The sequence below is a fragment of the Plectropomus leopardus genome, chromosome 12, assembly GCF_026936395.1.
Source record: "Plectropomus leopardus strain MGB_pleo_1.0 chromosome 12, ASM2693639v1, whole genome shotgun sequence".
Classification (NCBI taxonomy): domain Eukaryota; kingdom Metazoa; phylum Chordata; class Actinopteri; order Perciformes; family Serranidae; genus Plectropomus; species Plectropomus leopardus.
This window is the reverse complement of record NC_142187.1, coordinates 34,358,406-34,467,178: the sequence shown is the minus strand read 5'-3', so window position 1 is coordinate 34,467,178 and position 108,773 is coordinate 34,358,406. Positions and strand designations below refer to the sequence as shown.

The window sequence follows — 108,773 nt, the reverse complement described above, 5'->3', positions numbered from 1 at the left end:
TTGAAATAATCCTTATCGTGCACGACTGGTTATGATATCTTCATGTCTCACTTAGGAGTCAAAGGGAACCTTTAAGCTTGACAGATATAGTGATCAATATCGACTGATATGAAAAAAATTATCGTGATGAGACTTTTTTCCATATCGCCCAGCTCTACATAAAGTCCTCTACAGCCAGGCCAGAACTGGGCTTCACCTTCATTTTCCTCAACAATCTGGGAATGGATGTCATCCTTCGGGACTTTTATTTGATTGAAAAGTAAAGTAAATAATCAAAGTTTGTCTGAGAACCCTGAATCCTTTTTTAAATACACCACATGAAAAGAATCAGAATTAAAATAAGACTTTTCATACGGCTGATTAACATTCTGCTGATTTTCCCGTTGATGCCGAAAAGATCAGAATCAGAGCTTCATGCGTGACTGCAGACAGAGTCTGAGAAAAAACTGTCGTCTTGAAAAAGGTTTTGATGAATCACATCATCAGAAGAGCGTGAAGAGGAGGAGCAGGAGGTGAGAGCCGACACCTGCTGGATGATCCCAGACCATCTGGACTCCGACTGACGGAGCCGACGGCTGATTATTCTCCGCTCTCACCGAGTTTAACACGAATATAAAACACAGCAATAAAAATATTGAAGTTAATGTTATAATGTTAATGTCGTTTGTGAGGAATCTAGTACAGTTTGGTTACTCATGTCTCTCATTACATGAAAAGACTGATCAGACAGTTAAAACCTCAAATACAGTTGACCAAAAAAAATGTGTTTAATTTATCACTTAAACAGATTGATAATCTTTGTTTATTTTATTAACATTTGAAGCTCAGCAGCGGGGAAACAGGACTGGTCGGCTTCGTGAAGTCGGTGGATTTTTAGTGTGTTTGGGAAGAACAAAAAGCTGTATGAGTTGCTCTAATGAGATCTGGTGAGTTATTAATGCACCAGGCAGGATGTCTGCGAGTCTTTGAAAAGGCTCATTACATGGGGAAAAAAAACAAAAACTTAAGTGTGAAATTTAAAAAAGTAAATGTTTTAGTCACAGGAGCAATCGTGTTAATCTAGAAGGTCGTCAGACAAACAGCAGTCAGGTGGTGAGACGGACAAGGTGTCTCCAGTTTACTCATCAACTCTTCAGAGTCCAGAGACGCTCTGCGACAAAAAACACGGACACACATGCAGACACACAAAAAAGGGGAATTTAAAAACAACAACGCTCTCAAAGCAAATACACATCTCAAGACCTGATGTACAAAAAGTCACTTAAATCTAATCTAATCCACAGTGACACCAAAGCTGAAGGTTTCAGTGAAACGACGAGAGGAGGCTGTTATTGATGAACAGATGAAATTATATTACCCACAAGGAGAGAAAAAAAACTCTGATTGGACATTGTTTGTGAGTATTTAAATATTTCAGCATTTTTGTTTTTGATTGTTTAATCTAGTCCCTTTTTTTCCCAACATTTGCTCACTTGTGTTACATTTCAGGCGTCTCCGCCGTGATTTGATCCTTGGTTTGTTTTTTTATGGACTCATCAAAGACACTGAAAGAGGAACTTTGATGCATATAGAGAGAAAAAATCTGGATCATTAGATAAATCAAAAAATGAGTCTTGATTCTGTGTGAGAGCTCAGAAAAACCTGTTAGTGAGAGAGAACAGAAACCAAAAACAGAAAGTTTTATTGTCTTTGTTTATCTGGAAGATCAGGAACCAAAGAAACTTTTGCAATGTGTGCAAATGTTCACTAGATGGCAGCAGACGCTCAGTCAGACTCCGCGGTCCCTCTGAGGAGGTCTCTTCCTCTTAAAGCAGATGAATATCGATGATCCCTCAGTGGCTGCAGGAATATTTCACTCATCTGGTGACACACCGCTGTGACCTTTGACCTCTGACCCAGGAAACTGCAGGACGTACCTGAGAGCAGCGGTGAGTAAAAATGACACACGACAATTTATTCTTTTTTTTTTTAATTCTTTGAAACCCAGACTGACGTCAGTGTTAATGTGTGGCGTTTAGATGCTTTTCAGCAGCATTTGAACATTTGAAAACAGCAGACAGAATTAACTGAAATGATATTATAGAAAAAAATATTATATTTGTATTTAAAAAACATATTTTGTCATTTTCTTTTGTTTGTTTCTCTCTCTCTTTTTTGCAAACTTTCCAGTCATTTTCTTATAACTTTGCTTTTTCAAACGGTACAGTTGTACAACATAATATACAAAATCAGCTTACGTAAAAGGAAAGAAAACCACCTTTTCTTTCCCGAGCCACTAATTCCTCCTGCTCACCTCCCAGTCCCAGAATTTATACAAATATAAATCCAAAACAAATAAAATGAACATAAAATATACAGACTTTCAATAAAAGAGTAAAAAGATAAGATATAAAAGGTAAAATTAATTACTAAATGTTATATAAATATATAATACAGATTGACATTAAAAACAGCAAAACTGCAGACAAGAGACGCAAAGATTAAAAGATTATTTAAGAAAGAAAAAAACACAGTTGTAGTTTGATGGAATTACATCAGGACGTGATGGTAAACATTTTTACAGCTGAAGTATGTCAAAGCTCAGATTTTGGTCTGTGGGGGAAAAAGACAATTGTGTTCAGATATTTTTTTTGCAGACAGCAGAAGTTTGACAAACGCAGGTGTGTGTCAGCCTCTGGCAGGTGCTCCCTGATTGGCTGCTCACGCCTCGTTTAAGGATTGGCGTCACCTGTCGGAGGTCTTTAAAGGCTGCCTGCTTCACTCTGCTGCTCGCGCTCCTCGCTCATTTCGATTGTTCCGGTTATCCTTCGTCACATGTAGACTGAAGCGAGCGCCTGCAGCTTCACCACTTCACACATCAAGCTTTCCTTTTTTTGAGTTCTCTAAATAACGTTTCACGATCTGCACCATCTGGGTGTAAAGTACTGGAGCGTGAACCTCGGCGACATGTTTCATTTTCAAAAAAGGCGAATGGAAGAAACCTCGCCGAGAGACGGCACTGACTTCAGCTCCGTCCAAACGTCCACCTCCTCAGACGTGCTGTGCTCAGTCAGTTTGGAAGGCTACACGCCCAGCAAGCAGGGAACGTTCCCACAACATTAGCTAATGTTACCTACAAGTTGTTTTAAAGAACATTTTAATCTGGTGTTCAAAGAACCTTTGAAGCATATTTATCATTTCAAGTAATGTTCCTCCTCAGGTTAAATGCAGACTGAAGCGTAACATTTTAACTGCAACACTGTGAGGAATTTAGGTGAATTTGAGAGGTGACGGATCAGAAAATGTTCTTTCATTAAATGTTCCAACAATGTTACATAAAAGCAAAGGAAGAACATTTTAAAAACAACATTTAGAACATTTAGAACATGTTATTGAGGCCTGAGATTACAGAACTTTATTAAAAATGAAAACGAAATGTGATTAGTTAACAGCAACAACAACCAAAAACACATCACCAACAACAACACACCACCACCACCACCACAAACAACAACAACAACAACACACCAACAACACACCACCACCACCACAAACAACAACAACAACAACACACCAACAACACACCACCACCACCACCAACAACAACAACAACAACACACCAACAACACACCACCACCAACAACACACACCAACAACACCACACCACCACCACCACCAACAACAACAACAACAACAACAACAACAACACACCAAAAACACCACCATCACCACCAACAACACACCACCACCACAACAACAACAACAACAACACACCAACAACACACCACCACCACCACCACCACAAACAACAACACACCAACAACACACCACCACCACCACCAACAACAACAACAACAGCAACAGCAACAACAACCAAAAACACATCACCAACAACAACAACAACAACAACACACCAACAACACAAACAACAACAACAACAACAACACACCAACAACACACCACCACCACCACCACAAACAACAACAACAACAACAACAGCAACAACACACCAACAACACACCACCACCACCACCAACAACAACAACACACCAACAACACACCACCTCCACCACCAACAACAACAACAGCAACAGCAACAACAACCACCACCACCACCAACAACAACAACAACAACAACAACACACCAACAACACACCACCACCACCACCACAAACAACAACAACAACAACACACCAACAACACACCACCACCACCACCACAAACAACAACAACAACAACAACAACAACAACAACAACAACAACAACACACCAACAACACACCACCACCACCAACAACAACAACAACACACCACCACCACCACCAACAACAACAACACACCACCACCACCACCAACAACACCACCACCACCACCAACAACCACAACACACCAACAACACACCACCACCACCACCAACAACAACAACAACACACCAACAACACACCACCTCCACCACCAACAACAACAACAACAGCAACAGCAACAACAACCAAAAACACATCACCAACAACAACAACAACAACAACAACAACAACACACCAACAACACAAACAACAACAACAACAACAACACACCAACAACACACCACCACCACCACCACAAACAACAACAACAACAACAACAACAACAACACACCAACAACACACCACCACCACCACCAACAACACACCACCACCACCACCTACAACAACAACAACACACCAACAACACACCACCACCACCACCAACAACAACAACACACCAACAACACACCACCACCACCACCACCACCAACAACAACAACACACCAACAACACACCACCACCACCACCAACAACAACAACAACACACCAACAACACACCACCACCCCCCACAACAACAACACACCACCACCACCACCACCAACAACAACAACACACCAACAACACACCACCACCACCACCACCACCAACAACAACAACACACCAACAACACACCACCACCACCACCACCAACAACAACACACCAACAACACACCACCACCACCAACAACAACAACACACCACCACCACCACCAACAACAACAACAACACACCAACAACACACCACCACCACCACCAACAACAACAACAACACACCACCACCACCACCAACAACAACAACACACCACCACCACCACCACCACCACCACCAACAACAACAACAACACACCACCACCACCACCACCAACAACAACAACACACCACCACCACCACCAACAACAACAACACACCAACAACACACCACCTCCACCACCAACAACAACAACAACAGCAACAGCAACAACAACCAAAAACACATCACCAACAACAACAACAACAACACACCAACAACACAAACAACAACAACAACAACACACCAACAACACACCACCACCACCACCACAAACAACAACAACAACAACACACCACCACCACCACCAACAACACACCACCACCACCACCTACAACAACAACAACAACACACCAACAACACACCACCACCACCACCAACAACAACAACACACCAACAACACACCACCACCACCACCAACAACAACAACACACCAACAACACACCACCACCACCACAAACAACAACAACAACAAACCACCAACACACCACCACCACCACCAACAACAACACACCACCACCACCACCAACAACAACACACCAACAACACACCACCACCACCAACAACAACAACAACACACCACCAACAACAACAACAACACACCACCACCACCACCAACAACAACAACACACCACCACCACCACCAACAACAACAACAACACACCAACAACACACCACCACCACCACCACCAACAACAACAACAACAACACACCAACAACACACCACCACCACCACCACAAACAACAACAACAACAACACACCAACAACACACCACCACCACCACCACCAACAACAACAACAACAACACACCAACAACACACCACCACCACCAACAACAACAACAGCAACAACAACCAAAAACACATCACCAACAACAACAACAACAACAACACACCAACAACACAAACAACAACAACAACAACAACACACCAACAACACACCACCACCACCACCACCACCAACAACAACAACAACACACCAACAACACACCACCACCACCACCAACAACAACAACAACACACCAACAACACACCACCACCACCAACAACAGCAACAACAACAAAAAACACATCACCAACAACAACAACAACAACAACAACAACAACAACAACAACAACAACAACAACACACCAACAACACACCACCACCACCAACAACAACAACAACAACAACACACCAACAACACAAACAACAACAACAACAACAAAACACCACCACCACCACCACAAACAACAACAACAACCAAAAACACATCACCAACAACACAAACAACAACAACAACAACAAAACACCACCACCACCACCACAAACAACAACAACAACCAAAAACACATCACCACCAACAACAACAACAACAACCAAAAACACATCACCACCAACAACAACACGTCAACAACCATCACAACCAGCCACAACAAGTAAGCAAATAAAATCTGTCTCATGCAATATTGACACCAAAATGCAAGAAAGTATATATACACACACACACACACACACACACACACACACACACACACGCACAGTATATGGGCAGCGGGACACAAACACACAGTGTAGTGGTGTAGTTGTCACACATGGTTTGAGGGTTTGGCAGTGACGCCTGTTTGCTCCTTTGATACTGAATTCAGACAAACATAGTTTCGTGCTGATTTCGGCCCTCAGGTTTGGTTGGTTGTCATTTTCACGTGTTGCACATTGCAGCTTTACATTCACTCCCACTCTCCGTCTGCCTCACACAGGCGTCTCCAAACAGAGACATCACTGATGAATAAATCAGTAAATCAAACTGAACGACTCGGAGCATCCGGCCACCGCCACGGTGACAAACACAAACGCTGTGTGTTCTGGACGAATTGATCGTGTTTCTGTCGTCTCCCTCCCTCGTATGGATTTCCTGTTAGACGTGAGGGAGAAGAGGAGGAGGAGGAAACAACGGGAGAGGCAGAGAGAGAGACAGACAGGAGGATGGAGTTGCCATGGCGACCGCTGGCATGTTGGGGGTGCAGTCTGTGTGTGTGTGAGTGTGTTTGCAGATGAAGTTTTTTTTAGATTTCAGGTGTTGGACCTGTGAGGGAATTATTCTGCAGAGACGGACAAACAACCTCACTGCATCTTTCACAAAGATGCGTCTCTATTTTTCAAAATAAACATGAATTTTCATGAGGACCCATAAATATTTCATGTCAAAATATACTCAGCTGTCCTTAAAATGCCCTGCACCCCCTACAGGTGTTTGCACTCGTGCTGGCTGACTGCATCTCTGCTCAGGCTGCAGTGAAGCTGCTGCCTGAGCGGAGACATTTCACCAAACTCCACCAACCCATAAGAATGATTATCATTATTATTATTATTTAAAAATCATTTTGGCTGTGTTCATGCAAATGGCATCAGTTTTGGCAAGATTTTATATTTTTGTTTAATCAGTGAATTTCCAGCTCAGCTCCAACAATAAGTCTAAAATAAACTATGGAAAAAAAATTAAGTGCAAAAACAGTGTTCCACTGAAACTCATTCAAACTGACATGACACTGACATTTATTTTCATCTAAAAACATAATGGCATCATGACACATAACCTGGCAATTAAGGGGTTACAATTGAGAAAATTAATGAATATTTGATATTTCTGATTAGTACAGTTGGTTAAAAAATAAACGCAATGAAAGTAAAAAATCATAATAATGTATAATACATATATTTTACAGCTGATTTTGAAACGTGTGCAGAACAGTATGAGTGGGAATATTTAACACTGCGCAAAAAATAATAACGAATAAAATCAGTGTAGACCTGTTGTGGGAGAGATGATGGCTGACAGCAGCAGGTGCCTCTGTGTGGACTTATACCAAACTCCTTTGACTCCTGATGCTTTGGTCCGTCCCGTGGCGCTGAGGTCCGTGACGGGAATGACGGCGAGACATGAATGCTCTGTCAGCCGCACGAGAAATGTCAGGATCTGTCTGTCAGCATCTTTTCTTTTTGCAAGCTTTTTTGAAGCTATTAAAAGTTTTCCACACCAGCCAAGAAGATCATTTTTTAGATATTTCATTTGTTATCATTAAATTCATTAAATTCATTAAATTCGTGGCATTTTCCTTCAGTTCAAATGTGCACAGAAATGATCTTAAACAAACCTAATTACAAACTGAAGTTGTGAGAAAAAAAAACTAAATGTAACTCAAACCAACACTTTTTAAACAACAAAAACACTTTAATTTAAACTTTAATTTATATCCCAATGTTACACACAACAAACACCCAATTTGTCAGTTTTAATATCACTCTTAAAGAATTATGCAAAGACAGTATTTCTTGCAAATTGGCCCTTTTTAAAGATCTCACCTAAAAAGTAAAAGAAAATACAGACCCAGAATTTATTTATACTTAATGTGATTCCTTTAAAAGGTATTCAAAGGCAAACCCAAGGGTACGCTGAATAAAACGCTGCAGTAAAGAGAATTCTTTAAAGAGAAGAGAAGTATTTTTTTAATCAGTATAATAGCTTTGAATTAAAATTCAACAGAAGGTAAACTAGCAAAATGACCTCCAGCTGTCATTTTTATGCAAAAGTTCAGAACAAAGTTCTGTAGTTTGATGCTGTTTTATCCTTAAAACATCCCAGAGCATTAAATTTTAACGATCTGCTGTCAGTCAGGAAACAGCAGCTCTGGTGCCAACAGAAGTCGAGCGACTGCAGCAACCAGGCGGCCTCTAATGGATTTCATTATCCAGGCAGCTTCAGCCTCAGGGGGTCAGAGGTCGGAGTTGAGGCCGAGCTCTCGATGTGTTCGGCTCGTTTCTGCTCTCAGAGGTCTCTGACCCGACTGACCACAAACACGACGCTGCCAGATCCATTTTTCACTAACCAAACCAAACCCCCAACCATTTTCTGATTCACAATAAAAATTGTTTTTGTACTTTGAATATACGTAAGGTGCCAGAAGCCATAAAACAGCATCAAAATGAGCTTTTTTGTCAAAAGTGGAGGATCCCCCAGAGCCTCGTGTCCTAAAATCCAGGAAATGTCCTAAAATTCTAGAAATGTCCCATAAATCTCTGACAAACCCAGAAAAGCCCTTAAATCCTACAAATATTCTTAAATCCTGAAAAAGATTCTATAAATGTCCTGAAATCCAAGAATTGTCCCTAAAATCCAAGAAATACTCTACAATCGTGGAAATGCCCTTAAATCCTACAAATACTCCAAGAAGCGTCCCAAAATCCCAACAATCTCCTTAAATCATAGAAATGTTTCAGAAAAATCCTAAAAACAAGATTCAATATTTATTTGCAACATTTCAAAAGTTTGCTTAAAGTTGGCTTAACAATTCATTGAAACTGTTGTGACCTTTCTTCTGATGCTGATGACAGAACTAACGCCACATTTTTAACGAAGTGGTGCGAAATTAGACTCACATCTTCTATTTTATTTTATTTTATTTTTTTTTTTTTTTTTTGAGCATCCAAGCACTTTAACTTTGTGCTGTTCTCAAACAGCCTCACAGAGCTGCAACCATGGCTTTAAGGATTGGACTGTTGCAATGTAAAACACTGTTTCACCCACACACTCCTCTACACACACACACACACACACACACACACACACACACACACACACACACACACACACACACACACACACACACACAGAGCAGAGAGCCTGTGGCCTCCCAGCTGAGCTCAGATTTATTACCTCAGAGCTGGAGAGCCTGTTGTCTGGATCAAATGAAGCAGCTGAGTCTGAAGAGAGTCCAGAGACGAGCGTTTATTCACCGCTACAAACCGTCTCTGTTCGTCGCCACCACGGCGTCCTCACACCAAAACTCAAAACAAATAACCTGTACACCAGCTTGTCTTGTTGTGTTCGGTGCAGAGATAAACCTGAGAGCGAGCGGCGTGATCGGGACGCCATCACAAGTCTCATTTCCTGACTGAAGTGTGTGTCTGGGGAATAAGGGCGGGATGGCGAGGCCCTCGGCTCCGTCAAAGCAAACATATTAAAGCAGAAACAACACGGCAGTTTACACGAGAGCTGCTGTCCGCCTGAGTCAAACCAGCAATTTCTGAATATGAATTAGACATCACTTTCACCATGGCAACCGCCTCCTTTTTGTTGCTGAGGCTCCTCAGTTGACCACAAAGAGTGAACCGCCATCTGGGACAACAGGCGGAGGGAGGAGGGACACACACACACACACACACACACACACACACACATGCACAGAGGAAACAATGCACAGTACACACAAGCTTTACAAGGCACAAACACGCTGTCACAGATATCCACATGTATGCATAAACAGCGTGTTAATATTCCACACAAACCAGCAACAAAAGGCAAAAACACGACACGTGAATGTGCACAGAAAATAATTCAACCAACAGCCTCGTACGCAGCCTTGACTAAGCAAAAAAACATTCGTCATTCTTCATTCTTCAACTCATTTGTTGAGAAACACAAACTGACTGGCATACAGAGACAATATTCGAGGAATGAGTCTGAAAAACAGACATGAGTCGGCTTTTCTGCACTTATAGTTGGTTATTTAAAAAAAAAAAAGTTTTTGTCTGTTAGATGCCAAAAATAAGAGGTTAATAATAATAATAGATAAATATACATTAGAAAATCCACACTTTTACAGTTCTTGGCTTTGATTAATGGCGTTCTGTTTGGGGGCATGTTTTCTATAAAATTCCCAAAAATTTGTAGAAAATGAAAAAAAAAAATAAAATGAAAAAATGTTTTTTTTTCCTTTAAAAATTGCCCAAATATTTTTATCTTTTAAAATCACCAACAAAAATTGAACAAAAGAAAAAATATCTATACCACTTCAAATGGCTGTATTTTGTATCTATTTGACTGCCGTATTTTATTTTATTTTATTTTTTTACAACTTTTTGGTAATTTTTAAAGATAAAATTTTCCGGTTTTTTTTCTTTTTTGTGCAATAAATAAAATTTCTTGTGGGATTATGAAAGTATCCTTTCCTCCTTTATTTTAACATGAAGATAAAAAAAAAAAAACAAGTCTCTTTAAAAGATCAAACAAAGAATCACATCATCACCCAAATTCAGAGAAAAAGATAAATCTGCCAGTTATTCACACCGGTTGTCCTTTCTGACCATCCACTCCATGCATGGAGACGGTGTGTGTGTGTGTGTGTGTGTGTGTGTGTGTGTGTGTGTGTGTGTGTGTGTTCTGACATGTATGGGGGGGGGTCACGGTCACTGACACAAACGTCCCTACACTTCCCCCCCGGAGACTGAGCGGCCTACATTCAACCATCAGACCCACTGTTACATAAAACCACCACCGCCACACAAGCCGGCTTCCTGCCTGTTGCTAGGCAACGAGCCCCGGAGCCCCATCGTCGAGTCTCGCTGGGCCTCGGCTGTACCTGAAAGTGCTCAAATGGGTCAGTGAGGACAAAAGGAAAGAGACAAACTGGGCAAACGGGAAAAAAAGAAAGAAAGAAAGAAAGAAAGGGAAAAAGCCATAAAAGCGCGTCTGTGGGACTGTGCAGGTCTGCGCTGAGGATCATGGGTATAATGAGGTTTGTTAGTCAGGGAGGACTGAGGGAGGAAAAGCAGCGAGGAGGAGGATCTGAGGAGAGGAACAGCAGACTCTGACAGAAGCGTGGAAGAGGAAGATGAGACGGCAGCTGTCTGAACAGACTGCGATAGGTGACGCAGAGGATGAAACAAAACATATTGTCTCATTTGCTGTTTTCACGATGGCGTCGGAGCGTGTCAACAAATCGCGTCACAGTCTTCCGTATGTGTTCAGGTTGAGATCTGGTGACCGTGAAGGCCGCAGCATGTGATTCCCATCATTTGCATGCTTTTGATAATTGCTGTGTGGAAGCATCTGCCACGTTCAGTCATTTATTGATCGTTTATCTTGAGCTTGCCGCCGTCTGCGGTCGTGTTTTTATGAATATTTCATGCCAAAAAAGAGTGAAAGGTTCAACTTGTTTTTGCATGAAGTTTATTGTTTAGATATAAGAATAAAAAGTTCACAAAAACACGCCGACACGTTTTCATCCCGCTCTGTCAGCGACTTTCGGCACCTGTTTATGATGTTTCCGTATCTTTCTGTGTCAGCTGTTTACGCTCCGGGATGCAGTTACCACGATGTAAACAAAGGCACATGGCGGGATGATGCAGCACGCTCCCTATGTTTACACAACAGCACTTGGCACACAGACTGTCGAGAGATTTGATGTTTGATGTTTGGATATTTATTCCGTACATGCAAAAAAAAACAAAAAACGGAGAAAATAATAATAAAACAAAATTGCAATATCAAAAATAGTTAAGTTATTTAAAATGAACAGATTCAGAGAGCACAAATAGAATCTTACATGTTCAAAAAGGAGTAAGAGGAAGTATAAACGTATTATTTCCTCGCCCCACTCAGCTAATCAGTTTATTATTTCCTAAACTTTATCTATAACACACATACAAACACACTATCCATACACACACGTATACACACACGTATACATACACATACATACACATACATGTATACATACACATACATACACATACATGTATACATACACATACATACACATACATGTAAACATACAAATACATACACATACATGTATACATACACATACATGTATACATACACATACATACACATACATGTATACATACACATACATACACATACATGTATACATACAAATACATACACATACATGTATACATACACATACATGTATACATACACATACATACACATACATGTATACATACACATACATACACATACATGTATACATACAAATACATACACATACATGTATACATACACATACATGTATACATACACATACATACACATACATGTATACATACACATACATACACATACATGTATACATACATATACATACTTTATTTGTATACCATCTTTCATACAAGAAATGCAGCTCATTGTGACTTACAAACACACACACACACACACACACACACACACACACACACACACACACACACATATATATATTAGGGATGCTAACATTAATCTACAATCAATTCATCAGCCGATAATAATAAGAATTTACTCAAACATATGAAATGTATTCAATCAATCAATAGGCTGCAGTGTACGTTGCTGTAAGCTTTGATTGAGGAAAATGTGCATGTGGTATTATTTTTTTCTTTAATTTATTTTTAACAATATTTTGTAAAAACAATATTGATCAAACATTTATTAAATTATTAATTTTCCCTAAATCAATTTTTATCTATTCTTTTTCTTTCTTTTTCTTTTTTTAATTCTTTTTTTCTTTCTAATGGTTTTTCCTGTGTATTATTCTTCTATTTTTTTCTTTTGTGTTGTGTTTTTATTTTATTTATCTAATTTTTTGTGTGTTTTGTGATTTTTAAGTGTACAGCACTTAACAAACGGTGATTTTGATAAGTGCTTTTTAAATAAACTTTATTATTATGATTATAATTATTTCCTGTGTGGCATATTTCAGAACCCAGAATTCTGATAAACTCCTTCATCTTCATCGGTGCTTCGCGTCCAACAAACCCTCGCGTTGCTCTTTTAACTGGCGCTCGCCAACAGATCTCTACTCTGCCTCTGAATTATTAACGCCTCCCTCATCAATGTTTGATTCCGCATTTTACGATTCACTATCCATGCACGGCTCGCGCTCATGATATACTCCCTTTGAAATGTATACAGAGTCCTGGGCTGTGATTGGCGGGAGGAGGGGTGCAGGTGTGCTGCGGGGAGATAACGCCTACCTGTGGGGGGCTCCGCTGATTGGCTGCGGGATCGGTTTGATCGGTTTCTGCTGCAGTTTCCTTGACGAGGGTTGTTTGTCACTTTTCCAGCTGCACTGTCTCGATAGATGTGCCTTTTCTTTTCTGTTACGACTAATTAGAAATCAGCAGGAAACTCAGACTTTTGAGGTGCAGTATGAACGCAGCCAACTGCAGATTTAGCTTCTGATGTCAACCTGCGTAGAAAGATTTGAAAGTTTTTACCGTCAGAGGTTCACCTGAAACGACTTTCTCTCTGTTCCGACTTCTCTCTCCGTCTGACAGACAAAAACAACACAGCAACCTTGTTAATTTGGTACCAAAAATAACCTCCATTAAGATTTCGTGACAACCGTCCCACCGCAGCCTATCATCACACCTCTGGAGCTGAAACGCGCCGAAAATAGTTTCACTCTCGATGAATTTCCTGTCACTTCTCAGCCTGTAAACCTCTTAAACAGAGGCAGACGGAGACGAGTAGCACCCTCCATCCCAGGAGAGACACTCGAGGGAGAATTTGTGAATCTAGGACAGTCGATGGCGCTCCGGTTGACTGACGCAGGCAATTGTACGGCAATCTGGTGTAATCACTGAGCTTAACTATCTATAATTCAGGGGAGCGAGGGCCGGGCGATTCAAAAGACAGGCAGACTTTCTGTAAAGCAGGAAATAATTCATCAGATGCCTGAGTCCTGCTCAACATCTGAAAACACATCTGAACATCCGAAAACGGCGTCAGCGACTCTGAGGCAGAAACGTAAAAGTACACGAAATTAAATCTGGATGAAATGATGCATCAATGGTGGAATTAGACAACGTATTCTGAACAGGGGGTGCTGAAAGGGAAAAGTGTGTGTGTGTGTGTGTGTGTGTGTGTGTGTGTTTGGCAAATAAACCTCAACCTTAATTTGTTTTTGTTTCTGAAGCAAAAAGATGCAGAAAGATCTTTGAAAAAACAGAGATAACGAAAACACTCTCAAAAAACTTACTTACAATACTTCTCCAAATGTTTCAAAATAACCAAAACAAAAAATAAAAATGAATTTCTGTCATTTTGCTAATTGATTAATTGTTAAATTGATTGTTTCAGCTGTTTTTGTATTAACTGTTGGGTAATTTATTCATTAAAAAAATCACATTTTATAAACTCTTCTGTTAAACTTTAAAGTATGCAATACAGCAAAGAAACAAAGAAAACAACATACTCAAAAACTCAAAATTCAAAAACTCAAAAAAAGACCCCTCTCTCAAAAAAACTGTAAATTGTTTTAAAACCCGGAAAACACAAAAACAAGCAAAAAAAAAAGCAAAACAAAGCAAAAGGAAAAACCCAACAACCTCAAAATAAAAAAACATAAAAAAACTTTAAATCAGAATAAATTATTAAAGCTTATTAAATTAAAATTATGAAAGCTTTAAAATATTTTTTCTGCAGAGCAGTGTACTCAGCTCTAGTGTACAAAGCAATCTATCGCCTTTTTCTTTAGCAGCTTTACGCGTGTTTTAAAAAACCTGCGTGCATGCTTTTAAATTTTGGTGGGAAAGAGGTAAGAGAGTCGACTGCACAGTTAAAGTTTATTTCCTGTTTTATTCTGAGAGTCCAGCTGCTCGTGTGTCAGGTCTTGTGTGACTTCCTGTCTCTGTCTGTTTTCTGACGCACCTGTCCTCCATCAGCCTCGTCAGTCCTCCCAGAGTCCTCCCTGCACACCTGCTCTGTGTGAGTCTCGTTAGCTCGCTGTCTTTTCCTGTCCACCGCCTCCAGCTGCGTGTTGTTCCTGTGATTAGTGTTTTTGTGTATATATACGTGTGATCTTCTCTTCGTTTCTTGTCAGTTCGTCTGTGTTTGCCGCTGCGTTTCCTCTGTGTTCATGGTGTCGCTCCGCTCTCAGTCTCTCCTGTTCTCTTCATCGCTTCATTTAGTCTCAGCTCAGTTTGGATTATCACTTTTGTACTTTGAGTTTGTTGCCTGCCTGTTTTTGGAGATTTTTGCCTTTCACAAGCTATTTGACCCTTTCAAAACTGAGCAAAAACAAGAAGTTAGTAAAAAAAGCAACAACTAGAAAATAAGGAAAAGAGAAAAAAAAACTTAAAGTGTGAAAAATGAAAATATTCATTTTCTTTTTCTTTTTTAGATAAACAATTTTTAGAATTATAAATATAGTTTTCTGGAAATTGTTCCCTTTTTTAAAAAAAAAAATATCCAATATTTCTCACTCCATCCACCTCGCCCCCATCCCCCAAAGCTAATTTTCAAGTCATTTCATTGTCACTTTCATTGTCAGTTTTTTTTTTTTATTTTTATTTAAGAAAATAACCAGAAAATTTGTTTTTTTAGAAAAGAAAAAGATTTTTAGAAAAGAGAGAAGGAGCATTTTAAGAGAAATTTGATGTCCAGAATTTAGAATTACAACTTTATATAAAAAATTATGTTTAAGATTTTTAAATTTTTATTTTTCATCACTGTTTTGCAGGTTATTTTTAACTTTTTTCTTGTCCTTTTTGTTTCTTCGTGTAATTGTCTTGCAACTTTTTGCCATTTATGTTGTAAATATTTGGGTCATTTCTTGTCTTCAAGTTGCACATTGCTATTTTTCCATGTTTTTGAAAGAAATCAAACCCAATTGTTCAAGTTTCAGAGTGTTAAATATATCAGCAGAGGATCAGAGGATGGTTTTATGAATAGTTTTATGATAAATCTGAATAGCCCTGACAAATAACCTACTTTATTTGATTTGAGGCCCTGTATCCCATCAAAATGGGTTCAACTTTTTGGATTTTCTGGCTTCACTGAGATGAACATTGTGCTAGTTTCTACCTGAGAACTGCATTAAACCGCAATTCTCATTTGCTAACTTAAGATAAAAGTTTTTTTCTTGTGTCAGATTTTTCTGGCTGAGTTTTGCTCCACAGATAAATTTACATTTTAGCATTTAGCTGATGCTTCACAGCAAAATACTGCAACTGTGATAATGAAAGAAGAAATCCTCTTTAAAGTCACCAAGCTGAACAGAGAAAGTCCGAAAAAACACTTTGATCAGCTCTCGTTCAATGGCTGCGGTCCAAACCTTAAACCTCCTAATAGCCGCCACTTGAGGAAACAGGTTCTGCTTGTCTGATCTGTCCAACACGACGTTACAATACAAATCAGACGCCACTTAGCTCGACATCGATTCACTGCACTTAAACACACAGCGCTCCCAGCACGGCCGATCCTCCCTCAGATCTAAGATAAGAAACTATGAAATGAACCGTATTGATCCTGCAGGAGAAAGTGGGTCAGTGCTGCAGACACAGGGAGCAAAGACATGAATAACAACCCAAGAAAATGTGAAAAACTTTACGGCGGCACTGTGACGCTGTAAAGTCAACCCTGAGGGACTGTTTGGTGCATTTTACATGCTTTTTTATTTATATTTTTTTCTGATAATTTTTGCTGTGTTTATGTACATGGCATCAATTTCAGCAAGATTGTGTATTTTGGTTTAATATTGGAATTTCCAGCTCAGCTTCAATACGTTGAAAATACTGTGGAAAAAAACTGTTACATTCAGACATTTAAATGCATCCCATTTCTCAGGATTTGATTTAAAACAAAGCAAAAAAAACCCTACTTTGCATGTAGTACATTGAATTTTTTTCCTTTTTCTTTTTTTTTTTTAATCTAAAGAAAATGGTGATATCATTGCAAAAACCTGGCATTTAAAGTGTTAAAATTCTGAAAATGTATGAATATTTGACATTCATGATTAACACTTTAACATCGATGTTGCTGCTAATCATTGATATAACCCAGGCTGCAATAATTTAAAAAAAAACGACTTAGCATAGAGTATATCGAAAATAATTTTTTTAAATTTAAAAACGTAGTGGAATCATGACAAAAATGATATTTAAATGATTAACACCCTGAAAATTAATATTTTATGTTTTGATTAGGACTGATGATAATTAAATAATAACTCAATGAAACACATTTTGTGCGCAGAGTGATATGATTGTGTAACATTAAAATGGGTCCTAAGGGTTAAACATCAGCAAAACGTAACTGTCGGATGAAAAATTGTTCTAAACACCAAAATCATCTTTTCAGTGACCTCTGGCAGCCTGACATCACCATCTCTAGAGCCAAAGCAATGAGAAAGAAATGAATTGCTATAAACGAGAGGAAAAAAAAACGAACACTGAAATTAACTTCCATAATAAAAGCTCAGTGTGAGAGTTTGGCTGTCACTCTTTCGGCACACCGACACGAGAATCCTCTATTATTAGTTTCGCTGTGATGCAGCACAAAGTTCACGTCAACTAATAAAACAAATCTCAACAAGCAGAGCGAGAGAAGATCAAAGATTTATCCTCTTTTTTCAAAAATCAAAACCCACTCAGCCTGTCTGTAGTTTCTCTCCGTGTTGCTCGCGCACTGAAGTGCTGCTGTTGTTGCTTAGCAACCATTACACCCATGAAAATATAATGAACAAAAGTGAGAAGATGCTGTAATCTTTGTGCATTTTGCAACGAGGCTGACTGAAAATGACTCTTACTTTACTGACTCTGGGAAAAATGTCTCAGAAACTAAACTCTACATAATATACGTATATTAGTTGTTTCATATAGGCCCCCTCTCCTCCACAGCAGTACATCGATTAGCTTTTGTGCTGCATGATTTGAGTTTTTATGAAGACATAAGTGAAGCAACATAATATATAAAATAAACACAACAGAAACGTAGGTCGGACCGTCATTATAATGCATATGATGTAATGATTAAAGATATGTATACTATACATAATATAATATAATTAGCGTCAGTGATTTTGGAGTTAGACACTGACGTGCATCAGGTGGCATCCACGAGTGCCTGGACTCAAGGTTTCCCAGCAGAACAAAGTATTGTAAAAAGATCCGTCTATCATTCATGATCATCTGCTTATCCAAAGCCGGGTTGTGGCAAGATGATTCACTTCATCTGTCAGTGGTTTTAATATTTTGACTGATCAGTTTATCTCTTTAATTCAAAACAATTGGTCAGTTGTGGTCTTGAAAGTGTAAGCTCAAAGTCACAGTGATTCGGTCTATAGGCAAAAGAGGAGCTTTTATTAGAGTTTCCCAAATGCATCATTAACATTTGCATAACTGCATTTTTGAAGCACTATAAATAATATTTTGCAGTTATTTAGTGTAAATCATTTGCTTTCCTACTAATGTCAGCAAAGCAATGGTGACCTGTCTGTCGCTATAACCTACAAACCCCCCAAATAAACTTAGCATTTCGTATCCAACAATGATTCAGAAGCAAGTTCATCATTTTCATCAGATTTGTCTCTGGCATCTTCTGCTGGTGTCGCTCTTTGCTGGGATTTCACCTTGAACACGTCCAACTTCTCAGGAAAGATCCCCTTGTTGAACAGGAGCGAGGTCACAGCCGAAACCACCAGAACGGAGATCAGAGCGGACAGCATGCAAATGGTCTTGATGGGATAGCACTGAGCGTAAACACCATCCTCTGAAGTGCAACCTGGGAATTGCAGGACAACAGGAAGACTGAAGAGGGGCTCTCCACACAACAGCCTCATCACCACGGCAACAAGGAAGCCTGCGATCGCCCCGTAACCGTTGGCCACCTCAGTGAAGAGGATGCAGATCAGTTGGGGGAGCATGATGGTGTAGGTCAGGTCTGAGCTCACCATCCAGAACACCATCACACTGTTGCCTAGAGAGGTGAGGGATGTTCCCAGAAGGCCCACAAACACAATGGTGAGCCGAATCACCCATTGCAGCTCTTTATCTGAAGCCTAAAGCAGAGCAGAGAAAACTTGAGTATTTAATCTGCAATAATGGCGACAGAAAACAAAAAAATCCTCACTGTACTGCACCTGACTCCTGATGGACCGGTAGATGTTGGTGGTGAAGATGGTGGTTGCAGACAAAATGCTCGAGTCAGCGGATGACATCACTGCAGCAGCAATAGCTCCGATGCCAAAAGCAGAAATGTAGCTCGGGGTTAAATTCTGGAGAGTGATGGGTAACACCACATACCCCTCCCCTCGCTCATATGGAGAAGGAGACCCATATGAGGTGCAGTTCCAGTCTGAAATATATAAAAAACATTAAACAATAGGCATGTCTGCACGGAGCCCAGTAATCTGATTAGAAAAGGTAAATATAAACACCTTAGTCAGCTTAAACAGTCCCAAACCCATTCAAATTCAATCGATAAGAGGAGGAGTTTCAACATTTTCGTAAACACAGCAGGGCGGGCTTTATGACCTATACTGCAGCCAGCCACCAGGGGGCAATCCAGACTTTTTGGCATTCATATTTAAGTCGTAATTGCTGATCAATGATTCTAGGATCCTCATTAAGTGCTTATCCTTTTTACTGTTCACCACCTTGGTTCTATTGAACTGCACTACGTTAATCCCGTTGCTTCTCCGGAGAATTCCTGCTCTCTTGTTTCTGAGCTTTCCCGGATCCTGGCCGCAACCCTGGCTGTGCCTGATTGTTGTGATATCTGAGCTAGCGCTGTGATCCTGCCTTTGGTTGTGCTGTGGCTGCACTGATACTGTACCCCCCGCTCACCCTGATCATGCTCTCAGTCCTGGTTGCGCCGATGATCATGCCTTTGGACACGTCCCTATCAATATATGTATTGAGACTCTTATCAATATCATCATAGACCCACAATGACCCACAATGTCATCATAGAGTACATTTGATAATTTCGCACCTATCGTTATTGTAATATGACATGCATCTGTTTACATTATTGCTGTGCCTCTCTCCCCCTCTCTCACCCTCTCTCCCCCTCTCCTTCCCTCTCTCTTTCTCTTTCCTTTTTGCCATAATTGTATTTCATTTCGTATTTACGACATCTATTGCACGTCTGTCCGTCCTGGAAGAGGGATCCCTCATCATCCTCTACCACTCTTCCTGAGGTTTCTTCCTTTTTTTTTTCTCCGTTACAGCGGTTCTTTTTTCGGGCGTGTTGCCTCGGGTGATGTGAGGGTCTAAGGGCAGAGGGATGTCGTATGCTGTAAAGCCCTCTGAGGCAAACCGTGTTTTGTGATAATGGGCTCTACAAATAAAACTGACTTGACTTGACTTTTGGGGAGCTGTCATGTTGTCAGTCTTTATGCCAAAATTACCTGTTGAAGCTGCAACAGCTCCAATCAGCACGGATGGGATGGCAGCAATGATCACGGCAACTGCGGCTACAAAACAGGTCAGTCTGGCCGTGTACGTGGAGCTGGAGGCGAGTGTCCTCTGATGGAAATCCTGAATGGCCATGTTGCCCAAAGTCTAGAACATGATACATGAGACAAAACCAGCCACAGTCTGTCATCGTGTTTTAAATGTCGACGTTATATGATGGAAATATTGCTAAAAAAAAAAAAAATAGAGCAATGATAAAAGACTACATTTGTAAATAAACTGAACGATCAGTTGTCATCTGTTTGACCAGTTTAAATAATCAGTTATTTTAAATGATAAATATATAAATAAGAATCGTCAATTGCATTGTAAATTAGCCATAGACATACATAGACTCAATTATGGTGAATTACAATGTTCATAACAATTTTGATCTCCATGTAAAAAGGCTGTTCTGTCAGCGCTTCTGCTGTATGAGTGTGATGCCGAAAGCCACCTTCTGCATCCAACAGAACCGGTGGCATTGTAGTTATACTGTGGCGGCCACCTGGATGGCCCCGGCGCATCCACATGCAACATGCAAAGGCAATGTCACTTGAGAATGCATCTGGAAGTAACTGGTAGCGTGCACATGAAACGCTGAAGGACAGAGTCAGGTAAAAATGCTGCTGGTAACCACGTAATGTAAGGAGGACACGTGTGCTTATAGGGCGGACGGGGGGTGGGGAAGGTGGATGGGTAACTGATTTTTGTGCGGGAGTGCGGAGACTTAACCATTGTGACAGTCAGTGCTGTTGTGAAAACATAATGACCATGGTGCTTTATCCAACCATGTGCATTTGTTGACATCACAGAAACACCATCCCTGTGATTTTAACAAATGCACATGGTGACATAAAGCAGCATGGTCCTTGTAAGACGCCATCAGTAGACACAGAAAGTTACTGACAGTGCGGCAACATGTGAGGAGTTGGGATGCGAATGGGTTGATGCAAGTCTTCAGATAACTGTAAATATAATTCTAGGAATACTAATGATAGCACTAATAATAAAAGTGATAATATAATGTAATTTTCTTTAAGGCTAGTGTGCACATGAGATTCTAGATAATGCATTTTTTTTGCCTCATAAAACATGAAAACCAAGCAGTCTCAGCAATAAAAAACACATTTATTTTGTTCTTTTAATCATCTTACCAACACTAGAAAATCATCAGTCCATCTCCCAATTTCATCAGACTTGAGCTGTCCAGTCCAGGGGGCCTGATACGTGTGGTTGAATGCTGTTTTAGTGATGTCAATATAAACGCCGCTCGTCAGAATAAAAGGAACTAACAGCCACTGTGAAAAAAGAGGAATCACTCAGCAAAATCCAAAAGAGGAAGAATACATTTGAAACTCTTTTATGATGTAAAACTCACCAAGCTCAGAAACACCAGTGAAATCTGGATGACATCAGTGTAAGCAACTGAATATAGACCTCCGAGACCCGTGTAGACGATCGCCACGGCAGCAGAGATCCAGACGCAAACACTGAAGGGCAGATCTAAAACCACACTCATGGTTGCTCCTGTAGCAAACCATGCAAAGAATGAAAAAAAGATAACTGATAAACTGCAAGAATGCATTAGAAAGTTGTTAATTTGAGTGTATTTGTAAGTGTTTACCCAAAGACACCAGCGTGGCCGTGATGTAAAAAACTTCAGTGGTGAATGGAACAATGGAAAGAACCGCAGTCATTGCTTTTCCATACTTCCTCTGAAATGGATCCATCATGCTGATGTAATTGTTCTCCCTCATTGGCTTTGCAAAAAATAGTCCTCCTTTCAAGTGATGGAAAAAGAGAAAAAAGGCAATACTTTGTTACTGAACATCCTGGCACACCAGGGATACTCAGCCTGCTTTACTTGGGGGCCAATTTGCAAAATCACAGGCAGCCAGGGGCCAGCATTAAAGTATCTAAGATTTAAGGATGTTTCTTGGATTTAAGGAGCTCATTTTTCTTGCTCTTTTTCTTGTGCATAGTTTCCATGCAAAAAATTAAACAGAAGCTGGAAATAGCCAGAATTAGCCGAAAGTGCCGAACACTTCAGTTCCTTTAATGGCCACTAGATTATCTCCAATCATTCAAGTGGCAGCTTTGAGTGACAGGTGCTGCCTGTTGACGGGTTGCTACGATGCTGTAAACGCTGGTGATGTAAGATAATAGTAAATCCCAGATATATAGAGTGTAGGCTGAGCTGTGGCTAGTGCTATTTCAGTGTGTTTTCATGGAAGTTAAATTTTAAAGTCTTGTGTTCAGTCTTCAGCGTTCGGTTGTATGTAGAAACCATCCAAAGAGTCTAATGATCTGCTTTTTGGTTGTTGTTTTTGCATTAAGTAAGCTGGATTTTATTTTATTAGTTTAAAGCCTGTTCATTTTTGGTGAGATGTCAACACTAATTTCACCATGATCCAGATTTTATGAATGAATTTTTTTAAGTTGTAGGAAACTTGATGGATGTGTTGGTGTGTTGATGTGTTTGTATCTGTTTGCATTGTCTGTTGTAATGTAATGTTTTATGTTGTTCTTTTATCATGTGTGATAAGTGTTTTAAGTGTTAAGTATTTGTTTTTTTTGTACCTGTGCTGGGACTGCCGATGTAAACTAGCTAATAGCTAAATCTGCCATGAATCAACTTTTTTTCATTTGAGATTAATGTTTTTTTATATAGGTCCTTGCTTAATGAAGTCATGGAAAAAAAGAAAGATTCTTAGTATCAGCACGATCAAAGTTAACCTTAACTGTAAATGCACCATGCCAACCAAGCTCTCAGCTAGCGTTAGGACTCGCCCGACCCTCACTTGCAGCTCCAAATTCAAAAATGACGTCGGTAAAAATGCCAAATTTGAGGCTTCAATGTGTGAGTCCAAAACACAATGTGGGAGGTCACAGTGGCTTCGCTGATATTATACAGTCTATACACAGTCTATGACATGAAAGTGCACTTGAGCAAATATCACATGTTACATAGTAATTAGACCTCTGAGTAACAGGTTTTTCTTATTTACTGAACACCGCTCAAAAATTGTGTAGGTTCAGTGATGTGTGGTTTTGACACATCTCCTCATAAGAAAAAAAAAAGATAAAATTCAGAAGTGCTACATTGAGACTGATTTGAAAACAGACCTACCGATGATAAAGGAAATAGATATTTGCAGAGGCAGAAGAGCCCAAATGAGGCCCTTGTTGGGGTCATAAACTGACTCTGCAACTCCAATGATAAAGGCACCTCCAATCCAAGTGGCTGCAGGAGAAAAAACATGTTCACATACATGTATTATTCGGGTCTCATCATTAATGTAGGTGTGTGTTGGTGAAGTATTGTGATTTCAGATATGCCCCATTATTTTCAGGAAATCAGCATTATTTTGACATGAATATGACTTAAATTTGTATCTGACCAGCAACCTCTTTACCCCATTCTCACAAATGTTTTCTTCAACCGCATAGCACAAAAAAAGAGTTTTAAGAACACTCATTGAAGATGCATTTTAAACAGGGAAACCAGAACTCACCCGTCATTGTGAAGACTCCCACTATCAAGTTAACACTTCGGTTTGCCAAAAAAGAAACCTCTAACCGTCCGCCTTGTGCGTTTTGCTCCATCTTCTTAGATTTTACAGATGCCCAAATGCCGATTCCCAACACAAGCAAGTAGAACGCCGCCATCATTATCACACCTGGTACATTGAGCGCCATCGCTGATTTAGGCTGCAAAGGTATCTGACACTCAGCGTCTGGGATTCGGGTGTTGCCTTCTTTATGGAGACGGCAGCATACATCACAAACTTGATAAACTGGATTTAAAATCAGTTATGCAGTGGCACTGAGGTAGATGTAGAACAAAGGTTCAGGTGCTTCTGAAAACTACTGTGTATTTAAGTCATCTTTGCTGTATTGTTGTATGTTTATTTTGATTTGTGGTGACATTTATGCCTAGAAACAAAAGGACAGTGTGGTGACATAATTTTGATTTATATTGGATCAGCTCTGCCTCGTTTAACCGTATTTTTAGATTTCAGTCCCAGTTTGAGAGAGAGTCTGTGTGGAAATACGTCCTGCAAAAGCCCTGAAAGCCAGCAAAACTCCGCTGATGTGTTTTGTATTAATATGCATAATCTGTTTGGAAACTTTTTTCATTCACTGCAAACCTTTTTATTTTCGCCGTGAGTTCGCTTCATTCATTCTGATCAGTGTTTGAATTCCACTGCAGGCATAGCGCACGCTTGCTAGTCAGATACAGGTGTGGAGCGGGCACACTCGGACTCCTTAGTTATTGTCCATACCACGATGTCCCCCACACTGCACTGGGTGACTCTGGTTTGATATCTAACGTGTCAGCAAAAATTGATGTTACACAATGGTGATCCGTCGTCAGTGCCATTAGCTCATTCACTATATTATGAGGATGCTGCTGTCACAATTTATGTTTGAACAGAGCCAGCAGGGCCGTGTCCCTCTGCTTCCAGACCTCATGCTTAGTTAGGACAACCCTGTCTGGACTTAAACTCAGTATTTATTAAGCAGACAGAGAGTCAACCATCTCATCTCATTCGTCTAATTAATTCCTAACTAAACTCTTAGTTTGTTTTCTTTGTGAAATTATATGATGCCAGTGTGAATGATTGTCTGAATGTTTGCATAAAGAGCTGGTTTTTGTGTGTTTGTGTGTGTGTGTGTGAGATGGTTGATGATGGTTTAGTGTGTACCCACCCAGACTTGGATTGACATGGGAGACATGGAGCCCTGGGGAAGGACAAACTGCTAGACTGGCTGGTGTGTGCGTGTGTGTGTGTGTGTGTGTGTGTGTGTGTGTGTGTGTGTGTGTGTGGGTATGTGTGTGCGTGTGTGTGCGTGTGTGTGCGGCAGGGGGGTGATGGTGTTTGGCTTGTCGGGGCTCAACCCACATTCAAGAAACAGTCTCAAACGTCACCCCTACACACACACACACACACACACACACACACACACATCGGCTGTCTCATTCACACTTAACAGAATGTGACAAGTCTGCCTCTGATTAGTGCCCTCCCTCCCAAATTTTGAGTTTTTCAGTATTTTCAGTATTTGTCTTGCAGTTCGGGGATAACAGCTCATAGCTGAAACTCTGCATTGAGGGACCGTTTATACGGCAACCATTCTTGCATGAAACGTTAAACTTTTGTTGCAGTTTAGCCTTTTTATTTACACGACAACAGCATTTTGGGGGCCTAAAAATGCAAAAATTTGAATCAGAGATCCAGAGAGTAATTGTTTTTAAAACGTCACTTATTCTGTCGCCATGTAAACTGGCAATGCACGCAGAGAACAGTGACATCACAGCTGCACCTTACGCATGTGCATTACGTTTCAGACAAATAGCCATCAGCAAGTCGGAGGACAACTATTACAACGATGGTAGACATTCGAGCGATGTTTGTGCTGCTGACTCTGCTGAGGTCAGTTCTCATGTGTGCATTCGCCATCGTCCTCTTGTTTTATTTATGCTCACCGCTCTGAAGAAAAGCGCCTTTATGTGCAGGTGTGTGGTCTTCTTCTTCTGTTGTGTCATTACAAAGTTACACCACCAACTACTGGCCTGGCATGCATACTGCAGCGTTTTTGGTTGTTTTTGTGGATCCCTGCACAAGAGGATCATTTTCACAATGTTATCATATTTATGTAGATTTATTTAAAAAGGCAATGGAAGGACTTTTCAGTGTTTCTTGTCTGTTCTTATGTAAACGCGGCCTCAGTTAGCTGGCCTCTGCTCCTCGAGATGCACTTCAGTTGACTGAGGTTGCTCACAGCTGGTTTTGCTGATTGTCATTTTGAACATTGTAGGATTTTTGAAGCATTGGTTAAAACCAATTTTTGTTTGCGTTTTATGACCAAACACTGATGGCGCATTGTCACTCCGAGACACACAACACATTGTCTGCACTTACTGCACGCACTAGTCTGTCATCTTTTGTTAAAACTTGAGATTGTTTATCTACTTGCAACACATGACAACAGCCTGAATCCCTCTAAAAAACTTTGTTTGGACCATAGCTTGTCTAAATAATGGATGTGAAGTCACCGGCTGGTTGGATTTTTTGAGCAGGATGTGACTAAACGCGTAAACACACAACATACACAAAGATTGTGCTATAGGGCCAGTACGACATTCCTCCCTCATGCTGCTGCTGCATTTTTGCATAGTACCAAACAGCATATACTCATCAAACCCTTCGTATGATCTCCTACAAATTAATGCCCCACAAATGACAGGTTTTATGTATCATTAACGCCTGTCTCACGACTGAATACCAGATATTCATCTTTAGGAAAAGAAAGGAAAGTTACATAAAACTGGATGGAGAGCTTCCTCCTCTTCCTTTTAAAGTTCAGCACCAACAAGAAGGTTTATAATTTGTCAGTGTTGTAAACTCATCTCTATAAATTCACCAAAATGGGACTCCGTGCAAAAGCGGTGAGCAGATTTATCACCTTGTTTCTGCAAGAATGAGGACTGATTTCACTGCTGTGAAGCATGTCAAATCTTTACTGCTTTTCTCAAAGATACATTTTACTTGTTTACAGTTTTACTACTTGCATGATGTAAAAGGAAAATCAACATGAACCTCCTCACACGTGCAAACCTTACTGTCCACATTAATGCTCAGCAGAGGTAATCTGGGGTTTCAGGCTGATCTAGACGTTTGTTTGTCCACTTTCTCGTCTCTGCGTGTTGTAGCTGCTCTGAGCATCCAGCCGAGGACCTCACACGCTGTTTAGCAGAGCTCCATTTTCTAATCCAAACTGCTCGCAGGTCTCAGGGGCGAAGGGCTGAGCGAGTCGATTGGTCTCTAAGTGGGAGACAAATTGAAGCTTGTTGAGGCGAATGAGCCAAAAATGAATGCCTTCTCTCTCTCTCTCTATCGCTCGCCTGCTTGTTCTAAAAATGTTTTGATGGGCGTCCTCAGCAGGAAGATTGTGCAGAGCGCCAAAGCTACCAGAGCACAAAAACAGCATTAACTGCAATCTTAAAAAATTTCGTCTGTAAGCTCTGGTCATGTACTTGATTAAGCATGTTTACAAAGACGCAGCTATAAACTGAACTGAGCCATATTTTAGCCGAAATGACAACCGATGGCAGCATCTCTAATGTGACTTCAACTTTTATCCACATGTAACAAAATGTAAGGAATTTACAAACCAAGTACAAGGTGTTTGAACAAATCCAAACACACGTTTCTGTTTTTCTATGCAGGCAAAAGACATATTTAGGTGTGCTGGAAAAAAGCTCCTCAGAGTTGTGCTGTTTGTTCCGAAATTCTCTTGTCAGAAGTGAAAATGTGATGATGAAATCGATGCCGATTTAGAGGATCAAAGTCAGTGCTGCCAGATAAATGAAAAATCCACCAACTACTTTACTACCATGCCAAGATTTTGTGAACTGAATACTTTTTTTTGGCTGAAAAACATGAAAAGCAAGACCAGACTATTTTGGACAAGATGGCAAAAAATCTCACAGTTGCATGTTATTTTACATTATGTTCATTTTCTGGTTCATACCTGTATTTTCGGTTTCTACTAGAACATGTTTATGTGTTTTAATTGTCACAAACACTTTCTTTTCCTCATTACAGATGTGATTTTTCCATTGAATTTTGGATGATTGCAGAAAACAAACTCTGTGGCAAACAAAGGTTTATGATTCTTACACATTTTATACAGCAAGAAAATCCTCACAAATGGACACCATGTTTATGATTTTTGAGGAAAAAAAGCTAACATCGTGGCTAAAGACAAAGTACGCTACTCACAACTTAACTTTCACCACAAGACTGCACAGCCGCGTCGGTGTGATGCAGTTTTGGGTCTCATTTAGCCACTTAATATCCATTGATCCATTCATTTTTCAGTTTCAGGATTTACAGTGGGGTTTTTCTAAATTATTTTATGATTTTATGTTGTAGAACAAAACACGAAAATCTCAGAACTTTGTGTTAACCACAGACCTTATTTCAGGCAACTAACCACAAACCCATTTAATTAAGGTCTCCCAGTAAACAGCTGACGCAGACGGATACCTAAAACGTCATAAGTAGACGTGGAAGGTCACTGACTGAGCGACACCGCGTGACTTATGATGAGTTCTCTGCTACATCATGTAGATATTCTTATTATACTTTATTGATCCTATGCCTGCTTGATCTTATTTTTATAAGCCTCTAGGGTTTTTTTTGTTGATGTTTTGCTGTTTTGTTTTTATTGTGCAATTAAATAAGTACTAAAAATCTGAGGTCATCTTGTAGCCAAAGAGCAAAACGTTGAAGAGTATTTTGAATGGTCTGGAGCCTTTGGTTTTCACTCACATAAATTACTTTTTACATATGTTTATCTCATTATTTAAAATTTTGGCCACGTCTAACATGAACATCCAACACTTTAACAAAAAGCATATCTACTACAGAAAATATGGAGAAGAATAATATATATACTTTTGGGTATAAACATGTTCTTATACACTAACTCAAAGTAAACTCTGTGTGATGACGCTGTGCAGGTTTTTAGTGTCATTTTGTCAAGATGCCACAACACATTCAACATATAAACATATACATTCACCTAACAAAAATGACTCAGAGGCATCACTGCGTCTTCTCTGAGTTCCCAAGTATGCGGTTGCCTTGACAACCCAGCGAGCCAATGAGACCCGCCGACTCCTCTCAGAGGCAAGCAGCATCCGCAGCTGGAGAAGAAAAAAAAAGGAGAAAAGGCAGGTGGCCGCAGACGAGAGACGTGGAGCGAGGGTTGAGGGGGGCTGAGATGAAAATTACAACAATCACAGAGCTCCAGTCCCACTGTTTCCCGCACAGCGCCTGACGGACGCACAGGCCCCCCGCTGGGCAGGATGAAGAAGTGGATAAAAAAAGATGGAGGGAGCCGGAGGAGGCTCAGCTGATGAGCGTCTCTGATGGAGCGAACGTGTCACAGCCTTCCTGCTGCTGTGTTGAATTTGTCCTGCAGTTTTTGATAAAATGCACGAGCTGCAGAAGCACTTGTTGAACTAGATGGTTACGGCATGAGTGTAGAATAAAACTTACTCTCTCTAAATGGATATTTGACAGTGAGCATGACTATAACAAATTAAACTGAAACTTGGCAACAAATTAAATGTATTACAGTATTTGCTTTAAATCATGGTGGGTTTTTTTTAGTGTAGACTTATTCAGTAGAATGACTCTTTCTGTCTACAAAACACATTCATGCAGCCTTTCTTATAAATTCAACTCATTCTCCAACCAACACAACTAAACTGCTCATATGAGGAGAGTTCAAAAAGTAATGCTCCTGATTCAAGTGGAGATTTTTTTTGTTAAAATTTGGTATAAACATTTCTTTATAGGTCTTCTTGACATTAAAATTAAACATTTTATCATCACTGGTAAAATCGCATCGGAACAGTGATGCCTTAAAACGGTCAATGATATTTGAACTTGTTACAACAGCTGACATACGACATTAGACAGCTGACATTAGACTTTGGAGTTTTTGAAGTTTTCAGATGAATTCACCAAAAAAAAAAGGCAACACATACAAGGTGATTTTGGGCAGGTTTTGTGTGTAAGTTACTTTTTGGACAAGTCAGCTTTTTTTTTTTAAATCTTGTTTTTTTTTCATTAACCAACAAGATTATGTAGACAATGCAAAATAATAATAATAATAATAAAATAAATAATAATAGTTATAAATAAAATAAATAAAATAAATAATAATAGTTATAAATAAATAAATACATAAATAAGTAAATAAACACATAAATAAGTAATAAATACATAAATATGAAATAGATAAGTAAATAAATATATATATTTTTTAATTAATCTGAACTGTTTGTTAGAGGGATAGTTCACCCAAAAATGAAAATTCAGTCATCATCTCTCACCCTCATGTTGATGGAAAGTTAGGTGAAGTTTTATAGATACAAACTTGGCACGTCAGGGCTTCAGGATACTTGGGTTACTTTGGACGAGCGGTGCACTTTGTCGTTTTTATTTTATTAATGTTTGAATCCTGGTCACCATTTGCTTTAGTTGTACGGCAGATAGTGTTTTGTGGACTATTAAACTCCACCTGACTTTCCATCGGCATGAGGGTGAACAGATGATGAATGAATTTTCATTTTTGGGTGAACTATCCCTTTAAATGTGTAATTCCTCTTTAAATATGTTTACAGATGTAGTGTTGATCTTGAAGGTGACACAGTCTGCTGGGCCGAAACCTGCTGGTGTACTTGAGGCATTTAGCACTGAGAGAGTGAGTCGGCTGAACTGTTAAGGAGGTGAAGACTTTCTGAACACGCTGCAGCTCTCTCACCTCCCTCGAGGAAGAGCACCCAAGTGCAAACAGCGTTGATGAATGAGATTTAATACCCACTGCAGAAATAATAATATGACCATCATTTAGCATCAGCCTGAGGAATGCAGGCAACATCATTTTGTAGTTATTTGGTACACAGGTTCAGAGCAGAGACAGTATATGCATTCAGATCAGATGATGTGTATAAACTGCAGTATTGAGTTTCCTCCTGTTGTACTGCATGTATCAATGCTGTGTTAGCGTTTTTGTGTGTGTTATTGACTTGTCTGCAGCAGTGCCGCTGTGACATTTTCCTGCACATTTGTTCTTGGCAAATAAAATGATTTTAATTATTCAGTGGAAAGTCTGAAAAGAGAGCAGACCAGAATTGTGACCATTTCTGCATTTCTGTCAAGCTCAAAGGTGAATTCAGCTCTTTTAAAAATGCACTTTACAATTTTTTTTTTTATTATTATTTTTTATGTTGCAACAATTAGAAATTTGAAAAATTGAAAATTGTAATTATTTTTCTTTCCATTTCAAATAGCTCTTATGGGCAGTTCAATTTCCTAATATTTATGCCAAAAACATTTTATTTATAACTCAGAGTGAACTTCTCAGGAAAGTTCAAGTTTTAAGGAACCTTCAAACGTAACACTCAAATGTTTTAAAATCTATTGTAAAATCGATTTGTTTTTCTTGTTACAGTTTAATGATTGCATGATTTTACAGCACTTTGCTGTCAATATTTATGGACATTTTTTACAGTGTGGGTTGTGCAGCACTTATCTCTTTTTTGGACTAATGCTAACACGTCCCATTCTGTGATAAGTGAGAGGAAACTGGAAGTGCATAACAGCGAAGGTAATGACACTGCGTCTGTGTTCATTAACAAAACAGCCAGACGATGGACCATTTCTCATCTTGAGCTCTGTGTTCTTTGAGCTTTCCATATTCTGCAACAGTGCACACTATGAATACTGAGACGGTGAGCATTTTTCACCTCGAAATGAGACTGCTGAATTGAACGTAACTCCCTCCTCTTCTCCCAACCTGCATCGTGGCTAATGCTCTTTCAGACCTGTCAGTCTTTGTAATCGTCTGCCAAACTTGTGATATCTAAATTTGGAAAACAGCAAGAGGACAACGGGTTCATTGGCTCTGAGAAACGACAGCCTAAAGAGACTGCTAGACTACGTTCACAGCGTGTTCGTCAGTGCCATTTCATGAGCTGCTTTATAATTTCTCTCCATCTTGCAGGAAAATGCACAAGCTATAATACACGGATAACTGAATAAACATAAAACTGATGCTTCACCTACACAGATCTGAGTATTTTTTCCAAATATTTAGTGTAAAGTGATCTTTTGTTCTTAGGTATTTATGCCTTCATTTATTAAAAATCATATGAAATGCGTCAAACTTTAAATATTTTACTGACAGAATCTAAATGCACATTGCTTCAATAATGTAACAAGAAACAGACTGCTTTTTTTTTATTTCTGAAAAACATGTTAAAACGCCCTTTTCGCTGCCTCCATCTCCATGTGCAACACAAGCACCTGAAAAAAAATGTCATTGTACCTTTTTTGCAAATCACAAATATGTTACACTTATTTGTTATTTTGTAGCTGATATATTGAAACTTAATATTATGATTAAACCACGTTGTTATGGTTAGTAAAAGATCATGTTTTGGTTAAAAATACCCGGTTCTGCGGATGCTACTCCCATGGAAAACACAGGGTTGGCTTGGTTAAATTAAAAAAATAAAAAAGGATAATAATTTTTTAAAAAAGAGAAAAAAAATCCCCTTTTATTAACTATCCTTTCAGAAAATGTCAATGTCTTAAGAAGCAACTGCTCTTTGTGGCACTATCCCTAAAAATCACCTTCATTTGGTCACTAAAAGCTGAAATGTTTTTTTTCGGTTCGTAGGCAGCCTGAAGGTCAGGTCTGAAAAACATTTTTAATAAGCTGCATCAGACGGGACGCATAATGAGACCAAAAACTGACACATGCCAACTGGAGGATGATAGCAGCGAGGTATAAATGACAAAATTAATGATCAGTTTAATTACTCCCGAGAGCTTTCTGGTGAGGAGGCGTCACCGTTAACGGCCCACGACCGGGAACAAGATGCCACCGCTTCCAAAACAAAGTGTGCCTGAAAATAACTCCGTGCACCTGCTTTGATGTCCAACACATAACAACCCCATTGAGAAATCATTCGGAAAAACTCCATGAAGAACCTGAGCGTCGGCCCACCGCCTCGCCCAGCCGCCTCGCCGAGCCGCCTCATTGGTCCGGGAGCTTCCTGCATCGACCTGATTGGCTGTGGAGGCAGCCACGGTGCCGACTCTCGCCTAGCAACAGGCACAAGTGCAGCCACTGCAGAGCACCCCCCCCCCCTCACACTCCTGCCTCCATGAGGGGGAGCAGCTGATAGATGGAGCACACAGAGAGGGAGAGAGGCGGGAACATGGGATGGCATATGTACATGAGCACACATACACATAATCACAGGGCTGAAGATGCATGTGCACACACACACACACACATACAGTAAGTACATCTTGTACTGTCTTGTTGAACCTTACATAACCGGGCTAATATTGGCAGCTTCAGCCCGGAAGAGCAGCTGGAGAGAAATCAAACACACGACGCGTTATCTGTAGCGGAGAAATTACAGTCATATACATTTAATTTGCTGCTGCGATTATATTTTAGATAAAACGTCTCGTGTTTCATCGACATACCCATGACACGTTCATATCAATGATTGAAAACATTCACGGACAAAGTGTTCAGTTTTCTACATATCCGTGTAAACTAAAAAATAATCAATGATTCTGCGGTCAGAAACCCAAAGCAGTTGGTTAACCCTTTGACACCTGGGAAAACTGGCTTGATTTCTTTCTAAAAGATGGGAAAAGACAATCAAGAAGAAATGTCCCAGAAATTAGCAAAAAAAATCTGAAGATGAATTTTCCCCTGAAAATTAGCACAAAAAAACCAAACAACCAAAAAAAACCCAAACAAATACACACAGACACAAAAATCAAGGAAATGACCTTGAAAAAATGTAGTATATTAATTTGGTTTATGTGTGTGTGTGTGTGTGTGTGTGTGTGTGTGTAGCTATTTTGTGTCTCTTTGTTGTTCCTTTGCTCCCATTCGTGGTCTTTTTAAATCTCTTCCTGGTGCGTGTTTAAGTGACATTTTTTGAGTAACATTTGAGTGACAGGTGAAGGCCAGGGTGGGGGTGCCTGGTAGGCCCGTTCAGAAATCGACTTCTGACTTTGATACTTGCTGTTGTTCCCTTTTCCCAGCTCATTTTAGCTGAGTGTCACAGTTCCCCTGAGGTGATTAGAGGGTGATTGAGCTCACCTGTCGCTCAGGCTGTGAGGTCTGAATAACGAAGACCTGAGAGCAGCTTGGTGCGTTTCACCTCTGAGCCAATCAGGATGTGAAGACGGCCTTCCTCAGGGCTTAAAACAGGTGAGGAATCACACACTCAGGATACTCTGATCCTCCTTCGGTCTAATGCAGACCGCATTTTAGCAAATATTGTCAGCCACAAACTCTGATCTTTATGCTTTTTTAGAGATGTCTTTTGCTTTTCTGGTTGAGGGTGATTTTGTGCACCTGAGTGCAGCAAAGAACACCTTTGCAAGAGGTCACCTGCATCAGGGCAGCGCTCAGTGCTTTTGTGCAAGAGTTTATAAACACATTTGTTTATTATATACCCGAATTATCGACCCTTGTTTGTATGTTTCTGCAGTCAAGTTACAGTTAGTTTACATCCGTGTCTGTGAAAACACGGATGCTTTACTCATCTTCCCCCCGTCAGCACAGAAGATTCATACAATCAGCACAGTTTCAAAATCAACAGCCAAAATTAGTGTCACCAATTCAGCACCGTCTGCTCCTGAGACAGTGATTCTGCACAACAGTATGATGTTGACCTTTAACTCATTTTTGGATATAAATCAAATTCTAATCAGTTTATTCTTGAAACAAAGTGGACATTTATGTCAAATTTGAAGAAATTCCCTCAAGACATTTATGAAATATTGTGTTCACAAGAATGAGACAGACAGAAGAAGAATGAGACTTGTGTTGGTCACATTGACCTTGACCTTTGACCACCAAAATCTAATCAGTTCATCCTTGAGTCAGAGTGGATGTCATTATCATCGTCTTCATTATTTTTATTATTATTATTACTATTAAAGAGGTATGGACTTATCACACTTCCTTGTGAGATTTGTTTCTTAGTATTTTTTTAGATTATGTGGTTTGGAACTGGTTCTCATGCATCTTTTTGACCTGAATTGTAAGTCAGTACCACCACAAACAAAGCTCTCTGGAGGCTGTCAAAAGGGGTTCTGGGAAATGTAGGAAACAACTAAAATATGAACACGATTTTGAATACGAAATGAACACTTCATTAGATGAGAACATCCTGGATCTAACCGTGTACATGTGAAACTGTGTGAGGGTGGAGATTGATTACTGTGAGCATGTTTACAGCCGTCACAGAGTCTAATTTTGGAGAGTAAACACTTCAAATAAACTTAAACAGCAGGCAGGTTTTACTGGTGTCTGTGTTGTGTGTGTGAATCCTTTAAAGCAGAACACATCCTTTAATTATCTCCAGCAGTCGTCTCCTGTTGTATTTCTCCATCACTGTGAATCCAACTGTCGTCCTCGTTCCTTCAGCGGCAAACAGCCAAACCCGCTTTAAATATTCAACACATTATGTAACATTACGCAAGAACGAGAGAGAGCGGGGAAACATGGGGGAGATCATGGGAATCACTGAATATTTTAAGAATGCCCTCATGCTCCACTTGCTCCGAGTAGTGGCTAAAAAATACTGCAAATGCACATTTCCCTCAACACTGTTTCCACACGCTTCCTCTGCATAGACACACCACTGACCTGATGGCAGAGTTACTGTAAACAGGGACAACGCCTCCATATTTATCATATTTGGCACCATTTATTTTATCGGGATCTTAGGTTAGTGAGGTCATTTCATTGATACAAGATTTTTTTTTAAAAAAAGAAAACCTTAAAAAAAAGGTATCAGGAGGCACTGCCTTACTATAATGTGTCTTTTTGGTTGTTGTTTTCTGTCCCTTTGTAGTTGTTATGTTTTCTTTTTTATTCTATCTTTTTTTTTTGTCTCTTTAAGGTCTCTGTGTCTCCTTGTGGTCGTTTTTTGTTTCTTTGTATTGATTTTCTGTTTTTTTGAGGTAATTTTGCTGGGTTTTTTGCTTATTTTTGTTACTTTGTGTCTCTTTGTTGTTCCTTTGCAGTTATTTGTAGTCATTTTGTGTCTCGTATTCATATTATAGTAGTTTTTCCAAATTTTTGTTGTCATTTTGTATTCAAATCTGATACAGAATAAATCAGAGGATATAATCCGGAGGCACTGCCGTATCATAATGTGGCAGCTCAGTCGGCAGTCGAATTGTTTGTTTTGTTTATTTCTGTAAACCGTGGATAAATTTGTATGTTTCATACATATCATATCATATAACATATCAAATGTGCCCTATGTGTGATAGGGCACATAGGAGGAATCACACAGGATGCACAGAATATGATGCATTTTAAGCCATTATTTGCCTAAAATAAAACAAATGTTAAAAATAATCTTTGCTGGTCCAGAAACTCAAACAGTCATTTTTTTTAAAGTGGTTTGTTAAATTTTGTTTGCATATGAAATAAAAAGTCAAGAAAGATGTTAAAATGTTCCTGCTCTGTGCTGCAGGAAAAAAAATATGTGTTATGCACGAATTCCTGGCTCACAATTATGTAGAATATGTCCGAATTTTTCTCTTTTTAGAAAAACATACAGACAGTGCATGAGAACAGCCTGTGCAGAGAGAGCTTTACCAGGTGCAACTAAAGAACTCAATGCATAAAAAAAAAAGCAGAAACAAAAAATAAGCGAATGAAGAAATATATCTTCACTTTGACAACACAAAGGCATTTTAAAGAAACATGCAGCAGTACAGAAAACAAAAGGGAATGAGATCGCTCAGTGGCAGACCCTCTTTGACTCGCTGATACTGTACTCCACTTTATTTCTTTAAAAATAAAAGCATTCACTCTATCAAGTGCTCTTATTTTACAACCTGCAGATTAAAGCTTCCAACTATTAAGTGCAGTCCTTTATAAAGTGCCGTAATTAGCTTTTCTTCCAGGCTGTCAATCATTCTGTAATAAGTTGGTGTCACTTTCTCATGGTGGCAATCTCATTTTGGACTGCAGCTCTTCATCTCCCACGTACTCTTTCATTACAGCTAAATGGCACTTGGTGAAATTAAAGGCTTAATTTCCATAATGCTATGTGTTCATTTAAGGGACGTCTCTTTCAGGTGATCACTCAGTGGCTTTAAAATATAAATGATCTGAGCTGTAACGCTCCTCTTAAACACAGATCGCCTCCACAGCTGGCAATCTTCTCAAATGATAGCAGTCACATTTCAGCACCAATCGTCATTTATTCAACATCCATTCACACAGTTTGATTATTCCAGTTAGATAAAGCTTTACACACCTTGTGTTTGGTCAGTGTAGCCTAAATAAGACTGTAGTTATGTTGCAAAAACGACTTTTTTCAATAGAAGAGAAGAGATTATTAGATCACTCATGAATAGGACTAAATGAGCGTCGTTAGAGTTTATTAGCCTCATAGAAGGGTTAGAAGAGTCCTACTTTAGTGACTAGTAGGTTCAGAAAGCTATTATGTAATGTAATTTTATTTACACAGGGACAGTGCACAATAAAACATTGACGTTATATAAAATAAGGCCAGATGCATTGTACTGGGCTTTAGCAGAATTGCTATTATCTGCCTGTAGTCCTTGGGCATGTAGGTGGAACAAATGAATTAATGACAGAATTTGATGTAAATAGAGTACAAAACACTAGGTCACAAAATTTTACAAACATTATCATCCCCATATCCCACCCCAAATAATCGTGATAAATCACAAATTTGTGCAAAATTGCAGCGATGAAATGATCAGGGCACGGTCATTCCCACATCCTTAAATTAATTTGCCCCCTCCTAGCCCACAACATTAACAAATACCAGCACATTAAACATGTTTCCTCTAATCTCTGAAAAAATCACACAGTTAAAATAAGTTCATGTTGAGTTTTAGTTTCATACAGAACACAAACCCCTCCTGGGTGAAAATCTTTTGTTGTTTGACCAATACACCACAGCCTGATCTCATTCCCAACTTGTCAAATACCGCCTGTGGGTCAATGATTTTCACATCAGACACAAACGCCACCGTTTGCGTTAGTATGATACTTCACTGTATGGCATTACCTGCATCAACGTAGTAGAAGGATCTGGAAACTCCTGATAGATGCAGCAAACCCTGGACTTTCACCCCAACACATTGTTATCCCAAACCATGACATGTTGCTGCTCTGTCAGTGAGCTTCCACATCTACTTATGAAGATTTTAGGTATCCTCCTGCGTCAGTTGTTTATGCTCCAGGATGCTGTTATCGTAACGTCAACAAATGCACATGGTGGGATGAAGCAGCATTACAGCATGGAAGCAAATTCCAGACTCCTACACGAAAGTCAGTTGTTTAGGATCCATCCTCCTCCTCACCCGCCCTATATCACATGACTGATTGCATCCGGCTGCGTTTTAAAGTGACACAGCCCGTGCACGTTGCATCTGCAGTCACAAACTGCTGCTGAGGAAAAAATGAATTCATGGAGAACTCCGCCTATTCTGTGTTTAGGGATGCACACAAACTTCAGAATTTAGAGGGGACACAGACTGATACAAAGGGACGCGTGCATCTAAAAGGAAACAAAACAAACAAAACAAAAAAAACAAACAAACAATTGAAGCCCCTCACACTGTCAGCTACAGGAAACACTGCATAAGTAAAAACTGGTAAAAATATAAAAACACTGTGATTTGGAAACTTCCCAAGTTTTTTTTCCTAACTTGCAGTCAGTAGTAACTGTATTTAGAGTACAGTAAAATATTCCACTAAACCAGAAGCTGTTTATCTGTCAGATTTTTCACTTCAGTTTAAATTTTTGTTATATGACATTATTCACCTTAGGATGTGTGATTCACTAGAGCTTTCCCTGTTCATCCTGAAAGCATCACCACTGAAATATATCAAGTTCTCATTTCCAGAGCGTTACATTAGATCCTCGTCTGTGTCCCCTGAGCCTGAAACATGTCTGATTACCATCACACGAATGTCTGGGTGACAAACATTCAAACAGATCCTCCCTGACAGCCGCCGAGCAGAGATGCCGGCAGATTCTGCACATTTGGCCCGAAGGCCCCCCCGATCGAGAGTATCCACGCGTCAGGAGGATCTGACTGATCTTCCACAAAGCTTCACCTCCATCGCGCTCCCTCTCTCTCTCTCTCTTTCTCTCTCTGATCCTCCCCCACAACGCCTGGCTTTGAAAGTGGAGAGAGAGATGGAGGCTGGGTAAGGACCTGCTCACAGTCAGCAAGCTAAATGACACGGACGCTTTGAAAGCGGTGCTCGCGCAGTTCCTCACACAGGCTTCAAAGGACAGGCACATCGGAGGAAGAGGGAAAGGAGAGCAAAGTGAGCAACAGAGAGAGACAAATCGCCACTTTCTCAACATACTCTGACCTCCGCTCAGGCCTGCTGTGAGATTTCAGCCCATCCTCATACCCAAGTTGTCAAATACAACCACTTTTGCACTGATTTTGGTGTGAAATCCAGACATCAAAAGCAATCCCGGCTGAAAAAAACCCAGCTAAAAACCAGGTTATACTGGTAGCTGGTTTTAGTTGGTTTTAGTTGGTTTTAGATGGTCTTAGATGGTTCTGACCCAGTTCTTGCTGGTCTTTGATGGTTTAGCTGGGTGGACCACCGGTCGGACATGCTGGCGTGACCGGCCGGTCAAGCTGCACACATTTATCTTTATGCATATCCCATGACAGCAGCCTTAACTGATTTATGCCCTTTGCATTTTCATACTTCCCCCTCATGACTCTGTTATTTCTCCATACTCTGAGACATTGTTTGGTTTCAGTTTTACAGGAAGTTCAATGGATAAACCACAGTGACCATCACAAGCTGGTGTGACCACTTAAACCAGCAACAATTATGCAAAAACTCAACTTAAAATGGTCAAATAATCTGGTCAACCAGTTTGATCATCTTAAATTGGTCAAGTTGTGTTTAAAGCTTGGACCTTTCAGTGCTGCATGAAACGCCGCCGAACAGCATCACAGTACGCTGCTGTACGGCGTCAGGTTAAAATGCTGCCGGTAACAACGTAATATAAGGAGTGTGAAGGTCCCTATAGGGCTGGCAGGAGGGGCGGTGGATAGAATAAACCCTGACTTTCATGCAGGAGCCTGGTGTGCTTCTTGTCTGAATGTTATGTTTGTTTTTTTACACCTTCCTATGTGCCTTTTTTGCCTAAACTTGCCCATCAGTGTCAGCATTCACTGGCAACACCTGCTTTTGTAGCGTAATCCCACCACTTGCTTTTGTTGACATCCTGGTGTCTGTGTGGCATCCCGGAAAGTCAGCAGCAGGCACAGAAGGACACCTAGAGCATCATACGTAGACGCAGACGTCTGCTGTAGAAGTGTCAATACACGACGACTTGGAATAAGAACATGTTGGAGATTTTAGGGTTGTTTGCCCGACAACAGGTCCTGCATGAAACATGCATGAGACTGCACACCGTGTCATATACTCGTATGTGTGCAAGTGTACGAGAAAAACATGTGGACGCACTTGAAGAAAAGTGTCACAGTTGCGCTACCAGAGGTAAAAAACGTCACAGAGAACCTTAATTTTATAAGGTTGAATACTTTTATTTTGTTTGATTGTTAAGACACCAACTTCTTCTGTTAGTAATCAGCAGAGACACCTGCTGCATCCGTCACTGCGTCGCTGTGTGACACGTTACAGTCACCCTGACAGAAATCAGCCCTCCATGTGACAGTGTTGTACATCTGTAATAACTGCATGTCTCAGACGTTTTCTTTGATGGGGATTGATGGGCTGGATTGTGAGAGAAAATAGCAGCTGAGACAAAAGTTTTATTTTTCGTCATTGTTCTCCATCTGTCCTCAGCCAGCTCTCTGTCTCTGCATGAAGCTCTGCAGCCTGTAGTTACCTCTACAGGGAGCATGTGTGTGTGTGCATGTGTGTGTGTGTATGTGTTGTGGGGGTTCAGATTCGCTGCACGTACTAAAGGTCAGAGCTTCTGCTTCTTAGCATTTTAATATTTCTGACAGACAGAAAGACAGACCTGGCCTTACAAGTGTTTTCAAATAAAAACAAAAATAGAAATGTCAGAATGCATCGCTCGCAGAGAGAGCTACAGCGGGACTGTTCGAATGTTAGTGTGTGTATATGTGTGTGTGTGTGTTTCAGAGTGTGTGTTCTCTGCAATCTGTGTTCTCTGTCTTGCTGCGCTGTTTCTCCACTAAAATAAACAGACATAGAAATAAACGATTTACAGTCTCTGTATGTCTCTTCAAATCTCTTTTTATCTTACAAAACTGTATTGAACTGCAAATGCTTCTAGCGAAACCTATTTCCTTCAATTTATGTTTCCAGTAATTAGGATTTAGTCTGATAAATTAGCAGATATGAAATATATATGTACATTTTCTTTAATGAATAATCATATAAATATGTGGATAATTCAGCTCCCAGTAAAAACCTCCTGAACAGAAACTTGGACTCCAGTGGGGATGACATTTCATACATGAAGTGTGATTATGTTCACCATCATAGCTTAATTTGGGGAAAAGTAATGTAGAAATGTCATTTCAAGGAGACAGTGCTGCTATAGCTCCGTCTTTTGCTAAATGGAGGAATCGATATCTGCGGACTTAAATCTATCTGAATCCCATCAAAGGTGCCTGAGGTTTGGTTGGAATAAAATCCAAGAGGAATGTATAAAAAGAGAAAAAAAGGCTTTGTTATTCAGTGCAAACTCCAATTTGCCCCAGAACAATAAGTCATTGGCTGATTTAGCTTTACTCCTCCATGAAAAAATCCCCAGACGTCTGACATTAAACTCCTGCCTGATTTTCTTTATTCGGCTGTTGTTTCTTCCATCCAGTCTAATAGCGCCCCTAGTTTCCATAGCAACCATGTATGCACTTGAATAACCCGAGAGAGTTCATATGAGATGCATTTACTTATAATACCTGTGCCCTCAGTTGGATTTGAGTTGTTGTGTTTGTTCAGAACATGCTGTGTGCTTTTTGTCGCTTCACATTGCTGCTTTAAGTAATCGCCACCATGTCAAAATGTACAGTGAGACATACTGGTTTTAATCTCAGTCACAGATTTGATTGGTTGAGTAGCATGGATGAACTATTGGATGAGCCTCCCAGGCACAGGCCCCCGGGCCCCCATGGCCTTCACCTGCCAACTGTCATTTGAAGAGACACAGACTGACCTGAAAGAGACTCAAAATGACCACAAACAGACACAAAACAACTATGAAGAGATGCAAAGCAGCTGCAAACAGACAAAAAGAGACTCCAAATGACTACAAAAAGATGCAAAACAGCTACGAAGAAATGCAAAACAGCTGCAAAGAGACACTAAGAGACTCAAAGTGACAACAAAGAATCACAAACAACTACAAAGATACCTCAAATAACTACAAAGAGATATCAAATGACCAAAAAGAAAAAGACTACAACTGCCAAGAGATACAAAACAGCTACTTAGAAACATAAAGAGACTCAAAATGACTCCAAAGAGACACAAATAACTACAAAAAGATGCAAAACAGCTGCATTGAGACACAAAGACACTCATAATGACTACATACAGGGGGAAAACAACAGAGACACAAAATGACTACAAAGAAATGTAGGCAACTACAAAGGTATTAAATATAACTATAAAGAGACATAAAATGACCACTAAGAGACACAATACGACTGCAAAGAGACACAAAACCTCAGATCAGGTTTCTTTTAATCCACAAATTTAAATTTCGAATATAAAATACGCTTAATGGAAACACGTCAATTAAAACAAAAAAAGCCATATTTCACAAAACTACAGTGGGAATATTTATTAGTCTTTTCTAGGTCACATGTACTGTGTCTGTGTGCTTGTCAGGAGGAACTGGCTCCCTCATGATGCAGCAGGAGCTACAAGAGCTGTTATTGCATCACATAACTCTGAAAAAGTTTTGAATCCACACTTCCTCTGTGAAATTGTGGACTACATCTCCCAGAAATCCCTCATATGTGGCTGCTCCCACGTATAAGGAGCTCACCTTTCCATCATGGCTCCATAGCACGCCTACGTTGCCTCGGGTTAGAAATAATGACAGCTAGTGCGGTGGCTGCAATAGAAACAAAGCTGCTAATGTTTTGAACATCCATCGCCATGGTTACTGGGATGTTATCACCAGAAGAGAAGTCACAGAACATCCCTCTAATAATTTTTGCAAAAATCTCTAATGGAAACCTGCCTTGTAACAGCCCAGTATTACTTCAGCTTTCTTCTTGCATCATGTTTAGTCCGGCCTCTTTTAAACTACTCTATAATATACTCTATACATTTCCAGGCTTTTTGTTAAAAAGTTCATACTGACGGATCCATTCCATTCAGTTCTTGTTTCTGTGCAGCCTCACATCTTATCGAGCCTGGCTGTGGCCTGAGTAAAGGCATGGGAGGGTATTAGCGGGTGAGAAACGCCGTTTGAGCAGGTGTAAATCACAGCAGAGAGATTAAGTCCTTGATTTACTGTCCCTCCTTCCATCCCTGCGAGAGAGCGGGCGAGGGCGACGAGGAAGAGGAACAGATGAAGACATCAATCATCGTCTCTTGGCGAGGCCTCGTTTCTTTGTATTTGTCCTCTTTCTGATGTCTTCGACGATGTCTTTCTTTAATCTGGAGTCACATTATTGCTCAGATGGAGCACCACCACACAGACTGCTGGAGGCTTTTATCCGTACGAGTCCAGTCGACTCAAACAACCCTGTGATTCTGACACAGGATGTGACCATCAGCATCTCACCTTCACAGCCATGACTCAGAGGCAAGACAATGCCTATGTAAAATTATATATTGGAAATACATGTTTCTAATCACTTAACTCTTTGATTGATTTTCAATTATTTCATCTACTAAAAAAGTACTAAAAAATAAGTGTCTCTGAGTCCAAGATGTAGTTTTCAACTTTTTCTGTTGATGGACCAACAGCCCCAAATATATTCCATTTTCAGTGATACTCACATGTTAATCTGTAATATTTTTTAATTATGAATATAATATAAATGTATTTTTCCTTTACATTTACAAGAGCTGTGGTGGACTTGAGTCTCTAAGACTTGACTTGTAGAAAAACTCCCAAAATGCCATATCACCAGAATAAATGTTTCTAATATATGTTTAAGCAAACCACAAATACGTTACACATGTACGTTATTATGTTGAAACTTTGCAGTGCTTCTAGTTTCAGCAGCACTGTGATTTGCATGTGGTTAGATTTAGGCACAAAAATCATGCAGTTATGGTTAGAAAAGGATCTATTTTGGTTTTAAGTACCATCTTTTGGTGGCACAGTGGAAAAAAAGAAACACACTTTTCGTGACACTATCCCTGCAAAAGGTGCAGCAATGGTTCAACTTTTATGAAAGAATGCAGCAATGTTTCAATTGAAAAAGAACAAGAAAAAAACACACACACACTTTTTGAGGCACTATCCCAGCAGAAAATGCAGGGATGTCTCAATCTAAAATTAGAGAAAAAAATAATAACAATAATAACTTTATGTGGCATTATCCAGTCAAAAAATGCAGCAATGTCTAAATTTAAAAACACTATCACTAACACTATCTTGGCAGAAAAAGTAGAAAATAAATTAATTTAAATTAATTAAAAAAAACATTTTTCAGGGCAGTATCTGGGCTGTAAACACAGCAATGACTTTAAAAAAAACAAAGATCATTGATCTGCAGTGGTGTTGATATGATATGTTTGACATGTACAAACATTTTCCTCTGGGAACTGAGCTTCTATGGCCCACATCTTCAAACCAGCCAATCGCAGTGTGCATCACATCAGCGCTGCAGTGTTTCAGGTACTCGTTAGCTGACGAGGCTCACCTGGTCAGCTCTGCCCTCCAGACTATAACAGCTGGTCCGTTAGTTGATCTTCTTCCATTTTCTCTTTGTTCTGACGCCTCTGCAGCATGTTTCATGCATCTATTTTGAGATTTCTATGTTTATGTGACTCATCTTGATTAAACAATTGATTGTCTGGTCTATAAAATATCAATGCAAAAGAGGGGAAATGCTCATTTCCCAGAGCCTAAGTTTAAATGCTTGTGAAATCAGCAAATGAAGGACAAATGTCCTCCACCTGCTGAAGTCGACTCTTGTGTAAAATGTGCCGCTTTTTACTTTCATGAAATTAAAGAAGCACTTTGGCTTGCTTTACAGATGCTTGAGTAGTATTCTTTTAATCCTTTAAAACCTGAGCAAATTGGATTGATTTAAAAAAAACAACAAAAAAAAAACACTAAAAGAAGAATACATTTTTAAATGACCTGAAATTAGCAAAAAAACAAATAAACAAACAGGAAGTTATCTTAAAAAAATTTTAAAGATATAATTTTAATAATCATAAATATTGTTTTACACCACTGATTTGATAATTTTCTAATGATTGTCAACAAGAAAATTTTCAGGTCATTTGTCATCCTTTGTTATTTTTTAATTCATTTTTATTCATATTCATAATATTCATTCATTTTATATTTCATTTTATATTTCAAGTGCTCAGGGCTCAAAGGTTTTAAATGCTTGTTAAAGGAGTCTGAAAAATCAAACCAAAAAATAAAAATAAAAAAAGATGGCTCATTAACATTAGTCTGTGCTGGCGTTAATGTCTGACGCTGCAGAGGTGAAGAGGCTGAGAGCTGCTGGAGCTGCGCCAGGTGCTTCAATAACGCCGTGAATCACTTTTTACAGATGAGATGTAAAATCAGGGCAAACACATTTCAAAACGAGGTGATGTTCAGGACAACTTTACTGTTAAATGAACTTGTAAGTGTGCAGCCTGTAGGAACATGTGCACAGTTAAAATACACATTTGGTAAAAAATATTTGGGCTGTAAGGTGTTTGTAAGGTTAAATCAGTATCTTTAGTTTTGGTTTAATCTTCAAAAAAAACTGAAAAAACAAACATCTCTTTAGCCGCCACTTTGTTGCACAGCTAGTTATCTGTCTGCTGTTTGGTGCTGAGCTGGAAACACGTTCTAATCCCAACTCGACAATCACTGCTGCTCAGTCAGTGGACATATGTGTCCAACATATGTTGCAATAGGTGCCGCACTGTATATATATATTTTTTTTAAATAACCTAAAACACATTAAGAAACACATTATTTTAAGGTTAATTCCCTCAGGTTTAGGCAACAAAAGTTTGTGTTTAGGTTTGGAAGAAAAACAATGTTTGGCTAAACTTTCACACAGAAAATGATCAGCTGCTTTCTGGGTGAAAGTCCAAAGTTTGTTTGGCCAATTAACCACCCGTCATGCACTCCCTGTACGACCTTTCTTGCTCTTTTATATTATAGTTGGCGGTGGTGTCACAAACTGATGCCACTTGGTGCGTATCATACCGTCACAAAAGCTGCCTCTGTGCGTCTTTGTCTGGGGATGACATCGTCACTGAAAAAGCTGCTAATCTGATGTGTTGGGAGTAAGAACAGGCTTGAAACACACATTGGATTTGTCTGAGTTTGGTTTCTGGAAGCACCGGCAGTCCTGCTCCTGGAAATGCTCAGTAGAGCTCAAAATGTTGATTAATCCACCTCTGAAAAAAGTCCCCAATAAAGGCACTATTTCCCCTGTTTGGGTAACATTTGATAAAAACTGCAGTGACCAGCTGTTTAAAGCCTCAGACAGGAAGTTAGGAAGTATTGAGAGATGAACTCACACATTGATTTTAGTGTTTTCATTGGACAAAGAAATAAATTAAATAAAATGGCACCTAATCCTTTGAATCAAAAATGATATTTTGTTAACTAGTGAGTGCATGAAAAAAGTTGACTTGCACAAAATCCTCAAGTTTCAGTCAATTTCTTACATTTTATTACTGTTGCACCATTTATACAAGTACATATAATTTTGAATGCATCAATTTCCATATCATCTTTTTGTTTTTGTCTTTTGAATGAACGTGTGGTGTGGAGATAGCAGTGGTGAGACATGGAATGAAAATATCAACTGTAGTTGCCATGGATGCAGACTGAGAAATTATTTTTATTTTTATTTATTTTTATCACTTGACCAAAAAGACAGGACTACAGGTTCACCCAACCACGGACATGCAATTTACTGAGTCAAGAGAGGAAGAAAAAGTGAACCAAGTGACATGCAGCGCTCCTCAAGTGTTTGTTTCTGCTACAGTTTGACAAGTGCTGGGAGGAAAACGCTGCGTGTCAGTCGGATAGAACTGAAAACTGGCAGATGGATGGCTGAGATGAAGAAATATATACATATATACCTACATGTATGCAAAGGTGGAAATTAGGAAAGTACATTTACTCAAGCACTGACGTGAAGTACAGCTTTAGGGTGTTGGAATCCACTGTAAAAAAACAATGTTCTAACTTTTTAAAAAGCTAGTGTTCAGACTACCTAAAGAAATTAAGATGACTGAATTTGAGAAGACAAGTTGAATTTTTCTCAATGACTCAATTTCTTTTTGTCACATTCAGTCAACTTAAAAAATTAAGACAGCCCAGAAACCAGCTTTTTAAATTAAAACAAATAGTTTTTTTTTTATCATGTACTTGACTGATTCATAATTTGTGAAACACTCTAAGTATAAGTCAAATACACTGTGAACATAATTTTTTGTTTTAGCTTCAAAAAGTTGGTCTCCGGACTCCTTTTGATTTTTGAATTGGCTAAATGTGAAAAGACAAGTTGAATCACAACAAAATGACCTTAATTTGTCATCTCACATTCAACGAACTTAAAATTTTAAGGCAGCCAAGACACTAACTTTTTTTAAAAGTTGAAAGAAATTGTTTATTTTCATGTCAGAGGAAAACTTTGTCATATTTAATCTGATGTATTTATCTGACATATTCCATTAATTGTGAGACAAGATTAGAAAATACCACCGATATTTCACTTCCTTCAATCCGTACTTTCTTGTTTCCCTTGTTTCTGTACCTCCAATCTGTCTTTCAGTCTGTCATTACTTCTTTTAATTTTTTCTTTCATCATCTTATATACTCTGTGCATGCTGAAGGTCACTGTGTACTGAAGCCAACAGAACCACATCGTCTGCATAGAGTAGAGATGTAATTCTGAGGTCCCCAAACCGGACCCCTTCCTCCTTTCACATCGTTCCTTTCTTCTGACCCTAAAGTATGACAATCCCCTAAATATATATATATATATATATATACATATATATAAGGACTGCAACGGAGTATTTTCCACAATAATATTGCTTTCACTTGAGTTAAAGATGTACCTTTTTCCTTCCATCTCTGCACGTATGTACACATACATAATATATATTTTTTGAAAAGTAAAAGAAAATGCATGAGTGGTGAAAATGACAAAATCAGAAGCTCCCTTTTCATGTGCAAGGTTTTTCCATCCCATAATGATAGCGTGGCATACGGTTGCCATTGGAAACATGGACCATAGTAGATCAAGTAGGTCGCTGATGATCATTCACAGAGATCCCCCCTCCGGTCCTCCGTGGGATCAGACTGCTGATGACAGAAAGTCACGGAGACTCCGAACTGGGCCGAACAGCACCTGATCTCGTCTGAGGCGTTCTCACCTGCTTTGATACCAAACTGGAGAGGTTTGCAACGGAGGACAGACTGCTTTGTTCCTGCTTTAATCATATGACACTGAATATGCCGATTTAAAATGGATCAACTGGTTGACGTTTTTCATTATATAGTTGAATCACATTTAGTGATAATGTTCTACTATTGTGGCAAATTCCCACGAGTATTAAGTTTGACAAAGTCATTATGTTTGGGCATAAAATTGCCAGACAACTACTCTGCTCCATAATCTGATCTGATGACATAAAAGATTGGAGGGGTTTTCTTTTCAACTATATCCCAGCGTGGTGTTTGGGTTGTAAATGGGCTAAAAAAAAATGGGCCCTATGCGGGATTGTCATACCAGTCAAAGGTGAAGATGACTGGGAGATTTTCAGTCTTCCAGGTCATGGAAATTCTCTCATCCAAGTGGCCTCTTCAGTTCTGTATCACCATGACCTGGATGACTAAAAATCTTCAACATATCCCATAAAGGGCCAGTTTTTCAGCACATTTTCTACCCACAAAGGCCCCACATACAAATGTTGGCTGAGATATAAGCATGCAGTGCTTTAAATGATCTGGAAACAAGAGAATCTCCAAATATTTCCAATAATTTCATTATTTCATTCCCAAATGTAATTGTAAAATCCCAGAAATTGGCATTTTAGGAGGTTTTCCTCTCATCCTGTGATTTTCTTTTCAAATGCAATGTGGTAAGCACATGTTAACACTTTCCATCACTGTCCACTATATCAATATACTTCCACAATATACTTTCACTTCTTAAGTATATTTACTTGACTTAAGCAGAATGTAGGACTTTTACTTACACTATATGTAAGTATGTCTACTTTCAAGAATGCAACTTTTCCAGCAACACAGTCTCGAAACCGACAACAATCACAGAAAAGAGTCAAACTCATGACGTCTCTTGTTGAAGCAGTAAACGTCACCAATTTGGTCTTCTAAGCAAGATCAAACCAACTCTAATCAGGCATGATTGTAAAGTCTGTTTCACCCAGGTCAGCAGTAGATATGTCTTTTAAAAATTTGTCATCAGATTTGGACGGGGGATCAGAGATTTCTATCAGACTTTCTAAGAACACTGCAGAGATCTTTTCAGCGAGGCTTTGCAGATTTTATAAGTGTATTACAAATGTTAAAAAACCACTTAGTTCACTTACAATATAGCTAAGGGTTTCAGTACAAAATCTAGAAGTTTATCTGAAAAATTCCTACGACTTGTTTTACACGTCTAAGAATGTTTGCTCTGCAAAGCCAGCCTTTTTTCAAGCCCTGAAATGTCTTAGAAAGACTGAACATTCTCAGTCCTCACAATAAAGTTAAACTCGATTTGAAGGTTCCTATCAGTTTTCGCCGTGCAGAGAAAGTGGCATGTCACCACAAGAGGAAAAAGGGTAGCAACACAACCCAACGATTCCAAAAAGTTGGGGGAGGATGGGTTGAAAAAGGGCACAGCCACACTTCCACGGCAAAGAAAAATTGGAGGTACCGGGCCAAAGCTGAGAGCATGAATCTCTGAAGAGGAGGATGAAGAGTGGACAGATTCAATGGAAGTCCAGCTGGTACAAAGATTTCTCAACCCCCCTCCTTCCCTCTGTCCCATTCCCCCAAATTTTGATATAGTGCCGTCCACAGAGCCGAGGGTGCCGGTGAATGTTTGAACGCAGACCTACTGTGAGCTGAGATGGGAGTCAGGCTAAACCTCTTGACTGTATGAGGGAGAGGGATGATGGATGTGGGATGGTGAGGCGTATGGCCGACAGACTCGTATCAAAGTTCAAATACTACAGCTGAAAAAAATAGAATAAAACATAACAATAATAATAGCAATAATCATCTGCAGCGGTGGGAAACTTCTCCAGGTGGTTGCTCCAGTCCTCCTCAATCAACAAATCAGTATCATTACAATTATTATTATTATTGTTATTATCATAATATGGGTGGGCTAGTTAATTTCATCTTTTTTAATCGTCATCGTCGTTGAGTTAGGTACTTTATTTTTCATTTCCGAAAAGAAGCTGTCCATTAATCTTGAACTGCTACGGTTTGATCCTTGCTTGGTGCCTCTGTGGCGTTCGCCTCCTTGGCGGGAGGCTCGGCGGCTGGTGTTGAACTAGGGGCTGCGGCGGCCTCCTTTGCCGGTGCGGGAGCCGCAGCCGCCTCTGTGGGCTTGGGGTCAGGGGAGGCAGCGGGGGCCGCCTCGGCTTTGGCTGCTGGTGCCGCGGGGGCCTCAGTCTTTTTGGCGTCGGCCTCATCTTTACTCTCAGCCGCCGGGGCGGGTGCCGCGGCCTTGGCCTCAGGCTCCTTGGCGGCAGGGGCCGATTCTTTGGCCGGGGCAGCGGCAGCTGGTTTCTCCTCAGCCTTGGCGGGCTCTGCGCTCTTGGGCGCCTCAGTTTTCGGCTCAGCGTTGGCGGCAGGTTTCTCAGGCTCCTTCGCAGCAGGAGTGGCATTCTTTTCCTCCTCTTTGGGCGCTGCAGCGTCTGCTGCCGGCGCCTCCTTGGCCGCTGTGTCATTTGCTACCTCCTTAGCGTCGGTGGCAGCCGGGACCTCGTCTTTGTTGTCTTTCGGTGCTTCGCTCTCCTCAGCAGAGGCCCCCTCTGCTTTGGCATCCTTGTCTTTGGTCTTGTCATCATTTACGTTGTATCCCTTCTTCTTTTTGCTGAGCTTGCCTCCCATTTTGGATCTCTGGCCTCTGAAACAGAGACAGAAAAATAAATGAATTTAAGCACTATTAAAAAAGTCATTCATTCATTAAGTAGAAAGTACAACAAAAAGCAAAAAAAAAATTACAAAAAAAATCAAGACAATGGACCAAATGTAAGAACCCCAAAAAGAGAGCAGTTAGTTCTCATTCCAAAATGACCAAATACCTCCACTTTACCGATATAGATGTAAGATCCCAACAGCAAAAGCCACCTTTTGCGTACACATGATACACCACTGAACGTTGTCAGATGAAAATGTGGCTGGATGGCACCTGTCGTGGCGGCATTATATGCAGATGGTCCGTGTGAGATGCAAACACAGTCTCACAGATACTATTGAATGTGCATGATACACGGCAGGACAGCACAGGGTTAACCTGTTCCCAGTAACTAATATAAAGAGCACAAATGTCCCCATAGGGCGAGCAGCAGGGGCAGTGGATGTGTCCAACAAACCCTGAACTTTCATTTGGTATTTCAGTGGTCACTCTCCCTTGTGAATGTGATGGGTTTTTTTTACACCTTACCATGTGCCTCCTTTCCCTAAACATAACTATCCGTGCCAGCATGAGCGTTTGCTGACATACTGGTGTTGGTTGCCATGTGCTTGTGTTAATCAGTGGTGCCATCCAGAAACATCAACAGCAGACACAGGAAGATACCTATAGCATAGTATGTAGACGTGGAAGTCCACTGACCAAGCTGCGACATGTGACGCGTTGGGATGAGAAGGCGTTGGTCTTGAGCGCATTGGAAGCTCATGATAGCACGAAGTGAAGCATCAACACACCACGAGTGATACTTCAAGCAACGCTCTTCTAGAGAAAATGATTTCTAATGAAGTCTTTTTGTGGTAAAATAAAAAAGTGCAGAAACTGACATCTCTGCATGAGCTTTTATAAGATGCTCATAGAAATGATTTGCAGTAGCCATGTTTTTTTGAAAAAACATCTCCTATATTGCATTTTTGATGTAATCTCTCATACTTGAAGCACATGCTCCTCAGAGAGCCTCCCAGCATGATGTTTCCTCTTTCAGAGCACGCACAGCTTATTTAAACATGAGGAGAGGAAATGAATGTTTGAATGCTGCACTGAAGAAAACTGAATGAAGACTGTAACATGTTCATCTTGAGAAAGATGCTGAGGCCTTTACAGTAAAAATGCAAGAGACAAACTCAGCCACATCCCACCGTCCTGGACTGCAGAGGAGCAGCACATCTCATTTCTAACCTCTCAGATCAAGAACTTCTAATTACAAATGCTACAAAAAAGGGCTTCTGCAGCTGACATGCCGAGAGCAAGAGGAAATTAAAATATCTGTTACTGAGACAACACTCCTCTCAAATAGCTTTTTAAGTTCCTTTAAGGGCTGCTGGAGATGGCTAATTGAATTCACAAATTACAGAGGTGGTAGTAATACATTTTAATGCTTTTAACATGATATTCATGTAATGAATTAGACCTCCCATATTTATCCTCAATGAGCAACTACTGTATCACCTTCATCAAAGAGAAAAAGTTAAGATTTCGTGATTTGTAAAACAAATGTTTGACCTAGTGTGCTGCATAAAAGTGCATCTAACTCTGTCTAACCCCAGTGTCCCCAGTGCTAGGTTAGTTTATCCTGATTGGGAGCAAGCAAAATATAAAAGAAAGAAAAGGTCATGATGCTAATGACAGTGTTTGAGGAGCCAGACTCTGAGGAGTCAGTTCTGTCGGAGTCAGTAGGGTTGGCACAGCAAATCACACCAAAACCCATCATATCTTTGTAAATTCCACTTTGACTGAAAAATCCTTCTACCAGATTAAAAAATCACACATTATGTGATGCTTACATACATTTTTTATCTTAATATACCTCTTTGTTTTCCTCGTAATTGGTCAAGGCTCTGTTTAGTAGCTGCATATCAAGACCTGAATGCAGAGCCATGATCTGTTTGAACACTAATAACAAGGGAAACAAACCTGTAGTAAGAGGAGTAAAAATGGTTAAAGCTGGAATGCCAAAAACACATTCTGTATATATTTGCATTCAGCTTAAGAGCCACTTAATTTAAGGCTCCACCCCAAAACACAACTTCCTTACCCCCACTGGCATTCAGCAGTACAGATCATTTGTATATGTCTTGTTGTTTTTTAGGTATCTCTCTCTGCAGCCCTGTCTCCTAAAATTACACAGTTGCATAAATAATTTACAGCATTATACCTTCTAGATTATGTTTCTTTTTTTATCAGCATGCTGAGGAAATATTCTATCAAACATTTGGAAAACATTCACTATTACATGTCAGAGGTCTTTTTTTTACAATATCAGTTTGCTGCCATTAAGGTATGGAGAAGTTTAGTAGAAATATAACTTCATCTTGGTTAGATATTAAAAAGGTCAACAGTGACTTAAAGTGCAAGACTTAAGCTGTTAACTTGTTAAATAATTAACCAAAGCCACAATCTTTCCCTAACCTTAACCACACAAAGGACACAGGTTAAAAAAAGAAAGGAAAAGGCCACTTATATGATAGTGCTACACTTTGCAAAAAACAACAAACAAACAAAAACATCACCAGTGGGCTTACTCCAGATTAAAATTAAGTTTAAACAAATGATCGAATCTGCTTAGTTTAGTTGAAATGTATTTTTAGGCAGCAGCAGTGGCCTCCAGCCACTTACATTTATTGAATTTTTCTAGGTGTGCTCACAGCATTAAAAGATTCTACGAAAAAAAAGTCTATTAGTACCTTAAACCTACGTATGACAAATGAAACCAAAACAATTACTTAATACCATCATGTGAAAGTGAGAAAATGATTTGCATTTTAATTTGGGTGAAATGATCCTTTAATAATGATCTTGCTCCATGAGAGTTGGCTGACTGGAGTGTACTTAAGTAATCAAAAAGGATGACAAAGGAGGCAGCTGTCTTCAAACGGCTGAATATTATGTGTGACACGTAAAGCATTGTATCATCGGCAAAGAATCGTGTTTTTTGTTTGATTTGTTTGATTGTTATAGCAAACAGAATGAATACATGGATCCATAGAGCTTGCATTTCATGTTATAAAGATATGTAGGTGAACAGTCATGAACAGGTAGATAACACTATGTGGAGGCAGGCTCAACACACACACACACACACACACACCTGCAGATTTCTGGCTGCCTCCTTCAGTCAAAGCTTTTTTTCACGGATCTCACCATCTGCCTGCTCGATGGGGGAGAGGACTTCAATACCACAACAAATCAGGCTTATTAGGAGCAAAGACTCAAGAACGGCACAATTTGTCGTTTGAAAAATGAAGTCTGCATGTTGATGCTCAAAAAGTGCCAAAAACAACTTGGCAGTCTAGTCTACTCATTAGGAAAAGGCAGAAAAAAAGGGCTGTGTATGTTTTCAATTCGGCATCTGAATTCCCAAACTGCTGTTTTCTCTGTTGAGAAAAGATCTGTTTCCCAACCGTAACAAGTATTTTGGCATGTGCTGTTCTTAAAAAAGCAACAATCTTAGATTTGACTAGAAGCACTCAGACAGCACATACCTTTGCCAAAACGCAATCCTCAATTTAGGCTTTTCTTTTTCCAATTTTACATCTGATGCATCTAAACGCTCCAACTGACAAACAATCCTTTAGATGCGTGCCAGATCTCGTCTGTTTATTCATTACGCACAGCATTAAAAATCTAAACTGATGTGTCACTGATAGAGGTGAACTTTTGAACCCTGTCATCTCCACAACAGGGTTTTCTTTCATTTAATTTTGTTAACTGTAATGCTAGTTAGATGTTATTTTTTTCTTATCCCACTTAACCTCTATTATGCAATTAAAAAAAAACACTTGCCTTGTAACACTTTATGAAATATTCTGTGGACTAAAAGGCAAACAGACCTCCTTGGTTTCTCATTTTCAGTCTCTCAAATGTTAAAATGTGCATTTGGTAAAGAAAATGTTAAATAAGCACTCATATCTATGTGTTTCAGAGAAATTTTCTTCATAATTTCTTTCTCTATGGATCCTTTTTCTGAGGTTTTCTCCTATAAAATGAGTCATAAAGGTATTAGCAATAAAAAGAACTTGATTAAGTCTGGTCTCCAGTCTCAGGGCAAAAGCAGAAGTCTTTAACCAGTATCCATGACATTATGTAATGTGCACATTTCAGAGTACAAATATTATAAACTGACATTAATGGATTCTCTTAGTCATTTTAAAAAAACGTTGGTTTTTTTTTTAAAAAAAAAAAAGCTAATTAACTGTTTTAAATGTTTATTTTTTTTAAACTTTAAATGAAACTTAAACTGGTGATTTGGATGAACGTCAAAATTATCCATTTCTTCATCTGTAAATGTGAAATCTGTCAAAACATCTGTGCACGCAGACGTGACCTTTTCCTCCCAAACAAACCAAACCTCTGAGAGACTCTGCTGGCTACTCACAGATTCGCCCCGTGAATGGGACTGAGCCGGCGGTGAATCCACTCAAAATGCTAATCACTTCGTCGCCACCGACTGAATTACTCCACTATACATGCAAAACTCCCCTGAACGTCCGACAGTCGGTATCTGCCAGGGCCGCGGTTCCTGCCGCAGCTTTCTACGGGCCACAATGGAGGTCTCTCTGCTACATCACATCATTTGACTCCCGGCTTGTGCTGCCAGTACAATGACTCACAATCATCTGAGCAGACAATGGCTTCTTTTCAACCGAAGGCACGCTTTTTCACCGCTGGGCGTGTGGTTTTAGTGTTTGAAGAGCTGGGGCAGGGCCGAGACAACCTGGAGAAAATGCTCTGGGGTGCACAAAAGACTTAATTTAACCTGCGCACTGCAGTCAGGGGAGCACAAAAGGAAGTCTGATCTGCCGGCTGTGAACTTCCAGCTTCACTTCATATGGAAGATGGTATCAAGTGCGGAGATAAAACACAGATTATCCTACCTAAAGTGGGTGAAAAATAAGGTGAAAGGGGTATTTCAAGGGTCTTTGAACTGGTCCAAATTCTTGAATGATGATTTCAGTATTTAAACATTTGAACCCTGAGAAATCAGGATCAAATAAAAAAAAAAAACATTTGGAAAAAAGGCATAAAGCAACTTCTTTATGTCTTAGAAAATTATTTAGAAAATTAGCCTAAAAAGAGGAAAATGTCAAGTGAAATAAATAAATAAATAACCTATACATCACTTTACAACTAAATAATGTGGTGGTATGGATTCTGTGCGTTTTTTCTTTTTTGCTGCGTTTTCTGCTGCTGTGCTCCCTGAGGCTGGGCGGGGCTTCCTGCTGCTGCAGTTCTGCATGCACACCTGTTGCTCAGTCCACACTCAACAGCTGCAGATTAAAAACCTGCCAGATTGTTTCTGCTCCTCATAGTGCTGCTGTTGGTTCATCTCCAGCGTTATTTCAGTGAACACAACTGCTTCATCCACATGAAAAAACCTAAACTTGTCTTGTGGTCTTGCTTTTGGGATCCAGCATTACAAAATGACATCCTGTGCATATCAAACATAGTTACTTTAACGTCAAACACAACCTTTGGTGCCTAATCCCAACCATGCTGCCACCAAGTAATTACAGGAGAGTGCATGTCATCCTCTGACAAATGCAGTGTTAAGAGAATATGGCAGGATCACGTTGCTTTTTTGGAAGGCAGGTCCTCGCAAATTAATGAATTTTCTGATTTTCAGACAAGTTTTACCCACTACTGGGAATACTTAACCCTTTGAAACCTGAGCAAATGCTTAATTTCTTTCAAAAACATGGGAAAAAGGCAACTTGAGAAGAAATTAGCAATAAAAATACCAAGAAAATGTTAAAAATGAAAATGAAATAGAAATAGGAAATAAAATTTTAAAAAGATAAGAAAATGCTTCAAAAATTATGTAAAATAATTTTCAATAATGAATTGTGGTAATTTTAAATATAGTTTTCTAAACATTTTCCCTAGTTTATTTTAAATAATTTTCTAATTTCTTGCAATCTATGTGACATTTCTTGCCAAGTTTACATTTCTTGCTTTTTCTCCCATATTTTCAAAGGAAATCAAACTTAATTACTCAGGGTCCAGGCGTCTGCGAACACCACCAAATATGTGATGTTAATCCAGGTTTTAAAGGGTTTACGGATCTGCACTCATTCTGTTTTAAAATGCAATCTTCACAGACCTTCACAGAAACTCAGTGCATCTTTCTAAGGTCCATTTATTTTTCCTGAGAGTGCACAAGATAACACCACCTGCACTTTTTCCTCCTGTTTTTTCCACCGCGTTCAGCAGTTGCCTCCCTCAACCACCGACTCTCCGATCCCTCTGCAAGCTGCTGCGTTAACAAAAAACATGACTGATCACTCAACAGCGGCGTTCAGTGAAGACGTATTTATACAACGTTATTAATCGACGATCAAACTCGTGTCTGGAAAGTCGTGAAGTGGCGAAGTGCTTTAAGATGAGAAGAATTCCCTGAAGGAGCAGATGGCTGACTTCTCCTCAGATTTCTTCGTTCTCTCTTTCTCTGGCGAGTCATCCGTCACGCCCACACACCAACCCTCTGCTCGCCGCTGCTCGCCTCTGCTCTCCTCTGCTCTCTTTTCTCCGTCTACCCGCCTCACACTTTCTTCTCTCTGCAATAATCCCTCCATCTCTGCTCCGGCCTCCTCTCTCTTTGCTCTCGTCTGCTTCACCTGCAGTGTTTTCTGTCCTTACTGTGTAATTTCAGTTCTCTGAATTGCTTCTCTGCAGCCACTCTGTCTTTCGTTGTATTTTCTTTGGCATGTCTAAATTTGACTCTCTCGCTGTGGGATTATTTTCTCTTTCTGTTTCAGTCTGTGCGTGCACCTTCAATTTCTTTTCTCTCAGCTGGATCCTTTTTTTCCTTCATAACGGCACAAAGTTTAGTTTGCGCTTCTTTCTCCTGACACACTCTTGTCAGACTGAAGCGTGTAAAAGTACCCAGATATTTTATTCCTCTCTGTCAAAATACGGTCTTTGATTTCTCTCTGCAGGTTTTAGCCGGTCAGATTGTAATCCCTTCTCTCCAGTTCTCCGTGGTCAGGCAGATGGAGGTCTCCAGGAGGTCCCGGGGTCTCAGTAAGTCTCTGGCCTCAGAGCAGTGGTGAGCCCGGCCTGGCAGGTTCTGTGTTCCTGCCATCCAAGATGACACGTTAAAGGTTAAAGCTGTCACCGCCCGACCCCCCGTCCTGCTCAGACACACTCACCACCCTTCCATGTCCATCGGAAAATCGACTTGACAGCAGAAAGCAGGAGGAGCTGCAGGAGCACTCCAGCCTCGTTTTCAGATCAAGAAGCTTCTTTTTTGTCACACAAAGCGATTTTCCAGTCTACTCTTGCATTCAACTAAGTAAAACAAAATCGTTCATCAACAAAGTGGAAGGGTTTAATTCTTGGAATTTTTGTAGCTCCCAGTTTAAAGTGTGTAGAAAAGATAAAGAACAATGTGATCGCCATGTGAACAGGTCTGCAGAGAACTGCCCAAACTGGCCCTGAGAAAGCAGAAAGCACCTCATTTTCCTGCTAGCCTAGAAAACAAAAAAAGTCTTCACATTTCGTCACTTCCTGCTGTGCTGAGCCTGATCTGTCCTTGTGAGCAGTTTAGCCTCGACGCCAAACACAATGCTGCCCGTATCCCACATTCATGTTATAAAACATTTCACTTTAATCAGCTGACTAAAGATGTCAAGGCCACCTGCCTTCAAGAATTTGGACTGTTTTCTTCCTGCTTATGAACTGGTTTGTTTGTTGTGGGACTAAAATCTGACCGAGCTACGACACAACTACAAGGAATTCACAACAATCAGGAGTTAAACAGGTGCACAGAGGTGTGTCTTCTGCCAGAAAGGAATTTCTGGCAGAAAGCCATAAAGGCAAACTTCTACCAAAAACATTCAGGGTTAGAGATGAGCAAAACTAATGGACAAAGTAAATGTACCTGGCTGTTAGTGACGCATTTTGGTCCAAAATTATTTTTCTTTGTGAAAAACACACTTAAAGACACAGTAAACCCTCTTACACACTGTATCTAGTGCTAGCATATAAAAATAAACTTGGCTCAAATGACAAAAAAAAAACCACTAAAAAAGCATCCCTTGGCATGATCAGCACTATTTTCTTTGTTTCTAAAATTTGACATTTGGAGGAGGAACATGTTTTCACGGGACACTGACAGAGACAGTATCCCATTTTGAATCCAGCCCGGGGCGACAGTACACTTCCACCTCCTGTGTCACACTGACCTCCATTTTAAAACAGTTCTGCCTTATCGCAGCGTTACTGAGCCGCTCCGCAGCCACAACAACACAAGCTGCTTCAGCTGCTGTAGATCTCGACTCTATCGCCGCTCAGTCAGTGAGTTCTTTACCTGACCTCCATGACACAGAGTAGAAACACCCCTCCAAAGCTTCTAGTGGGTGTGTTTTCAGGTTTTAGAGCATGCACAGCTACAGAAAATGCAGATGAAAAATGCACATTTGCATGACAATATTCTGTAACAAATTTATAAATATGTATGTTTTATTATGTATAATATTTATTCAAAAATATACTTGTTAGTATACCTGCTGCAGAGAATATTGGATTTTTTTAAATCGGTATTGTAACCACACATCAGTGAAACCTGTTTCTCCAGTGTCTCATTTGTTCTACAGACAACTCTGTGATTACCAATCAGCCCTGATTTTATTACTCTGCACATCCTTGTCACACCACAACTAATTTAAGGCTTATTATCACAAATTACCTATTGACTGAGCTGATTATACTGTTAAAAATGCACATGGGAAAATTAACAAATGAAAAAGTAGATATAGGAATCCACTTTTTGTGGGAATATGCTTATTTGATTTTTATCCAAGAGTTGAATGCAAAGATTAATATCTGTTCCATTTCTGTGTTGAAAATTGCACTGATCTGGATTCAGGATTTGATTATCTCAGCATAAAGACTGAAAGCAAGAGTAATATGCACCCTGTGTCAAACAGAATTTAAAAAAATATCACCGAAGTACTCTGAGTTTATGCTCCCACCTACGAGCTGCGCACACAGGTGCAGCTAATCAGACTGATGTCAGCGGCAACTGCATCACTAAAGCTCTATTTTGGAGTGCGAATCTCCACAGACCTGTGGATGAAACTAAATCAAAGAAGCTACTAGAGTGCTGCTAAATGGCAGCCGACAGCAGAAAAGCCAACATGGTGGAAAACTGGTGTCTTTGTAACGTCCTTAGGTTGGCACGTTGTGACCAGTTAGATATGTATTACCACTGCAGGGAACAACAGTTTCACATACAGGACCTGCTTGAATTAGAGAAAGCAACGAAACTGCAACTTCTGAAAAGTGCAAATGTTGTCGCATTAGCAAGGGATTATTGAACGTCAGCGAGTAATCAGAATGATCTAATGATCAAGTAACTGCACTCCATACCGACGTCGACTGGACATTGCAATCCTTTTGCTTTAATGGTTCGTCCTACAAAAAGAACGGCACTATGCAGAAACATGCTCAGGACTTCTTTGAAGTTGCAGAGCAATGGGACATTGCAGGGAAGGGGACAACAACTGTCACAGAAAGTGAGCAGAATATAACAGCAGCATCAACACTGTCCAGCACATCGCATGTTGCCACTTTGCAGTGGATTTCTGCAAATTACGCTCAAAGGTTTCCTTCTGCGTCTGCTGCTGACGTTCCACGATTGCACTACTGTGATGTCAACAAAAGTACATAGTGGGATGACGCGCACGCGGTGATGTTCAGCACATGATAACCAACACTTGGACGTTAACAAATGCACATGGCGGTACAAACGGTGAGGATTAGGGAAAAAGAGCACATGATAAAAAAAGAAAAACTAAACATCACATTCAGACAGGAAGCAAACATCAGACTCCTACATGGAAGTCCAGGGTTGGTTGTCTGCTACCTGCTGCCTGTCTAATAGGGACCTTTGTGCTCCTTATCACATTGTTATGGGCAGAATTTCAACCTGACTACTAACAATGTGACAAGTTCTGTCCGGCCGCGTTCTCAGCAGAGGATGTGCCGCAGCGTATCAGGCGGACACGAAAGGTGGCCTTTAGCTTTAGGACGTTATGCTGAAAGCACGGCGAATGCTGCGGCGTTTGAAGACTTTGGAGAGGGAAACAGACTCACCCTTCAGTGCTTCATTTAACCTGTAACATTAATGTTTCTGGCAGCAACAGAAAGTTTGCAGATTTTTCTCATGCAAACTTTCAATTTATGGTTTAAAAGTCTAAATGAACATTTGTTCTTCAACACATTTTTTTCAAATTGGACTTGTTTTCCGTTGATTTACGGCCCTCTTCTTACATTCAAATTATTTCTGCAAGTACTCTGTAATCATTTAATGCAAATACAAGAAAAGTGCTTTTTGGCGTCTGTATCACATGCTGACACTGAATAGTTTTACCTTCTTAATATGGGCTTGAAAACTGTTTTGAAATGCAAAATAATGTAATTAAAAAAATGTGATTAATAACAAACAACTTTTAAAAGTCGGCATTTAATTGCAATTTAAAAACGCATCCTTTGACGGCCCCAAATAATATATAACTTAAAACCATGTGAGCTCCGTGACATGTTCAGGAATACAGTGAAGTAGTTGAGTGAGGTATCTGCCGCGTGTGCTCCCAACATGAATGTAACGCTTTAATTTATAACACAGGCCTGAGCACTTCCTCCCGCTGCCATCCAGCTGGCTCATTTAAGATGAGTCTGTTTCACCAAACTGCAGCAGGCGAGCGCAGGGGGCTGCGCGGACAGGCTGGAAAACTGGAGCAGAAAATTTGGCCCAATCACACACACAGACACACACACACACACACACAAAAACCTCCACGCCTGCTCTCTGCACCGAGTTGGAAGGAACAGCGGGGAGCAGAGCATGCTGGGAGTTGGGAGATCACAGTCAGCGGAGGCCGAATTCAAAGATTCAGCTCTGAAATGACAGATTGGAGTCCGTGACGACGTTTTCAGAAGGCGAGATTCTCACATTGGGCCGGTTTTGATTTTCCCACAGCAGCTTGCTATTTTAAAAGCGCAGCGTTTCGAAACCTTGGCAGGCCTTACGACACCGGCGCCAAGGATGATGCAAAAGTATTCTCTTCCGCCATTCCCACCACATGTTCTGCACTTTTATTCCAGCCTGAAACGCAGAGAGCTGCTGGTGCATTTCAGGATACAGCAGCAGGCACAAAGTGTACCATCAGTAAAAAGTCAGTACTGGTCCCTTGTGTCAAAGCTAGCAGCAGGACTGCCGGCTTCAGCTATTTCTGTCCAACAGTAAACACTCTCAGTCTACAGGGGCTCCCAGCTGTGTGAAGCTAGTATCATCTGTGTGTAGCTCAGGATTAACGCCACAATCAGTGTGTTTAAAGCTGCTACATATAGAAAGAATACAATGATATCTCTATTTTACACTGCTTTAAACGACCGTACGAGGACATGAGCTAATATACATTTACAGCAAGTAATATAAAGTTAAAACTGGAAAGATGATTTTTGTATTTTGGAGCGAAAACAGGTCCTGTTTGATGTCCCAGAGGAATCTAGTAGATTTCCACCAAACTGGACTTAAAGGTCAGAGTTGGCGGGAAACTGATGGATGTCCCACAACATATCTTGTTTGCTTTTAGTTGCTTTTTTTTGCACACTTATTTGCACATTTTTACTTTTTTATTGCTCTTTTTCATCTTTTTTTGTTAATGTGTTTTTTCTCTGTACATTTCTTTATTATTATTATTATCGTTATTTTATTTTGTTTTATTTTACATCAAGTGCCTAATGAATATTTTATTCAGGTGCTGCTCTCTTATTTAACAAATTAACATATCAGCAGATTATCCAAAATTAATCAAATTTAAGTGCAAATATTTTCTGCAATAATCAAAAATGCAATGGAAAAATCTCATAGGCTTTTTGATAAGGGAACCAAAGCAATGCAGCACCTTTAAAGTTTTAGTCACAAAGTACAGCTGATGGGAATATTATTAGTATTTTCTCGTAAATTAAACTGAGATTTTTGACCTGATGATGGCACTGGATGAAAAGTTGTCAGAGTTATCAGAATCCAGCCAACAGAATCCATCAAATGAATTTTATTAAATGCATCCAATAGTTATTGAGAGTTTTCACTCTGAACCAAATTTGTGGATTCACATAGCAGCTAGTGTGGCTTCAAATGGTCAGTTTCTGAGGAACTGTTGCCCAGAAAAAGTACTCATTTTGCTTATTGTCAATGTTAACCTTTTTGGCACAAATTACGATATAGCAAAGTGTTTTTAATAAAAAAAAGTTCTATTTTTGAGACAGGATTTTTTCGGTCAGTACTTTTTGTTTTTGAACAGTATATCTGGCTGCGTGTTTTGGATTTTATTCTGAAGCAGGAAGTGATCTTAACAAAGTCATCATTTTGTTCTGGAGAGCAGTCTAATTACCCAGAGTACAAACAGACTGCCCACTGCTTATTCTGGCCTCAGGCTGAACACACACACACACACACACACACACACACACACACACACACACACACACACACTGATGCTAAACACACATATGCAGGCATAAATAAACACACACACACATTCATTGGTATTTAGAGGATCAATCCTCAAATTGACAGAGCTTGAGAAAACTCCTGGGCTGGAAATGGTTATTGATCGGCGCCGTGCGACCACAGAGAGCCGCTGTGTGTTCAGCTGCTGCTTACGAGTCAGAGGACGCACTCAGCAGAGATGAAAGCCAGCGAGGCGCTTTGAGACGCTTTTTCTACTCTGACGTTTATTACTGAATGCAAAATCGCTCCCGACGCTTTGTTGGCTGCGGAGAAACTGACGGCAGACAAAACAAATACAGAGAAGTGAAACGGATTACGTCCATCTCTGTGGAGTCAGTGGCATTTCACTCTGCAAAATCCTCTCCTCCTCAGACGCTCACATGACCTCCATGTCTGCAAAGCTGGCAGAAGTTTGTCTGGATGGAAAGCCACTCGCCACAAATGCTCTGCGTGTCCCATTTTGTAGATTTCTGCTCCAAAACTACTTTTCAAATGAGCGAGAAAGTTCATCCTTGACCTTGGAAATAGCGTAGTTACAAGTTTTTGTCCAACAAAATATTTCAAGCAGAGGTTTTGAGATAAAATTAACTGCCATGATGAAAACATCTATTTTTTTGTGCAGATCCATTATCTATCTCATGGGAACACTTTGCTAACTGTGATTTAACATGTCATCGCTGCACCTTCCAGCAGCTTTTTAGCCTCCAAATGTGTGTTTTATAGCATCCCATCGCTGTGTTTCTACTGGAGATAGAGCCAAGAAAAGCTTTTTGTTTTCTAACCAAGACATCAGTATTGGATTGATCCAATCTTTTCTTAACCAAATCCAAGTCTTTTGCTATGTGAACATAACCACAACGTTGTTAAAAGGTAAAGTTCTTCGAGTTCATCGAATCCGGTACATAACGTACAAACGTAATGTATCCATACCTTGCAGAAACGTATGATGCCAACAATGTGTCTGGTAAGTGGCTTGAACTGTGATTTGAGTGGTTTCTAACATATTGTGCATGTGTTAGATCAGATAATTCATTCTGAAAGGTAAAGACAGACAACCAGTTTTCTTGTTTGGTTTGGAGGACTTCCCTCTTCCAGTATTCTTTCCAACTTATAACTCGTCAAACACTAATGATACCATGTCATAGTATATTTCTATGTATCTGAATGGGCGCTGACAGCCCGACCTCAGTCCAAAGCTGTCAAATATCGAAGCTTTTGTGGTGATTTTGGCATAAGATACCGACACCAAATGCCACCTTTAATGGCTACATGATACGCTGCCAAACGGCATCAGCTGAGGTCATGGTGTTATGATACACCACTGAAAGGCTGTACGGCCGGACAGCAGGAGCTGCTGCCTCAGCAGCATGATACGCGGATGAGTGCATCAGCTGAGAACGTGGCCAGATAGAACCTGTTGCGTCCACATCATACGCCGCTGGATGGCGTCAGGTCAAAACACTGCTGGTAACGATGTAATATAAAGAGCTAAATAAGGTTCTTATAGGGTGGGGGGAGGGGTGCATGCAGGAGTCCAGTGTTCGCTTCGTGTCTGAATGTTTTTCTGTACCTTACCATATGCCTTTTTTAGTCTGATCCTAACCATCTGAGCCAGCATGTGCGTTTCTTGTCATCCGGTTGCCATGTGTTTTTGTTGCCTAAACATAAACACACCGCACTAGCTATTGTGTTGTGTAATAGCTTTTGTGTTGAAAGCAGCAGACGCAGAAAGATGCCTACAGTGTTACATGAAGACGTTCAACTCTACTGCAAAGCTGCAATATTTGACAACCTTGTATGAGAACGTGTTGGCACTGACATCAAGTATTTGAAATAATTTTGAGCACAAACTTTACACACACAAAACTGTAAAATAAAATTTCGACTTAAGGAGTGCCAAGACATAAAAAAAATTGGCTCCATCATATTTTGGAAAATGTCTCTGAAAAAGAGGGAATGTAAACACATCTGAGCTGAAAATAAAGCCTGTCTGATTAATTGCCAACGCAACTTTTTCTGTTTCTGATGTTTCTGACATCTCGTCTTTGTTGATTCTAAAAACTGTTCTTCCTGTTGAAGCGGTAATAAAGAACATTTCTTTGTCTCCGCTCACCAACCTGTAACACTTTGTCATTTCATCTCGATTTATTGTGAAATGGAGCGAAGCCTCTGGCCTTGTTTCTCCTGTGAAATGTTCAAAAGATTTTGTTGTCGTCTGACACATCCAGGTCAGACTCTCAGGCGCTGTTAAGTGATCGAACAGGTGCCATCAAAGCCTCAGCAAAATACCCAAAATTCACTGCGCTACAGGCGTTTGCCAATCAGCAGCGGCTGATGTAACTGGGTCGTGTCAGTTGGTTTTCTATGGGAAGTTTTTCACCTTAAATGAATGGTTTTAAGATGTATTCAACAATGAATATACAGTGTCATAAAGGTTTTTGAAGGGGAAATCTGGGGTCCTGTGTTCCGCAAAATCATGTTTGATAGCATCAGGGCCGCCACAGTCAATCTCACTAATATATGTCACATACGTTATACAAGCTTGTAGGTTATTTTCAACAATTTCAACATTTAGCAAGAGATCTGGTCTGGAAATTCTGAACATCAAACACTTCATTTCCTGTATTCTGGTGAATTTTTATGTACCAATTTATTGTAGAAAGTCATAAAGCCTGTCTGCATGTTACGCTCTAGGTATCCTTCTGTGTCTGCTGTTGATGCAACAAGACATGGGTATGAGCAACAAAAGCACATGGTTTATGCTACAAAACACGTGGTTATATTTAGGCAGCAAAAGCACATGGCAACCAACGCTAGGACACAACAAAAGCACATGCTCAGGATTATGCAACAAGGGTATGAATGATTAGGTTTAAGCAAAAAGAACAAAAGGTATAGAAGAAAACATCACATCTTAGCTTATCTTATGCTTTATCTTAGTGCTCTTTATTTTATGTCAGCATTTCCACCTGAAGCCGTTCAGTGGCATATCATGCAGACGGGACAGGTTCTGTCTGGCCACATTCTCAGCTGATGCTGACTGTTGGCGTATCATGCTGCCGCGCCAGGTGCCATTCTTCCATCTGGCCGTCCCGGAGTGTATCATAACGCCACGAACAGTTGTATCAGGCCACATTCTCAGCTAATGTTGCCCATCGGCGTATCATACAGCTGCAGAAGGTGGCTTTTGGAGTCTGGATCTCATCCTAAAATTACTGTAAAAGCAGCTATATTTTACGGCTTCAGAATGAGAATAGACTGAATAAGCAGATTTTAACATTTTAATAAAAAAATATATATTAGCAGTAGACTATTTTCCAAACCATATCAGAATTGTTTGATTTTTTTTCTGTGTTAACAGAAAATTAAAACAAAAAAGACACAGGTTCATATGAACTGGCAGCTTCAAACAGTAAAAGGCTCATGTTACCTGTAAAGGTCTTGAATGTCACCTGCACTGTACCACAACATAACCACACCTGTCCGCTTCACTTTGTCAGATAGATCCCCCCAACTCAGGGTTAACGTGACTGATCGGACTTGTCAGCTGTGTTTGTTGCTTCTCCTCCAGTTTTCTCAAACACATAAGAGAGGAACGAAGGCAGCAGCACGCCAATGAACCCCAAGGCCCGTAAACCCGCCGCCTGGGCTGAAAACTGCAGCCTGGACCAGCTGCCTCAGAGAGGCTCTGTGTTATTTCTCATATAAGAGACAGGACTTTGACTTCTGAATCGATACTTGTGTGTCTTTCCTGTTTGCAATCCATTATGAAATAATGAATAACTCACAGCTGGCGTTACTGATGAACGCCATCACAACCACACCTGGAGACTCATCGGCTGTTCAGTTAAAGAGCCTCAGGTGACTCAGCCGTAATGACGCCTGTACGCTCTGAGATCCACGGGGGCTGAACTGGAGTCTGTATCCCAGTCGAGAGGCTGTGTGAAGGGGCACGATCTGACTCGCCCGGCAGGTCCTCTGGGACGCGACGCTAATTTAATGAAGTCTAATAGCTGTCGCAACCTGTTGTTAGGGTCGGATCTGACAGCTAAAAACAAGCTGAACTGTGACAAGGAACACGGCGAAGCTTTGTCTCATGATGCCACAAATGACAGAACCAATCACAACATCACATTTAGTTGACTGCCTTGAGTCTAGTGTCAAATATTGTTGTTGTTAAATCTTATTTTTTTTCAATAATCTTGGGATGATACAACCAACGGGGGAAAAAGAACATGAACATGAGGACATGTTGCAGACTGACTGGTTTCACCAATATGCAAAATTGCACTTTCAAAGATGTGTCACAGATGAGGCATGAGCCCATCTAGCGTCTATGTTTTGTATTTTTGTGTTGTTTTGGCTATTATTTATTTCTTTGAGAGTATAGGAAATAAAACATCCATAAAACGTCCATAAAACGTCCAGTGTGCAAAGGCCTTAAGTCATTTAGAGGCAGACACGACAACAAATATTAAGGAATTCCTGGTAGAAGACAAAATTACATATATTAGGAAAAAGGTAACACCTGCACACGTACTCCATGCCTACAAGTTTATTTAAGACAAAATTGTCTTTTTCCTCATGTATGCTGTTTTTCGGTAGCCGTGCACCTACGTGATGTGCTCAAAATTATTTTGATAACCAGGGACATTTGAGCGAATATTTAGTCAGAGTCCGGCAACCAGAATCGGGTTTATATGATTTGATTCTAAGACGTCATTCATCCTGAGTCTCAGCTTAGTCGAGCACACAAAAGCAACCCGACTTATTTCTCCCGGCATGCTGAGTTTGGGCTGATGCTGGGCTCCATCATTTTGGTTACGTGGTTTTCATTAAATGAAATCTATAGAAAAAAAAATCAAACGACAGAAGACGGTGGCTCGAAATTCAGTAAGATTCATCACTTTCTTTAGTTTCCAAATATTCTGCCACATATTAAAAGTTTTCTTCTCAAACTGCAGAACTTCCTCTCTGATTTTTGCTGATGCTTACTGTGTCTTTTCTTAAATAGCACTCTGACATTTTAAATACCCTGATGGTGGAGAGAAAAATGCTAACTAAACTCTCCTTCACTTTATCACAGTAAAAAAAAAAAAGAGAGCCAACAAATGGATCTGCACTCAAAAATGACTCTTTAAATCTATGAAAAATACCTTGTTTCATTTTTATTCATCACTAAACCTATCACCTTTTTTCTTTTACTTTTGACCCTTAGCTGCTGTAGTGAGGGAAATCCGTCACTCTGGGATTAATATGTTTACTTTGTCTCTTTATCTTATCTTTAATAATAATAATTTATGTTAACATTCCTCTATTTGCACAACTGAGGGATCAAGGCTCCTTTAAAGTGTCATGTACATAATACTTGACAAATCCACAGTGTAAACGTGTTTTGGAGAAGTTGCGTAACGTGCTCTGACGTGATTTTTATCCTCTTTCAGACATCAGAACATGTTCAGTGAGACCTGGTTTAACAGTGAAACAGACGCTCTTTACTTTGTCCTCAGATATATGCAGTGACACATTTGACTTTTGAGTTGTTTGTGAATTGTATGAAAACCCCAAATAATCCTATCATTGAACTTTAACTCTTTAACACCTGGATCAGCATTGTTTTTTTATCATGCTGTATTCAGATGTCTTTTACAAGCATTTAAACATCTGAAATATGAGAAAATTGGTTTGATTTCTTTGAAAAAAATAATGAGCACCTTTGCAAAGAAATGTCCCGTAAAATAAACAAAAAAAAACAAAAAAAGGGAATGATCTTGTGGGGGGATTTTATATTTAACAAAAAAACAAGGGGATATGTATTGAAAACTTTATTTATAATTTAATTCCCCATAATACGTATAAAGTAGTATTATTTTCAGGTGATTTTCTTGTAACTTTTTACTAATTTCTTGTTGATTTTGGGCTTGTGGCAACAACAGCAGCTCTGAAAAAAACAGGGTTCAGCCTTTGGTCCCTGAAGCTTTGTGATTAAAGTCATGAGTTCAGGTGTGTGTGTGTGTGTGTGTGTGTGTGTGTGTGTGTGTGTGTGTGTGCACGCCTGCTCCTCCTCAGCTGATGCAGATCATGCTGATTGCAGAGAGAGTAGAAGTAGAGCTTCCTGAGCTGAGCTCAGATGAAAGCATGTTTCTGGGTTTGCGGAGTCTCTCCTGATTTTATCCTGCCTGCACACAGTGTGTAGGGAGCAGTTTTGATTCTCATTATTTTTCGTTCCTCTTCACAACTGTTTGAGCTGAACACCATGAGTCCACTCTGGGTTGGACGGGACAAAAATCTGCAAATTTGCAATCCTCATTCAGCAGAAGGACGTTTTAGTCGTCTGTTTAAGCTAAAATGATGCTTCAGTGCTCACTTTTAGCTCATTGAAGTGTATTTGCTACTTTTTAATATAAATGTTTGCTCTATAAAATATGGCCATTACATTTTTCCAAAGCCCAATGTGACATTTCCACTGAGAAAATGAGCAAATATTCACATTTAAGGATCTGAAAAAAATCAATTTTGGATCATTTTTTGCATCAAAAATGACTCAGAAGATAAATTGATCACTAATATTGTTTTTCTGGGAGCTGAATTGCACAGTTTTAAACATGTCCCTTTATCTTCACAACTGCTGCTCTTTTAGCTGAACACCACATGTGCACTCTGGGATAAAATCCTCTTTTAGCAACAAACACATTTTAACATTCACTCTGAGCTAAAATGGTGCTTCAGTCCTTTAATTCTTAAATTATATGACATTCATTCACCATCCACTTGGACCATTTTTTCCAAAGCTACTTCAGATAAGTGTTTTTAATGTTTATATAGTCAGCTGTTTAGCTAAAATACAAGATTAATGAATGCAATTTATCTATATATATGTCTGTCAAAGTGATCACTCCACACTGCATGACACTGATTGCTTGCAGTTTCATCTCATTAGAAAACATGAATCAAACTCATTATTCTTGGTTTACGAGACCAAGTAGAGCCAAGAAATAAGAGCTAACACTGCAGAACCATAAAGCAACCTGGATTACTGCGCCTCAGAACCCCTGAGTATAAAATCAAGATGAAAAAATAAATATGTGAAACCTTTCTGAATTAGGTGTGTAAAACAAAATCTTCTATGAGCTGTAAAAGCTAAATGACCGTGCTGGGAAATGGTGAAGTTTATTAAGAGCAAAACAACGGAGCAAGCACCGCAGACTTCCTGTGCTGCAGGTCAAGCTTTCCGAGTGCACAGGGACAGATTTAAAACATTAACAACTTGAGTCCCTGATTTGGTGCACAAAATCTGTTCGCGGACCTTCATTTAGTAACAACCGGTCCATAGTTGGGTACAGTATATGTGCACTGCAGTTACATGCAGACTTTAGGGGATGTGCACGACATAACCTTGTGCAGACTATAGACCTAAATTTATATGTTGGTGCAGACTTTGCCAAAAGTGAAAAAAAACAGGGAAAAAATTTGTTTTGTCAGTCTTTGCCTTAGTATGATGGGTTAAAGCCTGTTTGTTTTAAAATAAATAAACGTGCACAACGTTACGGTTCGCATGGCTCCATAACACGCCTGCGTGGCCTTGGATTGGAAATAATGACAGCTAGTTTGGTGGCTGCAATAGAAATGAAGCTGCTTACGTTTTGAACATCCATTGCCATGGTTACTGGGATGTTATTACCAGAGGAGAAGTCGGAGAACGTCACTCAGTAGAAACACAGTCATCTTGCAAAATTGGGTTTTATCGACATCTTTAAAATATCGCATTAGTTTTGCGTAAATCTGTAATGGATACCTGCCTAATGACTCCACTGGTAGTAGAAGAAAGTCTGTGTTATTTATGAAGTATTTTTGTACAAAACTGGCTCAGGCAGCCGGTGAATGAGACAAAGACATTCATCAATTTCTACTTTTGGCAGTTCTCAATGCTCATGTGCAATATCAGAATGATCGGGCGTCCCATCAAGGAGAAAAATGGATCGACATAAAGGAAAACGGACAGAGTTTTCTTCATTTTATAGTCTGGCAGATTTAACCTCAACCAGACATCCAGATCAGCGTCACACTGTAAGTCTTGGACAAATAAAGACGATTTCAGACGTCACTAGAGATGACCTAACCTTAAAATCAATCAAATTGGTGAGTGAGACAAAAGACAGCGAGCAAAGAAGTCCTGCTCTGTCTCCACAATGTTGACTTTGAGATTCACATTCACAGATTTGCATTGTTCCCGGTGGTTTTGTCATTAATGAACCTCCTTTCAAACTGCAGATTTGTAAAATAATCCACCGTGCATGAGGCGGTCCGGCTCTGCTCCTATATCAAACACCATTATGTGAGCGCTAATAATGACACCTGTATTGACCCATCCAGCACAATGAAAAGATAAGACGCGGTGACTCAGCAGAGCTCTCTGCACCGACATTAACTTCAGGAGTAAATATATGACTTATCCATACGGAGCGGAAGTTCAGTGATTGAAAGCAAACAGATCAGAGCGAGCACAGAGAGCGCGAGGATTCCTCTTTATCTTAGACAAATACGGAGGTGAGGAGCGCCACATGTCAATATCGTTCTTTAAACCAGTGTCTCCGCCGGTGTCTCCGAATGTCTGCTCCACTCTCAATCAAAGGGTTAAAACAGGAGGCTCATCGCTTCGATGTATGTCACATATATCGAATATTTAATGAGAGGCTGCTGCTGTTTAATGCTTCTCCCAGTGAGCAGCAAACACTTAAATAAATGGGCCAAAGCTGGGAAGAATTCAATTGCATACTTTAGATGTCAAAGTAACATACAATGCTGTTTTAACCCTTTGAAACCTGAACAAATTGGCTTGATATGTTTCAAAAAGATTGGGAGAAGGTAATGAGCAACGAAAGAAAAAAATGACCCAAACATTTGCAATAAATTAGAAAAAGTACAAGAAAAAATACCAGAAAATCAGTGAAAACAAAACAAACAAAAAGAGAAATAAAAAGATTTAAAAAAAAAAAATAACATTTAAAAAAGAAAAAGTGTTAAAAAATAGAATTATTTTGGAGCATCATTTTAAAAAATAATAATAAAAAGAAAATAATTTTCTAAATCTACAAGTGGAACATTTCTAAAAAAGTTGCTCATTTCAATTTAGGGCGTGCCGACCTCCATCTACTGTAGGTCAAACACTGACTATGGAAAAGTACCTCATGCAAGCCCACTTCAAAATATCCAAACTACTCCTTTCTTTTCATTTTATTTCAATTTATCTTTATGTATTTATTTATTTATTAATTCATTTATTTATTTATTTACAAGGGACACAGCATATTCATGAACATCAGTGTAAAATACAAATGCAAATATGGCAGAGGTAGCACGGCCGTAGTCCTTTTGCAGGCAACAGGTAAAAGAAACAGGGACGGAAAGAAAAGAAATACAAGACAAAAAAAAAAAAAATTAACATTAACTGCCCCACAATCATTAAATGCCGGAGGAGCGAATGACTTGTGCCAAAGTTCCTCTTGCAAACCTCATCTTTGACGTGAAGTTGTAAAATAAATACAGAACTGAGTCCTTTTTTTGTCGTGTTGCAGCAATAAACCAATTACAAGCCACTTTAAAAATGCATGTAGTTGAAATTCGGCTGAACACTTTGATTTGTGGTTTTGTGGTGCGTTTCATCCCCGAGATGACATTAACATTCACAGACTCGCAGTTCACTCACCGCCGACATTACGGCCGTGCGCTCTGTTCATGTAGTCTGATTAAATTTGATGCAGTAATGGGCCGTTGTTTGGCCGCCGTCCATTTCCTGTGCGGCCTCATAGAAAAAGCAATTTTGTCATCTGGCCAAATCATAAACATTACACAGCGTAACTAAAGGAAAGCTAAATTAAAAAGGTTTCTAGGGTTTTGATTTCAATCAAGAAAAGCTTCCAGTTTTCTGTGATGGACTGACGCATCGTGTTTTTAAGCCTTTGAAACACCAAACCACATAAAAACATTTTATGTGTTGCATTTAGACGCCTTTGACATGACTTTAAACCTTTGAATTGAGCAAATTGGTTTGATCTTTTGAAAATGTTGCTGAAAAGCAGTTGAGCAACTTGGATGTAGATGTCCTACGTAGTGCAAGAAATTGGAAAAAGGTCACAATAAAATTATCCTCAAAAAAGAAAGACGGAGAAATCATAATAACCAGCAATAATGTTTTGGAGTTTTTTTAATAGGAAAAAATGTCCAAAAAAACTACGGTTATAATTATTATTTACAATTTTAACTACGTATATTTTAATATTTTTTTCTTTTTTTTTCACTAAATTTCAGGTAATATTTTTGAAAGGTTTCAAAGGTTACGGACGCTGCAAACACTTTATATTTTAACTTTCAAATGTCATCAACAGAGGAGAAAAAACACATTATCAGTCAAACTAACTTTACTCGCTTCCTGTGTAAGCCAAACAAAGTACATTTGACTCCTTGTGGGAAAAAAACAAACTGTCAATGTCTATTTTAGAAAATCTGTAAAATGCCAATCAGTTGCCGTGACTTTGAAGCAGATGTGTTAGAGCCGGCTGACGTTCCTCTGGTGGCTGTTAAGACCTCAACTTCTTGCTTGAAGTCAGTCTCAGTGGTTTTAGTGTCTACTTTCATTTCTGCTAATGTGTCTGTCAGTGGGTGTTTTGAAAAGTATTGTTTGCTCAGATCTGATTTTTTGGGGGGCAAGGCTGCAAATATCTGTGTAGAAGACAAGCATCAGCAGGCCGGAGGCATGCATTTGTTAGGTGAAATTTCTTGCAGTTATGTGGAGAGGAAGAGGGAGGAAGTGACCTCACCTTCCTAAATATTTCAACAGTGAGTGTGCAGATTTTTCAGTGCACTCAGTGAACAAACTGAGTTCAGATCTGCAAATCTACTCTGAAGATTGACGTGATCTTGCAAGTTTAATCTCCCAAAAGAGATCTTATTAACTTGATAGCTGTATAAATTATCCAGTTATTTATTACGTGGCGACATGCTGAACTTTAATTTTCATTAAGGAATCAGAAAATAAACTCTGTTCTGAATTCATATTGGTGATAAAAGTGTGTATTTGTTTGGAAGTCCTGCTGAGCTAAACTGCCTTAATTTAACACTCTGGCCTGGAAAATCAACGAGAGACGTGCACACGAAACCCAGCATCATACTGTATACAGATGTGACGGCACTGACCCATCAATAACATCTGATAAGTTGCATCTTTGTCTCTCCTAAGAAAAATATCTAAAGTCTCTTCACTTTTTCTTTTGCCCTTAAATACATCAGTCAGCTCTCATAAAGTGACTCAACTGACCACAAGTGGAGCTGCGTCCTCAGACCTCAGAAATGACTCCGGTGAACAGGTGAATGAAGAAATGCTTAAAAATAAAGAGGAAGATCGAGACTGTAAATGCACCCAATGGTGCAAATCATCTCGTCAGGGCCTGAAGATGTTTAAGTTTCAGTATTATCTACAACACATAAAATAACAGCCTTTTTGAGAAAGAAAAAGTGTGATGTTGCTAATGTGTGCCTTGTTGTCTGCAAAACAAATTTTCCTTTAGGGACAATCGAGACAAAGACTATTGGACACTTTCTTGTCCCATAATCCTCTTATGAGTCATCAGATCAGACTATAAAAGTTAAACTTTGTGTGTGTGTGTGTGTGTGTGTGTGTGTGTGTGTGTGTATGTACGTGTGCATGTGTGTTTTGTTGTTGAGGTAAGAAGGCGAGTACGACCAAACAGAATAAGCAGTTTCCAGCCGTCAATGTGACAGTCTGTATCTCTGCAGAAGGCCACAGAGGCACCACTGACGCATGTGCTCACACACACACACACACACACACACACACACACACACACACACACACACACAAGCACAACTACTTTGGCTCAAATGTGCACAGATAAACACACACTGTTTATTAATGAGCGATGTGGACAGTGTGTCTGAGAAATATGTAACCTCTGACCGGCCCAAAGATCCACTAAAACAAACACACACACACACACACACACACACACACACACACACACACACACACACACACACACACACACACACACACACAATCACACACACACACACACACACACACACACACACACATCCGTCAGCCTCAAGGTTGCTATAAAGAAAACAAGAAGGGGCCCTTAGTCGCAAAATGTAAACTCAACCAAACATTCGCATTTAAAGAGATAGCGCAGCTAAAAATGTCGCAGGAACAGACAGGAATTTGGTTTAGACTTTCTACAGAGACAAAGACAGAGACAGAGACAGAGACAGAGACAAGGACAGAGACAGAGACAAGGACAGAGACAGACATAAGGACAGAGACAGAGACAGAGACAGAGAGACTGCGAGGTGCAGAAACATTCAGGTGACATTTCAGAACAATAAAATAAGAAAAGCAACATCTCAAGTGTAATAACTCTCAGCTATGTGTTACTAAAAAAATATCAGTCTGATCTGACTCGCTGGGTTTTAACTTTCCACGCAGACGGGTGAATTTAAATCCTAAACCTGCTGACAGCCCACAGCTCCAGGCTGCTTCATGAGTCATCACTTGTTTATGAGAAAACCTGCGATGTAGAATATGCTCTACGAGACGCCGCGGGCTGGGAGTCCTCGCCGGACGCATGAATGAGCTGGACGAGCTCGAGGTTCGTCCCTCTCTTTGTGCTGACTTTTGTGGAGCAGTAGGTGACCTGTGGCCTTGGTTTTAATCCCAGTAAAGACATTTTCGCGGACTGGATGTTCTGGAGCAGAGAGCTCTGATCTGAAATGATCCAGCTCATGAGCATAAGTCAAGGACTCTTCCTGCGAGTTATTTTTTTCCTCTTCCCGGCCTCTCTCCCTCATCAGCACGAGCCCAGGGCTTGAACCATATTTGGTGTTTGTTTTTAACTGCGAGCGGTAGCAGATGGGTGGTGTTTACTACGTCAGTGCAGTTCAGGCGGTGTCAGGTAAACCGTCAATCCCAAAACCAGGTCAACACCAAGTCTGTCAGCTCATTTCCTGTCATCTAAACTTCTGCTGTTCTCAGAAAACTTAAAAATCTCAGACACCACTTTTTTAGGTACACCTGTACAACGTAATGCAGCTCGGCCACAAACATCTGTCTTTAACCCTTTGAAACCTGAGCAAATTTGGTGTTGTTAAAATGAGAAAGAAATTTAAAAAAAGGAAAATGTTCAACAAATTCCAAGAAATTAGTAGATTCAGAAAAATTATTTTTTAAAGTCAAGGTAAAATGTCCAGGTAAAAATAAAAAGTTTTACGTATAATTATCATAATTACATATTAAAATGTTACAGAATTATTTTATTTATTTACTCATTTATTGTTTTTATTTTTAAAGAAAGTCTTGTTTCTTTTCTTTGATTTTTGGTTCACATATATTTATTCATTATAGTTTATTTTGTCTTCGTTCTGGTGAAGAAATAAAGATGATTCTTCAATCTGTGTATTTATCCCCACCTGAAAAAAGTCCCAACAAATGCTTTATTTCATTATGTCCAGTAATGTCTGCCTAACAGTGCAGTGGCCAGATGTTTAATGGAATTATTGAGACGTTAAATACAAAGAACTATACCTTTGTAAGTTGTTTTTAAAGATTTCTGTCCTCAGTAGTAGCCATTGAGCTCAGAGGTGTGAGCCACAAACAAGACATCAGAAAGTAGCCTCAGAAAAAGTGTGTTTTTATTTTCTTGGTGCACGTCGGCTAAATAGCAAAGCAAAGAAGAAACTTTCATTATAAACAGAGTCCATTTTTCTGTGCCTGTTTGCAGCTTCACCTCCCACATAATGTTTACAGGACTGATGTTGTGCTCGACTGTTCCCACTTCTCTGATACACTTCTCCTCCGCTATCACCTTATAAATGATTTGAAACAATCTCTACAATCTGTTTACACCATTTTTGTTATTCATCTCTGCCGTCTTTGCCGTATTTGTGGATAACAGATGCTTTGCAGAAACTTTATCTCCCTGTCTGGTTCCTCTCATCCTCTCTGAAGTGGTTTTTAGCGATCAGCCCCATCAGCTGATCCTGCTCCCACGTCACCTGGTAAATGTCACGCCGCGGCCTCGACAAATCTGCACCACCTTCTACATTTAAGGCTGATGCCCTTCAAAATCCAGCAGCAGAATGAGGATGGTTTTGTCTATCAGCAGCGTTACAGGATCAGAGGCAGAGGTCAAACCAATAAAAAACTCCTGTGTACTAAATGTGACTATGAAAGACAAAAAAGACCTTGAAAGGAAAAAAAGCAAGCCAGTATAAAAGGGTGGAAAAAGTTTTTCCTCTCCACGAACCAAAAGTACTTTCATATTAAAGGCTTTGTTGGGTTCTTCTTGCGTTTTCTTTCCCACACATTATTTCCATCATTACAAAGACGCTCTCTGTGGCCGATGCTCGCTCAAACTGACAGAAGTTCAATTTAAATTCTCATCAGGAGTTTCCTAAAGATAAGACGCAGGTCACACTGAACTGCAGGGAAATCTATGTAAGACCTGTAGCTTTTGATGTAACACTGAAGCCTCTGGGGTCCAAAACTTTTTCTCAAGGAAAGAATAATATCAATGAAGTGTTGAAACAAGCAGGGAAAAAATATATTTATGTAAAAAAAAAAGAGTCACACAGCGAAGAAACTTCTCCTATTATTATATTTCTCCTCTATTTGAGGTCTCTTAAAGGGACTCATTCAGAGCTTATCAGTTTATGATCATGGAGGTGGCTGAGCCAGGAGCTAGCAGCTAACAGTGCTAACTCCATAAACACTGTAAACAACAGCAGCAGCTCTGGATGGATCAAACAAACCCCGGACTTTCACCCGGGAGTCTGGTTTTGCCTAAATCTAAGGCTACATTCAGACTGCCAGCCCACGTCCGATTTTTATCATATCTAGATTGATTTTATTAAGTCTGAACAGCAACAAAACATGAAAGCCGATTTTTGCAAATCGGACCCAAAACACATGTGGAGGTGATTTGAAATGCGATTCAAATCAGATTCAGTCCAGACGCTCTGCTCATTCAAATCGGATATCAGAGCGTCCTTCACGTCACTCTGACCTGTTTCTCCACAGGTACTGGCCGCCTGAGGGGAACGTCTTCATGGACAGTACGGGATGTTAGACGGTCAAAGTCTGTTAAACGTCCGTGACGTATTCGACAATTGGCACATCACCTGTCATCATCAAATGAGCCGAGGACGACATGCTCCCACCAGTCACTGCTTTGCAAATGTCACCAAACCTCTCGCTGCACGGTGGAGCCCGCCATGAGTGCAGCTCGAAACATCGCAATTTGCAGCAGTCTCCTCTGTTGGAGAAGTTCAGCACCGGGACTTGACAGCGCAACTGTTTGGTTGGCGAGATGTTGTTTCGCCATTATTCTGCTGCTGATACTGATACAAAAATCTATGAAAAAAGGTCAATAAATATACAACCCGCTGTAATAATAATTCAAACAGCCAACAGTTAACATGCTAGCAGTATTAGCGTTATTTTGGCTGCTCTGTTGACCATATGATGATCGTCACTTTGCAGTCCCTTGAGAGGACAGTCTCTTGGCTTTTTACACTCTGTTTTGGTAGAGAACATGATGTCCACGTACCGTATACACCATCCTGCTTCCATGTGTCCACACAGGAAGCTGCTCTGTACAACAGTCGGGAGAAAAAGTGTTTCCTCTTCAGTGGAGATTTGAACTACCAACCCTTTGTTCAGAAGCTGCAGTCCGATGGGTTTAACGACAAACTAAAGACCAGCGGACAAAAGGTTGAGACAAAAGGCATTAAGCGTCAAATTTGACATAATGAAGAAAAACTGTAACTGTGTATCGTGTTTGTGGACGTTGGCCGTCAGCCTCGTTCCTCCCTCGCATGCAAACTTGAAGGTTTAAACAAACAAAACAAGTTTAATTTGAAGAAGAAGAAGAAGCTGCCGAGCCGTCCTCTTGGTTTGCTTTCTTGCTGCGTTGTTTGGTTTATGCGATTTCCAGCGTTTACTCTGGACGTGTGCCAATAGATCCCTATAACTCGTGTATTTCTTTCCTGTCCGGGGTTGATATGAACTTGATGAACCTTGATATGACTGTTTTGGTTTTGAAAGCAGAGTCTAGAAACTGTCACATCCTCTGAATATGAAGCTGAAACAGCTCTAATGAGCTCTTTCTGGATGAGTTTCCAGATAAGAGTGCGATAAATAAACTTGTGTCCTTCAGATGTACATTGTGTATATTTTTAATTGATTTAATAAAGGGGAAGAGAAGTGTTTTGGTTTCGTGCCTCCAAATTGTCAAAGCAGAAGTGCAGCTCATAAAAAAAGCACTTAAGTATTTATTTACCTCTTTATAAAAATTAAACTTGTGTTCATGTTCCCAAATCATTTCCGAAAATAGCAGCGGCGTCCTCAGAGGGCTCTCGTCCTCTGGGAAATCACTCAGGCTCTCTGGGAATAGAAAGTGGAGCATGTCCGCATGAAACAGAACATTTCCTCCTGAAAACATCATCATTAGATTTAATTATTTCATGTGAGAGTTCAGAAACAAAACAAATTCCTGAATTGCATTATAGATTTATTTTATTTGAAGATAAAAGAGGACTGGTGTTTTTAATCAAACTGGCTTACCGGGTTTGTTACGTAATCTTTTATTACTGTGTTTCAGTTGTTACTTTGTTCCATCTTTTTACAAAATAAGAGTAAAGTGATCGACAAGAGCCAGAACGCACAGGAACCACCTGCCTTATTGGGCTAAATTGCAGCTTGGTTAGTGCCGTTCATGTCTACATCGATGCACTTTGCGTCTGTTGTTGACGTTGTGGGATGGTGTGGCAAGTTATGCCTGTTACATGCATTGTGTCATTTCAAAATAAACTTCACAGGCACTGTACAGTTTTTGCCCATTAGATGCATACAGATTACAGATTTGCACAAAACTTTAGAAATATTTTGAAAATATCGATAAAACAATTAAGAGGTAAATGGAAACCTGCCTAAAGATGGGAAAACACCTCATATTTACATTTATTTCCTTGTGCAACAAAAGCACGTGTTTAGGTTTAGAAAAAAAGAAAAAAAACATCACAGTTTGGCTCAGCATTTAAACAGGAAGTGGACTGCAGGCTCCCGTCAAGAAAATCTGGGGTTTGTTGGACCCATCCACTCCTTACCAGCAGTGTTTCGCACTGACACCCTCCATTAATGTGTGTCCAAAAAAAGTCAGAAAAAGACGAAGAGGGGGAGAATGTGGAGCTGGTCATGGCTGGAGAAAAGATGCATCTTTTGCACGCCAATATTGCAGCAAAAGCTCAAAGTATTATTTAGCATCTGTTGGTATTAAGTCGCATCATTTCATGCTGCATTTCTGTTGGTTGGTTAGTAGACGTAAGTTGTAGCAGCAGTCACACAGTGAGATGGTCATCACGATGGCCGAACCTCTCTCACTGCGCATCGGAGGCCAAAGATATCGCCCTGTTTCTCTTACAGTGGTTTCTTTCATCTTTCATCTGGGAGCGCCCAGAATTGCACATTGTGTACCTGGTTTAACAGGACCGCAGAGGACTGCACAGTCCCACCCCACATGAAAATGTCAAATTTTGAGTGATTACGTCAAGGAGCAACTGAAATGACAACTCAAAACTATACTAACCTTCCTTTAATATTATGCAACAGGAAGACAGCAGCTCTATTTTTACATGCTTGATCATTTCCGCTGCAGATGGATAAACCAGTCGTGCTTTTTAACCTTGAAGTGTGTCACTGTGTTTCATAAAACTGGGTTCAATTTAAAGAACGGATTAGAGAAAATGCGTTTTTTTATATATTCATTTTCATTTATTTTCCTCAAAGGGAGTTATCGACAAAATATCTTGATATCGTCGCCTAAACTCATGAATTGATGTTATTTTGCAGAGTTATTTTAAATTTTGACTTTGCAGATGACTAATCTGGCAGACTTCTGCTAAGTTAAAAAAAAACAATCACTGAATTTAAAAGAAAAATCAGTTTCCTTAGTAGTTTAAGCCTGCTGGAGTTTAATTACTTCAGTGCTAAGAGAAACCAGCTCTTATGCTGTTAAAACTGTGATTAGGTCAGCCAGAGACGACCGGGGGAGGCAAAGATGAAGACAGCTCACACACACACACACACACACACACACACACACACACGGACCATGCAGACAAATAGATGTGACACCTTGAGCGAGCTCAGACAGCCTCACGGAGAGACGCCGTTTGTTCTGGTTGGCTGCTCGGCCTGTCAGAGTGACAAAGAGTCTGATGAGATTCTTCACTTTCGCTGCGTCCGGATGTGAACAGACAGGAGAGGAACTGGTTGTGTGTGCAGATAACAGCTTCCTCTCTACACACTCATGTTACTGTGGAAACCAGATGCACGAATAGAGGAATTTAAACACAGATAAATAAGCAAACAAAGACGGGATGAACAACACTTTTGAATCAGACTGAAGCTTTCGGACAGTGATCAGTCGCTCTGCAGGGCGGGGTCGCAGCTGATGTTCAGCAGGAAGACCGACTGGAAACTGAGCTTCAGGTTCTCATTTGACTTTGTAAAGTGTGATCTCTCTCCTGAGCTGGCTGCTGATTTTTGATGCGTGCTTAAAAACACACAATTTGAGTGTTTTATTGCTTCTTTTGTTCTACAAACTTTACCAAACAAAACTTGAACAAACTGGTTTGATGCTCCATAGAAAACTGACAAACTGTCACAAAGCTGATAAAAGTTTGTGAAGGGTGGCTGTTTCTGATTTCTCTCTGCAAAGATGTGATTGGTCACTTCTCTGCATATACACTATTGACATAATTAACCCTTAGAAACCTGAGCAACTGGCTTGATTTCTTTTTTTTAAAGCACTGGGAAATGGCAATAAGCAACAAAAAAAGTTTTTTTTTTAAAAAGTGCAGAAAAATCACCTGGAAATAAGCTAAAACCAAAAAAAGAAAGACAAGAAAAAAGAAAGTTAATAAAAACAATAAATGACCTGGAAAAAGTGCTTTAAAATGTCAAAGGTCTTAAATAGACCTTAAAGGCATCTGAATGCAGCACAAGAAGATTGATGTTGCTCCATATTTCAAAGGGTTAAAATATGATGAATAATGGCTCTGGTCCAAACTGACTCCTATCAGTTTCACTGATATGGAGAAAAAAAGAAATTGAATATGACTCGTTAAAATGATGAGTGCATTTGCTAGTTTGTATTGTCAATAACTGCAAAAAGCTAAATCACCATAGAAACACATCATTATCTTGCACCCAGAAACATCACTTTGTCTGTGTGTCCGATTTTACAGTAGCACAAAATAATTCATTCTTTTATAATTCGATGTCTCTTCATTTTAAGTGTAGTCCTTCACTCGGCTGAAAAGGGCTGTTTATATGAATATTTTATGGAAAAAGAACACATAGTCATTGATATGCTGCAGTAACTAATTTGCCTCCCCATATACAGACAGCTATTCATTATCATTTGACAATTTCTATTTTCATACTTGACACATTACAGTCAGGTTGTAAAGGATTGCTTTTTGCATCCCTTTGGTACAAAATGACTAATTACTAAATTTCAGATATAAATTATGGTGAATTTCTGCCCATATGCATATCACACAATGTGGATCCGCGGCTATTGTTAAGCCTAAAATAATGACTTTTATTTCCTAAAAAACTGATGCATAATGTTTGCATCTCTCTGAAGCGGCATCAGTTAATAGCCTCCGGGTTTCAGCTTGTCTTTGGTTCCCCTTTTGAAACCAAGAGACAAAATTAATAAATTGGTATTATAAATAAATTGCTCTGGCAGATTCACTGGTATGAAAACACCGGGGTGTTTTGGCTACACTTTGCAGCTCCCCTAATTGAGAGGATTCGGAGCGCCTTTGACAGATTGAGTGGACTGCAGTGCATCGCACGATTTAGTAGACGGAGGGGGCACGTTGCCAGACAGAAAACATTCGGAGGGTTGGCAGCATCCAGAGCTGCACTCAAAGGAAAAAGGCAGTGGGCAGTGCTTCAATTATCACTGTCTACATATTTGGTTCAATCGTCACTGATATGTAATTGAGTTACAGTGTGGGTGTTAAGTTGTGGATTTGAGGGCAGATGTGGTTCACGCTCAGGTCAGACGGGAGTTGTATGTTGTTAACATATTGCTTTTCTGCAACTTTATTGAGTTTTCTCTTGAGATGGACGTTTTTAAAGCTGCAGGCAATATTTCATATCTACAATAGATCAGCCTGCTGTTGACCTTTAGCACTACGGAGCTTTGCTGCATCTTCCAGCTCATTGCTTCAGTTCAAACCGCCCACAGATTTACTGTATGATTCACTCTTTGATGAAGAAAGCTTAAGAGGTATTTCTCTTCAGAGATGGAGGAGACCAAAAATAGAGCAAAAAGGGGAAAGAATATCCAGCTTGTTCTCACGTCGAATTCAAATAGCGTCACTCAGCATATGAGTGTGATGCCACAAGCCACCTTTTGCATCCAACTGTAATGCGGCTGGACAGCTTCAAATGAGAACACGCTCGGACAGAACGGGTGGTGTTGTTATCATACGAAACCGGTAGTGTGCGTATGAAATGCTGAAGGACATTACGGAGTCCAGAGTTCACTTTCTGTGTGGAGGTGTCTTTTTTTTCCTACACTTTACCATGAGCCTCTTTTGCCTAAATCTATCTATCCGTAACTCCGTTGCCTGATTGTGACCATCATGGCAGTCCGTGCTGTTACGCAAAAAAAAGGACCGTACTGCTTCATCACATCATGTGCATTTGTTGACGTCACGGTAACGGCTTCCTGGAGTGTAAACAGCAGACGCAGAAGGTCTTGGACAGGGCAGCACCATGTGATGAGTTGGGATGAGAACGTGTTGGACTTAATTTCATAAAATGGACACAAATATGACTCCATTTGAATGTCAGTGTTGTTCTGTCATTGCTTGATGTGTAAATAGTCAACTGGTTAGTAACACACCTACTTTAGTAGGGGATAATAAGTCAAAGTTGTTTTTTCAGCTTGTCTTGAGTGACCAAAAAGGTAAAGTAAATGGAGCTTTACAGGAGCTGTATGTGACATTCAAAACACAAACTGATTCAGAGTCTGAAGATTGTCTGCAAACGATTATCAACATGGAGGAGGCTGAGTCGGCATCAGTGATTTCGGCATCAGACACCGACGCAAAAATGCATCTTTTGCAGCGGTATGTCAAAGCCTCAGCCGGACAGCGTCAGTTTGAAATGCAGCTGGTAATAATGTAATAAAAGGATTTGGAAGGTCTTTAAAGCCAGACATCCATAATAAAAACAAACTTCACGTGAAATAAGCAGCATTTTTAGTTTCAGCCAACTGGAGCTTTTGTACAAATATTTTTAGCACCTGTAACACTACTCTAAAGTTTTTTTCCTGCGTAGACTTCAACAAGCTGAACTGAAAAGGTTTTTATGTGTTTCTAAAGTGTGTTTTTTCTACATCATGACAAGTTTTATATGACAGCATTGTCTGCTCAGTCATCTTAGTCATACTTGCAGTACAAAAGAGTCTCACTTCCCATCAGACCGCATTGTCTGATATCTCCCTGTTTTACAGAAACCAGTCTACGCCCACACAATGACCAGAACTGTTACGGAAACACAGTCAAGGATCAGCTGTTCTGTGTTGTCTTTGTTAACGTTAAATCTTTGAGGGCTTTCAGCTGACATAATGCTTCCTCTGGCAGACATATTGCATGTCTACAGTCTTAGATAATGGCGAGCGAGAACGGCTGATTGTTTGAGCGCAGATCTCAACAGACTGAGTGTTTTATTTTCAGATAAACACACAGCTCCCAGTCTTTATCAAGCTACGTGTTTCAGCGACTATGAAGCTGTTTCTTCTGCTTCTTTAACCCTCTGAAACCTGGATCGTCATCACTTTTCTTGTGCTGCGTTCAGACGCCTTTCACAAGTATTTAAACCTTTGAAAGTGGAGCAAACTGGTTTGATTTCTTTCAAAAACATGGGGTAACAAAAAAAGATAACTTGGCAAGAAATATCTGGCAAATTGCAATTAGTAGATTTATTAAATTATTTCTTCAGAAATACATTTCAAATTATCATAATTAAAGTATTTAATATTATTCAACAGAGTCATTTTTGATTTATTTTGTTTATTTGTTTGTAATTTTTAATTTCCCATTTGTTACTTCTTTGATTGATGTTTTTTTCCTAATTTTTTTCTCTAATTTCTGGATCATTTCTTGCTTCATCGCTCATTGCCTTCCTCTCATTTTTTGAAAGACATTTAGCCACTTTGACCATGTTTCAAAGAAATGAAGTAGTAAAAGAACATCTATGAAGTAAGCAGGGATAGTGCTGCTTCCATTTGAAGCTTTTCTATAAGCTCTCATATACAATTTAGCACTCAATTTTTCAAAAGTGACTGAAAAGGCAAAAAAAGATGCATTAAGTTAGCCAAAAATATCACATTCAAGGTAATTTGACCTAAATATCATGGGAATAAAAGGTAAACTGACCACGCATGGTGTTTTATTAATCTTAACATGACCGTCTCTGCAGTGAATCATTTGAAGCGCGTGATGTGAGCGGACAGGAGGCCGTAGGCTTAAACACCGAGACAGCGTCTGATTCAGTGACACTGCCGGGAAGCTCGGCGGGTCAATTGCACTCAGAGCGTAATAAATCAGGAGAGCAAAAAGAAAACATCTCCCAAACTAACTGCAGTGTTTTGTTATTGTGTCACAGCGTAATAGAGCAGCTACAAGGGCAGGAGGATGTAAACGAGTGTCTGCAGCGTGTCGGCAGAATACCAACCGCTGAACTCATTCATCTCCATAAAACATTCAGCTTAATGCGAAGTCCATTTTCTCCTTTCTGCGTTCTAATTGTCCAGTCAGACTCGGTTTTCATGACGCCTCGTGGAATATAAATGGCTGCGTTCATTTTAAACTTCAATTTTCACTCTTTAGCCGAGTCGGATGATACTCTATCAGAGTTTGCACCGTCATAAAGAACCTGGAAAAACATGGAATTTGTAAATAGCAATTTCCAGGCCTGGAAAATTTTTGAAAAGCTAAATATATCCTGAAAGTTTTGGAAAAGTCATGACATTTTGTTTCATGAACCTGTATAATAACACATGGTAGAAATTCCAGTGATAATTTCTGTTTTTTGACAGTCTCTGGCTGTGATTAATAGATATAGTATTTATTTATTATAATTTGGGGGGATTTTTTAACGGGAAAAATCTATAAAAATCACCAAAAAGTTTTTCAGGAAAAAAAAGTTTTAAGAATAAATAAAATAAAAAGGAAATCACCAAAAGTTCATTTTTAAAAGAAATCTCCCAACACGTTTGCTTTAAAGATCAGCAGTAAAATAAATTCAAAACACAGACATTTTAAACTGAATGCCCCTCCCCTAAGCAAAAAAACGTTAGCCCCTCCCCAGTGCTTAAAAAATTATTTGACATGCCTCCTGCTTTTTGCTCCCCCCCCACCCCCATAAATCAGAAATAGTCCCTGAATTATATTTAAAGATTTAAGTTATAACTAAATATATAACTAATATATATAACTATACAACTAATAATATTTAAAAAATATTATATTATTTATATATTTTATATTATTATAATATTAATATATTATATTATAATAAAATTATATATTAATATATAATATATATATTATACTATATAAACAAAGCATGAAAAAGAACCAATGAGGAGCGTCGAATGTTTCAGAGGACGTTTGGTCTTTAAAATTTGCCTGGAAAAGTCCTGGAAGATAAATGGGCCCTGCTGTTTCTGCTGTACGCTGCTGAGGAATCTCAGTGTGAGACTTCATTTCCTTTTGTTTACACTTTGATCGAGTGTTTTGTCTTCATCTGGAAAGCTCGATGGTCGTCACACAGCAGCGTCTGACTCCCTCTCTGATCGGTCCTCACGGCGGCCATTTTGAGCAGGAGTGCACGCTGTACATGTGAGATAAGCTGCAATAAAGTGCACATCATAAACCACAAATCAAAATGGACCCTGCACGCTGTCGAAGACGGCGCAGGGTGGATGTATTAGTCCTTTCTGTCATTTCAAAGGGACTCTTCAGAAACTGTTGTGACAGCCGGCTCTATCTTCCACTCCATCACAGACTCCTGCCAATATTCCTTCCTCCCAACACACACCGCCGCCGCCGCCGCCGCCGCCGCAGCCGCCTGGCCTCAGATACACGCTGTTAAGACAGGAGACCTCAAGAGCTGTCAAGCACTAGGTTTGCGTACTTTCAAAGGAATCCTGATCTCGACTCTGCATCTTTCTCGGCAGGCGCTGCTGAATTTCAATGAGAAGGCCCACCCGCCTGGCGAGCTGTTTTTTTCGTGACTCAACGCCGTTTGGACAAAACGGTGAATCAGCGGCCGTACACACATGCAATTATTGTTCACCTTTGACCTGACAACCTGTGGAAACAACGTCATGCACCTGCAGGGCGATCAATACGCAAACTGGACATCCAGAGCACAAAAAACACCTCATGATAACTCAAGCACGCCGATGTTGTCATTTGTAGGCCTGAATAATTTAACCCCTTGAAACCTCAGAAAATTGGTTTGAATTCTTTCGAAAACATGGAGGAGAAGGTAATGACCAACGTGGCAAGAAATGTCCCAGAAATTATTAAAAAGTGACAAGAAAATGACCTAAAAATTCATTCTGTAAAGAAAATGGGAGGGAAATGTTCAGAAAATCATATTTATAATTGTGATAAATAAACATTTTAAATTATGTTTAAAAAGTGTTTCTTTTGACAGTTTTCATCACTTTATGTGGTCATTTTCTTGTTTGCTTTTCTTTTTTTGTGCTTATTTTCATGAAATTTTCTTGTAACTTTTTACTGATTCTTCCTGTTATTTGGGCCGAGTCTTGTTAACTCGCCTCAGTTACTCAGGTTTCAAATGATTAATTAGTCAATTTGAATTTGTTTTCACAGTGAGTTTTTTAATCCCAACAATAGGAAATATAAATAACTGATTTAAATAAGCCAGTAAACCGTCAGACTGCTGTGACCTCTGTTTGTATGATGTTTGATGATCGTGGAGCGTGCTCTGCGGAGGATTCAGGACTTTGTTTTCTCAGCTGTGTTTGCTTGTTATCGATAATGTACAGCAGCTTTGTTCTTTGCGTTGTGTGAATACCTTCCTTTATTTCTGCCTGCTTTTAAGCACACATAGAAAACAATAGAATACCTGAAAATCCTGAACAGGTGCTCAGTTTCAATAAAGAGACAATCAGCTGAACAGAGCCACACACATAAAGGAATCTGATTATAAAATGGGTTAATCAATAACTAGAGAGATTCTCACGAAGCCCAGTCGTCAGGAAAAAAATGATGGCATTGTCTGCAAACCACTGATACGTTACATTTCCATTATCATGTCACGGAAAAGCTGAAACTTTACATTTCCACAAAGCCAAAACTGCAGAACTGGTCATCTTAACATTAACCCTTTGATGTGTGAGCAAATTGGCTCGATTTCTTTCAGAAACATCTGAGGACGACAAGAAACAAGAGACAACAAGACAACAAAAATGACGCAATAAAAAGCAAAAAGCAAAAAGAAAGAAAGAAAAGAAGAAAAGAAAATTACTTCAAGAAAGTGCTAATTAAAAAAAATGTGTGTGTGTTTGTGTGTGTGTGTGTGTGTGTGTTGTCTGTGTGTGTGTGTGTGTGTGTGTTTGTGTTTTATGCTGCAATTCTTGAGTTTTGGAAAATATTTGTGAAAAATAAGTTCTCACTGGTTCTGCCTGTGGTTGTACACCTCTCCTTCTAAACTTTCTCCTCAAGAGTGAAAGGTCACTACAAGACATCCATGTTTAATACCTCAAAAGCCACACACACACACACACACACACACACACACACACACACACACACACACAGCCACGACTCGCTAAATCACAACAGGTTTTGTTGTTTGTTGGTCTGCAGTCAGCAAGCGTCTCTAATAGGTGCACGCCACTCACCCTCCCCTTCACATCCGAATAACTAAGTCGGCTCATACACTGCATCATTTTAGAAACTGTGTTGTGATGTATCAACAGTGAAACACTAATATTTTTTGGCCACCTGCCGCTGTGGCTGGTGGACTCTCAAGAGATTTTTTGTGGCTGGTGAGTGAAGCAAAGTTAGCAGCCGCTTACATATTTTATGGTGGCTGGAGCTCATTTCCAACTCTGTATGTCAAAATGTCCTTATCCCAAGTTGTCCCATATTGCTGCTTTGGCTTGGACTTCCATGTGCTAGGTATCCTAATGTGTCTGCTTTTGGCATTCTGGGATGCCCGCCGGGACGCCAACAAAAGCCCATGGCTAAGTTTGGAACAAAAAATAAAAACTAATCATGTTTTTACTCTGCATTCATGCAGGTAGTGAACACCAAGATCCTGGGTGAAAATTCAGGGTTTGCTGCTCGCCCGCCCAGCCCGTTCTCATCCTAAACTCAAACATATCCGCTCTGTCAGTGTTTTCTGTTTACAAGCGTGACGCCAAAAGCCACCTTCAACGTCAAACCAGTGTGTTAATCGGGTGGATGGACACCACAAACATGTGACTTCTGTGCAGGAATCTGGAGTTTGCTTTCCATGTGGATGTGTGTGTGGGCGCCTCTCTTGCCTAAACCTAACCATCTGACTTTGTTGCTAATCTTAACCACTATGACAGCTGGTAACCAGCGCTGGTTACCGGTTGGTACCGTGTGCATTTGTTGACATCACAGTAACAGCATCCCAGGGGTTAAACAGCTGATGCAGAAGGATAACCAAAATGTCATGAGCAGAAGGTCACTGGCAGAGCGTGGACTAAGATGGCGTAGTCCGGCCCTTTAGGGATCCTCTGGCTCCTGATAGCGTGTTGTTGATGGCAGTGGTTCAACCTGACAACATCCAGTGGCGTAACATACAACCGCGACAGGTGCTGCTTGACCGGCAGCGTATCCTACAGCCGCAAATAGTGGCTTCTGGGGTCGGCATGTGATGCCAAAATCACTGATAAAGTGGCTGTAGTTGAGGGCTTCTCAGTGAGAATAGGTTGGATTTCTATGAAATGTGCAAATATAACACGTGATTCTCAGAAATAGTGCCACAATGCGAGCATTGTCTTCTGCTGAGTGGGCAGCAAATTTGATATATAACAACGTTTCAAACTCCAATCTAATGATTTGGATTCGACTCAGATGTTATGATGAACCTAACACTGACAATCAACAGAAGGCAACAAAAATTTAAATTTGTTATCACGGTGCATGAGAAGCCAGTCGGCGCAGCTGCTGGCTGTGTTAGAGTTTGGAGTTAATTGATGTCAGAATGGCTCCTGATTGGTTTGAGATTTGTGGTGTTTGTGTTCAGCCTGCGTCCCCAAAAGGATTTGTCACATTTGATGGCTGGGGTATCAAACATTGCAGTTTGAATGGGTTTCAATGGCGCATGTTTTTGCACTTTTGTTTCCGATGTATTTTAGACTTATTGTAGGAGCTAAGCTGGAAATTCCAAGATCGAACAATAATACAGAATCTTGCTAAAATTTATGCCATATGCATGAACAGAGCCAAAAATTAAGAGTGAAAAGCATGTAAAAGTTGCCAAAGGGGTCTAACGGTTAATGCAATTTGGTGTTCTGGGACAAATTTTTGTCATGATGACAATTTCATGGCCAAAAGCTTGACTCTATGGTTAAATACTTGGACCCGAGTGCGCAGAGGTGATGTTTCCCCAATGAAAGAAAGATTAAGTACACTTCACTTTCTAAATTACCAACAGTGAGGAGGGACCTGCCAATATTACTGTAACCTTGAAATGACCAAAGCGTTATGAGAAATCAGCAGCCAGACAGAGAGGTAGATTATTTCTCCGTGATGGGGGAAGATAAAGGAGTTGTCTAATTACTGCTTATCTGCCTTTTCCTGAAACACTGCCCAGCTCCAGTGAGAGTGCTACAAATACCATAGATAGGTAGATATTATCGGCACATATCACATAAAGATAGAGGTTCCATTTGGCTGCCAAAACCACCCGGGGATTGTTTCACAGCAGAATATTTCTTTCTCTCTCTCTCTCTCTGTCTTGCTTTCAGCTCGGCTTCTATCTCTCGTGTCAATCAATAGCACTGCAGCTATAAGCCCACTGCTAGCTGCTCTGCCATCCCAGTGTCCCACACCATCCTCCTTTCCATCTGTCTGCACGGCTCCCCGAGGCCCCCGGCTTCAAACCCGGAGCCAGACATGGTCCGACATCAATCAATATCTCTGCAGGGCTGCGCTGGTGAGCCGAGCGGGTTTCTCAGGACGCATCAGAGCCAAGTGACATTTCTAAGAAAGTTCCGGTAATGGAGCGAGCGACTCTGATGGGAAATGGGGTTTAAAAGACGATTGGTTGTTTTGCACATTTTAGCTCATTAACTGCAAACTATGCACATATTTTACACGACTCTTACTTTTTACATAAGCTTTGTACTTTTCAGGCAGCAGTCGTTATCGGCTTATTGAAGTAGAGAATTCATGTTGCAGAGACTTTCATGAGATTTAACATTCAATATAATAAACAAGATCATGAAGGAAGCACAGCATCTCAGTCCAAGACAAATTACTCTACTTGACAAATAAAGCATCGTATTGCCTGGTATCGAATTGAGATGTACCATGCCATATCGTGTCGTATCGTATCGCATCGCATCGCATCGCATCGCATCGCATCGCATCGCATCGCATCGCATCGCATCGTATCATATAGTTTAGAGTGGGCTTGAGATTGCAACCTCACCCTTAATAAAATGTATTACACTGCACGTATGCATGTATGCATGTATGCACATATTCTGGAATTAGAGTTTTATTCTCACCAAGGCTGCAAGATTAACTGAACTAACTGACAAAACCCACTGGAGTTCAAATAAACTGCAGAGAACATGCTGGCTGTGAGTGTAACAGGGTTTATGGGGTTAAACGCTTCACAAACAACAAACCTGTGCATGCATCTTTGCAGTAGATTTAACCTGAAAACAAATATAGTTTCAATAGTATTGAATATACTCATAGTGGGAACTAAAAGACTAACATTCAGAAAGAGAGAAGTGCAAAATGCAGAATGAGAGCTGCATGTTTGGTCTGCGTGGGCAGCAGCACTTGATAAGACTTAATTTTTTTCTTTGTGTGTGTGTGTGTGTGTGTGTGTGTGTGTGTGTGTGTGTGTGTGTGTGTTCATCTTCTGCTTGTGAACCTGCTGCCTCCCTTCATGCGTCAGATTTACGGGCAGATATTAAAGATGATTCCAGCGACGGTGCTTTATGTTTTCGCTGGGATCTGGGATCTGGCTGGTAAAGCGGATCATAAACATCACAGAAAAGTCCCCAGAAAGCAGTCAGGAGTTATTACCTCCGTCTGCGGCTCAGAGCCTCGAAAGCTTGGGTCCTAAGCTCTGACTGACTGAGCGTTTTTTTTTTTTTTTTAAGACTTAAAATATGACTCAAACAAACACAAAACTTTGATTTAGAATAAACCAACCACCTGAGTGACATTGCCATCGAGCCACGCCACTGACATGGTTAAACATTTGTGATGGGTGGACCACTTATTCTAACTTATTATCTATTATTCTTATTCTAACTTTTTCAGTTTTTCTTTTTGCAAAATATATTGTCAGTTTCTCCATTATAGTTCATGCATAGAGCTAAACGCTCTTCAACTCTTTGACTGCTGAACACTGAGGTAATTACAAGTGCCATCCGGCCACGTTATGCACTGACGCTGTATCATACCACTGGAAAATGTGGCCTTTTACGTGTCTGACGCTGAAATCACTGACCAAGCAGTGGTGTTTGGCAAGTTCGGAATGAGAACTGGCTCAAAAAACAGAAAAACACACATATAGTGGCTAAAAAAGTGCTTGGAATACAGCAATGACTCACTTGTATGTTTTCATTTTAGAAAAAATGAGATGATACGTATGAAACAAACAAATTTAATGTGTTTGTGCTTTGCAGAAATGTACAAGGCTAACATATTCTTCTGGTGACAGGGCTTTGGGTCAAGAACCCTACAAGTTTGCAAAATGATTAACAGGACAGAAAATGAAAGTTTAAACTTTTACAGTTTTACAGTTTTGCATGTTGTTTGGTTCCTGATTAAATAATTCAGAATAATTTTGTGCAACAAAAAGACACAAATGATACACTTTTATTGTATTCTCTCTCTATTTCTTACTATCTTACAAAAAAAACAACAATTTAATTCTGTGTTCTTATGAACAGAAGTGAATAACTTCCTCTGCGGCCAAAATGTCTCTGCTGGAGGGATGACGGGTCACCAGAGGTGTCTAATACACAAGCTGCACGTGAGTCATGTGACTTTTGTTTACAATCCGTGTGGTTTCCACCAGAGTTCAAACTGAAGAACGAAAACTGTGTTTGTGACCTCAAAGTGGTACCAGAGAGAGGACTCGGCGTCAGACACAGTTAAAAAAAGTGGCTTCAGGCTGAGATCTAACAACACAACTGCATCTGTTTCCAACAAACATATCTGCTGCCGACTCAGACATCCACCCCGGCCTTGTTTTCCTCCATTTGTCTGTGTGTCTGTCTGGCTGTCTTGGCTAAACTGGCCCTCTCAGCATCGCATCTAAATGACCCCTGTCACCAGCGCGTCGGCGGCCAGCGGCCAGACGCCGGTGGAGCGAAATTGGACATGGCGGGCGTCCGCTGTCCCCAGCCACAACAGTGAGACAGTGAGAGTGAGAGAGAGAGAGGACAGCCCTGCAGTCAGCGACGCTGGGTGGCAAGCCAGACGAGGAGACGGGACAAAGTCGACTTTAAACTCCAGCTAACCCCGAAAAAGAGCCACGGGGGGGTGGGAGCCAAGACACACATCATCCAGCACCATGCAGGCACACTGGACTCACTGAGGACACGGGCACACAGAGTCTAGACAGCCTCTAATTATCTTTCTGGTATCAACTGGGTTAGAGCTGAGCAAGTAGCAAAAGGAGTTATCAAGCCACTTAAACAACGCCAAGCATGGTGTGGGCTTAAATTTACGCTTAAAACTGCTAAAACAATTCAAATTTTATTTATCCAGAATTTCACATGACCTAATAAAATAAATGGTTGATGATTTTTATCAATTAAAAAAAATATATATATCTTTTTCATTAAATTAAAAACAACTAAATACATTTTCATGTTTATTTAGTTATTTTTATTTATTTATTTCTATTTTAGTTTGTTAATTAATGTCAAATTAGTGCTTTTATTTTTTTAAATTATATATTTTTTTGTCAATTTTATTTAATATGATTTATATTTTAAAATACATATACTAAAAACACAATTATTTATAATTCTGCTAAAGGCTTCGGTGATGATAAAATATTGAAAATACATCCGAAATATTTTATATGTTTTTATCAATTAAACATATTAAAATATATATATACATATTAAAAATATTTTTATTTAGTATATTTAAATATTGATCAGGTTTTTAAATAGATATTTAAATATTAAAAATAAAAATTATCAAGTAAACAAAATGAAATAAATAATGTAAAAATATTATTTAAAAATGTATTTCAAAAAATGTATTAATTTAAATCTATTTTTTTTTTAAAGGACTATTGCATCATGATCCTCAATATAATTAAATTTTTAATAAACTTAACTTCTGCTTTGTACTAAGTATAGTCAAATATCGAACACAACAATACAACATGTAATAATACAATAAAAGTGATGAACAGTTTTGTAAATCAGCCCTTCTAATGTTAACATGCATTTGGAAAGCCATCCTCCTCCTCGCAGTGTAATGTCGCACACGCTCACACATCGCTGAGTGTTTCAGACAAGCCCTTGATCACGTCTCGCACTCAAGGAAAAAAAAATCCCGGTGAGAGATATTCTTGTAATTTTCTTCTCGTCGTCAGTTTCCCTGTCGTTGATGGGAGCTGACAGAACTGGGACTGCGACACAAGCTCGAGGAGGCCGAGCACCTACGAGTCTAAACTCTGTTGTACCATCTCATTATTCTCAGACTCTCTGAAACAGTCTCTGGACTGTTTAAGAGATTCACGTAAAGAGCTATGTTTTCCAGACTTGGCAGTCCTTAAAGATTTACAGAGAGGTAAAGACGGAGAGGAGGCTGGAAACTGCTGATGGCAGCTGAAGGCTGTGGAGCTCGAACATGTTTTTATTATGACAACTAAATATAATAATGTTATGATGTAGTAATTTTTTAAAAAATCAGCTTTATTGTCATGCTGACCACTGTCTGTGCTCTGATTTGAACCAGTTACAGTGGTGAAAATACTATAATATAAAATGTTATTATCAGTGTTACAGAGTCATATAGGCCTTATGAGTTTCAGCTTCCTGTTTATCAGTCTGGCCCACAACAGCTGCTCTCATGGGGTCATTTTTAATGTAAAACTATGAAAAGCCACAGCACTGTACCTGTTCAGCAGCAAACAGCAGACAGACACTGTTAGAGACTCGCTGGTTAACACAAAGAAGCTTTTAGCAGCTAAAGAGACTGATGTTTCCTCTAAAGGTGGGTGGAGACCAAAATTAGAGCAACAAGCAGAAACCCACAAAATGTTTGGAAAAGATTTTGTCTTCTGGCAGCTTGGTTGCCCTCATAGCACCATTTTCAGAGAAAAAGCTGTAAAAAGCTGCTGTGCACTACCTGCTAAGCAGCAAACAGCAGGCAGACTAACTGTGAACACAGTGAAGCATTTAGCTGCGAAAGAGACTTTGAGCTCTGTTTTTGGTCTCTAATTAAGTGAATATTTGACTTACATTTAGGTGGACTCAAACAATACTCCAAATAAATGATTGCAATTTATGATCAGCCTGTCATAAAAGTGGTAATATGTCAGTGTTGTGTTTTACAACTTGTTTACGGTGAGAGGAAAGGAAATAGCGATGTAACATTGTTTCTTCCAATCCCCTTTAAATGATCATTAGGAGTTATGTTGTGGAAATAAACCAGAGTTCATCATCAGCTCTGTTTTTTCGGGTTTCCTGGTGTTACAGGTTTGTGCTCAGTTGCAGTGGTGGGCTGAAACAAGATGGCTGCCGCCCACCTCCGTGACAAACGAACCTGTTCAGCAGCCGGCAGATACGACTGTGAACTCTCACTGAGGTTCATGCTGATCTATTATTCACACTGCGTATTTGCGTCAGGAAATTCCAGCAGTTAATAATTGATTCTTGCATACAGTGTCAGAAGTCAAGACTTGAGTCATGACACAGGAATGCCACGAATTTTTGGCATTCTGTGCTGTTGATTCAGACGGTAAATTAAAAAAAAAACTGACTGACTGAATTTCCTTCAGAGCCAAGAGTTATTATTTAACCAAACCACCGGTGATATCTCTGTAAAAATGTTCCTGTTTTGCAAGTACAGGTGTTGAAAAAAACCTTAACAATACTCCGTGATCCGTTCCCTTTTTCGTCGCAATTACTTTGCAATAACAGGTGCCAGTTTTCAGTTGACAGTCAGTCTGAAATTAAATTGTTTGGCTGTTGAAATCACATCTATCAAAGTGTTATCACTGTGCGCTCCGCTGTTAGGATGAGATCTGTCTCCTCCGCAGATAACGGGGCAGGTTGGTGGAAGAAATACAGCCGGATTGTGCCTTTATCTCCCCTCGCCAAATGATTTTCAAATCCACAAGGACGACTGAGTGACTGAGTGGATTTGGGATTCAGCAGAGAGCAAGCTGAGATTGCCGAGTTCATTCCCGCCCCGCCGGGGTACATATCAGATAACGTTGTCGCTTTCGGTTTGAGCTGTAATTTCCTGGAAGACGAGGTGCGATGTGACAGATGGCGCTCATGGTGAAAGAGCTGCCGTGGACGAGGACATGTTGCACCGCCGTCAAACCTCCAACGGGACCCGAGCGGGCAGGCGCACGAGGAGGGGGGGGCCCGGCCGCCACTTCCACTTTCATTTCCATGCACTTCTGCTGCGGAAACACTGACTGCAAGACACATCCAACCCCGGGTCAAAGACATGAGTTTAGGATTTGTAAAATCATGTTAGCGCTCGAGTTGAAACAAGAGAGAACAAGAGCTGCCGTCAGGTCTCGCTCTCCAGATATTTACTCCAGAAAGCGGCGTTTCTACGTCTTTCTTTTGTAAATTAGTAAATTAACCCTTTTCAAACCTGAACCGACATCACTTTATTTGTGCTGCATTCAGATGCCTTTCTGAAGTAAACGTTTGGACCCTGAGCAAACTGGTGTGAATTCATTAGAAAACATGGAAAAATGGAAAGAAATGTCCTACAAACTGCAAGAAATTACTATATTTTGAAAATTATTTTTAAAAACTAGGGAAAATGTCCTAAGAATTATATATATAATTATTACAATTAGATATTTAAAATGATTTTACAGAATTATTCTACCTTTTAAGCAGTTTTTTTGATCATTTCTCATTTTTTTTTTTTTTACTTTTCTTTTTTCTTTTTTATCTATTTTTTTCCTTATTTTCAAGTTATTTTTTTTTTAACTTTTTTACTATTTTTCCCCTAATTTTGGGGAATTTTGTTGCTCATTGAGTTCCGTGATTTGAAAAGTTACATATTCGGTGGTGGAGGATTTTATCTATGTTTCCCACCTCTATCACCACACCTTGCTGCTATCTGGTTCTAATATTTTTTGCAAAGTTTTTTTGCCACCTAAATAAAGTGGAGGTGAACAGCACTGTATTTGAGGTGCTTAAAGCATTTTTACAATGTTCTTCTAGACACAATGTCTCAGTTATTCACATGCAAGACACACTGCAGAGCAAAACTCACTATGAAAAGGTTTTATTGGAAACCATTTTCCATGAAATGCAGAAAATTATGAAAAAGGTTAAATCTACAGATGCTGAAACTAAAAATATGCAAGCTAAAAATCCTGCCTTGTGTAATTTCCAACTGTAATCCTCCAGGTCACTTAAACCACAAAAATCCCAAAGAAAACAGAGAGGACACGACCTCAGCGTCCTCAGAGGGACATACCATGACTCTGTGCTGCTCATTATAACGTCTATAAAAAGACGGTCAGATATAAACTGTGAGGCAGCAAATGAGCATGCTATTGGGAAATGAAAATTCTTGATAATCGTTAACCCTCTGCTGACTCCACTTCAGCATAAACTGCACAAAAATAGCCTTTTAAAAAAGTCATTTAACACACACTGTCATGCTTCCTTTTGACTTTTGAAACTTCCTCATTCCTGTCAGGCCGGCGCACTGCAGCGAGCCGTAATCAAACAGAAAGTCCTGTCAAGTTTTAACAGCTGCAAGTGTGAAACAACAACTTGTTCTGGTTTCCCTGCAGCTCATGGACTCTTTATTGAAGAATAAACACTCAGCCAACACTTAATATTTATACCTTCAAAGTGCTGCGAGCGGCTCTGTCAAACAACATAAAACAATCGGCTGCTAAGTGTGGCTACTTTCCAAGAAAGCCACTTCCCCATTTCACACTCAACTCATTCAGTACAAGCAGCAGCTGATTCCTGCAGCAGCTGTTCCACTGCTGTAACTGTAAAAATATAAAGAATTCATCTTGTAATTATAAAACGAAGTGACCACCAAAATAGGAACACCTGTATGCTAATGCAAACCAGCACAACAGTCCCAATGGTAAAACCTTAGCTGTGAAAGTCTGTTCTCATTCTGAAATCGCCAAATATGGCTGCTTTGACAGTGCTTTTGATGTAAGATCCCTACGCCAAAAGCCACCTTTAGTGTCGGCATGATACGCCGCTGGATGGCGCTGGCTCAGAATGCTGCTGTACAGAACCTGTTGCGGTGCTATTATATGTCGTGAGACGGTGTCTGCAATGTCCATGATATATGTACAGGCAGCATTCCTTGAGAAAAAGGCCAAACTTTACCTGTCACATCCACATGACACAGAAACGCCACCTGTAATGACGCAGTATGACGCACAGAAAATGGTCAGGAGTGGTGTTGGATGGATCCAACAAACCCTGGACTTTCATGCAGGAGTACGGTGTTTGCTTCCAGTCTGAATGTGATGTTTCCTTTTCAGCACCTTACTAGAGCTGAGCAATATAAAGATATTATATCATATCAAGATATAAGACTATATATTGTCTTAGATATTGGATATTGTTATATCATGATATGGAATAAATGGTGTTTTTTTAATTGGCAATTTAAAAAGTTGCATTACAGTATAACAATGTACTTTTCTCAACTTACCAGACAGTTCCTGTTTAATACTTGCCTTTACCCACTTAGTCATTATTTCTGCATTACTAATGATTATTATTCAACTGTTAAATTTTGTGAATATTTTTTAAAAGCACCAATAGTCATTTCGACAATATTGTCACATCAAAGAGGGAATTTGGTAAAAAAAAAAAAAAAATTGTAGTGTTTCGATTCTATCTCGCAGTTTTAGCATTAATGAAGTACTTTTGAGGAGATTTAAAAATATTGAGATATGTATTGTTTATCGAGATGTAGCCTAAAAATAGCACAATGTAATGTGCAGCACATATTAGCCCTTAACCTTACCAAGTGCCCTTTTGCCGAACCTGAACATCCGTGCCAGCACGTGCATTTGTTGACATCGAGGCGTTGGTTTCCATGTGCTTTCGCTACCTAAACATAATCACGCGCAGTATTTGTGCATTTGTTGACCTCACGGTAGCAGCATCCTGTATTATAAAGAACAGATGCATAAGGATACCTAAAGCGTAATATTTAGAGGTCCATGGCAAAGTGGCAATATGTGAAGACTTTGGATGATAATGTACACCACCACACACGTGCACCATATACCAGGCTGAAATTTCAGGAAGGTATTAAGTATTACATACAGCCCAAGCCATAAACACCCACAATAAAATAAGCTTCGTCCACATTAATTAACGCAGCTCTTCTTCCCAACTAATTTCAAACATACTGAATGCAGTGCAAACCCTCCCGTGTCAGATACGGCTGCGTGCTGCAAGGCAGGCAGCGTCTGGAAACCTCCAGAAGCTCTGCACTTCCTTCCAGCGTCAAACACAACACAACCTGCTACCATAATGAGACACAGCTGCCTGCACTCCAGCAATATTTCCCACAACACCGCCTTTTTTTATTATCTGCACATTTTGTCTGTTTCTGAATCCTAGAGATCTTATTTTCACCTGCTCTGTCTAATACATTGTGTATATTAATTTAAGAGTTTTCAGAAAATGAATGTGTTTATATGCCTCTGCACCGGAGATAGAAGGCATTATGTTTTTGGCTAATCCGTCCATCTGTCCATTCTCGTGAATGCAAAATCTCAAAAACACCTTCAGGGAAGTTCTTCATATTTAGCAAAAACGCTCTACTGGTCTCACGAAAGTGTCACAAAGTCATTGTAACCTAATCTAATTATCCTTGTGAATACAGAATTTTAAAAAACATCTTGAGGGAATTTCTTCAAATTTGGGACAAACGTTCAAGTAGCCTTGAGGATAAATTTGTTAGATTATGGTGGTTAAAGGTCAAGGTGACTTTGAATTTATCTCATTGTTGCGAAAGTGATATCTCAAGAACATGTTGAAGGAATGTCTTCAATTTTGGCACAAACGTTCACTTGGACTTGAGGATGAGCTGATAGAATTCAAAGGTGTCCAAAGGTCACCGTGACCTTGCAACCCTCTCACTGTCGTGGATGCAGTGTCTGATGATGGCCTTGAGGGTATTTCCTCAAATTTGGCACAAACATCTACTTGGACTTAAAAATTAACTGATTAGAATCTGGTGGTCAAAGGTCAAGGTCACAGTGACCAAATAAAATATGTTTTTGGTCATAACTCAAGAATTCATATGTTCAAATTTCAAACCAGTGTCAAATAAAATATAATAATGAAGGTCCAAAATTCTGACAAGAGGTCATAGGTCAACCGTAACATCAAAATGTTCTTCAAAAACACTTAACATCTACATTTTCACGTATATGGATGTGAACTGTTGGTGCAACTTGACTGATGCGCAGAGACATACAACCGCATGGCAGTCATTCTAGTTCATTTTTGTAATGAGAATATTCAAACCAAAAATAGATCCAATTGTGTACAATTGTCCATTTTTTGGCTGCCATAGTGACAGTAGTAGCAGCAGTGGTGACTCAACCTGCAGCTGCGCTCATTCCCCATCTTCCTATATACACACAAGCACACACACACACACACACACACACACACACACACTCACACTCAGTTACATGTGCATTGAGCAGCAGCTGCAGCCTCCCATTGTCCTGCTTCACCTCCTCTGCTGTAAGTTAACGAGCCTCCATATGCATCGATGGTCTAATTAAGACAGACGCTGCGTTTTGTGAAAAGTGATCCTGTTGATCACATGACTCACTTGAGCCTCGACAAAGAGTGCATTTAGGTTTTATTAATCTTTGACACCTCAGCAGGGGAATAGGGGAGGACAAAGACGGACAAAGAGAGAGCTGCAGAGTTCTCGAGAGGAGACAAGCAACGTGGCACGATAACTCGCTCAACCATTTTCCCTGTTTTTGCTGTCTTTCTCTCTCACACACAAAGTCTTCCTCTCTTTTATGTCTGATAAAGTATGTGGACATCTCTGTTAAAAACTCCATAACCTTCTGTCCACATACTTTTGACCACATAGTGTGTGTCAGACAATAAAGAGTTAGTCAGTGAATGTAACACAGAGAGAGAGAGGGTGAGCAAGGTTTCATTGCTATGCCTCTGCGTACCTCACACACACACACACACACACACACACACACCTATAGCAGCCGACAGCGGCGGCGGTAATGGATGAGTCACCGTCGTAACTTCTCATCAGGTTGCTGTTTGTCTCCATCCAGCAGGATGAATGAACGGACTCGGGCCTGGATTTATGGGAGCCAATCAGCAGTCGGACGTACAGGACACGTTACTACAGTCCCCACGTTGCCATGGTGATCTTATAATACGACTCAAGGGGTGACAAATGATGCAAACACTTTAACAAGAGCTTTAAATTAACTAATAGTTATAGCTGAATTACATATTTATTTGATGTCACGATATGAGACTGGATATCATCTGGACTTTTGTTTTTTCTAATATCATAATAGACATTACATCTATGTACTAAATAAAGATATGAATTCTTTTATAAATTATTATTATATCAAATTTCTAATTATTTTTTTTCCCTTTAAAGGTATGTTTGTAAGTAGAGTGACAGGAAATGTGTAACAGAGGGTAAAGACATAATATGACAAGTGCGCCCAGACAGTCACATGGCAGCGTGAGAGCCAAAAAAACGCTCCATACATCCACATTATTATGACTTTCTTCTATTCTAAAAGTCATCAAGCTCTTTGATGATTTGCACAGGTGGGGTCAGTCTATTGCAATGTTGCAAAAATTGGTGAGTTTATACACAGGAAATTTAAATAATCCACAGACTGTGTTGTGACATACTGCAGAAATATTAGAGTATTGTGGTTATTGTGTTGGACAGCACTGTTGTATAAAATCAGGTTATGCAAGAGGTATTCTTAGCAATCATTAGCAAAATGTGCTTGAGTACCAAAAGTACATGTGCTTAATGTACATTCACAGTGTCAAATTATTACCACTATACCAGCCTACTGTTTCTGTATTAGTATTTAAAATATGCAGTCTGCCCATGTTTAAAACTGACATCGTCGGCTGGCGTATCATATTGCCGTGTAAAGGGGCTTTTGGTGTCAGTGTCTGACACCTCAGTCCCTTACCAAGTGGTGGTATTTGATGACTTTGGGGTGATTCTGATCACAGAGGAAAAGCCATGGACGGGCCAGTTCTGGCCCACAGGCCATATGTTTTTTGGAGTTGAGGCGGTAGCTAATACAACTTTTAATTTATATTTTTTCTCTGAATAAGCAATTAGATGGTTCGTCTCTTAAGGAGGGCAAAAAAAATGAAAATAGCTCCATCTAAACTGCCCAATATTTCGTTTACAAATATCTAAAGCAGAAAAAACAACAAATAATCACATACGAGATGCAGGAATTTGAAAATATCTGTCATTTTCACTTCATAATGACCATACGATTAATAATCTGCATCATCATTTACTGATTTTCTTTACATCAACTAATCAATTCCTCAACTATTGTTTCAATATAGCTTCATTATCATCTACTGAATATTTCAGTGAAAAAAAAAACAGCATCGCCGTCACTATGGCTTCATTCACACACAAACCGTCTACACACATCTCCCAACACACACACACGCACACACACACGCACAAGCGTCTCATTTTATTTCTATAATCAAATGTTTCCTCAAATCAAATCAGTCCATCAGGAATTAAAACCAAACCATCTCCATCCATCCTCCTCTCCTCCATCCTATTGATAGGCAAGGTGGCATCTCTCCCATCCACACCCTACTCCCAGTGCGCATGCGTGCCGCGGCAAACAAAGGACCAGGCATCAAACCGACGGAGGATGGCTAATAAAGTTTGACTCGCTGCAGAAATCACATCCAGCATCGATGCAGCGGCGACAGCAGCGGAGTGAGAGGGTGAACTTAAAGTGTGTGCACGCAGAAAAGGGTTATTCAGGTACACCCCCAAATCTTCATCACCCCCACCCTCCTCCTCCTCCCCTCCCACACGCTCCCCAAATCCCCATCTCCCCCCTCCTCTTCCTCCTCCATCCTCCACCTTCTCGGTGCAATAAAACGGAAATATGAGATCAATAATTCATCTAAATCATGACATAATATGCTTAGAGACGCTGGATGTGTGTGATGGTGTGAGTTTGCCGGTCGCGTGAAGCCGAATGGTGTCACACCTCCACACAGACAAAGAGGTGGGGCGAGCAGGAGAGAGCTCTTCTTATTTCTGGATGTTGAACTGTGTACTGACTGTAATTTAGGAGGAAAAAAACGCTCCTCTTTACGTTGCCATAGCAGCCTGCCAAGATTATATAATAATAAACAATTTCAGGGCAATCAATAAATAATATAGAGCGCGCGGTGCGCGTGAGGAGACGCTCCTGTGCGCACTCGAAGCGCATTTTCCTCAATAAAAGTGTGAAAAATCTGTGTCTGAGGGTGAAGCGCGTGTTCCTCCAGACGGTACACACCCCTTTTTAAGCTCGTGCACATTTTTTTTTTAGCTCGGAAAAAAAGGGGCATATAGGAAGAATTAATTTCTGTGATTTCAAAAATTTCCTTTTCAGTTTCGTTTTTGCTGTTTTTCGTTCATTTTTTTCCTCCCCCGTCAAATCTGCCGGATCTTTTGTCTCATGTCTGCTTTCATCCATGCAGCGTGCGCACCGGCTCCCCAAATGGAGAGATGGAAAAAGACAAAAGGGATGAAAAAAATTAAAATAAAACAGCCAAAAGCCTCCAAAGCGCTCTTTTTGGGGAGAAAAACAGGAGAATAAAGAGACGTGGCGGCTCTTACCGTGCACACCGAAGTTCCGACGCTCCCTCTGCTCTCCTTGCAGTTTCAAGTAGCGGCTGCTGTAATTTTTTGCGGCTTCTCCTGCGCGCCCAGCGGCTTGTGCCTGCTGCACGGTACGGCTCGGCTCGGCGATCCTCCGCCTGCGCGCACGCGCATCCACACGTACACGCACGCGCGTGAATTGTGCACACACGCAAACACAGAGATGCACAATCCCATTTTTCTCATGAGGAAAATGTATATTACAGTGTGTCTTTTTTTTTTTAATCAAATAAAGCTTATTATGATGCGTCAATAAGAGTCCATATTTGAGATGAGACGATACTTTATGACGATTCATAGTTTTAATACGATATTTAACAGTACTTTATGATCATTTCAGTGCCAGTCCTATCACTGTAATCTTCCTGCAACATTCCAGTCATATTCCCACTAACATTTATCACAACACTTTTATTTCCAAAGAGGAATTCACTCGCTCCAAATATATTCTGGCTTCCAAATGTAGATTATTTCTGTCTGTAAAGTATTTTTTTATGCTGGATTTATGTTATCAGTAACTAATCGCTCTTTTTTCCCCCTAAATTGCGCACTGAATGGGACTGCAAATTCTCTCTGCGCACGTTTTAGTGGAAATACTCCTCCACCCTCTGACTCTGTCCATGTTCCCTGCCTCTGCGCGCCCCCTGCAGACACTCACCGTGTCTGTCACTCAGTGCGGGACTGGCTGGTAAATTTGATGGACTTGTTGATGCGCAGCTGACACCCTACAGGTGGAAGAGGAATTTAGATACTCCATTAAATAAAAAATATATATTGGAGTGAGAAAAACTCACTTTGTTCTGTTTTTGGTTTAAAAAAAAAAAGTAGAATCTTTTTACTAATTCCGAAAAATGTCTTAATCATTAAATCCATGCAACAAAAGCCTTTTCATCCAGCACACACACCTATTTCACACCTGTTTCATGCAAAATCCAGATATTTTGTAGTAAATTATCACAAGTCAATACTAAGGAAGAATTCTGAAATGTATTGGTTATCTTCTTGAAAATTAAATGTATATCTATTGTCTAAATGTTTGTCTTATATACTTTAAATAATGTTTTTTTATTTAGTTTTGTGACTAAGGCTACTTTCAGACGTGCTGTGCTTGTTTAAGGATTTTCCCACTTTTTTAATTTTAAATTTTGTATTTTGTAATCTAATATAGAAAATAATAAATATATATTATTTTAAAAAAAATCTGTCTGACTGATTATTTTTGCACTAATTATACTAAAAACTTGACTTTCCCTTTTAAAATATCCCATGGATCAAACCCAATCTTGATAAAAATGTTTCTTAAAAATTTATAATGAGCCACTTTAGTCAGTCTAACCATGTTTGTGAAAGTGATGACAGTAATACTTGATGAGTTTTGTGCTTTTTTTTTTTTTTTTAAAAAAAAAAAGAATTTTGAAGATGCAGTTTGATTTTGTCCTTATTGGACAAAAATTAAAATGTTGGGTTTTCCATGTGTCTCTGTGGTGTCTTTGTAGTACTTTCTTTAAGACACTGGATGGCGATATTTGCAAAGAATTGAGAAATTTCATGTGTCCGCAGGAAACAGCAAGAAGTGTATCCAGGTTAATGTGTTTGAAAATTTGAACCACTGAAAAGCAGCCAAGGTGGGTCACCTCAAGACTAAAATATCTTCATCAGTGCGTCAAGCTTTTTGTCAGTCTTTCATTTTGTGAAATGTTGTTCTCTCTAGAGTAAAATGTTGAGGATGAGATTACCATGCAGTGTTGCAAGAAAAAATATATTAAAAAGCCAAACTTTTTAATGAACTTTTATGCACAATCTAATCACCAGGATTGTGACAGGATACATTACATTTGTCCCAGTGCACAGACATTTTTGGGGGGCAGGTGCCAGGAGGTCTGCTATTTTTAATTTTAGGGCTACATTTTTTAAATTTGGAAATGAGCTTGGTTGTGCTGTTCAGTAACATGCACAAAATCCAAAATTAAAAAGAATCGTGATAAAATCGTGATCCTGCCTTTAAAAATCGTGCGCATATATCTATATATAACACACCACGAGATAACTGATGTTTGTTGTTCATTCATAAAAGTCGATAAAAAATGTAAATACAGACAAATACAAAGCAGGACTTAATTGCACAAAGCTTTTTTGACATCGGCTCTTTGACCAGAGGAACTTCCGTCCTCTTACTTTGTTGGTGTCAGAGTGGGGGTACGTGGGACATGTCCCCCGCAGTTCCCGTATCTGTGTCCTCTGTACCCCTCACAATGTATCTTGAACACGTCGTACCTCGTTTTTCCGAGCGGTCTTGAAACGCACCATGACCCACCTGCGTTCACGCGCTGTCTTATTGTGATCACGTGACGCGTTTGAGACGCGCGCGGGCAGCTCTGCTCTGAACTGTCGGTTTGAACTGAAATACCAAAAATAATGTGCAGCAAACCGACCGGCACGAGGCCAAAAACCCGCTGTCCTCCCTCACCGCAGACCGCGTGAGCTGAGTCAGCTGATTCCTGTTGATAATGTTCGCGCAATGACGTCACATTAATAAGACGCGAACAGTACTGACGTCATTCTTACCTGAGGCTAGCTAGCTAGCTGCATGCTAGCAACAGAGCCGCTCCTCCTTAATTCCCGCGCAGAGTTTGTGCTCACTATCTTTGAATTTACTTTTAAAATCTTTAATGCT

At 39.8% G+C, this 108,773-nt stretch overlaps 2 protein-coding genes and 1 long non-coding RNA gene across 4 annotated transcripts; 1 reads left to right on the top strand and 2 right to left on the bottom strand.

Moving 5' to 3' along the window:
- Positions 1–1,128: 1,128 nt before the first annotated feature.
- On the top strand, positions 1,129–8,108 carry LOC121950920 (uncharacterized). Its single transcript, XR_006106363.2, has 3 exons — positions 1,129–1,396; positions 1,751–1,928; positions 6,829–8,108. It is a non-coding gene; the product is annotated as an uncharacterized LOC121950920 (long non-coding RNA).
- Positions 8,109–19,070: 10,962 nt separating this feature from the next.
- Positions 19,071–24,772, bottom strand: LOC121951963 (high-affinity choline transporter 1-like). 2 transcript variants are annotated; one of them, XM_088085282.1, is made up of 8 exons: positions 24,589–24,772; positions 24,200–24,317; positions 22,698–22,888; positions 22,452–22,600; positions 22,228–22,371; positions 21,025–21,178; positions 19,753–19,967; positions 19,071–19,671 (listed from the first exon to the last, which is right to left on the bottom strand). In XM_088085282.1, exons 1-8 carry the CDS (start codon positions 24,770–24,772, stop codon positions 19,141–19,143), a joined length of 1,686 nt encoding a protein of 561 aa, XP_087941408.1. In that variant the 3' UTR covers positions 19,071–19,140. The 2 variants fall into 2 exon arrangements, with proteins under 2 accessions (XP_087941408.1, XP_042354397.2); XM_042498463.2 differs by having other exon boundaries at positions 22,698–22,853; positions 24,204–24,317.
- Positions 24,773–47,525: 22,753 nt separating this feature from the next.
- On the bottom strand, positions 47,526–106,216 carry basp1 (brain abundant, membrane attached signal protein 1). The gene is made up of 2 exons (XM_042497557.2): positions 106,058–106,216; positions 47,526–51,981 (listed from the first exon to the last, which is right to left on the bottom strand). Exon 2 carries the CDS (start codon positions 51,963–51,965, stop codon positions 51,315–51,317), a length of 651 nt encoding a protein of 216 aa, XP_042353491.1. The 5' UTR covers positions 51,966–51,981; positions 106,058–106,216; the 3' UTR covers positions 47,526–51,314.
- Positions 106,217–108,773: the final 2,557 nt, after the last annotated feature.

Bases quoted from the DNA above. Each gene is read 5' to 3' on its own strand.
- basp1 (XM_042497557.2), bottom strand. From the start codon at position 51,965: ATGGGAGGCAAGCTCAGCAAAAAGAAGAAGGGATACAACGTAAATGAT.
- LOC121951963 (XM_088085282.1), bottom strand. From the start codon at position 24,772: ATGGCGCTCAATGTACCAGGTGTGATAATGATGGCGGCGTTCTACTTG. The intron at 22,889-24,199 runs GTCTGTTTTCAA...TCAGTAACAAAG, and splicing joins ATTTCCTTTATCATCGGTAG to TATTGCCTTTTTTCTCTTTT. The intron at 19,968-21,024 runs GTAATTTTGGCA...TATATATTTCAG, and splicing joins AGCTGTTGCAGCTTCAACAG to ACTGGAACTGCACCTCATAT.